This window comes from Peromyscus leucopus, chromosome 8a (assembly GCF_004664715.2).
Source record: "Peromyscus leucopus breed LL Stock chromosome 8a, UCI_PerLeu_2.1, whole genome shotgun sequence".
NCBI classification, from domain to species: domain Eukaryota; kingdom Metazoa; phylum Chordata; class Mammalia; order Rodentia; family Cricetidae; genus Peromyscus; species Peromyscus leucopus.
Window position 1 is genome coordinate 30027443 of NC_051085.1, and position 106239 is coordinate 30133681.

Here is a 106239-nt window from a genome sequence, read left to right on the forward strand (position 1 = left end):
ACCACAGAGCTGGGGACCCACATTTGTAATTACAGCACCACGGAGGTTGGAACAAGAGGATCACAAGTTTAAAATCAAAATATATTTGTATTTATTGAGCTAACGGATGTATTTTTCCTGAATTGTTTTTTTGACTTTGTTAGTTGATTGGGAATTTTTTTTTTTTTTCTTTGAGTGTGACGATTAGCTAGGCCTGGAACTAACAGAGATCCACCAAACCTGCCCAAGCACTAGGATTAAAGAAAGGCATGTACCACGATTCCTGGCCCTTAGCTGGGATGTTTTAATGTTAGAAAGTGAATTATAGGTACCCCTAAAGGGAAATATGTCCATGTTTCTTTCTGCCCATAGCACTGTCCAGTATGTATGTATCTGCAAATCGTGAAACATAACTTTATTTGTATGATTATATTAAAACGGTAGCCCCCTTTAAAAAAAAAAAAAAAAAAGCAAGGAAATAAAATTCCACCATAGCATGTCTTGAGAACATTCGTGTTACATGGTGACATGGGTCCCAGCCTAGATATTCTAAGTGCCGGGTTCTAAAGCAAGACTTGTCATAAGCGAATGGCTTGACCAGTGACACTCACCTGTAAGAGGGCCCCTGACTGCCTAACCTCTGAGCAGCTTGGTGAAAGTCGAGGCGGAGACCATGTGAAGGAACCCTGGGAAGAGATACTAAGTCCACAAGGCAGGTACTGAAGTAGGCGAGGTCCTACCAAGCCCTTCGCCACGCCCACTCCTCCTCCTCACGCCGACTGCGCAGACGCAACCAGTGCTCGGCCACGCCCCTCTCAGGTTCCGCCCGCCCTGCGCGCGCACGCCCGCAGAGCCCTCACTTCCGGGGCGTGGCCCCGCGGGTGCGGGACTGACAGAGGCGGTCCGGCGCTGGAAGGGGGAACCGACCCACCGCCCTCTTGACTTCAAATTGGCCGCGAGCAGGGACTGCGGTGCCCGCGGGCGTCTGCCCCGTGCGGCTCCCGGAGCGAGCGCGACGCCGCGGCTCGGGCCTCGTTCCCCGCCACGCGGCGGGCGGCGTGTCCCGGGAGCTTCGGCCGCCCCAGGTGAGTGTCCGGGCCGCAGTGCGCCCGCCCGGGCCGCCCCAGGAGCCTTGTGATGCCACCTCGGGGCCCTTGTCCGTACAGACGCCACCCGATCCGGGGAGCGCGTTTGAAGCTTCCTCGTCCCCACGCCGAAACCTCCGCCCTGTTAAAATCTCCAAAGCTGGGACGTTGGGATTCACCTTCTTTTCGTACCATTTGTTAGGTGGGGTGTTGTCCTGATCTTTGGTGGTTTTTTTTTATTCCTGTTCTGGTTTCTCCTTTGTGTTTGTCCTCATTTTTAGTTTTAAAATGTATTGCTAGTCTGTATGTGTGATGTCGATGTGGGCTCGCGAGTGGAGGTCCGAGGACAGGCTGAGGAGTCGGTTCCCTCCATTCACCTCTACAGGGGTCCCAGAGTTGAACTCTGGTCGCCAGGCATGCTGGGCAAACCTTTTCCAGCTGGGCCAGCTCACCGGTTTTGTTGTTGTTGTTGTTATTTTTTTTGTTTTTGTTTTTGTTTAGCTGTGATACCTAAACAAAGATCTTTCTTTTACTTATTTTTTATTTGGAGACAGAGTTTCTCTTTGTAACCCTGGCAGTCCTAGAACTCTGTAGACCAGACTGGCTTCGAACTCATACAAGCCACCTCCTTCTGCCTCCTAGTGCTGGGGTTCAAAATGTGAGCCACCACACCAGGCTTAAAGTTGGTTATTTCTCATTTTAGATCCCCTTCTCACGAGGCTGTGGCCTTCTGGGTTTGGCGCTGTGGAGAAAATTTATCCCTCGAAGCATTTGTTCCATTAAGTGTGTGGCTGCAAAGTTGCAATTACAAACATTGCCAGTCCTTCTTTATTTTGAGACAGTGTCTCTTGTAGCCAAAACTGATACTCCATGCCTCTCTGCCTTGTAGTGGGATTACAGTCAGCTTCACCATGCCCAATTCAAGCCTTTATGTAGTACTTTTTATATTAACTCCCAACAGAACCGTGATGTCCTTTCCTCTTGAAAGTACCCATTTGTGCCTTCCATTTAGTTCCTGCTGGAAACAATGATATTTCAGAATTGTGTGCACCTCAGCAGGTGTCAAGAAATATTCTTGTCATGTTACTGGAGGCCTAAATGTTTCAATGTCCTGTTGTCTTTTCTGAAGCAGATGGTTTAGGAATTAGTAAGTTTTCATACCAAGAAATAGGAGAGAAACTGCCTCCTACCAACGCTGGCAACTTGTGATCTGTCAGCGTTGATCAACTTTTAATCTTCAAAGACCACAAAAAGCTGTGTGACCCTTTGTGGCATTTATTATCCAAGAAAGCTGTTAGATGTGTGTGTGTAAATCTTCAAAGTATTCTATATCTGATTTTGAAACTGGTACCAAAATTCTGATAAATATTAAGGAAGGATTAGAGAATCTTGTTGAATTTACTGTATTGTGTTTCTGTTTAATACAGCATATTTTTTTTGTTTTGTTTTTCTGCTTGACTGAAAAAAAAGATAGCATGTCAAGTCAGTATGATCCATGTAGATGATATGATGAAGGGATTTTGTTTGTGGTGTTTCCTGATAGGGCTTGAGTGTTGCTTTTAAGTTACATTTTAGTTGTCACACTTACTAATTATTACACCTTGTTCAAGATGAACTGAAAGTACCAATACCTGTAGAGTGCATTTTTCTTTTCTGAAGAAGCTTGTCTTTTATTTTAGTAATGATAACTTTATTGTATTTGAGTAGTTATCATATGATGATTATAAAGGCTAAAAAAGAAAATAACTATGCCATGCTTTAATTGTTCTTCGGGGTCTGTCAGTGTTTGTACTTATTTATGGTTATTAGTGACTATGTAAATTATCATGTAGTTATTTTCATGTTCCAGACGTAAACTTCCCGGAATTGCTGTCTGCTTGTAGCACCTTTCAAAGTACTTTGTCAGGCAAGCCTTACAACCTGAGTTCAAATCCTGGAACCAGCTAAGGGTGGAAGGAGAGAATTGCCTCCAAGTTGTCGACTGAGTTCCACACGGGCGTCATGTTACACACACACACAATAAAAAAAGTTACACACATGGTTTATTCAAGTGCCTTCAGAGGGATGCTGGATAAGGTTTTTGATTTTTAATTTGTTTCTTTTTAAAAGATTTTATTTTTAATTATGTGTAAATGTATGTGTGTCTTGGGGAATGGGCTCATATGAGTACAGGTGCCTGAGGAGTCAGGAAGAAGGTATCAGGTCCCATGGAGCTGGAGTTACAGGCAGTTACTCAGTCACTTTTTTCTTTTAAGTTTTTTTTTATTCTTTAAAAATTCAATATATTTATACAATGTATTTTGGTCATACCCATCCAGCACTACCTCAACTTCCCCTGGTGCCTCCATCTCCCCAACTTCAGATCCCCAGTTGTTTTATTAATGACAGTTCTTTGGCAGCCATCCACTGCCAATAACTAACGCCTCATGATGCAGAGGTAAGCTTCCTGAAATTGCTTGTTTGTCTCTAGCACCTTTGAGGATGCTTTGCCAGGCAAATCTGACAACCTGGGTTCAAATCCTGGAACCCAGCCAAGGGTGAAAAGAGAATCCACTCCACAAGGTTGTCCTCTGACCTCCACACATGTGTGTGGCACTCAGTTTTTTATTCTAGTTTTTGTTTATTTTTGAAAGAGAATTTATTGCTAGTATTTGTTTATTTTTGTGTGTATATTTGAAACAGGCTGTCATATAGTCCAGGCTGGCTCTGTAGCCGTAGATGACCTCTATATTCACTACTACAGATATTCAGTCTACTTCTGTTTTTATCTTCAAAGAAATCCCTTACAACCTGGTGCTCCTTAAATGAAATGTTTCTTGAATGATTGACCTATGTTCATTACAGTAAAAATGGCAGTTCTCAAGAGCCCAGGCTAACATACCTTTAAAAATTAAATGGCTGCATGCTGGTTGACTAGATCTTAGTGCTCAGTGTTTGGACTTGTTTCCTTCCTTCCTTTTTTTTTTTTTCTAATCATACAAGTAGGGGGTGTGGGGGTTGTGGGAGTTGTGGAGGTTGTGGGGGTAGGATGGGAGATACTTTATCTCTTTGTGGAGGAACTGTTCTCGGTCAGATATTAAGTTTGCTAAAAAAAAAGCACTAATTTTTATATGTAATTAAATTTATGCTTCAATTAAAATTTCCTGTTTTAACTTGTTCAATTGGAATGAGTGAATTTAGTCATTGGCTCAGTTATATCAAGTCTTATAAACAAAACAGAGCATGTTGGGTAATCAAAGGAAGGGCTTAGGGGAGAGGAAGCAGCAGATTGTCTAACAACTAAGATTCTGAATCTTAAGACAACATTTTTTTTTTTGAACCAGTAGTTGGTGTTTACAATTAATAGTAACTATTTAATTAAAATGTTGTCTATTAGCTTTTTTCCCCTCTACATAGACTCTAGATAAACCCACTTTCTGTTCTCCTGCAGTGGAATCTCAGCAATGATAAGAGAAATTGAAGAATTTCATAAATACAAGTGTTAGTATTCTGGCCTAGGGGGCTGGAGAGATGACTCAGTGGTTAAGAGCATTGACTGTTCTTCCAGAGGACCTGGGTTCAATTCCCAGCACCCACATGGCAGCTCACAATCATTCAAGAATCATTTCATTTAAGGAGCACCAGGTTGTAAGGAATTTCTTTGAAGATAAAAACAGAAGTAGACTGAATATCTGTAGTAGTGAATATAGAGGTCATCTATGGCTACAGAGCCAGCCTGGACTATATGACAGCCTGTTTCAAATATACACACAAAAATAAACAAATAAAAAAATCCAGGGGATCTGACGTCCTCACACAGACATACATGTAGGCAAAACACCAATGCACATTACCCAAAAATTACCAAAAAATAGTCTGGCTGAGACATTGCTGCAGTAATAGAAAATGGTGATTTTTGTATGACATTTAGTGAAATAAGGGTGCTTTGGCAGTATGTGTGTAAACATTGTTTTCTTTGATAGCCAAGGACTTTGCATATTATCTCTTAATGTGGCCTTGGGTCGATTTTCTATTGTCCGTTAGAAAATATCAAGCTGGGCATGGTAACTCATGCCTGTAATCTCAGCATTTGAGAGGCTGAGCAAGAGAACTAATGTGAGTTCTACGCCAACCTGAGCCAGTGTGAAACCCAGCCACTCCCTCCCCCTTAGGAAAAGAAAGAAAAATAGTTGGCTTGAAAGGCATTTTATCTGACTGGAAAGAGAAATTCAAAACTGTATACAGGTGAAGAAGGCTAAGAGTAACTGAGCTTTAAGCCTGGAACCATGATCTCCCTCTCCCCCAAATAGAGAGACTTATCCAAGACCATAGGGATCAGCTGCACACTTCCAGAGCAGGCCAGGTTCCTCTCTTCTGATGCTGCTGCCCAGACTAGGCATCACTGTAGGGCAAAGATGGTCCCAGAGCAGAAATAATCGTTCAGGAATCAAAGTTGCCTGGAGAGATGGCTACTCTTCCAGAGGACCCAAGGTTCAATTTCCTGCACCCACATGGCTGCTTACAAGCATCTGCATCTTCATTGTCAGGGACTGTCATGCCTTCCTCTGTCCTCTGTGGGCACTGCATGCACATGGTGCACATACATTCAGGCAAAACACCCAAATACATAAAGTAAAAATTCAAGAAATGAATCAAATAGTAGTCCCAGCTTGGTTGGTTGAACTGAGGGTCAAGGAATGTGAGTCTTGGGGATCAGAAGCTAGACCAAGGGAAAAGGGTTTTGTAGTTAAGACAACACTAGCAGCAGTCATCATATTCAAAGGTATTTTGAAATCTGTGTGCCAAGCATGTCCTGGGTGCTGAGGGTACAGCAGGTAACAAAGGTGGAATCTCTGCTATGGAGTTTTCTTAAGGTGAAACGTCAGTGGTTACCACTTCCAGCAGTCATTATTTATGTTGTGGGATTTTTTTCTTTTTCTTTTGGACCTTAGATGCTGGGTCTTGAGTTACTGATTAGGTGGCCTAACCTCGATTCAAACCTATATTGTTATGTACTCATAAAGTTACTGCATAGCTTAGTGTTAAAACACACACTTACCTCACAGTTGCTCTGGGTCAGGAATGTGTGGCTTTGTGGATGCCTCTGATTCAGTCTTCCACCAAGCTGTAATGAAGATGTCATCCAGGACTGCAGTCATCTCAAGACAACCAAAGGAGGATTCAAGCTAATTCATGTGGTTGTTAACTGGATTCAGGGCCTTGTAGGTTCTTAGTGTGAGAACCTCAGTTCATCACTAATTGCTGCTCTGGGACCTCCCTCATTTCTTTGTGGTATGAGCCTCTTCACAGAGGACCTTGCTCCATAATTAATAGCTGGTTTTCCTTTGAGTAGATAAGCAAGAGACAGTGAGTAGGATGGAAGTCACAGTTTAATTCCAGGATGCATCATTTTGCTTACTGAAAAGCACAAATTCAAGGTCTCATGTAGCCTAGGCTGGCTTCAAGCTCAATACACAACTGAGAATGACTTTGACCTTCCAAAGGCTAGGATTACAGGTGTGTGCCCCATACCTGGTCCGAGATTCACATTTCCCTCCTTACCCTCTTGAGATTGGTACATTCCATATACATTCTTAGTTATACATGTATATTTTTAAGTGAATGTTCATGCAACATAGGTAATTTTTACTTTAATCAAATGATATTCAAATTAGACATTGTTCTATGTCTAAGATTTTTGTTTCCCAGCCCTTTATTTTTGATGATCTATTCATGTTGCTGTTTGTAAAGTTGTTCATTGCTCCCATGTAATATATATTTACTATGTTCTTTACCATAGTTTCCTAACAGAACAGATTGTCTCCAACTTTTTTTATAGTGTTTTATATTTGAATATATGAATTATATATAATACGGGTTGACATTTTCTTTTTTTTTTTTTTTGGTTTTTTTTTTTTTTCGAGACAAGGTTTCTCTGTGTAGCTTTGCGCCTTTCCTGGAGCTCACTTGGTAGCCCAGGCTGGCCTCGAACTCACAGAGATCCACCTGGCTCTGCCTCCCCAGTGCTGGGATTAAAGGCGTGTGCCACCATCGCCCGGCAACATTTTCATACATACACGTAATATATTTTGATTATGTTCTCCTTGCCTTCCAATTTCTTTCTTTCTTTTTTTTTTTTTTGGTTTTTCGAGACAGGGTTTCTCTGTGTAGCTTTGCGCCTTTCCTGGGACTCACTTGGTAGTCCAGGCTGGCCTCGAACTCACAGAGATCCGCCTGGCTCTGCCTCCCAAGTGGCCTTCCAATTTCTTGATAATTGAAATAGTTCTATCATTAACATCCAAAACCAAGTCCCTTTATGAATCTTTGTGAGGCTTTCTGTGGAGTCTTTTATAACATTTCTACACAGGGCTATTATACATTATATATATATATATATATATATATATATATATATATATATATATATATATAAAAGATAATCTCTAAGTATTGCCTGATTGTTCTCTAAAATGAGTATGCAACTTTATTCTCACAAATTGTGAGGGTTCATCTCTCCTCTAAGCTATACTCATGTTTAGTGTTATTGAACCTGCTTTTTTTGTTTTTGTTTTTGTTTTTTCTTTTGTTTTTTTTTTCGAGACAGGGTTTCTCTGTGTTGTTTTGGTGCCTGTCCTGGATCTCTTGAGATGTAGACCAGGCTGGCTTCAAACTCACAGAGATCTGCCTGGCTCTGCCTCCCGAGTGCTGGGATTAAAGGCTTGCACCACCAATACCCAGCTGTTTTTGTTTTTCAAGACAGGGTTTTTTTGTGACGTAGCCCTGGCTGTCCTAGAACTTACTCTGTAGACCAGGCTGGCCTCAAATTCAGAGATCTGCCCCCCTTTGTCTCCTGAGTGCTGGGATTTTAGGCGTGGGCTACCACCCCCCAGCATATGTTTTTAAAAAGATAAATTTATTTTTATTTATGTATATAGGTGTGTGCCTGTGTGAGTTTATGTATACACTGCAGGCAGGTGTCCATGGAGGCAAGAAGATGTTGGAATCCTGAACTGGAGTTCAAGGCAGTTGTGAGCCACCGTGTGCAAGAGCAGTCAGTGTGCTTACCCACTGAGCCATGCTCTAACCCTGTAGTTATCCATTACTGCCCAAGAGCTCCATTTGGATATTCTACTGATGTACATAAGAAGTACAAAGTCATTTCATTTTCCTCCTGCTTCTCCCTCCTCTCAGTTTTCCTCTTCTCCTTCACGGTCATCTTTGTGTTCCCCAAGCCTAAAGTGCCGACACTGTGGCACAGGGGACGCCCAAGCAGCCGGGGGTTCTTCCCCACAGTGGTACAGATTTGCTTCTCTGTTCTTGTAGCCACTGCCCCCATCCAAATCATTGCCCTCTCAGAACATGCAGATTCTTCCAGCGTTCATCCTCACTGTTATCTGTACTTCACAGAATAGCGGTCATTGTCACCATTAACAAAGCCGACATTTATCAAGTGCCTACTTCTGATTTAATTATGTCCATCTCCACATATCTGTATCTTACTAAATGCAGATAGTTTGGGTTCTCATGTGCAGAAACATTTATTGAAGACATACTTTTCTGCTGAATAATAAGACCAGCCATTCCAGGCTTCCAGCTCGGGATCCTCCTTGCTTGTGCCCCAAGTGCTGGAGTTAGAAGCCTGAGCTGTCATCCCTGGCACCAAGTTACTTATTTTTATTTATTTACTTTGCCCTGGGGATTGAGTGCAGGACCTCTTGCATGCTAGCCAAGTGCTCCACCATAGAGCTGTATTCCCCAGCACCCACTTCCTTTTTACAGTGTTTACTCAGAGCCATGGTCCAACTAAGCTGATCAGGCTGACTTTGAACTTGCTGTGTATCCCAGGCTGGCTTCAAACCTGTGATGCTACTGCTTCAGCTTCCAAGTAACTAGGATTACAGGCATCCACCACCGCACCTGCCTAGTTATTTATTTTTTTTTAATTAGTTTTGTAACCCTTGGAAGTAGTTCCTATCCCAGTTAAAAATTTAACAATTGAAACTTGGAAGAAATACTAAGGACTTAACCAAGATGGCAGAATTAGAATTCTAAATAAGAAGCCGGGTAGTGGTGGTGCACACCTTTAATCCCAGCACTCACTCAGGAAGCAGAGGCAGGTGGATCTCTGAGTTCGAGACCAGCCTGGTCTATAGAGTGAGATCCAGGACAGCTAGGGCTACACAGAAAAACCCTGTCTTGGGGTGGGGCAGGGGGGAGAGGGAAAGAATTCTAACCAAGGTTTTTCTAACTTCAAAACACATATATTATCTGATTATTTGTACTTTTTCCCAAAACTATGCCCAGCAGTGAGCATTCTTTCTGCAGTTTATGAAAACATGTGTCATGCGCTGAAGATACAGCTCTACATCTTTCACATGTGTATCTTGCTCTCAGAGACCTTAGTCTAGTAGAGATAAATGTAGAGTAACTAGATAACTGTCATGAGATGAAAATTCCAGTAAAATGCCAGAGGACCCACATGGTGAACATTTATTTTGAGCTGAGGTGGACAACCTAAGAAGTAATGTCTGAGCTATCCTCTATGGTGGGTCTTAGCTGTGGGAACTAAAATCACGCATGTTTGTATATACGTATGAGATTTATTTTTGATGGTAGTGTAATTTGAAGCCAAGGCCTTGTCTTGTGTGTGCTTTACATCTAAACTCTATCCCCAGCCCAAGTTGTTTTGTTTGTTTTGTTGTTTGTGTATCTGTGTGGCACTGAGCATTGAACCAAGGGCCTTATGCATGCTAAACAGGCAGTCTAGCACTGAGCTACACTATTATCTCCAAGTCCCAATGTTTCTTTAAGGATGGAAACTAGTAGTCAATGTGGAGATGATGTCACATGTGTTATCATCATAAACTTAATTTTTAGAATTATTTGTTCAGACTGGAGAGATGGCTCAGTGGTTAAGAGCACTGGCTGTTTTTCCAGAGGACCTAGATTCATTTCTTAGCACCCACACTGTGGTTCACAACTGTCTCTAACTCCAGTCTCAGAGTATCAACACCTTCTGGTCTCTGCACACACTGCACGCATATGGTTTATAGATATACATACAGACAAAATACTCATACATGTAAAATAAATGAATTATTAAAAGTTTGTTATTTTGTCAGAGTTGGGGCAGATGTGCATTGTGGTGTGTGAACATGTGCAGATGGAGGTCAGGACAGCCTTGTGGACTTGGTTTCCTTGTTTCCCTTTTATTTGGGTTCATTGGATTAAGGCCGGGTCAGTCATCTACTGAATGGTCTCACTGATCCTGTTGTAAACTTCCTTAGTAAAGGATCCTGGGAAGTATGTTTTTAAGAAACTTTGTACTTATTTTTAAGAGATGTATAACATGAAAATGTTTCTTGTTTCTTTTCTTAGCTTACATATGAGCATGAGTCTTCTCATGATTAGTGAGAACGTAAAATTGGCTCGTGAATATGCATTGCTGGGGAACTATGACTCTGCGATGGTCTATTATCAGGGAGTTCTTGACCAAATGAACAAGTATCTGTACTCAGTCAAAGATACATACCTCCAGCAGAAATGGCAACAGGTAAGAATCATGGCTGCTGTGCCTAATGCTCAGAAAATTCAGGTTGACTTTCAGTGCTGTACGTACATCCGAGAGTATAGGTTTTTTGAGACAAGGTTTCTTTGTATAGCCTTGGATATCCTAGAATTAGCTCTGTAGACCAGGCTAGAGCCAAAACTACAGCTGTTCTAAAGTATACGTTGGCGTTCTGAGTAAGTAAGCTCTAAGGCCAGTGAACCAAGGGCAAGCAGGCCGAGAGCAAAAGCTTTTCTTCCTTGTCCTGCAGCAAGGCTGCAACACAGATGTAAGGCCCAGATTTAGGGTGTGTTTTCTCACCTCAAATAATCCAGTTACCTAAAAATCCCCAACAGGTGTGCCCAATGACTTGGGTTTTTAGTTAACTCCAGATGAGTCAAGTTGACAGCCAAGAATAGCCATCACTGTGAGCAAGAGCTCTTTTACCATCAGCAATGTTATGACCTCTGCTTCATTATTCTAATTATTGTAATTTAATCATAGTTTTTAAGTAGTAGTCTTTTTCTTTTCTTTTTTCTTTTTTTGGAGACAGGGTCTTACTCTGTGGCCCTGGCTGTCCTGGAATTTGCTGTGTGGGCTATGATGGCCTCATACTCAATTCTCCTGTCCCTACCTGTCCAGACCTAGGATTAATGGCGTGCACCACTATACTCAAGCCCTGCAGTTGATTTTATAATGACATTGATGTAATTGCAAATGACCGCAAATTCTTGCAGAAACTTATTTCCTATAAAACTTTACATAAAGCTGATCTATTTGAATCCCATTTAAGGAATTTTAGACACCGAGGATGGAAGAAAATATAGTTGGAAACCATGGAACTCATAAAATCTAGTTCAAGGCAGCATTTACCAAAGTTTAACTGTCATAACAGAACATTACAGAAATTAGTGGTCCTTTGAACTGAATTTGTTGTGAAATATTACTTCCTGGCTGCTGTTTAAATACGGTACCACATTTGTCTCTAACACTTGGAGAGAAGTAGCTTTTTTTGTAAAAGAACTTTTTCTTAAATCTGACTGTCCATATTTATGTTACTAAGAGGGGAACATACTTTAAAAATACATAAATCAATCCTTTAATCCCAGCACTTGGGAGGCAGAGGCAGGCAGATCTCTGTGAGTTTGAGACCAGCCTGGTCTACAGAGTGAGTCCCAGGACAGCCAGGGCTGTTATACCGAGAAACCCTGTATCGAAAACAAAAAAAACAAACCCCCCCCCAAAAAAACTATATATATATATATCACTTTAATGTATGTATATATAGTTCAGTATAAAGTTTTTAATACATTAAAAACACATTTTTAATACATTAAAACTTTATGCTAGGGGGGAGAATAGGGGAACCCATGGCTGATATGTAGAACTGAATGGTATTGTAAAATAAAAAAAAAAAAAAAAGATAAAAAAAAAACCAAACTAAGCCTAATATGATGATGCACAACTGCAATCCCAGCATGTTGGAGGCTTAGGCAGGAGGATTGTGACTTTGAGGCCACTGTACAATACTAATGGAACCTTGTTTAAAAATCAAAATCAGTTGCTGGGCGGTGGTGGTGCAGGCCTTTAATCCCAGCACTCGGGAGGCAGAGGTCAACCTCATCTACAGATCGAGTTCTAGGATATCCAGAACTGTTACATAGAGAAACCTTGTCTTGGAAAACCAACAAAACAAAATACCAAAATCAGTTAATTAAATAGCATAAAGCCATCAAAGGGCAACTTGCAAAAGTTTTGTTTTTGTCAAACTTGAAAATTGCAGCTAACCTTTCAGTTGTTATACAGTCTGAATAAGAATTATGTGGGTATCAATTTAATTAGCTAGGATTTATTTTAAAAGATTTATTTTTATTTTATGTGTGTAAGTGTTTTGCCTGCACGTATGGCAGTGCAAAAGGTGAATTCATTGCTCATGGAGGCCGGAAGGGGACATCAGATCCCTTGGAACTGGAGTTACATATGGCTGTGAGCTGCCATGTGGATTCTGAGAATCAAACCCAGGTCCCCTGGAAGAGCAGCCTCTTACCCTCTGAGATACTTCTCCAGCCCCTTTGCTACCATTTTTAATCATTCTTTGAGTTAGTTTTGCAATTGAAACAGAAAATTAATTGTAATTTTATAAAGATGTTTGATGTAGTTTGCTTACTATCATATCAAAGTGGAAGCTGCTAAATTTAGTTTGGGCAGTGATTTCTTAAAGAAATTTTCTTTAAGACATATTTTAAATTATATTTTCTTTGGAACCAGGTTTGGCAGGAGATAAATGTGGAAGCTAAGCATGTTAAGGATATCATGAAAACACTTGAGAGCTTTAAACTGGACAGCACTCCTTTAAAAGCTGCGCAGCACGAGCTTCCGGCTTCGGAAGGAGAAGTGTGGTCCTTGCCTGTACCTGTTGAGCGAAGGTAAGGAGACTTTTTAAGAAGACTAGCCCAGAAGCTGATAGCCATAGCCTTGGTCCATATCTAGGAGATGGACTGGGTTGCTGGGAGACAGGGATGTGGGGGAAGTTTGTACTGAAATATCTTTTTAGAATTGTTAAATGTGTATCATATTTAGGTGGAAATTAGAACTAGGGGTACATGGGCTGAAAGTAGCTGACTCAGCTTACACACTGAGGACATCTGGGAATGGAAGTCTTTCCCACTCTTTGTATCTGCTGAAAAGTTGTGTATGCTGTCTGTAACTCAGATATTTCATATGTAAATTGAGGGATTCAGACCGGCAGGCTTTGGAGCCTGCGTGGCTCTCGTTGGCATGTACTCCCAGCTTTCTACTACCAATAGACAGCAAATGAATAATCAGCAATGTGCCAGGTGGTGGTGGTGGTGGTGATGGTGGTGGTGGTGGTGTCGCACGCCTTTAAATCCCAGCACTTGGGTGGCAGAGGCAGGCGGATCTTGTGAGTTTAAGGCCAGCCTGGTGTATAGAATGAGTTCCAAGACAGCCAGGGATACACAGAGAAATTCTGTCTTGAAAACAAGAAGACAAACAAACAAAAAACCGAACAAGTAAGGTGCCTTGATTTTAGGTAACATAGTTTCTTTGTGTTGAAGTATACCCTAAGACACTTAAGAATAAGGCCCTTTCCTTCTGTTCTTTTTGGTTTTTGTATGCTTTTATTCATCCACATAAATTAAAGAGCCACTAAATATGGAGGTCTAATTTCTGCCAATGAAATCAAAATGAAACAAGGGAGTTATATATGAACATGAGGCTCCTTCCATGAGTTTTTGTAATTTCTACCGGTATTTATTTTTATTTACCGATTTTATATGTGTAAATGTTTTGTCTGTATGTGTATGTGTATACCACCTGTGTGCCTGGTGCCTGAAGGGGCTAGAAGCGGGCACTGGATCCTGGAACTGGAGTCACAGGCAGTGGTGAGCTGCTGTGTGCATCCTGGGAACTGAGAATCCAGGTCCTCAACAAGAGCTGCTGCAACTGCTCTTAATTGCTAAGCCATCTCTTCAACCACCACCTTTCTCTCCTCTCTCTCTCTCTTTTTCATTTTCTTTCTTTCTTTTTTTTTTTTTTTTTTTTTTTGAACAGGGTCTCACTATGTAGCCCTGAACTTGGAATTGCTATGTATGTCTGGCCTCTAACTCACAGTGGTCCACATGCCTCTGTCTTTCAGATGCTGGGATTAAAGAGCATGTACCATCATACCCAACGTTCATCCTAGTCTTCTAGAATGGGGAAATTATTAAAACCTTCAGCTAACCAACAAGAATTATAATATATTCTAAGTAAAATCACACTGAATTGCATGTGTAGCTCTGGGTAGAAGAAATCTTAGCGTTTGCACTGCATTTTGGATCTTCTGATAAAACATTCTTCTCTGATAATTGGTCTTTTTTTACTTTCCAGCAATCAGGCTTAATTTTTTTATTCTCTGTGTGGTACAGTAATGTTCTAAGTGTAAGTGACTTTTGCTTCCTTAATTGTTTCTAAAATGCATTCCTGTCATTGGCCATAGCAGCCATGTCAGGTTTAAATGGTAGATCCTGGGTTTCAGCATCCTGAAGTTTGTTATCCCCATATGTGCTCAGTTTCTGCGTTGCCTTCCTTAGTTCTCTTCGTTAGCTGGGCGTGTGCCCTGCTCCCTTAGGAACTGACTGTGGTTTTCATGACCTTGTGTTGTTTAGACCCTCACCAGGACCTCGGAAACGCCAGTCTACTCAGTACAATGACCCTAAACCTCAAAGTAACCGCCCAGGCACAGTCGTCAGAGCTCATCGTCCATCTGCACAGAATCTTCACAATGACAAGGGGAAAGCTGTCCGTAGTCGTGACAAGAAAGAACAAAATAAAGGAAGAGAGGAAAAGGTAAATGGTATGGGCTTCAAAAGTGAAAGTTGGAGCTGGGGAGCTGGCTCTCTGGTTAAAGTACTGGTCTTCCTAAGTTTGATTCCCAGCACCTCCATCAGGGAGCGCACAACCTCCCCTACCTCCAGCTCTGGGAATCCTACACCCCCTCTGGTCTCTGCGGCTGCACACATGTGGCATATGTAAACACATACACACCAACAGAAAGTGACAAGAATCTTTTTTTAATTATTTATTTTTATTGTGTTTGCATTGGTGTTTTGCCTGCATGTATGTCTGTGTGAGGGTGTCAAGATCTTGGATTTATAGACAGTTGTGAGCTGCCATGTGGTGCTGGAAATGAAACTGGGTCCTTTGGAAAAGCAGTCAATGCTCTTAAACACTGAGCCATCTCTCCAGCCCAAGTGACAAGAATTTGAGAAGATTATTTTATGTATATGGATGTTTTGTCTGCATGTTCATTTGCATACCAGAAGAGAGCACTGGATCCCCTAGGACTATAGTTACAGTTGTAAGGGCCATGTGGGGGCTGGGAATTGAGCTCAGAACTTCTGGAAGAGAAGCCAGTGCTCCTAACTGCCAAGCGTTCTTTCCAGCCTTATAGCTAGAGTTTTTCTGCTTTGCCCACAGTCAGGACAAATCTTTGTCACCCGCCAGTCCCACAGCCGCTCAGACCCGACCAAGTAAACACAGAGACTTATATTGCTTACAAACTGTATGGCCATGGCAGGCTTCTTGATAACTGTTCTTATAGCTTAAATTAATCCATTTCCATAAATCTATACCTTGCCACGTGGCTTGTGGCTTACCGGTGTCTTCACATGCTGCTGGTCATGGCCGTGGCTGTCAGTGACTCTTTCTGCCTTCCTGTTCTTTCTTTTCTCCTCTCTGTTAGTCCCGCCTATACTTCCTGCCTAGCCACTGGCCAATCAGTGTTTTATTTATTGACCAATCAGAGTAATTTGACATAAAGACCATCCCACAGCACAGCCCCCTCAAAACAAAATGTATGTTTGTTTTTGTTTTTCAAGACAGGGTTTCTCTGTGTAACAGTTCTGGCTGTCCTGGAACTCATTTTTTAGACCAGACTGGCCTTGAACTCATAGAGATCTGCCTGCCCCTGCCTCTGGAGTGTTGGGATCAAAGGTGTGCACCTCCACTGTCTGGCAAAACAAAATGTTTTTAAGTGAGTCAGTTGTTAACCTTAGAAATCAGGATTTGAAGCAGTGGGGATGCCATGCTTCTTGGTTTGCCATGGCTGCCACAGAATCTTGGCCATACACGTTGGGTTTCCTTCGCCAGTCAGGAAACATTTGGTTGTCATTTGGGTTTGTTGTGGGGGGTGTCCTTTTAAACAAAAATTGAAGCCAGGTATGGTGGCACATGCCTTTAATCCTAGCACTCAGGAGGCAGAGGCTGGTGGATCTTTCTGAGTTCTAGGCCAGCCTGGTCTACAAAGTGAGTTTCAGGCCAGCCAAGACTACATAGCGAGACCCTGTCTGAACTCCCTCTCAAAAAAATTGTGGTGTGTGTGTGTGTGTGTGTGTGTGTGTGTGTGTGTGTGTACATGTGCTGTAGCACACGCGTAGAGGTCAGAGTTACTTCTCTCCTTCCACATGGATCCCAAGGAATCAAGCTCAAGTTGTTAGGCTTAAAGTGCATTTACCGCCCTGTTCTTCCAGGAGTTTTTGGATTTCCTCCTTGGTTTCTTCAGTGACCCCCTGATCACTCAGGGGTGCATTGCTTGATGTCCATCTGTAGTTTCTGTGGTTTCTCTTGTTACTGACCTCTTGTTTTATTCCATTAAGATTTGTTAAGACACAGAAAGTGTATTTATTCTCTTGTATTGTCATGATTTGACTTGTGGCCAGGAGTGTATCTGTGTTGTTGAGAGTTCTGTAGGCTGCTTAATAGAATGCTTATTCTGCAGCTGTTGTGCAGGTGGTAGTGGAGTGGTTTTCTTGTTAAGCCCGTTTGATCAATGTCGTTTAACTATGAAGATTTTGGTGGTGGTAGTGGTTTTGTTTCTGAGAAAGGGTCTCATGTAGCTTAGGCTGGCCTTGAACTCCTGATCTTCCTGCCTCCACCTCCCAAGTGCTGAGGCTATAGGTGTGTGCTACCACACCAGCTAAATGTAGAATATTTCTTTATTTGGGCCTGCAAAGATGACTCAGCAGATGAAGAACTGGACAGCTTGACAACCTGAGTTTGATCCCAGAACCTCTAAGAAGGTGGAGGAAAAGAACTGACTTAACAGAATTGTTCTTTGACCTCCACATGCACACCATGGCATACATGCAAATATGTCATACATATACACAATGACCATAGGGTTTGTTTGTTTTTTTAAAGGTTTCGTTATTTTCCCTTCAGCTGTATATTGCTGAGAGTGAAGCATTGAAGTCACTTGCTGTGTCTCTGATCCTGTGTGTTCAGTAATGTTTCTTTCATGAAATAGATAAGCCAGGATTTGATGTATATCTGCCTCTAATTCCATCTTTTTACACTTTATTAATAGCTTATGAGCATTCTCTCTCTGACGTCTGTTTTTCTGAGGACAAGAATTCTGCCCTTGAATGTTTTCTGCTTCCACTTTCTTGCTTCATAGTTTTCCAACCTTTGCCTTTCCATGTGTGCATGTCTTTCCGTATGTGTGTGTCTTTATCAGTGACATGCATCTTTTGAAGACAGGTCGTTGGATCTTGTGTTTTGATCCAGTCTTCTAGTCTGCATCCTTTTTTGTTGTTGTTGTTTTGAGACAGGGTTTCTCTGTGTAGCCCTGGCTGTCCTGGAACTAGCTCTGTAGCCCAGGCTGGTCTCGAACTCACAGAGATCCGCCTGCCTGTGCCTTTTTAGTGCTGGGATTAAAGGTGTGTGCCACCACCATCTGGCATAGTCTGCATCTTTTAATTAGAGCTGGAACCCTTGACTTTTAGATTCATTATTTTGAGATATTGGCCAATCACTGTCATTGTGTCGATTGCTTCCTGGTTTATTCAGTTAGTGCTGGTATTTACCTCCATTCATCCTAGGGTTCACTGGGTTACAGAGTGTTGGTCACTTTCCTTGTTGTAACAAAAGCAATTTAAGGGAAGAGGTGTTTTATTTTGGCTTGAAGTTTGGAATGTCCATCACTGAGGAAGGTGGGAAGACAGGAGTGGCTCCTGTTTAGAGTACCACTCAGAAGCAGAGAGGGATGAGTGCCAGCACTCATCTCCCTGTCTCTTTTTATCCCACGGTAGGGTGGGCCTTCCCACTTCATTAACATAGTCCAGAAAAGTCCAGACAGGCATGCCCAGAAAGTGGTCTCCATGACGATTCTAAGTGCCATCCAGGTGACTATGGAGATTGACCATCCCAGACACATTTGATTCTATTCCTTGCGAAACTCATTCTGTGCCAGGCCTTTTCTTTTTGGGCCACCAACCAGCTCCCAAATCATGACACAGAGACTACTTATTACTTATGAATATTCAGCTTAGCTTAGGCTCGTTTCTGACTAGCTCTTTTAACTTAAATTAACCTGTTTCTTGTAGTTGGTTTTTTTTACTCTTTGTTCTTTTGGGGGGCCTGCCACCCAGATCCCAAATAAATACACAGAGACTTTGTCTTACTTACAAATGCCTGGCCTTAGCTTGGCTTGTTTCTAGCCAGCTTTTCTTAATTTAAATTTATCCTATCTTTTGCCTCTGGGCTTTTACCTTTCTCTATTCTGTATACCTCTCTTTACGTCTTACTCCATGGCTTGCTGTGTAGCTGGGTGGCTGGCCCCTGGTGTTCTCCTCTCCTTTTTTCCTCACTCTTCAATCTTTCTTCCCAGATTTCTCCTATTTATTCTCTCTGCCTGCCAGCCCTGCCTTATCCTTTCTCCTGCCTAGCTATTAACTATTCAGGTCTTTATTAGACCATCAGGTGTTTTAGACAGGCAAAGTAACACAGGTTCACAGAGTTGAACAAATGCAACATAAAAGAATGCAACACATCTTTACATCAGTAAACAAATGTTCCATAGCATAAACAAATGTAACACATCTTCAACTAATATTCCACAACAGTTTCTCTATCTACTTTTTGCCTCAGGGCTTTTTACTTTTCTTCCTTCCTTCTGAATATCTTACTTTCGCTGCTGCTTGTGTGTAGATGGCTGGTGGCCGCCTGGCTTCTTGCACCGGGCCTTTCCCTCTCTTTCTCTCTTCTTCTCTTGTTCCTTTTTCTCTCAAGCCTAGATTCCTCCTCCTATTTATTCTCTCTGCCTGCCAGCCTCGCCTATCCTTTCTCTGCCTAGCCATTGGCTGTTCAGCTCTTTATTAGACCAATCAGGTGCCTTAGGCAGGCAAGGAGAAACAGATGCAACACCTCTTTACATAATTAAACAATGCAGTATAAAGAAAAGTAACACCCCTTTGCACAGTTAAAGTAATATTCTGCAGCATAAATGTAAGACATCTTTGCCTAGTTATAATATTCCACAGCACCCCTCTTTCCTGTGCTCCTGTTGGGGTTGTTTTTCTTCCTCTCTGTATAAGATTCCTCTAAGTATTTTGTGTAATGCTGACTTCGAGGTCACGAATTGTTTTAATTCATACTCATCATGGAAAGTTTTTATTTCTCTATCAAATTTTAAACCTCTCTCTGGAGGATATAATAATCTTGGTCTGGCAGTTGTTTTCTGTACTTGAAGCGTGTCCAATGTTTTCCTACATTTTAGGTTTCTGATGAGAGATCTGATGGGTTTGCCATTGTAAATATGGTGGAACACCTGTGCCCCCTCCCCCCCAGGTTTTAATATTGTTTCTTTGTCTTGTAGTTTTAAATATTTGCTTAGATACTAAATGATATGTCTTGTAAAGAGTCTTTCTGGTCATATCTGTTTGGGGTTCTGAATGCCATATCTTTCCTTAGTACTGAGAAGTTTCATTGAAGAGGTTTTTCCATGCCTTTAACTTTGGTGATGAATGAGACTTAGCCATTAGTGGACAAACCATCTCTTCAGCCAGATAACCTTACACTTTAGCTTAGCTTTTTATTCTGTCCCATGGAGTCTTACCTGACTTGTCCGTGTCAAGGTTGATAAAGTTCTGTTAGTTTTTTTCTTATCTAAGAGTTGTTTTTTTTTGTTTTTGTGTTTTAGTGAAGGTGGTTTTGGTTTGGTTTGAATTTGTGAGGTGATCTCACAGTCTCCTTGTCTCTAATTCTCAAGTGCTAGGATTCTAGGCATGTGCTCCCATGCCTGTCTCTGAGAATGCCTTGATATCGTCTTCATTTCTGGAGGATATTGTGCTGGAAGGATTCTGGGTTTTCTTTGTGCACTTAGAAAATACTATATCACTTCCTTCTGGCCTCTTTGGTTTCTGGAAGGAATCCATTTTGATTAGGATGTTTTTCCTTGGCTAGTAGTGGTAATACCCGTGATTTCGGAAGCAGGAGGCTCAGAAGTTTGACTCATGTTCGGTTTACACCAGGAGATCATTCCATAAACAAAATCACTTTGGTCTGATTGTTGTTTCTGATTCACAGAAACAAAATATAAATTTTCGGTCAATTAAAAGCTCTTCTGTTTTTTATCTCCTCATGTAGAACAAATCACCTGCTGCAGTTACAGAACCAGAGGCAAATAAGTTTGATAGCACTGGATATGACAAGGACTTAGTGGAAGCTTTGGAAAGAGATATAATTTCTCAAAATCCCAACGTTCGGTGGTAAGTCACATCACAAGATAATTGAGCTGATGATAGTTCTGGAAAGAGAAAATATGAGCATGTGCTAAAGATCTGCTTTGAGGACAGACTAGGGTATGCAGTGTAAGCAGACATCCAATGAAGAGCTGTATTCCCATTGAGGCTGTACCAGTATGTTGTCTTGAGATTTTTATTTTTGTTTGTTGTGAGGCAGGGTTCCCTCTAGAGCAGACTGGCTTCAGAATGACTCTGTAGCCATCATGGCGTTGAACTTCATCCTCTTACCCAAGGGCTGAGATAACAGACACGTTGCTGTGACCAGTTTACATGGTGATGGTGAGGACTCCAGGGCTAGTGCTGGCTAGACAAGCATTGAAACAACTGAGCTACATTACCCAGACTTTAGTTTGGAGTGTTTGTATTTTTATTTGTATTTTGCATTTCTAAGTTTATTATTTTATATGGATGGGTGTTTTGCCTGTGCCTTATGTGTGCAGTGACTTTGAAGGACAGAAGAAGGCATCATATCCCTAGGAACTGGAGTTATAGATGCTTGTGAGCTGCATTGTGGCAGCTGGGAATCAAACCTGGCACTCTGTGAGAGCAGCCAGTGCCCTTACCCACTGAACCATCTCTCCAGCCTCGTGTGTGTGTGTGTGTGTGTGTGTGTGTGTGTGTGTGTGTGTGTGTGAGAGAGGAGAGAGAGAGAGATTAGGTATTGAACACAGGGAAGAGGAAGAGGGAGAGAGAGATTAGGTATTGAACACAGGGTCTCATAATTTGAGGCGAGTTTTCTGCCAACTGAATATCTCCAGTTCCTTGAGATTTTTTTAAATAAGTCATGTACAGAGTGGGACCAAGAACACAGATTTCATCTTTTGGGCCCCCTTCTAATGTTGAAAAGGTTGAGGTTTTGTTTTTGTTATTTGGTTGTTTTAAACTTTTATTATTGCTGGGTGGTGATGGCACATGCCTCTAATCCCAGGACCCAGGAAGCAGAGGTAGGTGGAGTTCTGTGAGTTCAAGACCAGCCTGGTCCATAGAGCAGTTCCAGGACAGCCAAGGCTACAGAAAGAAACCTTGTCTCAAAAAAATCCAAAACACCAACAAAAAAGCTATCATTATTGTGTGTGTTTGATGGGGTGGAGCATGCGCTGTGACACGGATTGGAGATCGGAGGACAACTTTGTGGACTCTGTTCTCTCCCATGTTTCTGTGGGTCTGAGGATCAGGTCCTCAGTCCTGTTCAGTAACCACTTTACACACTGAGCCAGCTTGCTAGCCCTAGGTGGAGATTTTTATGAATGCATCTTGTTTATGTCTATAGCTTATGTTAGATATTGCTTTTATTTGCTATTAGTGCAAGATTCTCAGTTTTATATCTAGTAAAGGGTGTATACCTTTTTACAGGTTGTTATAAAAGCTCACTTTTCCACAAGTTATATTCTGGCACATACTTTTAATTAAAATATAGATGATTAATAGGTATTTTTAGACTATTTAAAAATTTCTAGTAATTGATATTCATCAATAAAAATATTTTCATAGTAAAATTGCTACATACACTAGTAGTACTGGTAGGTATTCTAGTGACTGGGGAGAACTTCATAATGATGTTGATTTTATATATATATATATACATACACACACACACAGTTTTTTAGTTTTTCCAATACAGGGTTTTTCTGTGTAGCCCTGGCTGTTCTGGAACTTGCTCTGTAGCCCAGGCTGGCCTTGAACTCACAGAGATCCGCCTCCTTCTACCTCATGAGTGCTGGGATTAAAGGCTCAGCCAGCACCGCCTGGCTTGTTGATGCTCTTTTAACGTTGGCATCTGCCTCTTAGTAAAGATGGAAGCATGGCAGCTGTATTTGCTGTATGCCCTGTTTATTCTTTATTAATGGCCATTCTTCTAAGCCATTCAAGTTATGGGATATATGATAAGTTGCTGTCAATGATAATGCATATTCAGCATCCCTAATATGAAAAATCAGAAATCCAAAAATGCACCAAGATCCACATTTTTTTAATAATTTACTTTTATTTTATGTGAGTTGGTGTTTTGCCTGCGTGTGTGTCTATGTGAGGGTGTCAGATTCCCTGGAACTGGAGTTACAGACAGTTGTGAGATGCCATGTGGGTGCTGGGAATTGAACTCAGGACCTCTGGAAGAGCAGCCAATGCTCTTAACTGCTGACCCATATCTCCAGCCCCCTCTAATTTTTGTTTGATTGTTTTTCTTTTTTTTTTCAAGACAGGGTTTCTTTGTGTAGCCCTGGCTGTCATGGAACTAGCTCTGTAGAGCTAGTAACCAGGAGGGCACCAAACCCAGAGATCCACCTGCCTCTGCCTCTTTGAGTGCTAGGATTAAAGGTGTACTCCACTACTGCCTGGGTAGTGGATATATGTTCAAGTGTAGAGTTGAATGACTTTCTTCTGTGGGAAGAGGCTTCCTCCTACGTGCTAACTTGCATCATTCTTTTTTCCAGACTAGGGCCTTGAGCCACATTTATTTAAGCAAGCAAATACATTATCCTTAGAAAGTTGGAGAGTTTCAGATGAAATTAATCTCAACAGATTTTGGATTAGAGAATGCTTAAGTGGTGAAGTGTATGCAAACATACATGTGTATGGTTCCAAGCTTTTTAGTTAAGGAAATGCTTAAACCTTGGCTTAGGTCATATCGCATCATGAATTTTACACTAGCTTGGCAGCATAGAGAATGAATGAATGAGACCTGTGCTCTCCTAATTTTAACTGAAAACTATTATTACCAAGAACTAAAACCAAAGGTTATCCTCTATGTATACTGATTGGTGTGTAAGACTGAGCATTTTTGTCTGTGGCATAAAATCCTGTGCAGATGATGGTTTCCAGGGTGATGATTATAGGATTGGATATATAATCTAAGGGTTGGCTGATAAAGTATCTTTTCTTTCAGGGATGATATTGCTGATTTAGTAGAAGCTAAAAAGTTGCTTAAGGAAGCAGTGGTGTTACCAATGTGGATGCCAGAATTCTTTAAGGGCATTAGGAGACCATGGAAAGTAAGTTTGTACCCTTAGGCATCGTCCGAGTAAATGGCAGTGCTGCTATGATGAGCCATTACTTACTCATATTGGGAAAAGTGGAATATGGAAAAATTTTAAACCAGGTGTAGTAGCTCAAGTCTGTAATCCCAGCACTCAGGAAATTTAGGCAGGTAAGCCTGGGCTACATACTGAGTTCCAGGACAGCCTGGATTAGAGTAAGACCCTATCTCGGGGGAAAAAAGAAAAAGAAAAAGTTTATGATGTATTATTCAGAATTTTGTTTTGACCAAACCAATGCAAGGTTCCCAGAGGAAGAAGTACATATAGCACACTTAGAATGATCTTCTGTTTGCACACGTGACCAGTTGGCTAACGCATTTCATTTGTTGCAATGCATAATTTGTCATAGCAATATTTTTATCTGATAATGGCATTTTTTGAAAATTCTGGGATGATATGAAAAGGAGCTGTTTAAAAGAATGTGGGTTAAGAGTAAACATCTGCTTCTTTAAAATGCCAATTAATAATAGTTAACCTTTTTGTAATGATTAATAAATTAATAATTATTTGTTTTCCTTTTTCTTAACTGAGTTCCAAACTTTTGGTTTTTCGAGACAGGGTTCTCTGTGTAACAGCCCTGGCTGTCCTGAAACTCTGTAGACTAGGCTAGCCTCGAATTTACAGAGATCCGCCTGCCTCTGACTCCCAAGGGCTAGGATTAAAGGCGTGAGGCACTATCACCCAGTAAGTTCCAAACTTTTAATGTGATTATCTCCCTTTTGTGCCAGGTATTTGTGCCAGGAGTGATGGCATATACCTCTTTTTTTATTTAAATTTTTTTTAAAATTCATTTTACATACCAACGACAGATCCTCTTCTCACCCCTCCTCCCCTCCTCCCACTCTGAACCACCACCTTCCCCTTTGGCCCACCCCCGGTATATATTTTTAATCCCAGCACTTGGGAGACAGAGATAGGTGGAGCTCTGTGAGTGTGAGGCCAGCCTGATCTACATAGTGAGTTCCAGGCCAGCCAGTGCTAAATGAATGAGACCCTGTATCAAAAAACAAATAAGTAAAACTTTGTTATGAAATAGCATTCCTTTTTCTCTTTGCTCTTTGTCTCAGTGTCCCATATAAATTTAGTGGAATTTGATACTTAGTATTATTTGTGAGAACAAGGGCAGCTACAGGACAGGAGGTGTCCCCTGATAGTCCCAGGCCTCCGGAGAGGAGAGCAGGAGGAGCATTGGAGCCCAGGAGGTCAGGGCCCTGTTTGTGCTTATCCCCCTCAAAAGACAAAAATGGGGAGGAAGTAGCCATGGCGGTGAAGTCTTTGCTTACACTGTTGACTGTACTCTGTTCTCTCCTACAGGGAGTACTGATGGTTGGCCCACCTGGCACTGGAAAGACCCTCCTTGCTAAAGCAGTTGCTACAGAATGCAAGACAACATTCTTCAATGTCTCTTCATCAACCCTGACTTCCAAATACAGAGGAGAGTCTGAGAAGCTTGTTCGTCTTCTGTTTGAAATGGTAATGTTTGACAGAGCTCTCACAGAGATTCCTGACCTCCGACTTTTTCCATTACGTAGATAGGAAACATGAGTTTCCATTGATCTCCTTTCCTCCAGAGGTGGAGCCACATATGTTGGTTCCTGAGCATCTGTCCACTGTGGCATTAGCATTACTAATGTGCTGTAAGAGTCTAAAGTAGTTATGATTAGTTGGTTTGTTTTATTAAATTTTATTATTATTGTATGTATATACATACATACACACACACACACACACATTTGTGTGTGGGGCACAGTGCATACCACCACACTCAAGTGGACATCAGAGGACAGTTTTGTGGAGCAGTCAGTTCTCTCCACCCTTATGTGGGTTCCAGGGTCACAGTTGTGCAACAAGTGCTATCTGCTGGAACCACCTTGCCAGCTTCATAATTACATGTGTTAAACAGCATGCTTAGTTATGACTTGATTAAGTGCTGTATTTAACAAGCCAAAGATGTAGACTCTTAAGCAGCCATGGAACTTAGATCACCTCCAACTTATCTGCTCTGCCAATGACCTTGAGTTTAAGATTAATTTTACTTTAATTGTGTGCATTTGTGTATGTCTGGGTGAGGGTTTATGTACATGAGTGCAGATGCGTGTGGAGGCCAGAAGGGGTTGCCGAATCTCCTGTAACTGAGTGACAGGTGTTTGTTTTATGAGTGCCCTCTTGTAGGTGCGGGAACCAAACTCCAGTCGTCTAACAACAACGGTTGTCCAGAAACAACTCTTAACCACTGAGCATCTCTCCAGCTGCCACCTTGATTTTGATGACCCAGTGTTTGAATTAATTTTTTTGATTCTTGGGTTTCTCTTTTCTCTCTCTTTTTAAATGATTTACTTATGTATACAGTGTTTTGCCTGTGCACCAGAACAGGGCGCCAGATCTCATTGTAGATGGCTGTGAGCCACCTTGTGGTTGCTAGGAGCCATCTCTCCAGATTCTCTCTTTCTCTTTCTTTTTTTCTGTATTTCATTCTTATGGCAGAGTATTTAAGGTTGTTTAATGTACAATTTTTTTTATTTTTTGGTTTTTTGAGACAGGTTTTCTCTGTGTAACCCTGGTTGACCTGCACCAGGCTGGCCTCAATCTCAGAGATTTGCCTGCCTCTGCCTCCCAAGTGCAGGGATTAAAGGCGTGTGTCACCACCACTTGGCCTAATATACAATTTTCATTTGTCATTTGGAAGTCATTTATTATAAAGATATTATAAAGATAATTCTTTTGTCTGATGACAAATAGCAGCCACAGTGATCACTCTGTGTCTCCACATTGGATAAATTCCATTTTTTTCTTGAGACACAGGCTGTCTTCTGTATTTGTGAGGTAATTTTTTTCAGTGTCTGTTGCCCCCCTCCCATGCATCAACAAATCAAGGCATATACTTACTTTAAAATACTGTGAAGCCAGGTGTGGTGGTGCACGCCTTTAATCCTAGCACTCAAGAGGCAGAAACAGATGGATCTCTATGAGTTTGAGGCCAACCTGGTCTATATAGTGAGTTCTACAATAACCAGAGTGACATAGTGAGATCCTCTCACCAGATAATAATAATAAGTGAATCTTAAAAAATTAAAATGCAGTGAGATTACAGAAGAGTGAGGATAGCCCTGCTGATCTCAAATCATCTGAGGCACAAAATTTATAATACTTACGCCTTTGCACACATAAACTCATGCCCGAGTGCACACACGCACACAGCAGTTTACCTCTGTGATATCAGAAAGTCAACTGATACAAGGAAATTGCTTAATACAAATCTTAACTCATTGGAGCTTGATATTACCTGTTTAAAAATTATTGGGAGACACACACACATAAACACACACACACACACACACACACACACACACACACACACACACATTTAATTAATTTTATTTTTTCCCTCTGAAACGGGATTTCTCTGTGTAGTCCTGGCTGTCCTGGAACTCGCTTTGTAGACCAGTCTGGCCTTGAATTCGGAAATCCATCAGTCTCTGCCTCCCAAGTGCTGGGATTAAAGGCATGTGCCACCACCGCCCAGCTTTTGGATATGCTTTCAAGTATAGAGCTTTATACTGATGTAAACTTTATACTGATGTTATTTATTCTGTGGGAAGAGGCTTCTTCCCAATGCTGGCTTCCATCATTCTCTTCTCCAAACCCAGGGCCTTGAGTTTGCTCTCCACTTGTAGCCCCACAGTGGTTTTCCTGCTGCGGTTTACAAAGGCATACAAAAAAGCAGTTCTTTACTGGCTTTCCTGGAGCTGCCTGGGAGAACCTTAACCATCATTAAATAAATCCCTTTGCATCTACAGGAGTATGTTACTTGAGTGACAAATGAACATTGGCTGAGTCACAAGGCAGTGCCTGTAGTTTTGAGTTCCTTCTCTTGTACTCCTGAGTCAGGGGCTGTATTTCACATGGACTCCCTTCCTCAAAGACCTAAACTTTCTGCCTCTCCTACAGCTTGAGATGATGTTTTTTCCTTCATTTTGTATTAAGAGATGAGGTCTTGGCTATATTGTTCTGCCTAGCTTAAAATTCACAGCAGTCCTCCTACTCCATCTCCCGAATGATGAGATTATAGGCATGTGCCACCATGCCAGGTAGATGGTACTTCTTTCAACATGTTCTCACTTCCCCAGGATCTCTCAGAGTGAATGCTGGACAGTGCTTAAGTTCTATGTTCTCATTAATTAGTTGACTTAGTTTTTTGAGACAGGGTCTCATCTATCATTGAGTGGCTGACATTGAACTTCTGAGGCTTCAGTCAAGGCCTGGTATTTATTCTTTGAGGCTTTCATACAGGATATTTTTATACTTTTTCCTGTCTTCCAACTTCTCCCAGGTTTCCAGGTTTCCTCCGTTCCCACCCACCCAATTTCATGTTCTTTCTTTCTCATTTCAAAAAACTTAAACTATTTTCTCCTTTATGGGTGTTTTGTCTGCATGTATGTCCTATGTACCATGAGTATGCAGTGCCTGAGGAGGCCCGAAGAGGATGTCACATTCCCTGGGACTGGGGCAACAGACTATTCTGAGCCATGTAAGTGCCAGGAATTGAACCCAGGACTTCTAGAAGAGAAGCCGGTGTCCTCAACCACTGATCCATCTCTCCAGTTCCCTCTTTCTCTCTCTCTTTTTTTTTTTTAAAAAGAAAGCCACTGAAAACATGGAGTCTGATTGGTGTTGGCCAACTACTCCTGAGCGTGGGGTGAAACTTTCCTTCTCTTTGGTTGAGAATTTGTCTAGAAGTTAAAATCTATATTTTTCTTTAGTGTGTATGGGTGCTTTGCCTGCAAGTGTGTAATATGACATTAAAAAAAAGTAATTGTCTAGTTTGTTGTTTTATTTTAAACTTGAGCAGAAAGTGTGCTCTATAGGGCTTATTTAAAGTTACTTTCCCAGTTATTAGGCCTACTGAGAGCCTTAGTTCAGACATCCTTAGAGATCTTTCTGATCTCTGCTCTACTGTGGCTAGCTTTGACTTTGGGCAGGCCCATGGGGTGACTGAGGTAAGAAGTATAAGTCAGAGAAATGCATCCCCACTTCAGTTCTTCAAGCAGAAGTCCATGGATCAGCATTTGGTCTTGAGTCACATGCCTGTGCCTGAAGCCATTATCTGTTAGAAGGAGGGATGTGACAAAGCTGTGTCTGAATGGTCCCTGGGTTGGTTTCTTGTAATGGTGGGATGTTACCAACAGTGATTACACCAGACAGAGGTTTCCCTTACCAGAAGGCACAACCAGTTGGTCTCCATCAAAAGTTTCTTCACAGTGCCTTCCCAAGCCAAGCAAAACCAGTTTGGCATGTGTCCCGTAGCTTCTGCTTGAAGCAGACCACTCTGACTCAGTGCTTGAGAAGAATCAGAAATGATGGTTTTTGCTTGGTGTGACAACATACAGAATGAAGTTGAATTCTTGTTGATGTGCTTAGAACACAACAATAAAAATGGACTCTTCTAATGGTTTACTTAGAAGCATTAAAATATACTTCATGTATGAATACCTTATTTATTTTTATTTTTATGTGCATTGGTGTTTTGCCTGCATGTATATCCGTGTGAGGGTGTCCAATACCCTGGAGGTAGGGTTACAAGCAGTTGCAAGCTGCCGTGTAGATACTGGGAATTGAACTTAGGTCTTCTCGAAGAACAGCCAGTGCTCTTAACCGCTGATCCATCTCTCCAGCCCCTTTAAAAATTGTTTTTTTATTTTTTATTTTTTTAATGTGTGTTAGTGTTTTTGCCTGCATGTATGTCTATATGAGGGTATTGGATTCCCTGGAATTAGAGTTACAGACAGTTGCGAGCTGTCATGTGGGTGCTGGGAATTGAACCCAGGTCCTCTGGGAAAGCAGTCAGTGCTCTTAACCACTGAGCCATCTCTCCAGCCCCATGGATTTTTTTATGTTTAAAAAAAAATAATAACCATCTAACTAGAATTTCTCTATTAGTCAGACACTATATTGTAAGGGAATGATTTCAACCAAGCTTTTCCTAGAACCTACCAGTTGTTCATATCATCACTAGGGTGCAGGATAACACTATTTATCACATGCACACTTTTTTTGGAGAGGGAGCCAGAATTATACTGGAGAAAATGATGTCTATGTTTTCATTAGAAGCTATATTTTAGAGCTGTGACAGTGTGCATCTGAAATCCCGGCAGGAGAATGGACTTAAGGTCATCTTCAGCTAGATAGCAAATCCGGGATACCTGGGAATCATGAGTTCCTGTATCCAAAAAGGAAAAAAAGATGGGACAGTGAGATGATTCAGTGGTGCTTGCCACCAAGCCTGTCAGCCTGAATTTGATCCCTGAGACCCATGTGCTGGAAAGAGAGATTGAACACCTGCAAGTTGTGCTTATGTAAATACACTCTGTGGCTCGCCTATACCCACGCATACATGCACGCACACAAGTAAATGTAATTAAAACTAACTTAAATAGGATGCCACGCCCTCTTTCTTCCATTAGGCAAGAGGAAAGATGTAGTATGTAGATTTGTTTCTTCCTATTTTCTGTGTATGTATGAGTGCCTGTGTGTATGCCTATGTATCATGTGTGCTGGTTCCCACAAAGGCCAGAAGAGGATGTCAAACCCCTGTAACTGGAGTTGTAGGAGTTGTTGTGAGGTGTCCATTTGCATGCTGGAAACTGAACTCAGGTTCACTACAAGAGCGGCAAGTGCTCATAAGCCGTCATTCAGCCTCAGGTTTCCCAGTTGCTAATCTATAAATTATTTCAGTGACACTGGGCCTTAGGCATACTAGGTAAGCACTCTTTTACTAGGATGTATCCCAGCCTCATTTTTAAATAAGAAAAATCAAAATGCTAAAACCTGGTATTGCTTGGTTTCTTCTTTTAGGCTCGATTTTACTCTCCAGCTACCATATTTATTGATGAGATAGATTCTATTTGTAGCCGCCGAGGGACTTCTGAAGAACACGAGGCAAGCCGCAGGGTGAAAGCTGAGCTGCTGGTTCAAATGGACGGTACGCACATCTGTGCATAGACTGACTTGGGATGGGGGCTGGCTGCGTATGCTCTTCCAGTCAGTCAAGTTGTTTGTAGTGCTAGACCAGCATATTCAGTATGTATTAGAACTCCAGAAGGATGAAGGGCAGGCGTTCAGGGCATAGAGATCAGTAGCAGTCGATGGATATTCTTGAGTGGGTGACCTGTCAGAAATAATGGCATCCACATACCTCTCTTTGACATGTATATTGATTATTTTTAGCCACAGAACAAATGGACATAAAATGCAAACAGATTGGCCTTAGAGGTTATGTATGTACTTGGAATACTTTTTAAAAATGTATTCACAGTTTATGTATATGAGTGTTTGTTTTCATGTATGTTTGTGCATCTTGTGCATACTTGGTGGCAGAGGAGGCCAGAAAAGGGTGTCAAAACCCCTGGAACTGGAGTTGTGAGCTGCCACATGGTGCTGGAAATTGAACTCAGGTCCTCTGGAAAAGCAGCCAGTGCTCTTAATCACTGAAGTATCTCTCCAGCCTGATAGGGTTTTTTGTTTTTGTTGTTTTTTTGAGACAGTGTCTACACAGTTTTGGCTGCCCTGAGTTTTGGCTGTCCTGAGACTCTGTAGATCAGGCTGGCCTCAAATTCACAGAGATCTGCTTGCCTCTGCCTCCAAGTGCTGAGATTTAAGGAATGCACCACCATGCCCAGTGATTTTTTTTTCCTTTTTCTTTTTTAAGTAATTGGTAAGTGATTGACTGAGCTGGTGTTTTCATTAAATCTCTTGTGGGTCATATTTGTACATATTTGTGTACTGCAAAACCTTTCATTTTCTTTGGGTCACATACTCACGAGTCTTAGGGAGGCTGGGAGACTGCACTGCCCTGAATCAGTATGTACAGATTTCAGTCTGTTCAGAACTGAGCTTTCCCGGGTGGTGGCGCACACCTTTAATCACAGCACTCGGGAGGCAGAACCAGGAGGATCTCTGTGAGTTCGAGGTCAGCCTGATCTACAGAGCGAGATTCAGGACAGGCACCAAAACTACACAGAGAAACTGTCTTGAAAAACAAACAAACAAACAAAAAAGAACTGAGCTTTATTTCATGAGTCCCATTCAGTAACTTTTATTCTCTCTACCCTTTTAGGTGTTGGAGGTGCTTCAGAAAACGAAGACCCTTCCAAAATGGTTATGGTTCTGGCAGCTACTAATTTTCCCTGGGATATAGATGAAGCTTTAAGACGGCGTCTTGAGAAAAGAATCTACATTCCTTTACCATCAGGTATTATGACTCTTTTCTGGGAGCTCAAGTTATTAAGTAGATTTTATAATTTAAAATTTATACTAGCCTTCCTTGAGGAGGCAGATACATGTGTTTTGATACATCTAGAACCTGGAAGCCTTGAAAACTTGATAAGCACACACTTGCTCCAAGAATTGAAAAACAATTTCTAATACTTTGTGGGCTTGAGGCGGACATGGTAGCTTATGCCTATAAATCCTAGTACTTTTAGGCTGAGGCAGGAGAATGATGAATTCAAGGCCAGCCTAAGTTCCATTATGAGATCATCCTTAAAACTATATCAGAAAGTAGGCTTGAGCAAAATACACAATATTCTGTTCCCATTGAATGTAAATTTTCAACTGTGTTTCTCCCATTAGCAAAAGGCAGGGAAGAATTGTTAAGAATAAGTCTTCGAGAGCTGGAACTGGCTGATGATGTTAACCTTGCAAGCATCGCAGAAAACATGGAAGGTTACTCGGGGGCGGACATTACCAACGTATGCAGGTGTGTAGTTCTCACTTTCGGTTTTTGTAAGCATAAACTTCAGTTGTGTTTATATTAAGGCAGATGACCTACCCTGGCTGGGAGATAGAGCTCATTTGTAGTGTTTGTCTAGCATGCAAGCCCTGAGTTTGATCCCTGGCATTACAAGAATTCCAACTCTACACTGCAATATATTGATGGTTACAAGTTGGTTTTAAGTTAGTGTTAACAGGTGTTGGCTAGATATTTGCATTTGATGATCCACAGTCCATTTGAAAGCTCTGAGTTCAAGAAGCATTGCTTCCCTGCAGTGTTAGATGGGAAATGACTCACAGGATACAGTAATACTGTAGTCTTGGAGTCATGAATCCATGTAATCACCATGTCCTAAATGTAACTGGAGTAAGCTCTTTGTCCAGTTGGCGCAACAAGGCGTGGCCCTAATCTAAGTCTCAGGGCCTTGACTATACTAGCTTCCACATTTCTAAGTGAGCACATCACTCAGAATACGGGAATCAGAGATTATGTATACAATGAGGTTACTACCTCTATACATACATGGTGACTGCAGTTAATGGTGAACTTGGTCCGAGAAAGAAATTGCATGAGCTGGGTTTGTGGCTTAGGTAGTAGAATACTTTCACTTGCACGAAGCCTTGGATTTGGTCCTCAGCACACATAAGATGTGGTGATGCAGGACTGTAATCCTAGCACTCAGGACATGGAGGCAGGAGAATCAGAAGTACAAGATCATCCTTAGCTACACTGCCAATCTAAGGTCAGTCTGGGCTACATGAAACTTTTTCTCTAAGAGTGTGGCCCTGGTTGTCCTGGAACTCACTCTGTAGACCAGGCTGGCCTTGAACTCAGAGATCTACCTGCCTCTGCTTCCCATGTGTGTGCCACCATTGCCCAGCTTATGAAAGACTGTCTTGATGTTAAGTTTCTGTAATAGGGGGGAAAGGGAAAACATGCCTGATTTCCCTTATATGGAGAAAATGTTTAATTTTCTAGCTAACATTCCTTTCTGTCTTCATGGTGAATACTTATTTTTTTTTTTAAGATTAATTTATTTTAAGAATGCAAGTGCTCTATATGAATGTACAACTTTATGCCAGAAGAGGGCATCAGATCCCACTAGAGATGGTTGTGAGCCACCATGTGGTTACTGGGAATTAAACTCAGGACCTCTGGAAGAACAGCCAGTGCTCTTAGATACCGAACCATCTTTCCAGATCCCAAATACCTATTCTTTATTGAACACATAAGGAAATGCAATTGCAAGCTGCTTTATTATATCTTTTTACTTTATCTTGAACTGTCTTCACCATTTATTACTTGAATTAATTAGTATACTTATTTCATTATGGAAGATTTCTTCATTATGGAAGATTTCACTGCTAAAAAGCAACTCAAAGCAGGCCTTGTTTTCCAATGTAAGTTGCAATGCAGTATTAATGTTACGTATATAATGTGGGTAAGATCTTAGAGAATTTGACAGTTTTTAAATTCAATTAAAGTAACACTTTGGTCTTTTTTAAAACTTAATACCTAGGGATGCATCCTTGATGGCCATGAGAAGGCGTATTGAGGGTCTAACTCCAGAAGAAATCCGAAACCTTTCAAGAGAAGAAATGCATATGCCTACCACCATGGAGGATTTTGAAATGGCTTTAAAGAAAGTTTCTAAGTCAGTATCAGCTGCAGACATTGAAAGATACGAGAAATGGATAGTTGAGTTTGGATCATGCTAACTAACTTCTCACATGTAAATTGTGAGAAATCTGCCTTAAGTCTGAAAAATAATTAAATGTAGTATTTCATTGCACTGAGTGCTATATTTTTTTAAACTTTCATAATGGTGTGATTTTTAAATTCTGAATAAAGGCAATGTTTTTCAGCTGCATATTGTTTTAATTTAGCACTGCTTGATTTCTGCTAAGTACAACATCTCTCCCTCTGCATTTTGCTGTTGTATGGTAATAACTGAAAGCTAGCCAACACACTTGCAGCTAACTAAAGCATAGCCAGACCTAGTGTATCTTTCTTCTCATCTGGTATCATGGTAGCTTCTCTTCCCTTTCCGTCAGAGTAAGAATAGGACTCTTGGGGCTGGAGAGATGGTTCAGTGGTTCAGAGTGCATACTGTTCTCACAAAAGCCTAATTTCAGTTCCTAGCACCCATGTTGAGTAGTTTCAAGGGAATACAGTGCCTCTAGGATCCTTGGAACTCACATGGATGTGCACAAACACAGAAACACACACATCCCATAATTAATTAAAACAATCCAGCTAGGGCTAGGGATATAGTTCATTGCTAGGGTTCTTGCCTAGCATGCATTAAGCCTTAAGTTTGATCTCCAGCTCTGCATACAGCCAAGCATAGTGTTACCTGCCTGTAATTCCAGCATGTAGGAGAATGCAAGATTGAGGTCTTGCTTAACTACTTAGTGAGTCTGAGACCAGCCTGCACTACATACAAAAAGTACCAAAACCAAGACAAGATTAAACTTCATTATCACACTTGTCATCCTCCCCCCTCCTCTCTCTCCTCAGCAGGCCTGGAGCTTTCCTGTTTCTTGGTTCAAATCCCTACTATTGTAGGAAGAAAAAAAAGCAAAACAGCAAGCTTGGGCCATGTTTCCAAAATGAATTATAACCAAAAACCTGAGACAATCTCACTATGTGGTCTATCAAGGTCTTCCTCCTTGTCATTAAGTAATGGGATTACAGATGTGCTCTACCATATCTGGCTTTCAAAACTTTAATGGAAAAAAAATAAAAACCGCACAGAGTAAGATGTGTGTGCTAGATAACATTGAAATAGGCCAATCTGAGTGACCAATAACAAGATGAAATATGTTTATAAACAGCACCATACTTACAACCAGAAGGCTGAGGCCACACTCTTTAATTCCATGATGATGATAGCTTCTTTGAAAGATCTGAGCTTCACTTTGTCACGTGAATGAGAGGAGCTATACCACACCACTATATAGCGAGTGATTCTCACTTCGGTAAACTTAACCCAAACAGCTCTACTTTTATCTTATTAAGGGAAGGGAAGGAGGGCTGGAGAGAGAACTGTGTGGTTCAAATGCTGTCTGCTCTTGCAGACCACCCAAGTTTGGTTCCTAGTGCCCACGTCAGGCAGCTCACAACCACTCTAAATCCAGCTGTAGCGATCCAATGCCCTTTTTGGCCTCAACTGGCATTTGTACGCATGTGCACATAGCTGCCCCTCCCCCCCCCCGGGGGGGGCCCCCGTCCCATTAATTAAAAATAAAGCAATTGTTTTTTTAAAAAGTTTATTTTAGAGTGAGAACATGTCACTACTACTTTTAAGTCCTGGTGCATTCAGGGTAAGCAGTTTTGGCACAGACACAGACCATGATACACTTTGGTGATTTCATACTGAGTCTTGTGTGTGAGATAAAGGCACATTGTACTGAGAAAAAAAAAAGTGTTAAGTTCTTCAGCTTTTAAAGTAGAATTTTTCATAAAGTGCTTCTTATCAAACCTTCCAATAGTAATCACATGGATAGTTTCCACAGCAAAGGCACCTGGAGCTGCTGGCAGCGTGGCGTTCTGTCTCGCCGTTTTGTTCTGGTTATTTCAGTCACATCTTCTTTTCCACTTAAATTTTCCCTTAATAATTCATCTTCTGAACAGCCAGCCCGTGTGTGGAGCGAGGTGAACTCTAACTTGGCACTGTAAAGATCAGTTTTCAGGCAGTCTTAGGAACCTGGCAATTTCTATGTATAAACTGATTAATGATTTAAATAAAATGGTATTCGAATGGCAAGTCTGGAGACAATAGAGCAATCCAGAGTCCGTGGCTGGAGACGGCGTTTTAAATACATGTTTTATCTTGGAGTTTTTCTGCTGTTTTCTCAGAGCCCTCTGGATATAAGATGATAGGTGCCACAGGCATTACGTTCATTTTATCCACCTGAAGAATTCCTCTGCAACACAAGATAAGTCGTTATTGCCAGGGTCACACATCTCCAGAAGGCTGGTGTACAACAGCACCCCTTCAAGAGTACAGTCCACCTTCCCTCTCATGGTTTATACAGGCTGTACCAAGTCTTGGCTCCAAGTTCTCTGTAACCAAACACACTGAGGGACTAGAAGGGAAGAGATCACGGCCTGGTCCTACAGGAAGGAGAGCACAGTCTTCAGGGCAAGAACTGTCATCACCCCAGACTGGTACAGGCTGGGGAAGAGGAAAGCCCAGGCAGCTTTCTAGTCGCTGTCCACTGAAGCACAACCTCAGTCTTTAGATGGTTCTTTTTGTCACTGAAATCCGTGACCACACAGTAGGCTTTCATAGTGAACCCAAGATCTTCCACTACCATTTCCAAGTTTCTCCCATTACAACAGCAACCGAGCTCGGCTTAAAATCAAGCTGACTGCAAGTGGTGCTCAGACTGCTGCTCTCAGTTACTCTGTATGGCACACAACATCTGCCGTTTTACTGTACAATGCCGCAGCTCTCAGTTACTCTGTACGGCACACAACATCTGCCGTTTTACTGTACAATGCCGCAGCTCTCAGTTACTCTGTACGGCATACAACATCTGCCGTTTTACTGTACAGTGCCGCAGCTCTCAGTTACTCTGTACGGCACACAACATCTGCCGTTTTACTGTACAATGCCGCAGCTCTCAGTTACTCTGTACGGCACACAACATCTGCCGTTTTACTGTACAGTGCCGCAGCTTGCTTCATTTTGGGTGCGAGCGCTGATACACACTGACTCCATCTTGCTCTTGCAGCTCACTTCCCAGCAGCTGTTGGGCACAGGCTTGCGGCAAAGGCCGGTGACTGAGTTGAGTGGGTTGACTAGCTCCTGACTTAGCAGATGAGAAGTGGGTTGACTAGCTCCTGACTTAGCAAATGAGGAGCATATGGGCGTAGAGACACTAGAGAAACCAGGCCAGTGAAGTTACCAAGCACTCCAGATCCACAGATGATGCAGTCCCCTCATCTGTGTCCTGTATGAGCCAGGTGTGGTGGCACACACCTAGAATCCCAGGAGGCGCAGGCTGGAGGGTCATTCATGAGTTCAAAGCCAGCCTGGTCTACATAGGGAGACCCATCCAAAATACCCAAGCTGAACAATAAAAAGAGCGGGTACTTAAGACTGAAGTATGGCAGCACCCATAAACTAAGCAGTCATCAGGCCATCAGGATTAACAGGTAACCAATGTTCCTAAACCTGTTCCTGCCCGACAAGACCTACTGGAACTGCTATTCCCAGGACACTGCCTAGAGCCAGCACTCTACGTGGACAGCCTAGCCAGTGTCTGAATAGCTAATGGAATGTGCTGATACCTAACGGTGGGCAGTGAGCGCAACTCCACAGGCTCTCTGCCCCTTGCCCTCAGAATTCTGTGGCCACTTTAACCCTTCCCTGGCCATTCAGCAAAATAACTCTGTGACCTGTCATGTGAGAGCTGAGTCAGGAGTTATTAGGAGTAGAGTGAACTGAAAGAACCTGTTTGCCAGTAGCCACAGAGAGCCCATGAAATCAAGGACACCCAGGCTTGCTGGCACACATCTGCAATCCTAGCACTTGGGACGTGCAGGTAGAGGATCAGGAGTCCAAAGCCATCCTCAGCTTCATGGTCAAGTTTGGGGCCAGCCTGAGCTACATTAGTCCCTGCCCCATACAAGCAGCAGAGGGAGGGCATTTGGTGCTTTTGTCTCTGTTCCGAGTGGGGCTGCGGTGAAGACCCTGCTGGGCTCCTGACACGGACTGAACTGATGCTTTGGAGGTGAGACAGTGGGTAATGGTTTTACTGACTCCATGCACGCAGCATTCCCAGTGTTCCTGGTCATTTCTGCTCCACGGAGACTTAGCAATACCTCGTCATCGTTGGATCTCTGAAAGTACTGTGATCTCAAGTAGTACATTGATGTATTTTAATTCCCTTAAAATTGGAAAATGGGCTATAAAAAGTTATTTTTTCCTCCCATTGTCTTACTCTAATTTTATACTTTCTACTATAAAATACAGTGAATATAACTTTTTTTTTTTTTACCCCAATTCTCTGTGTAACAGCCCCTGCCTCCTGAGTGCTGGGATTAAAGCAGTGTGCCACCAATACCCAGCACTATAACTTACTTTTTTTTTTTTTTTTGGTTTTTCGAGACAGGGTTTCTCTGTGTAGCTTGCGCCTTTCCTGGAACTCGCTTTGTAGACCAGGCTGGCCTCGAACTCACAGAGATCCGCCTGGCTCTGCCTCCCGAGTGCTGGGACTAAAGGCATGCGCCACCACCGCCCGGCTAACTTACTTTTTAATAGTTAAGATTAATAATGTCTCAAAAGCAAGAAGTACTTACTTGTTCTCACAAACTGGGAAAAGCACCTTTAACACGGTTATGACTCCTGTTGCTCCCAGAACTCCAACGACCATGACGTTGAGAAACATGAAGAACACTGGGAACACACTGCCCCAGAAACGACAGAGCACTTTCCGGAGCTTTTCCATCCACTGGCACATTACCTGGAAGGAGGGTTTGGGTCAGAAAGGACAGTTCCATAAACCACAATTTAAAATTTCTCTTTGCTTTTGAAATGGAATCTCTATGGAGCCCTGGCTGCCTGGAACTCATTGTGTAGACCAGGCTGGCCTCAAACTCTTAGAGATCTGCCTGCCTCTGCCTCCCAAGTGCTGAGATTAAAGGTGTATGCCACCATACCTGGCAAAATTTCTTAATGTTTAGGCTTTGGGTGGACACAAACAACCTGTGTCTTGATTATAACAGTGTTATGTGTGTCAAAGCTAACTCAAGAAAAAAAGTAAATAAACAAAGAAGCCTGGTTTGAGGTAAAAATTTCAAAAATGAGTGCTTTTCCCTAGTTCCACATGATGGGGTGGGGGAACCACAGGACACATATAACATGACAGCAAAATTTTATTTTAAAATGTACCGAAATAAATTTTTTTACAATCTTAAAAAAATATATTCCCAAGACACACGCTGTGTAACAAGTCAAAGGAGTATTAATGCTCACACACTAGTGAGAACTGTCCACTGTTGCAGGTCTACAGTCAAGGAGTATTAATGCTCACACACTAGTGAGCAGGTCTACAGTCAAGGAGTATTAATGCTGACACACACTAGTGAGAACTGTCCACTGTTGCAGGTCTACAGTCAAGGAGTATCAATGCTCACACACTAGTGAGAACTGTCCACTGTTGCAGGTCTACAGTCAAGGAGTATCAATGCTCACACACACTAGTGAGAACTGTCCACTGTTGCAGGTCTACAGTCAAGGAGTATTAATACTGACACACTAGTGAGAACTGTCCACTGTTGCAGGTCTACAGTCAAGGAGTATTAATGCTGACACACACTAGTGAGAACTGTCCACTGTTGCAGGTCTACAGTCAAGGAGAATCAATGCTGACACACACTAGTGAGAACTGTCCACTGTTGCAGGTCTACAGTCAAGGAGAATCAATGCTGACAGACTAGTGAGAACTGTCCACTGTTGCAGGTCTACAGTCAAGGAGTATCAATGCTCACACACTAGTGAGAACTGTCCACTGTTGCAGGTCTACAGTCAAGGAGAATCAATGCTGACAGACACTAGTGAGAACTGTCCACTGTTGCAGGCTTTACTCAGCAGGTCCACATGGTTGGACCACAGTACTGAGCGCAGGTGTTTGAGATGGTCTGCACTTGGCTGTCCTGGGAGGAGGTCTTTTGCTCTACCCCTTTGCGTTTCTATAAAAACCCTGGGGCAGAGACAGTCCGGGCCTGCTGGAATAGGTTCCAGGCTCTCTAGAGGCTATCCTGTATTTTCTGTTTATCTCCACATTCTAAATCCTTCTATCTAATATTTCCTGCTGCTCTCACTCAAATCTCTGGGGAACTGTGGGGTTGGTGGGTATACGCCCTGCACCACAGTGCAAAGTGCCCAGCTAATCTAGACTCCAGCAACCCCATATCAGCAATTTGCCCTTCAGTGAGAATTACCTGCACAGACCTTACCCATTTGGGAGCAGACATATTAGGATACTCTCAGAACTCTTTCTATGGATGTAACATAAATGTTCTTAGTAGACATCACTGTAGCTTCACATGGAATACCCATCTGATTCCTTACAACACCTTGATGAAATATTTTATAGTACCTGATAGCCTAAGCGTAGGTTAACCTAAGAAACAGGTTAGAGGTTAAGAACTGCCCCCAGGTCACATAACTTGTAAGTGGCAGATCAGATTTAACCCACAGCCAATCACTGTGAGGATCCTGAGGGCACACTGTGCCTGTGTGTTACAAGGTGGGAGCTGAATGGAGATTTGAGAATGAACTATGAAACTGAAGACTCCCAACCAAATGAAATCCTGGGCCTTGATAATCATGGTCTGACTCTATCATTAAATTAGGTTTATAGAAGAAAATAGGAACACCTTGAATACCACATTAAGATTAAGATACTGGCCAGCAAGGCAGCTCAGTGAGTAACTTGTGGCCAAGCCTCATGACCTGAGTATGGTTCCTGGGGCCAGCTCCTGAAGGTTGTCCTCTGGTGAGCGTGCATGCACACCCACACCGACATAGAGAGAGAAAAAAACAAAAAACCCAAGTGAGCCAGGTGTGGTGACTCACACCTATAGTACCAGTACCCCAGAGATGGAGACAGGAAGATTATTATGAGTTTGAGCTCAGCCGAGGCTACAAACTGAAAAATAAACAAACAAAAACCAAAATGTAATGCATCCATCATTACAAGTGATCCACTATTTTAATCTTTATGGTTTCCTCCTCATTTTAAGGAGACACTTACCTTCTTCACCGTAACTGTAACTGCCTATGGTAACACCACATAAAGATAGCACTAAGCATTAGATTTACCTTGTATGAAGATGGAGGCTCTGCTCTGAGGGGAGTCTCGGGCAATTTGCCAGGTAAAGCATTGCCCTCCACAGTGGTTTCCACATTCCCAATGAGGTAATGGCTAGTGGTCTGCAAGGAACTAACGCTTCCTATTGAAGAGGGAACAAAGTTATCAAATGCTAGCAGCATGCCGGCATCTTCTGCAAGCCCTAATAGAGCATACCATAATATCTGCGATTGCTATCCTAACATATATTCCACCATGAGAGAACAAGAATCTTATTCACTTATTTAACACCAGAAGAAGAAACTCACTCAGACCACTATGCGGGGCTACAGAAGTTACGGTTCTGTCACACAGAAAATCTAAATTTTCAGTTCTGTCAGGCATGGTGCTCACTCCTGTAATCCCAGCACTTGTGAAGCAGGAGGAACACAAATTCAAGGTGACCCTGGTCTACCTATCACATTACAGACCAGGCTGGGCTACAGGGTAAGACCCTGTCGAAATAAAGAAAGGGAGACAGACAGACAGGAAGGAAGGAAATACAATAAAATGTAGAAGTTCTAGCAGTGGTAGTAGTCTACAGAATGAGTTCCAGAACAGCCAGAGCTACAGAGAAACCCTGCCTCAAAAACAGCACAACAAAATAAAAATGTAGAAGTTCAGCTTTGGTCCCACTCTCAAAGTACTTTTTAAAAAGAATCTATTTCTGAATACATTAAATAGGTAATGATATACAGCAGCATTTGTAAGTAATGACAAAAATGCCTAAGAGCACACCATAGAGGACTGGAGGGCTGGCCCTGGTTAAGAGTGCCAGCCGCTCTTTCAAAGGACCTGAGTTCAGTTCCCAGCACCCATCTTGTGACTCTAGCTCCAGGGCTCTGACTCTTTTATGGCCTCCGGAGGTATGTATACACACACAAACACACACAGAAATATTTTTTAAGTATATAAGGTAAGCTTGGTGGTGGTGGCGGCGGCGCACGCCTTTAATACCAGCACTCAGGAGGCAGAGACAGATGGTTCTCTGAGTTTCAGGCCAGCCTGGTCTGCAGAGTGAGTTCCAAGACAGCCAGGCCTACACAGAAAAACCCTGTCTTGAAAAAAGAAAAAGCATATAAGACAAAATAATTTCACTAACATTTTAAATAATGGTCTTTTAAATTACCTTTTTTGGAAAAGTTGGGAAGGGTAAACAAAATGTCACTGTCTTGGGAAATAGAATAAAGCATGCTTTCTTCCAAAGGAAGGGAAAAGTTTGAATGTCTGAGTATTCTCTGGTTCTTAACTAAAATGTCAATTTCGGTAACATCCTTTTGTTGAGCCTATGAGAAAAAAAATAAGTACCTTTTACTTTAAATAATGCCCTAGTTTAAAAATGAACTTCCTCCTTGACTTCTATAACTGAAAGGCATGTCCATTCACCCAGTTGCTCCTTACTCCCTCCCACCCTGTGAGGCATTTATACCTTCAATGCAGCTTCATTCACACATCCCTGAACCATGAACACAATCGAGTCCCTTCACTCTCTCTGTGTGCTGATGCTCATCACATTTTAAATGACATATGAACGTGAGATTTTTAAGAAAGTAAAATGCAAAAACAACAAAAATGCCACATGATTAAATCCAGACAATTCTAGGGCACTGTGGTATCTTGAATGGCCCCCCACAGGCTCATTCGTTTGAACGATTGGTCCCCAGCTGGTGGAACTGTTTGGGAAGGATTAGGAGGTGTGGCCTTGCTGAAGGAGGTATGCCACAGGGGGTGAGCTCTGAGGCCCAGTCAGTCAGTCAGTCAGTCTGTCTGTCTGTCTGTCTCTCTCCCTCTCTCTCCCTCTCTCTGTCTCTCTCCCTCCCTCCCTCCCTCCTTGCTCTCTCTGCCTGCAGATCAGGGTATAGTTCTCAACTACTTTTCCAGCACCATGCCTGTCTGGCTACGGCCACACTCCCCACCATGATGATAATGGACTGACTAAGCAAGCCCCAATTAAATGTTTTCCTCTATAAGTTGCCTTGGCCATGGTGTCTCTTCACAGCAAATGAAAAGTAACTAAGACAGGAACGTTCTTCCTCATCAAGTCAGAAAGAAAACCACTCAGCACCTGCATACACAGCACAAATTCATCCCCTTTAACAAGCATATTGTCTCACTTGTCTTCCATCAATCTCTACCACCTCTTCTTGAATAACAATTAATTGTGAACTGGAACCAGACGTCATAGGCCACTCGTGAACTAAGATCCTTACAGTGACAATTCCAAAATATTCTTTCTCTTCCAAATTTTCCAGATTTTCACTCTTCACTATTAAAAAAATAAAAAAAAAAAAAAAGCAGTGAGACTGTGGACCAAAGTTACCACCAAAGCTGTGACTGTAATTGACAATTTCTATGAGATTTACTTGGAACAAGACAGCAGCAAACACATTTTATTGGCTTCCTTCATCCTTGACCTTAACAGTCTCAGGTTTATAAAAGCAGGGATGAGCTGCCAAGTCCGTCCAGTGGCTTCCACTCATTAGAGAAGGAAATGCCTCCTGGTCTGTGATCTGAATGTGCCACGCATGCTATCGTGGCAGCGCCTTCGCTGGGGTTTCATGTTGGCTGCCAGCGAGGAGCGACACAGCACGGATGGAAAGCAAGCCACAGGACAGTCAGCTTATTCACCAAGTCACTTATTCACCCCTAAGACCCAGCCAGGGAGAGAAGACCCCACACAAGCTGTGTGGCTTTACTTTCGGGTTTTCTTTTCTTTGTTTTTGGAGTGTTCTTGATTCTTTGCACCCAGCGGGTGACTTTTTACAGCTGGAGAGGACAGGAGTAGGAAGAGGGTAAGAGGGGTCTGCAATCCCTCCGTCGTGGTGGTGGGCCAGATATGACCATATTTCATTGTATACATGGATGAAAGTCTCAAAGTTGAAGACAAAATTTAAAAGAATAAACCAGCCAGGATAGTGGTGCATGCCTATAATCCTGGCACTTGGGCAGCTGAGGCAGCAGGGGCCGGCCTGGGCACATAACAAAGCTGTCCCACAAACACATATGAAGGGGCTAGGGAGATGGTGCAGCCATTAAGAGCTGACTACTCCATCCGAGGATCTGAGCTCAGAACCCAGCACCCACAGCAGGTGGCGTAACATGGGCTCAAATGGGGACAAATGTTCCCTTCTAGCCTCTGCGGGCACCTGCAGACACATAAAACAAACCTTTAAACCTTGTTTAAAGCAACACACACCAATTTGCCACAAGATGAGCATGCAGTCGCTGCCTCTCAAATATAAGGACTAATTTGTCAAGGAAGCATACAGATATTACATTCTAAATGCACACCCAGTGGCTTAAACTCATTGTGAGCCTTGAAAGGGCTGTTCCTTCCACCCAGAACAGCTGATACCCAATTCATTAGCCATTTACCTATCCTCAGTTACAGTCTCCTCCTGAGGCTCCAGCCATACCATGCCCACAGTAGTGCAGAGAGAATATGCCACCGTGGTGTAACTCTGATTACCACCCTCCCTGCTCCAGCACTGCCAGCCAGCTCTCCCTTGGGGAGGCGCCTCACCATGGCCTCCACTCCTTTTCTGTGAGCAACTCCCTCGTGTTCTTTCCCATTCATAACTTTAAAATACCGTTTTAGTGTCTAGCTGGTTTCATTATGCTTACTGTGGTGCTGTGGATGGAACCCAGGGCTGTCTACTTGCTCACAAATGTCCTACCACAGAGCTATAGCTCCGGCACCTTAAAAAATGTTTTGAGCTGGGGCGGGCGGTCTGCACCTTCCCTATGGACACTATGTTGTCCAGACTGCTTCAAACCCAAGGACGCAGTGACTCCACCACCTCAGCCGCCCCAGCAGCTGGGACTAGGGACACACAAGTTTGGTTACCATAGTGTCCGGTTTAATAAATCAGGGTTTCAATTGCCTGTTTCCTCACTAGTGCCCCAGCCTGGTCAGCATGTCTACGCCTACAGCATAGGACATACGAGGGTCAACAGTGGAAGAGTGTAGTTTTCAATACACCAGAGTGGTAACTCTTTAGTGCCCGAATCTCATACCCCTAACGCTGCAAACATTACAAACAAAAGCCCCCACGCTGACTTCCGCCCGCAGCAGTCAGCCTTCTAAGAACACCCTCAATGATGCTTGCTGCCAGGCATGACTCCCTTGCCTAACTCCCCACCTCAGTGCCAGCTGGGCCCAGTCACTGCTTCTCACAAGCCACAGAACATTGACACCTCCCATATTCTTTAGTTTATTCAAATAAAACGGTATATCCCAACATAATATTATCTGATCCTTTAAATAACAAAAAAAAAAACCTTAAAGTTTAAAAAGAAAAAAGGGCTGAAGAGCTCGCTTCGCAGTTAAGAGCACTTGCTGCTCTTGCTGAGGACCTGGGAGCAGTTCTTAGGGCCCACGTGGCAGCTCACAATTGCCTACCACTCCAGTTCCAGGGGATCCAACATCCTTTTCTGGACTCCTTGGGCACCAGGCACACAAGTGGTACAAAGATATACATGCAGACAAAACACCACACTCATAAAAATAAATGAATCTTAAAAAAGAAACATTCTGTTGACAGATGAGTGAAAGAAATAAAGTAGGACCCATACAAACAATTAATATCTGTTAATTTTCTGCAATTGTGAATTTGCAGGATTTGGGCTCTTGCTAGTCCACATCTATGCCCACTCTTATACTATTAACCTACCAGAAACTAAATGCCAGTCTCATGAAGGAACGAGCAGTGTATCAATAATCAACATAGTTTAAATGTTATTATAGAAATAAATTCTACTATTATAGAAATAATCTATTACTTTAAAGAGGAACTTTATCACATCCAGTACTAACTTAGTATTATCAAAGACAGAGCAATGTTGGAAACAATTAGTAATACTCACCTATCAAAGTCTGACAGCTTATTCGGGTTACACCACTATTTACAGGTAAGTCATTTATATATACCTGTCCATTCTCATAGGTTATGTTAAGAACCACCTTAAAATAAAGCAGCATATACATTAATTCCAATGGTTTATAAATGACAACAAACTCTTCATGTCAAAAATATATTACCTAACTCTGTGTGTGGCAGGAGTCATAGTTTAGATATTTTTTTTGTCCCTCAAGGATTCGTGTGTTGGAAGCTTGGTCTGTCAGTGTGGTGATGTTCAGGTGGGGATCTCTAAGATACAAACCTTAGTGGTAGATGTGTAATCCCTGGGACAGTGTCTTCACAGGACCCGTGGGACCCCAGTCTCTCTCCCGTTTGGTATCTGGAATGCACACTTTTGTTCTCGCGTGAGCTCCTATCACTGTGGTATCATTGGCCATGAGACCAGAGACAAACCAGTGTCGGCAATATGCCCTTGACCCTCTGCAACTAAGTGAAAAGCAAACAACAAAAGCTTTCTTGGGTTTGCCTGAGGCTTTGGTTTTGCTTGGTTTCCTTTTTAAAATTTTATTTCTTTTTATTTTATCTGTACGGATGTTTTGCCTGCATGTATGTCTGTGCACAGTGTGTGTGTGTGTGTGTGTGTGTGTGTGTGTGTGTGTGTGTGTGTGTGTGTGTGTGTGTAGTGTCTAAGAGACAAAGAGGGTACTAGGTCCCCTGGAACTGCAGTTCCATGTTAAAGGCTAGGCTGATGTATGGAGGAGGAACAGTGTTCCACCAAGCTGCAAGCATGCTTGGCAGACCTAGCAATGGCCCAAGGGGCTACAGTTATCAGTCCCAGGCCCACCCTCCGACACCCTTGAAATAGCCTGTGTTCCCCGTGTGAAGCATTGCTTGATTGGCTTCCAGATGATTCTTCCCAGAGATTTCTGCTGACATTGCCCCATTTCTTTCATAAAAACCACATACAAGATACCATACTTCTTAATAAGCCTGCCTGGCATAAGACATAGCTTATGCAAGACCTCCTGACCCTAATTCTTCTATCTTCTTCATCTTCTCATCCCCCTTAGGGCCCCATCACTGAAGAATTACAAACAGTTGTGAGCTGCCAAATGGTTGCTGGAAATCAAACCCAATCCTCTGCAAGAGCAGCCAGTGCTCTTAATCACTGAGTCATCTTTCCAGTCCTTGGATTTTGGTTTCTTAAGACAGTCTCACTACTTAAGAAGCCCGGGCTGATTTTTAACTTGAGGTAAGCCCATGCCTCAGCCTCCAAAGTGCTGGGATTACAGGCATGAGCTGCCATTCCCAGCTTCATTAGCAGAGTGGGTAACCAGGTCAGTTATAGCCTGACACAGCTATTTCCTCAGGCATTTCACGGTAATAATGGAAAATGGACCGATATGATTAGTAAACATCCCTGACTAAATGTTATACTAAAAATAGAGTCAAAAGGAGACAAACCTGTTCTTTAGACACCTGCCCATTGTCTCTCAAGGTAGTTACATTAATTCTGATGCCATCCTGCAAAACAAAATGTAAAGGTTGGGTAGATACACATTTATAAATTGAAAATAAACCTGTTGTAGAATATTATTTTAAGGTGTGATACTTTTGTTTTATGTTGCATTTGTTTAACTCTGTGAAGCTGTGTTACTGTGCCTGTCTAAAACACCTGATGGTCTAATAAAGAGCTGAACAGCCAATAGCAAGGCAGGAAAAAGGATAGGTGGGGCTGGCAGGCAGAGAGAATAAATAGAGGGAGAAATCTGGGAGAAAGAAAAAGTAGCTAGAGAAGGGAGAGTACTCCAGTGGCCAGCCACCGAGTAAGAGTAAGATTTACAGAAGAGAATGGGAAAAGCCCAGAGGCAAAAAGTAGATGGAGCCAGGCAGTGGTGGCACACACCTTTAATCCCAGCACTCGGGAGGCAGAAGCAGGTGGATCTCTGTGAGTTAGAGGCCAACCTGGTCTACAGAGCGAGATCCAGGACAGAGAAACCGTGTCTCGAAATCCACCCCCCCCATACCCCTAAAAAAGTAGATGGGATAATTTAAGTTAAGGAAAGCTGACTAGAAACAAGCCAAGCTAAGGCCAGGCATTCATAAGTAAGAATAAGCCTCTGTGTGTGATTTATTTGGGAACTGGGTGGCAGACCCACCAAAAGAGCAAAGACAACCAAAAACAATAACCCAGTTTTGTTTTGTTTTTTTTTTTTTGGTTTTTTTTTGTTTTTTTTTTTTTTTTTGTGTGTGTGTGTGTGTGTTTTTCGAGACAGGGTTTCTCTGTGTAGCTTTGCGCCTTTCCTGGGACTCACTTGGTAGTCCAGGCTGGCCTCGAACTCATAGAGATCTGCCTGCCTCTGCCTCCCGAGTGCTGGGATTTAAAGGCGTGCGCCACCACCACCCGGCAATAACCCAGTTCTTTAAAAATTTAATTGCTATTATTGTATGTGTGCACATGAGTGCAGGCACACATATGCCACAGTCTATGTGTGGAGGTCAGAGGACAATTTTTGGAAGTCGGTTCTCTTCTTCCACCTTTGGGTTCTGGGGATCAAACTCAAGTGGCCAGCCTTTGTAGCAGGTGCTTTTACTTGCTGAGCCCTTCACCCGGAGAATAACCAGTCCTTTTTCCATTTCTTCTGTTATTATTTTAAGATTTATTTTTATTATTTTAAACTAGGTTTGGTGGCGCATATGAGTCCAGGTGCTCTCAGATATTTAAGGCATTGGATCCCAGAGAGTGGGAGTTTAGGCAGAGAATGTTACTCTTGCCCACTACCCCTACCCCACAGAAGATTTCTACTACTCATTTCCCACTTTTCTTTACAGTTTTATTAGCTGTGTTCTTTAAACAATGCACTGCTTAGCTTTATCTCTTTCTGGGCATTATAGAAGCAGAGCAGTTTACCTGGGACTTCGTCTTGCAGTACAGTCACTCACGTGTGCAGCAACAGTCACTGATTTACAAGGCTGTGTAAGGATTCCACTGCCCATGGATACCCGTGCTTTCTTACTGAACCCACTCTGACCCCGCCGGGGCACACCTCTTGGGTAAGTGTCTGCAGCTGGCACTTTTGGTCTTGCTCAAGGTCTGATCAACAACCATTTACCCAAATACCCAAATACTTAAATCTACTGATGGCATTTTTGTAGGAAAGCACTACTGGCCACAGGGACCTGTCACTGTTAACTGAAAGCTTTTCTATTAGGAGGAGGGGTGTAGCCAATCAGTCTAGTTCGTCTGGAAGTGGGGCTGCATGATGGCAAGGTTTGAGCCATCTCACCACAGTACATTGGCCCCTTCCTCCCCCAACCCTTTTTCTATTTATGTGAGACAGACTATGTGATAGTCAATCTTCACTGTCAAGCTGACTGGACTTAGAACCACCTGGGGGACATACCTCTGGGTGTGTCTGTAAGGACATCTCCAGAGGTTTAAGATCCACCCTGAATGTGTGGGCAGGACCAGATCATGGACTACGTTGGATTGAATATAAAGAGAAAAGGGAGAAAGCACCAGCCATCCTTTCTGTTTCCTGACTGCAGGTGCGCTCTACCAGGTGCTTCCCGATCGTCTGGCTGTGCCTTCACCCATCATGGAAGGATCTACTAATCAGAAGCCATTATTCTTCTACAAGCCCACAAAAAGCCGTGTTTAGAGAATCTTCTACAGCTTCTGCTTTCCAAGAGTAAATATACACCATACTTAGTAACTTACTGTATTAAATATCTTATCGTTTGCTTAGCAACATCATGGTTTATAAAAGACGAAAGACACAGGTGTGTTTTGCTTTGGTTTTTTTCCTCAAAAAAACCAAGTTCAATTCTTTTCCTACAGATATGGAGGCATACCTCAATGGTGGAGCCTAAGAAGGTTCAAGACCCTGGGCTCAATCTCTAGCACACACACAAGCATACACTTGTGAGTGTGGTGCGTCCATGCACAAGTGAATGTATGTATGCATACACCAATCTATTTTGATACTCTTGAATGATTTCATATGCATATATTCATATACACACAACTTGTTTTGATGTTCTTGAATGCTTTCATTGAAAAAAGAGAATTCCATTTCTTACTTTCATCTGACATTAAATTCAGATCCAGCTCACAGCTCTTCCTCTGAGAACTTTTAAAAAAAGTTTATTAACCCTTATTTTTATTTTATGTGTATGGGTGTCTTGCCTGCTTTCCAAAAGGCCTAGAAAGGGAGAGAGAAAATGGTGAAGTGGGCTTGACCTTGCAGGCAAGATGTTTTTTCTGAGTGTGTGGGTAAGTTCAAATGCTTCTTAGGTTCATAAGTGATGATGAAGAATCTTCAAAATTGCAAAAGAGAGGAAATTAGTCCATACCTCCATAACTTTAAAATCACGCCATATTTATTCCTGGTGCTTGTTCATACCATTGCTTTTTACCCAGAAACAACTGTGGCTCATGTACAACTTCATATATAAGTGTGTTTAAGTCGAAATATCCAGAATGTGTCCAAACTGACCCTGAGGCTTGTTTGAAATTTCTGTACCCAGAGGAGTTATAGCATAACTCTAAAACATTAAAAGTAAAATGAAGGACTAGAGAGATGACTCAAGGGTTATTATAAAAGCACTTGTTGCAAAACCAGATGACCATGGGGAACACCGACTCCACAAGGTTGTCCTCTGACCTCCACTTCTGTGGCATATGTCCCGATCCAACATCATACACACATAACAAGCAAATTTTTAAAAATAAAAAGTGGCATTTATCATGTAAGTCACTTCTATATTTAGTGTATTCCCATCAAAATAGTAAGGTGTTCAAGCTCGTAAGTTTCAAGTCATTTGGGAAAAACTGGAACTTTATACTCTCCAAACTTCTTCTGACTATACAAACGAAGAAAGGCAAATGTCGCGGCAACAAAAGTAAACATGCGCTGCCCCTGAATATTGCAATGCCACGGTCCTCCGAGTCAGCCAGGTACAGTCACCTGCAAGGCTTGTGACACCGAGCGATTGAATCTGGTTCCCGGGGGATGCTGAAGCTCATCTCCGACCCGTGACGCAGGGAGGACCCCTCAACTAACATCCAATAAAAAGCCACGCCGGGAAACGCGAGGTCTTCTGCCTCTCCCCCTCGCCAGCCGGAGTGGCCCGGCGGCGGCCGGGGAAAGGCGCTCCCTCCCGGTCTCTGCGGAGCAGACACAGGTGGCCAGGAAAGCTGCTAACTGGCAGCACAAACGCCGTCAGGCCCAAGGGCCGGGCTCTATCCCAGGAAGCAGCCATAACAAACACCCGAGGTCACTGGCGATCGCGCAACTTTCGACAGCCAAGCCAGGCAGGAGGACCGCGACAGTTCGGGAAGCGCTACGAATCTCAAGTTGGGGTGGCTGTAGGCTTGGCCACACACTCCAGGGCGCCTGCGCGCCTTCCTCGCGTTCTCCTTCGGGCGGCCCACCCCGCCCGGCATCCCGGAGAGCCTCCCCTTCAATCCTCCGGGCGCCCAGACCCTGTCCAGCCCGGCCCCGGCCTGTCCGCCCCCGGGAGGGGACAGCGCCACCGCGACCGGCCTCCCGGAGGTCCGCAGAGGAGCGCTGCCCGCTGCGCCCGCCCGGTCCTACCTGCGGGGCTGTGGACGGCGGCCTGGGCGCGCTGGTGGTCAGCCACCCCACGGCTGGCAGCGCCACGAGCAGCAGCAGCCGGACGGGCAGCCGCGGCGCCGATAGGGCACCCTCCATCTTGGACAACACCGGCGCCGGGCGGCGGGAGGTGAGGGCGTGGAAGAACGGGAGGGGCGGGCCGGGGCCGGGGCGGGGCGATGTATGGGCGGGGTCAGGGGCGTGGCCGCAGGGAGGGAGGGGCGGGGAGGCGGGGAGGCGGGGCTGACTCCTTCCAAGTGGGGAAGGCTCCCTGAGCTTCTGAGGTTGCGCGCGCCTTTGCACGTCAAAAGCCCAGTCAAGTTTGGGGACAGTCCTGGGGCGCTTGGCGTTGGAAAGTGATTCTACAAAACAAGTGCGATTCTTTCCGGTGCCATTACTTGTGAAGAGGTGTTCTTATTTTCTCTTTCGAAGCAGGATCTCATGTAGCCTAGGCAGCCTTGTACCACTACTGATCGTGCGACTACCACCTCCTAAATGCTGGAATTACAGGAGTGCGCCACCCTCTCATCTCCTCAATCCCGCCATTACTTTTTCACTAGTATCATCAGTATGTTCATACATTTACAAAATGAAAACACAAGTAGTATGTTATAAACTGTTATGAATGAAAAATAAAACATTTAACATGTGGGAGGGGTATTCTGGTTGGCCTAGAACTCGCTATGTACACCAGGCTGGCATCCAGCTTGCGATAATCCTCTTGCCTCTGCCTCCTGCGTGTTGAGATTACAGCCAGATGCTAATTTAGCAGTTGCCATCTTTGGCTACAAATGAGAATTTCTGAGGTAGTTTTGAAGTACGGGGGCCTCATGTTCCCAAGTATCTCATTTAATTAGTAGTTTGAACTAGGGCTAGGAAACAGATTTCAGTCCTCCAGATGGCTTGTTGTGGGTCGGAATTGAGGACCTGGCCCTCCCCTTAAATCGTCCACTGTACCGTTGGTGATGAGAGAAAATGCTCCCGACTGAAGCCCAGTGCACATATTTCCACACCCCGCTCTATTATTTTCCTAACCTATGAAATGAAGGTGTAAACTTTTCTTGGACCTGTTAATTTTTAAAATTTTATGTAAATGGGTTGTGAACAACCATGTAGGTGCTGAAAAACCAAACCCGAGTCATCTGTAAGAGCAGCAAGTCTTAACTGCCGAGCCATCTCTCCAAACCCATATTTAAGATTATCACCTTTATCACTGTGGAGGTGAGAGGACAGCATGCCGGGGCGGGGTCTCAGCTTCTCCCATGTGGGCTATGGGGATCCACGCGCTCTCACCAGGCTTGGTGGAAAACAGTTCTGTCCTAACTGCACGGAACTAGAGGGAGGAGCTGGAGTATTCAGGCTGGGAATCATAGAAGTGGGCTCCAGCTGTGAGGCTATCTAGAAGCCATCAGCCATGGGAGGTGACTTTCCACTGCTGCTCTGGGGTCACCACATGCTCCTGTCAGTATCCTCTGGCTTGTGTAAGCCCAATAACATCAGTGACTCCCCAGGGAATTATGATTTGGTTTGTCATGAACCTTATGCTGTGGATATCACTCTGTATAAATAAACACTGATTGGCCAGTAGCCAGACAGAAAGTATAGGTGGGACTAACAGAGAGGAGAATTGAGGGAACAGGAAGGAGAGGGAGAGACTGCTAGAGCCGCAGTCAGGACAAGGAAGATGTAAGGTACCAATAAGCCACGAGCCACGTGGCAAAATACAGATTAATAGAAATGGGCTAAATATAAGAGTAAGAGCTAGACAATGATAGGCCTGAGCTAATGGCCAAGCAGTTTAAATAATATAAGTGTCTGTGTGTTTATTTTTATAAGTGTGCTCCGGCACTACCAGGGATTGGCGGGACTGGAGAGAAAACTCCAGCTACACATTAGAAGTAGTTCACAGCTCCCTCAGGGAAGGAATTTTCATAATACAGGACTAGTTGAGAAGTATTTGTAGATACGACCTGTTAGGTAGAATAAGAAACTTAGTCTTTCTTTGAAATAAAATCTTTGTTGTAAAAGAGGACATCTTTCTGTTTTTGAAGCCATTTTTCTCTTATCACCTCTCCCAAAAGCCATATTTTTAAGCTATGGTAAACCTAACTGCTAAGTAGCTAGTCAGATATTAGCAGGCTGGAAGGTTACTGTGGTGATATTGTGTTCCCCAAAATATTGTGCACCCTAATAAATTTATCTGGGGTCAGAGAACAGAACAGCCACTAGATATAGAGACCAGAAAATGGTGGCACACATGCCTTTAATCCTAGCATTCCAGAGGCAGAGATCCACCTGGATCTTTGTGAGTTCAAGGCCACACTGGAAACAGCCAGGCATGGTGACCCATGCCTTTAATCCGAGGAAGTGATGGCAGGAGGAAGAGAGGTATTTAAGGCGTGAGGACGAGGAACTACAACTGGTTAAGCTTTTAGGCTTTTAGCAGCAGTTCAGCTGAGATTCATTCTGGATGAGGACTCAGAGGCTTCCAGTCTGAGGAAACAGGATCAGCTGAGGAACTGGAGAGGTGAAGTGGCTGTGACTTGTTCTGCTTCTCTGATCTTCCAGTATTCACCCCAATACCTGGCTCCAGGTTTGTTTTTATTAACAAGACCTTCTAACAATCCGTGCTACAGGTTACTGAGGATGGACTCCCTCCTGTGTAATCAGCAGCCTGTAAAACCAGGAAATGAAATTGCAGGACTCTGACTACTGGTCAAATGAATGGGGTCTGAGTGGAGACACAGAAGTCTATACTGCTACGATATAGCTGAAGGCCTTCTGGTAAAGCATAGCCATACCACTGTCCCCTTCCTGAAGAGTTAATCTACAGGGACACATTTGGCAGAGTGTTTGAAAATCCTGAGTTCATTCCCAGCACTGACTGTGGGGCCATCAAGATGGTACAGCTGATAAAGGCTCTTATTGCCAGGTGAAAATCTGACTTCAACCCTTGGGAGCCACATGATGGAAGGAGAGAACCAACTCTTCACAAGTTATCCTCTGATGTCCACATACCCACTGTAGTGCGCGCGCACACACACACACACACAGTAAAAAACTGGGTGTGGTGGACCATGACTGTAAACTAGCAGCTGGAAGGTGAAGGCAGGAGAATCAGTTCAAGGCCATTCTTGGCTACATTGCTGGACTACATGAAACCTTGCCTCAAAAAAGAAAAAAAAAAATGAGTTAACCCAAATGGGCCTGTCAATCACCTGGACAGGAAACCCTCCCTCAGGAAAGCTGTCTCTCTGGTAATTGTCTACTCTCACCCTTGAGTGTTCCCTTTGCAGTGCTTCCTTTCCCACTGTCCACCTGGAGAGTGTCCCTTTACCTTGGAATAAACTACTTCTACCTCTTCATTACTTTGTGTGTCTGTGATTTTTTTTTTGTCAGAGGAGACCAGAATGAGATTCCCCATAACAAAACTAAAAAGGACTTAACTAACTTCTCAACTGCTATGAGATACAGTACATCAGTACTAAGTTACAGATGGATTCTACAATGAAGCCCCACCTACTTCTGTGGTCTATCCAGAACTATTGGTCATTTCACTCTGTGTTCAACTCCTGGAATTAAAAATGAGTTTAGGGAACAGAAGAGATGGCTCAGCAGTAAAGAGTGTTTGCTGCTCTTCCAGAGGATCAGAACTCCGTTCCCAGGGACCACCAGGGGTGGCTCACATCCACCTGTAACTCTAGCTCCAAGGGACCCAAGGCCTTCTGACTTAACACATGCAGACACACACAGACACAGACACACACCAAACAAACAAACAAACAAATAAATAAACCTTTTAAAAACTGAATCCAGAGTTCACAAAAAAGACATGGGATGTAGACTATATGTGAAAGGTCCCAAAGTGCACGTGACAAGGCAGTAGAGGAGATAAGGCTGCCTGTTTTGCAGCAGAGCTCTTCCTATTATGAGACAGTCCATTCTTTCTTTCACTGTCCCCACTGGTGGCATGAGCTCCAGGAAGGAGCAGCCAAGCTTTAAAGCATGGAGCCAGCTCAGGGATTCTCAGTTGGCATCTATTCTTTGGACAAACAACGACCTAATAATTAAAGGTGTTATTTGATAATGAACAACTTGACTATTTTTTTTGTCATGGTTTCCTTTAGGTCCCATTTTATTATATGCATGTATAAATCACATAATTTGAAAAAATAAAACTACCACAACTACAAGTTAACAATCCCTCCCAGAAAACAAACAACCCCATCAACTTTGAACATACTTTGTTGAAAGTTCTACTCACTCTCTATCCACCTGACCTTCACATTAATATGCAAAATCAAGAATTAATGTGGCAGTGCTTAGATGACAACTAATGAACTCATCAGTGTTAATGCAGTATGTACTTTGTTCTTCTGAGTCAGCTCCTGTCAGCTGGATTCATTTGGGGTTTAATTTACCTACTATCCAGCCAGTCTGACTTTGTGCACATTTGATGCATTCTGATCTTTGAAGCAGAAAATATTTGAAACATCTAGTAGCTTAGAGTGAAGTATGTAAGACACAGAATACATCTTTAATTGATCATTAATAATACCCTTTGACCAAAATTAATAATACCCTTTCAACCCAAATGTGGATACATCTGCTTCTTAAGCAACTGATTTCAGTGTTGTTCCCACCATTTCCATAATCAAAATTTGAATCTATCATTTTCTGTGAGGCAAAGCAAGAGTGACAATTAAGGGAAATCTGGGACTTACTCAGTGTCTGACTGCAATTTCTGAGTCATGGGGCTTTTGGTACAACACACTTTACTTGGTGTTTTCCAGAGTTAGCCAACTACATAGTTTTGAACTTCCCAAAGACTCCCAGGAGAGACCAAGAGGGAGAACAAGAAAGAAAGCAAAAATTTTTTTAGGGGGTGGGAGGTAGCATTATGTCAACTTGACACAAGCTAAAGTCAACTGAAAGTAGGGAATCTCAATTAAGAAAATAATTCCCTAAGATGGGGCTGTAGTCAAGTCTGTAGGGAGTTTTCTCAGTGAGTGATGGGGGAAGACCCAGCCCATGAGGAGCAAGGCAGTAAGCAGCACCCCTCCATGGCCTCTGCATCAGCTCTTGCTTCCAGGGTCCTGCCCTGTGTGAATCCCTGCCCTAACTCCCTTCAGTAATGGACTGTAGCTTCAGAAGCATAAGCCAAGTAAAAGTTTTCCTCTCCACCTTGCTTTGGTCATGGTGTTTCATCATAGCAACAGTAGTAACCCAATCTAAGACAATTTTCAAAGTCATCTACAAATTTACTTCACTTTTATGAGAAATTTAAAAACTGCTTTTACTGTAACCTTATTGTCCATGTGTTTAGAAATGAAAGTTTTTGTTTTTTGAGAGAGTCTCACTATGTAGCTCTAGATGGCCTGGAACTCTCTATGTAGACAAGGCTGGCTTGCCTCTGCCTCTCAAGTGCTAAGATTAAAGGTGAATTTTATTAGATCCTGTGATAACCTGCTATATTCATATAAATAAATGACTAATAGAAATAATATTGTAGGGCCAGCAAGAGTGCTGAGCTGGCAAAGCACTTGCTGTCCAAGCCTGGTGATTTGAGTTTGGTACCCAGAATCCATGTAAAGGTGGAGGCAACAAACTGTCTTTGCAAAACTGTCCCCTGACCTACACAAGTGTGTCATGGCACACAATGACCCACAGACATACACAAAAGAACTGTCTTCGTTTCTTTCTTTCCAGTGAGTTTTATTAGGTTTTTGTTTTGTTTTTTTACATGAACATGGGTTTGTTTACAAGGGCATGGAGACACTGCCAGTGGTTACACCACTGAAGAAAATGTCTATCCCATCAATCATTAAGTATCGAGGAGGAGCCCTGTGAACTCTTCCCTTTTGACGGTGTTTATGGGCAGTTCAGGAATGCTACGGTCATGCCATGCCTGAAGCCAGCATGCCACACTGCTCCCTCACCCCTTCCTCCGGCTCTCACATCCCTTCTTCCCCCTTCCTCCCCAGTGTCCTGAGCCTTGCAGGAGGGACAGATGTTCTCTTAAGGCTGTTTTTGTTGTATGCCATAGGTTTTCGTATGTTCTGTCCTCATTTTCATTCAACATCAGAATTTTTAAAAATTTTTCTTTTCAGCAACTCACTCATTCATATTCGATAGTTTTCATTTCTACTTTGTAAATTTTCTGTAGTTTCTGTTGCTTTTTAGCTTGTACTCCATTATAATCAAATAGAATACAAAGTTATTTCAATATTTCTGTATTTGTTCAGACTTGCTTTGTACCATAATATATGACCTATTTAAGAGAAAGTTCTACAGGCTGCTGAGAAAGTGCATCCTGTATCATGTGGATGGAATGTTCTAATCTGTTAACCCCATTTGATCTATGATGTCATAACCACAATGTTTCTAAGTTTTTCATACTTTCTGAGTTTATATCTAGCAGTGTTCCCTTTATGAATTTGGGCTCACTTGTGTTCAGTGCATTTGTTTAGAACTGTAATATCTAGAACAATTGTTCCTGTAATCAATATAAAGTGACTTCCTTTGTCTGTTTTGATTAAAGTTTATTTTGTCAGATATTACAATAGAAATGTCTACTTGTTTCCTAACTCCATTTGCTTTGAATTCCTTTTCCTCATCCTTTCATTCTAAGATAAGTTCTATTCTTGATGGAGGTGTGATGCCTGGAGGCAGCATATAGGGGACCCTTTTTCTTTTCTTTTTAAATACACATCTGCTAGTCTTTTTGATTGGACAACTGAACCCATGAATATTCAGGAGCGTATTAATCTGTCACTTAGTTGACTTTATAAAGTGTGCTCCCCTAACCCTCATTTGTTTATCTACTGCTGTAGCATCTTTTACTTCCCCTCCTGTTTTCTCTTTAATATGCATCATTCCACACAGACTGAAGTTTCTCTCTCAGTATCCTCTGAAGAGCTGGCTTAGTGGTCATAAATTCCATTAGTCTTCTTTTATCAAGCAATGATTTTGTTTCTCTATTATATATTTCTCCATAAGATAGTTTTCCTGGGTATAGTAGTCTGGGTTGGCAGCTATGTCTCTCAGAACCTGAAATACATTCCATACCTTTTTGACTTTTAATGTTTCTGTTGAAAACTAAGCTATTATTCTAATGAGCTTGCTTTTATATGTGCCCTGGTGGTTTTTTTCTCATAGGCTCTTGATACCCCTTCTTTGTTTTGTATACTCAGTGTTTTAACCATAATATATGGTAATTTCTTTTCTGATCCTATTTGGTGTTCCATAAGCCTTGAGCTTGGTTATGTCTCTTTCCTTAGATTTGGGAAATTTTCTGCTATAATTATATTGAATTATTATACATATATTACATTAAATATATATATAATTATATTATCTTTGTGATGGATTTCTCCTGTCTGTAACTCACAGCTTCAATTTTTTCCTCTTATGTGCCATTCATACATTTAAAAATATTTATTGCTGTCCTTGAATAAGTATACCAATTCCTCTACCTTGTCTATAAGCTCTGATTCTGTCTTCACCATGATTCATTTATTGGTAAGACTCTCCACTTAGCTATTTGACTTGTTGAATTTCTCATTTTCAGTATTTCTTTTAATCAAATTCCATTTTTATGTCCTGCAGTGACTTCCTTTTCTCATTTAGCTATATATTCTCTTGGAATTCATTCAGATTATGCATGCCCTCATTCATTTCTGTGAACACATGTATCATCACCATCGAGTTCTTTAGAATTCCCACTAAATCATTCCCATTGCATATGAACACTCTTGATTGGCAGATCTGAGAGAAGCCATACTGTCTTTTTATTTTACTTGTGTTTTTGCACTGAGACTTGTGGAGGTCTCTGCAAGCACCATGGCCAGCAGAGAAACTGAGTGAGACAAGGAAATCCGGTTCAACATGACTTAGTCAGCTGGCATTGGTTCATACTTCTAGGGTCTGACAACAGGCAGTTTATTTTAAATATATTTAAGTACAGTGCAACTTGGGAAAAATGTTTCCTGGTAACAATTATCTCAAGTCCATATGTACACTAAACTTAAGGTGTGACTACATTCAAACTCTTTTGCAAAGTACATGCGACCTCTACCATAAAGATGGGTTCTATAGCTTAAGTGCCTAGGATCTGATTTGGTCTCAGTCACACAGATGTGTAGAGGTCACCAGGCTATAAAGCACATGTGCCAACTCCCTTAAGGAGGGTTCTCCTGACTGAGAAACAAAGCTAAAGGTCTAACAAGGGAGATAAACTAAGTCTGAGGGACTCTGTGTGGCCAGGCCCTACAGATAGCACAGACCACCAGGCTATTGACAGCCTTCTGGGTGAAAAACAGGTATATACATCCCTTCCATTGAAGAGAGGAGCATGCATGCTTAACATTCCTGGTTTCCCTAGTGCTTATCTGTGAGCACAAAAACCTCATGTCCTCTACAGAGACTTGAATATCAGGAGTTAGGTAGGTTAGGTGCAGACAATGTTGTAGGAGAGTTCAGAAGTTGTTTTCTACTGTTAGACTGTTACAATCATGGCACCAGGCTCTGTCCCCAGTACTCTTCTGTACAAAGAATACTGTCTGCAAAAGCAACCCCTATCCATGGGTAGATCCACTATGAAAACAGAGGGGTAAATAGTCAAGTATAAACCAATCATCCTTTAAGCACTAATCATTTAAAGGAGTAAAGAGACAATGATAGTACTGTGTGTACTGACAGATTAGTTATTGTAGGTAACTAATGAGCAAAAAGTACAAAGAAAAATACAGTAAGATTAGTGATTAGTATTGGGATGATAGAGACAATGAAGAGGAAGAGAACATAAATAGTAGGGGGAACTACAGGGGAAAAACAAGATCAAGAGGGCTGGAGAGATGGCTCAGCGGTTAAGAGCACTGGCTGCTCTTCCAGAGGTCCTGAGTTCAATTCCAGCAACCACATGGTGGCTCACAACTCTCTGTAATGAGATCTGGTGCCCTCTTCTGGCCTGCAGGCAAACGTGCAGATAGAACACTGTATACCTAATAAATAAATCTTTTTTTTTAAAGGGTTTATTTAAAAAAAATTTTATGTGCACTGTAATTTTTGCCTGCATGTAAGTCTGTGCAAGGGTGCCAGATCACAGACAGTTGTGAGCTTCCATGTGGATGCTTGGGAATCGAATCTGGGTCCTATGAAAGAGCAACTGGTGGTTTTAACCAGTGAGCCATCTCTCCAGTCCCCAAATAAATAAATCTTTAAGAACAAAAAAAGAGCAGGGGAAGACAAGGATTTTTGGCTAAAAGTAGACCTAAGAAAGAGGTAAAGACAGGCTATCAGATAACATAAACAACACTGTCTCTCTGGAGACTGAGGAACAGACACCCTGCAAACCAGACCAGAATATGTCTATTGGGAGATGATAAAAGCAAAAAAAAAAAAATTCTTTTTTTTTTTGGAACAAATGTGAGCAGGAGTGAGGGCAAGAAAGAATGGTGCAGAGCATTCTGAAATGACATGAATATCAAACAGTGTAGGTGTGGAGGGAGAAAGCTGGATTGAAATCTAGGATATAAAAAGACTGGCCTGATTATTGACTCTCATCTGGATTCTCTTTCAATCCATTCCCAAGTCTTAGGATCCTGTTACGGCTTGGACATTCCTCTGCAATGGGAGTCTTCCTTAGGACAATTGATTACCCATGCTGTCCCAGTTAGCGGGCAGTGCTTCACAGATAGATTCCCAGGTCTTGTCACTCCTCTGCCAATTCCTTCAGGACACTGGTTGCAAATGTTGGTGTAGCTAGTTTTCCTGCCTTGCCCACAGTTAGGACAAATCTGTCACCCGCCAGTCCCACAACCGCTCAGACCCAACCAAGTAAACACAGAGACTTATTTTGCTTCAAACTGTATGGCCGTGGCAGGCTTCTTGCTAACTGTTCTTACAGCTTAAATTAATCCATTTCCATAAATCTATACCTTGCCACATGGCTTGTGGCTTACCGGTGTCTTCACATTCGACTTGTCATGGTGGCGGCTGGTAGTTTCTCTGACTCAGCCTTCCACTTCGCAGAATTATTCTCCTCCTTGTCCCACCTATACTTCCTCCTGCCTGGCCACTGGCCAATCAGTGTTTTATTTATTGACCAATCAGAGCAACAGATTTGATATACAGACCATCCCACAGCATGTTGGTCCTGCCTCTGTGCAGCCGTCTTGGATGCTGCTGTATGAGTCTGTATGTAAGTTCCTATGTATACTTTAGTTCCTTCCAGGTTTCACTCACAGAATGCTGTGCAGATCTGATTCAAATGTTTTTGAGGCGGGGCCTCATGCATCCAAGGTTTGCTTCTACTTACTACATAGTGACTGTGATCTTGAATTGATTCTCCTGCTTCCACATCTTGAGTGCCAGGATTACAGATGTGTATTATCATTCCTGGTTTATATGGTGCTAGAAACCTTACCCTGGCCTGTATCCACTCAAGGAAAGCATCTATCAATTGAGTTACATCTCCAGCCTCTCCCCCACAAAGTCCTTAATGTGTCATCCTGAGAAACTTTTTAAAAATTATTTTCATTTTATATGTATGGGTGTTTCACCTACATGTATGCCTGTCAACCATGAGCATGCAAAAGATATGCTTCAAGGTCAGAAGTGGGTGTGTGACCCCTTGGACTGGAGTTACAGATGATTGTAAGCAGCCATGTTCTTGCTAGGTGTTGGACTGGGTCATTTGGAAGAGCAGCCAGTGCTACTAAGCATTAAGTCATCTCTCCAGACTCCAAGACACTTTTAAAAAAATGCATGTGTGAGTGGATATGGTGTGCATATGGAGGTCAGAGGGTAGCATTTGGGGAGTTAGTTCTCTCCTTCTGTCTTATGGGTTTCAGAGGTCCAAATTTAGGTTGTCAGCCTTGGTGGCACGGTTTTTAGCCACTGAGCCATCTTCTAAATGTGGGAAATTAGATCTTATTCTTAAAATTGTATCCTGTCTTACTGTGTTGGCTTGGCTATTAGAATTGCCCTCCATTGAGGAGTATCTCTCCTGAGAAGGTCTGCTGTTCTAAGAATCCATTGTGACATTAGGAAAAGTTAAGGACATTAACATCTCAGAATTTTCATTTTGCTTTTAGACATCTTATGGAGTCAATGGTATGTGCGCGTGCAAAAACAGATCTAAATAGCTGTTTTGGTAACAGAGTTTGAAACAAAGGACTCACACATGCAAGGCGAATGCTGTACTGCTATTAGAAAATAAGCCTGTTTTCTTCCAGCTCAGACAACAAAGGCTCAGTCATCCATCTAAATCATGCCAATGAAAGAGATAAATAATAGTGAAAGCAGAGAAAAGAGATCTATTCAATATGGCTTCACTAATAAGCGGAACATATAAATACATCCAGTGTCTGATTAACTCCTGCATAGTTAAATCTACATGTGTTCTAGCACTTCTCCCATGAATCTCTAAATTATAAAATGGACACAGGTGCAGGGTTTGAGATTAGACCCTTCCAAATGGGACCAGGCTGTAAATAAACTCATTTTTCTTTACCAACTTCTATTTCCTAATTTCCTTGTAATCCAAGGAAATACACACGATTGGTGAACTTCTAGTCCTGGAATTGTTTCAAAAGCATTTTTGTAAGTTTACTTTTAAAAAGCCTTTTCTCCTTACCTTCTTGGCACATGCCTATGATCTGTCATATCATGTCTCTGATTTTCACAAGTACACATTAAAACGACATAAAAGTGAAAAATGTTTGGCTAGAAAAGAGTGTAATAAACTTATGGAAGTATGTTATCAGCGTTCCAAAACATTAGTTCTGATAAGTCTCCTAAGTTAGAATATTAATAAGGAGAAATTTAAAGGTTAGGCAGATGGTCCTGATGACCTGAGAGCCACTTCTAGGAAACACATGGTGGAATGTGGTGGTCAGAGGCAGACCACCACATTCATGTTCTCGAACAAGCACCCTTCCCATAAGTAAATATTAAAAAGTTTAGAATTGATGCCTGGGCTGGAGAGATGCCTCAGCGGTTAAGAGCACTGACTGCTCTTCCAGAGGTCCTGAGTTCAGTTCCCAGCACCCACATGGTGGCTCACAACCATCTGTAGTGAGATCTGGTGCCCTCTTCTGGCTTGCAGGCATACATGCAGGCAGAACACTGTATACATAATAAATACATCTTTTAAAAAAAAATGTTAAAAAAAAATAGATGCCTATTGTATTCTAATATGTCGCCCAAAATAACTCCCCGTGCTGCCAAACCATGTACAGTCCTGAGCTACACAATTAGGTTAAAAAAAAAAAAATCTAAAGCAGGTTAGTCACCTTTTCCTGCAGCAACAGGTCGCCTGCGGCCTGGTGTTTTTGAAGGAGAGCCTAGAGACTGGAATCCCCGGGGCCCCCCTCTTACGAGGGCGAGGGAAGACCGCGCCGCGGCGCGGGTTTGGAGGCCTCCCTGCTCTCGGATGGATACGATATCCCTATAGAATGGCCCTCTTGAGGGACAGGCCTTTATACGGGTCACCAAGGGCGACGCCGACCCTTCAAAACGCCTCCGCAGGCCGGACGGCGGACAGCCCGTAGCAGCCGTCAGCAGCCGGGGCCACCGAGGCGGTCAGGAGGTGGCCGGAAGTTGCGCTTCCAAGGCGGGCGGCGGCGGCGGCGGCGGCGGCGGCGCTCGCGGATGACGCCACACGCGTCGCGCAGCCAGTGACGTCAGGCGCAGCCGCGCGCTGGCTACGCCTGTCATCGCCGGGGAGGTTTGTTCCCGAGGAGAAGCCGGCGCCATGGCGGTTCTTCTGGAGACCACTCTGGGCGACGTGGTCATCGACTTGTACACCGAAGAGCGGCCGCGCGGTGAGGCCTGCGTCCTCCGCGCCCGGGCGGCGGGGGCCGCGAACCCGCTGCCCAGGTTCCCTTCCCTTCGCTGTTTCTGGCTCGAGCTCGGTTTCATAGCGGGCCTTGGCTTTAAAAAAAAAATTTGGTGTGTGTGTGTGGGGGGAGGGCTTGGTTTAAGTGAGTGTCATTTGTCACCATGATAGCAGGCAGGGTGCGTCTGGTTCTCGGGAGGGTGGCCGTCGCCTCCCTCCTGGTTACATGACACCTGGTGTCTGCCGCCGGTGTGGTGTGGGTAGCCAGCCAGGCGCCAGGGGTCAGCTAGAGTTTAGGCGTCTCATCTTGTGGAGTCTGGTTTTCCACGGAGGGAGAACGGAGCGGGCTCCACTTTTAACTTAAGAGTCCTCGGAGGAGGATGTGTACGTTGCTATGGAAATAGAGAGGTGAGAGAGTCTTCTTCCCTAGTCGGGTTGGGAACAAGCCAAGGAAGAAAACTAGCTTTTTCGGAGACGAGTGGCAATGGAGGTTTTCTTAGCAGTTTGCAGATTTTTCTGGAAGTAGCAAGAAGTTTGGCATGGCTGGAACGAACTGGTATGTGGGACAGAACAGCTGCCACCGACTTCCAGTCAGGTTCGGTACTGGTAGGTCAGGTCCTGAATAGTCTTATGTGTCTTGCAGATGGTCACAGCATTTAAAGGATTACAGTATGGCACGCTTGCCTTGGAATGATAATAGGCAGCTGTGTGGTCCCTGTATCCAATGGGGGAATCGGGAAACCAGGCGAGATTAGCTCCAATCGCTGTCCTTCCCCTGCGGAATGCAGAGATTAGCAGAGAGTGAAAGGAACTGCCGTACTGCACAGAGTGCCTCCTGCCACAGACACCTTCTCCCACGCTCAACTCTTTCTCCCCTCCACCCACAAACACTCCACTTTCTCCTGCACTCTTCCATTTTCTTACTGTTGCCTCTGTCCACGTTCCTCCCCACTCTTACCCTTCCGGGAACTTCCTGACTCTTCAGATCTCAGATAAAACACGAGCTCTTCTGTGCAACGCTCAGAAGATCAAAGTTAATCTGTTCCTTCTGTTCTGCCTGTGATGGTGGTTTTATAAATCACAATGGCATTCATGTTATTAGAACCTATACTTAACTGTCCTGGAACTATGTGCATGACTGTCTTTTTTCAGTAACATGCCCCAAGGAGAGTAGGAACTGTACCTTACTATCTCTGTTACCTGCCACTCTCAGAACATGTACTAGTGGTTTGGTGCGGCAAGTAATGCATAGGAATGTGTTGTTTTTGCTTAATACTCAGTCAAGGGATAGAAATGCAACTCAAGAGCGCTTAAAAAAAGTTCTCAGTTGCCTTCTGTTACTGGGATAAGCTTGGATGCGTAAGGGTGGTTGGATCTGAGGGCTCCAAGGATGCTCTATGGAATTGTATTTTGTCTCTTGATTTTGTGTTTTCTTTTCCTGGAGCTCCGTTGACACTCCGCATGTAGAGCGGCACTTTACGTAATGAATGGACCCCTTTCCCCAGAGTTGTGCACTCCTGAAGAGGGGACAGGGTTATCACACATTGTTAACACGCAGGAGTTCTGCAAAGAAAGCTTGGGACATCAAAAGCATGTCTACGTGTGTGCATATATTTGAAGGAGAGTGACTGGGCATCTAGTTACGTGTATACTTACTTACCAATCAATAGTAAGCATATCCACATGTCCAGATTGATTTTTTTTAAAAAAATTTTTAATTGCCGAAAAATTTTATGTAAGCCAGGCATGGTGGTGCACACCTTTGATCCCAGTGAGTGAGTTCTTGGACAGCCAGGGCTATATGGAGAAACCCTGCTGAGGGTAGGGGGGGACTTAAAAAAAGAAAAGAAAAGAATTTAAACAAACAAAAGGGAAGATAATCAGTAAATGAAATCCTAAGTACCCATGACCAACTTCATTACTAGTTGTCAACACATAGCTAATTTTGTTTCATTTACAGGATCTCCTACCCCTACTGGACTTATTTAATCTGAAATTACTTTAGTGTGTATCTATAAGAGAAAATAACTGAAAAATAGTATTACCGGGGCCAGGCATGGTAGCACATGTCTGAGAATCTAATCCAGGCCCTCCTGCATGCTAAACACTGACATTGAGCGTGTCCCCTACCCCCATCTTTCTCATTTTTTTACTTTCTGACAGTCCAATTCTCTTTTTTTCTTCTTCCCTTCCTTCCTTCCTTCCTTCCTTCCTTCCTTCCTTCCTTCCTTTCTCTCTTTTTTTTTTTTTTTTTTTCCTTCTTTTTGGTTTTTCAAGACAGGGTTTCCCTGTGTAGCCCTGGCTATCCTGGATCTCGCTCTGTAGACCAGGTTAGCCTCAAACTCAGATAACTGCCTGCTTTTGCCTCCTGAGTGCTGGGATTAAAGGCCTGTGCCACCATGCCCAGTTCTCTTTCATCTTTTAAAAAATATATATTTTACGTACATGTGTGTGCATGTGTGTGCTTACAGCTTGCCAAGGCTGTATTAGTTACTCTTTATGTATTTTTGAGACTGTCATCCATGTATGCCTTACAGTGAGATATGAGCATGTAAATCCCCATTTCCTCTCCAACTCCTTTCATATCCCTCTAATATGTCCCCCTCCCAGCTTCATATCTAGCTGGTACTACCACATGTGCATGGGTGTGGAACCATCCACTGCAGCATGGGAAACATACCAGTAGCTACACCCTCAAAGAAGCTGACTTTTATAAAGTCGTAGTGCCCCTTCTTATGGCTTTGGACTTGGTTTTTTCTCTTAACATTTATTTATTGTTTATATATAAATGAGTGTGTGCCACAGCATGCTTACAGAGGTCAGAGGACAACCTTCGGGAGTTGTTCTCTTTGACATGTAGGTTCTGGGAATTGAACTTAGGTTTTCAGGTTTGACAGCAAGCACCTTTACCTATGAGCCTCCTCACCAGAACCTTTGTTTTTCTTTTAATAAAAATGTGAATGTAGAGATTAAGTTGTACTAATTGTGCATTTACAAATTTGTTTAAAACTGAATTTTGCTTTCTGGTAATAAATTTAGTTTTTACTTTTTTTCAGCTTGCCTGAATTTCCTGAAGTTGTGCAAAATAAAATATTACAATTATTGCCTTATTCACAATGTACAGGTGAGTTGGTAGATGTTTGTCATGCTCTTTGTTATTGGAAACGTATAGCAAACTGTGAATTAACAAATAATTCTGTATGTTATAGAGGGATTTTATCATACAGACAGGAGACCCTACGGGGACCGGCCGTGGAGGAGAGTCTGTCTTTGGGTAAGTTCTTATCAACGTGGGTTTTTTTGTTTTCCGAGACAGGGTTTCTCTGTGTAGCTTTGCGCCTTTCCTGGAACTCACTCTGTAGACCAGGCTGGCCTCGAACTCACAGAGATCCGCCTGGCTCTGCCTCCCGAGTGCTGGGATTAAAGGCGTGCGCCACCACCGCCCGGCTGTACATGTTTTAGTTAGGGTTTCCATTGCTGTGATAAAGCACCATGATCAAAAAGCAAACGTGGGGAGGAAAGGGTTTATTTATCTCAGGTAATTCTCCGTTAATAACGGAAGTCAGGACTGGAACTTAGGGTGGGAACTGAAGCAGAAGCCTTGAAGGAACGCTTCTTACTGGCTTGCTCCTCAGGACTTTCTCAGTGTGCTTTCCTATGCAAACTGGAACTACTTGCTGGGGGTGGCACTGACTCCCTCTGGGCTGGGCCCTCCGACATCATCATTAATCAAGAAACTGTTCTATACATTTGCCTACAGACATTCTGATGGAGCCGTTTTCTCAATTTAGGTTCCTCTTCATGATAACTCTTAACTCTAGCTTCTGTCAACTTGATAAATCAAAACAAAACCCCAACCAGGACAGTGTATATGTATGTATTTAGAGAGAGGATTTCATGTAGCCCAGGCTGACCTTGAACTCAATCTCTGTCAAGCTGAGAATGGGCTTGAACTGGTCTTCCTGCCTCCATTTTCCAAGCTCTGGGATTAGAGGCATGTACCATGACGCCTGGCTTTACATGCTAGCCATCGAACCCAGTTTGTGCATTCTGAACACTCTCCTGATTGAGCTATATCCCCACCCTTTTCATTTATCTGTTCTTTGATTGCCTTTGAGATGGGGTCTTATTCTGTAGCCTGGAACTCACCATGTAGCTTAGTCTTGGCTCAGATTCAAGATTCTTTTTTTTTTTTTTTTTTTTTTTTTCTTTTTCTTTTTTCAGAGACAGGGTTTCTCTGTGTAGCTTTGGCACCTATCCTAGAACTCAATTCTGTAGCCCAGGCTGGCCTCGAACTCACTATGTAGACCAGGCTGGCCTGGAACTCACAGAGATCTGCCTGCCTCTGCCTCCTGAGTGCTGGGATTAAAGGCGTGCGCCACCACCGCCCGGTCTTAACCTTTTATTTTTAAATAAGACCAAAGTATAATTGCTGTAGTTCAATCTTCATATTAAAATATTGATCATATTCTAGGGTAGTCCCTAGGTTCCCAGAATGCCTGTAAGAAGAAAGGAGTATTTGAATCACAGTGGGATATCTGTAAAGACAGTTACACTGTTACAGTATCTGCATTTCATTTTGAGAGTATGTAAGTTTTATAACTTTATTGTATACTTTCAGACAACTGTATGGTGATCAAGCAAGCTTTTTTGAGGCAGAAAAAGTGCCAAGGATCAAGCACAAAAAGAAAGGCACTGTGTCCATGGTGAACAATGGCAGTGACCAGCACGGATCTCAGGTGAGGACCTGGATGGAGATGAGCTTTGCTTGGGTGTGAAGAACTGGAAGGAGTCCATGAAGTTATCTTTTCAAGTTACTCAGTAATGAGAGGATGTACTAAAGGACATTTTTTAGGGAAAATACCAAATTATTTCTTTTCTACATTAAAAGGGGGGCCAGAGAGATGGCTTAATGGTTAAGAGCACTAACTACTCTTCCAGAGGACCCAGTTCAATTTCTAGCATCCACAATGCTCTGAAACTCTAGTTCCAAGGCATCTGATGCCCTCTTCTGGCTTCTATAGGCACTGCGTGCACATGGGGCCACACCACACCTCTTCTGTTTATCAGGGGACATCTGTGCACCTGTCGATATAAACAGTCTTTTTTATTTAGTTCTAGAAATAAGTGTGCAAGAATTGATACAGTAAATGTAGAGTCTTGGTGTGTTCTTTAGAGTTATACATAATTTCATATATATATATATATCACACACACACACACATATATATAATATATTATATATATTAATATTTATTATGTGCCTTTCGGTCTAGTTTCTTATTACTACAGGAGACAATCTAGATTACCTTGATGGTGTTCATACAGTGTTTGGTGAAGTGACGGAAGGCATGGACATAGTGAAGAAAATCAATGAGACCTTTGTAGACAAGGATTTTGTACCATATCAAGATATCAGGTGTGTTTACTTTTACTATCTTAACGCTGTGATATTGAACATAGAATGGCTTGAATGAGACTTCTCCACGTAGGACTAAAACCTTAGTTTCTTTTCTTTTTCTGTGATAAAATACTCTGACTAAAGTAACATAAGGCCAGGTGGCAGTGTCACACGCCTTTAATCCCAGCACTTGGGAGGCAGAGCCAGGTGGATCTCTGTGAGTTCGAGGCCAACCTGGTCTACAGAGTGAGTTCTAGGACAGCCAGGGCTACACAAAGAAACCCTGTCTCGGAAGAAAAAGGAAAAAAAAAAGAGGGAAAGAAAATCCCTCACAGGCATTCCCACAGTCCACTTTAATCTAGACTCCCTTTCCAGGTGTCAGATCCTGTCAAGTTGATGATTGAAATTAACTGTCACAACTAGTTCCAGAATAATTCTGAAGTGTGAATTAATATGAGATCATTAGAATCCTCGTGAAAAGGAACTTTTATTTTCTTTCTCTTGTACTGATTGTTATATTGGTAAGAATTACTCTTTCAGTTTTTTTTTTTTTTTAGAGGTGGATTATTAAAAAACAGGGCACAAGTAACAAGGTTTAGAAATTTACTTTTTTCTTCTTTCTTTCTCTCTTTAGTTTTTCATGTGTGTATTTTGAGTCAGGGTCTCACTCTGTAACCCAGCTTACCCGAAACTTCCTTTCTAGTTCAGGCTAGTCTCAGACTTGTGATTCTCTACTCTTGACCTCTGAATGCTGGGGATTACAGGTGCCATCATGTCCAGCTTAATTTACGTCATAAAGTAATACAGAGCAATAATATAGAAGGAAATACAGTGCAGCTCATTTTAAAAGTATACTGTAGGTCAGTAATACCACCGTGGAGTCTTTGGACATTAGAAATACTTATATGTTAAAATCTGTGAAAAAATAAGTATGGACTCTAAAATAAATGTAACATTTGACTTAAATTTGTTTTGTAAGGATAAATCATACAGTGATTTTAGATGATCCATTTGATGACCCTCCTGATTTATTAATTCCTGATCGATCACCAGAGCCTACAAGGGAACAATTAGATGTAAGTAGCACCTTGGTGTTGTTTGTTTTCTTTCTTTTGAGACAGTCTCACAATGTAGCCTGGGCTGGCCTGGCATTTTGCTATGTAGTCCAGGCTGGCCTGAAGTTCATAGAGATTCGACAGCCTTTGCCTCCCACATACTGGGATTAAAGGAGTGCTCACTATACCCAGCTAGTAGCACATTTTTGTATAGTTATATTAAAATACCTCTTTCTATTCCTTATCTTGTTTATCTATTATACTAGAGCAAGTTTAGAATTCTTTTCTCGCCCATAGAGATGCTTATTTTGTAGTTGTTTCATTATTTCTTCAATTTCTGTCTTTTAGTTTCTATTCTGCCAGAAGTCTTAGTTCTGAAACCTCATATAAGCAGTGCTTTGGGAAGGTTTTCTGTCACCCAACTCTAGGAGAATAGCCTCAAGGTCAAACCGAAGATCATCTTATAAGATACTTTTTAAGTGGGGATATTCTGGAGCCAATCTAGACCCAGGCATTTATGTGGACTGTAAAGAATGTTCTCCCAGGCATTTTAAAGTGTAAATTTAAGGTGTTCACAAGGCTTTCTCAAAGCTGAATTTATGGTTGAGTTTGGTATTTAATTGTACAATTATGTATCCTTTCTACTGAACACTTAGTTGGATAATAGTACCTATGTAAACATTTCTTTTGATTTTGCAGTCAGAAGCCAAGTCTGGCAAATACTCTAGAATTAATTGAAATGAGTTCCCAGAGCTCATAAATTTCTATTCTGTTATGTCTGATAGGCCAAGAATAAAACATGGTATCTTCCATGATGCTCAGATCTTTAACTTCTGTTTTACAGAGTGGCCGAATAGGAGCAGATGAAGAAATTGATGACTTCAAAGGAAGATCAGCTGAAGAAGTCGAAGAAATAAAGGCCGAGAAAGAGGCTAAAACTCAAGCTATTCTTCTAGAGATGGTAAGATAATAATTTTGGTCAAATAGTTGTTATGCAACTCACGTTACGTCATTTATGTTATGTTACTTCTATAAAACATTCTTATCTGCTTTTGTGATAATAAACTAGTAAAAATTTAGTGAGATTTCCTTCCTGGATTACACTTTATAGGACCTAATAACATGAAAATAACAGTTTGGTTCTGTTTTTCCATCAATTACTGAGTGTCTTTTTAAAGCTGGGAGGGGTTAGGTGAGGTGGTGAGTTGAAGGTGATTGCTGACAAGCCTGATGACCTGGTGGGATCACCAGAACACACATGGTGAAAGGAGGGAGCCACCTTCTGTAGGCTGCTCTCTGACCTCTATATGTACAGCATGGCATGCACACACCCACATTCACACACACACATATCACACACACATACACAAGTAAATGTAAAAATAGAAATTTAAAAAATAGGAGATGGCTATCTAAGTTATAAATTTTTATTGAATTTTAGTTTTCATATAATTTTTGAACATTATTTATGACTCCATTTTATGTATATTAGAGAATAACTGTTCTCTCTTTTGAGCTGATGAATCATTTACTTCCCTATAATGAATCACATTTCTTTGGCTAGCTATATCAGCCCAGTTAATTATGTGTATGTGTGTTTGCGTGTGAGTGTGTACGAGCACAAGTGCCCATGGAGGCCAGATGTGTCAGGTCTTCATGGAGCTGGAGTTACAGGTGGTTGCATTCTGGGAACCAAAATTAGGTTCTCTGAAAGAGCAGTGCATGTTCCTAAGCACAGAGCCATCTCCCCAGTCTCCTGCAAGCTTTTTTTTCCCAATTAACTTCTTTCTTATTTGTTTTTCTGTCATTTATGGATTTTTATTGATTTGTTTTTTCACTTTTGTGTTAAGATTTTTTTTTTTTTTTTGGACAGGGTCTTACTGTGCTTCCCAGGCTAGTCTCAATCTCCTAGGCTCATCAGCCTACCAGGTAGCGTGGACTCCAGCCCGGAGTGTGCTGCCATTCCTGGCTGTGATACTTCTCATTGGACGTAGTTAGTAGGCTGTTGTTGCCTTTGACAGGCTTCAGAAATGTGGACCAGATTTACGGCTTTGTAACTTCTTCAGTTTCTGCATTTCAAGATTTTCTTTTGGTGTGTTTATTCAGTAGGTGATCCTTACATGATCATCTCAGGGTTTTCAAATGTACATAGGGGAAGATTGTCGCCCTCAAAGCGCTTGTGGGAAACACATTCCTCTCCTCATGGTTCTACCTACTGCTGCCCTCTGTGCTCTTTAATAGGAAGTGCAGCAAGTACACTACAGTGTGCTCGGTGTGGTACTCCAGCTGACTTTGATCTTGACTTTAGTTTGCAGAAAGGAAAAGGCAAAGGTTGAGGCTTTAAGGGAAAAAACTATGTAGAAATTGTGGTTCCATATTGAAAAACAGTATGGAAAAAATTAGGTATTACAAATCACCGAAGACTAGATTCCACATAATCATATTTTTCAAAAATTCAGTAACAAATGAAACTAAATAATATATTGCTCAATAATGTATGTGGTAAACATCTTAGACTATGAAAAGGAATAACCAAAAAGGAAAAACAAAAAACAAAAAAAAAACCAAGGTGATCTTGTCAGGTGCTGGTGGCACACACCTTTAATTTCAGCACTTGGAAGGCAGAGGCAGGTAGAGCTCTGTGAGTTCCAGGACAGCCTGGGCTGTTACATAGAGAAACCCTGTCTCAAAAAACAAAAAAGGGGGAGTGTGGTTGGGGAGATGGCTCAGAGGTTAAGAGCAGTGGCTGCTCTTCCAGAGGTCCTGAGTTCAGTTCCCAGCAACCTCATGGTGGCTCACAATCATCCATAGTGAGATCTGGTGCCCTCTTCTGGTGTCCAGGCAGACATGCAGGCAGAACACTGTAAACAAAAAATAAGTAAATCTTAAAAAAAGAAAAAGTGATCTTTGTGAGAGAAGCAAGGACAATGGGATCAGGGAGTACATTCATTCCTGGCCAGGTAGTTTTTATTTCATTTCACTCATTCATTTCAAAGTGCATTGTTTTTATTTTGTGGATGGGCGTGTGTGAGGGTCAGAGGACAGTGTGCCAGAGTGGTTTTCTGCTTCCACTGAGGATCCAGCTTAGTTCATCAGGTGGCAGGGGCTTTGACCCCCCCCCCCAGCCCCAGCGGTTTGTATTGTCTGTATTGTCACAACCTATGCTTTACATCTTTTGTTTGTTTGTTTGTTTGTTTGTTTGTTTTTCGAGACAGGGTTTCTCTGTGTAGCTTTGCGCCTTTCCTGCTTTACATCTTTTTAAAAAATGATATTCAAATACTTAAAAAAGAGAAATTAGGGATAATTTGGGAATTTTGAAGCCAGGATGGATCTGGATTCATATCCTAGCTGTAACTCTTGATTTCACTGTCCTTGCCTTTAAAAGTGGAAATTGTGCTTGGAATGGTGGCACAGGCCTGTAATCTCAGTTCTCAGAAGGTGGGGTAGGAGGACCACAAGTTTGAGTCCATCTGAGTTCCAGTAAGATCCTGTCTAAAATATAAATAAATTTGAAAAGGAAATAAATGAATGGAAACTGGTATCGCTTGAAGAATTAGCAGTAATGATTTGTAAGTATCAAGTTAGGTAAAAACATTAGCTATTAGTATTGTTAATACCAGGAAAAATATCATATCAGATTTATTTAATTGAAAAAAAATTATTACATTTTGTTTTGTGTTTCGTGTATGTGTACATGCATGTCATGATGTGCATGTGGAGGTCAAGAGACAAATTTTGGGAGTTGGTTTTTTCCACCATGCATGTTTACCTCTCTAACAGTGATAGAACCTGGAGAATGGAGCCAACAAATGTGGTGGAATAAACTCAACTTTATTGAGAGCATCAGACAATTTATAATCTGAGTGTTAAGAGGAGTCATAAGAGTAAGGTATATAATTACAAGGGCAAGCTGCATGTGCAGCAAAAATATGTTTTTCTTTTTCCTTTCCTTTTTTGAGACAGGGTTTCTGTGTGTAGCCATGATTGTCCTGGAACTCTCTCTGTAGACCAGGCTGGCCTCAAACTCACAGAGATCCGCCTGCCTCTGCCTTCTGAGTATCAGGATTAAAGGTGTACACCACTACTGACTCATGTTTTTCCATGTAGGCATATAAACAAACAACAATAACCAGTTGTAATGAATAATCTGAAGTAAACTCACTACTATCTACTATACCTGGGAGGAGCATGAGAGTACAATCCAAGAACAAATTCCACATTTTTGAAGACTGAGGTCAAAAGACTCTTGTCTTAGTTACTTGGAGTTTTCTTACAAACATTCAGAAATCTCATCCATTCTATTCTTGGACCATATTCTAACATATCTGAGTCCTAGGAATTGAACACAGGTCATTGAGCTTAATGGCAGGCACTTTTACCTTATGAATTGTCTTTCTAGCCCTTGGAAAGTTTTTTAGATTTTTTTGTTAAACCCTGAACCTATAGTTCATGTTGTAAATTTAGATGGTTCTAGGAAATCAGTGTCGTGGACTTGGACAAAATATTTGGAATAGAAACTAAAGGAATTGATTTGTATGCTTGATTATTTGTAACTTTAGGTGGGAGACCTACCTGATGCAGATATTAAACCTCCAGAAAATGTGTTGTTTGTGTGTAAATTGAATCCAGTGACCACAGATGAGGACCTGGAGATAATATTCTCAAGATTTGGACCAATAAGAAGGTAATCCCGGGATTAATGAAAGAGAGATTTGGGAATATCTAGGTATTAATTGATTGGTGTGGGTGTTTGTTTTATTTTTTGTCTTTTTGAAACAGGATTTCATTTATAGACCTGGCTGGCCAGCAATTTCTATATAGACCATGCAGAACTTGAACTCACAGAGATCCTCCTGCCTCTGCCTCCTCAGTGCTAGGGCTTAAAGCCCCATGCCACAATACTCAGCAGAAGTGTTCTAATTACACATTTTTGGTGAGTTTGTCGATTTTGAGTGAATTTAAAAATTTTTGTTTTTATTTTTTTGTGGGGCTGAGGATCAAACCTAGGGCATCATGCCTGTTAAGCCAACCCTCTGCCAGCTTCTTTGGTGAATCTCATGCTGGTAATTTTTATAGATGTGTGTTTCAACGGTAGGAAAGAAAAGTGTGTTTTCAGACATAAGCACAAATTAAATGTTTGAGTGATTCTTCAATTCTTAACACATTTTTACAATAAAATATGAGTTGAGCAATTTGTCTACTTGTATAATACTCTCAACAACCTTATTTAGTATTTAAAATACTTATTTAAATTAATTCCTAAAATTATTGGCAATCTATGTCAGTATTAAAATTTCCAAGTTTTATGTGTTTATTTTCTAAACTTATCATGTAGCCAAGGATGACCTGGAACTCCTGGTCCTCCGGCCTCCACCTCCTGAGTGCCAGGGTTATAGGTGGCTGCCACAGGCCGTTTCCGTGGTTCTGTGGAATGAGCCTCGGGCTTCTTGTGTACTTGGCAAACTCTTTATCAAGTACACTTTGTGTCCAGCTGTGTGTGTGTGTGTGTGTGTGTGTGTGTGTGTTTTGCATGTGTGAGTGCACAAGTTTTTTAAGACAGGGTCTCACTATTGTAGCCTACTCTGGCCTTAAGCCTATCTTCCACACTCATGAGTATTGGGATTATAAGTTTGCATTACGACACCTCAAAAGCAAAAAATTGTGATTTGTTGTTATGGGTTTTATTTTTATTTTGCATGTACAGGTGTGTAGAGGCCAGAGGACAACCTTGGGTGTTTTCCTCAAGCATTGTCCACATTCTTATCTATCTATCTATCTATCTATCTATCTATCTATCTATCTATCTATCTATTATCTTTTATTTATTTATTTATTTATTTATTTATTTATTTATTTATTTATTTATTCATTTATATTTTGGAGGCTGTGTTTCTTCCTGACTGGCGCTCACCAAGTAGGCTGTGCTGGCTGGCCACACTGAGTCCTAGGGATCCACCTGTCTCCTGTCTCCACCTCTCTAGTACTGGGATTGCAAGCTCATACCATTGTACACTCAGGTTCCCATGCATTCAAGACAAGCACTTTATGAACTACCAGACTACCCCAGTTAAAATCTTTTTCTTTGGTTAATTTCCCCTATGTTGTTATTATCATTTTTTAACATTGAGTATTTACTTTAAAATATTATGATTTTAAAAAGTATGTGTGTGTCTGTGTGCATATCTGCCACATGTATGAAGGAGTCCTTGGAGGGTAGAAGAGGGCACCAGGTCCGGAGCTATAGTTATAGATAGCTGTGAGTCACCTAGTGTGTTGCTGGGAGTGGAGCTCGGGGCCTCTGGCAGAGCAGCAAGTGCTCTGAACCATTAGCCATCTCTCTAGCCATTATTACTATTATTATTTAAAAAATAAACTGGTACTAGCTTTTTAGAAAATATATACAGCTGGCAGGGGATGGTTCTCTCTCTCTCTCTCTCTCTCTCTCTCTCTCTCTCTCTCTCTCTCCCCTCTCTCCTCTCTCCTCTCTCCTCTCTCCTCTCTCCTCTCTCCTCTCTCCTCTCTCGTTTGGTTTTTTTGAAACAGGATTTCTCTACGTAGCTTTGGCTGTCCTGGAGCTTGATCTGTAGCCCAGGCTGTTCTCAAACTTAGAGATCTGCCTGCTTCTGCCTCTCGAGTGCTGAGATGAAAGGTGTGGGCCACCACCGCCCAGCTAATGGTTCTCTTCCCCCATGTGGGCGCCAGGAGTGAACTCAGGTCACCAGTCCCAGGAGCAAGTGCCTTTACTGTCTGAACCATCTCACGGTCCCTCCCTGTATTATTAATGCAAAAATATACCAAGCTAGTCAAAGGAGACTATTTTCTAACTGATTAACATGTCCTACATTTAGGATGCCCTTTAATGTTTCTAAAAATGATACATGGGGAGAGACAAGCCAGCCACTTTCAACTCTACCTTCTTGATTTCTTTCCCTTGATATTGTTTGGCGAATTAGTTCTGTATGATAACTGTACTTACAGTGTTTGAGCCTCGTTTACTTTAAAACCCAAAGCCTAAATTGTGGTGACTCATGCCTTTAATCTAAGCACTTGGGAGACAGCAGCAGGAAGATCTCTATGATCAAGGCCAGCCTGGTCTACATAATGAGTTCCAGGCTAGCCAGGGCCTCATAGTGGGTCCTTGTATCTAATTCAAAAGGATAAATGTACTAATAAGCACTTATATATGTAACATTCTTGAAGTCTTTTATGTTTAGACTAAAAAAGACTTTAGGATTTAAAGATTTTTCTGGACATGATAGTGTACACCTTTAATCTCAGTATATAGAGGGTTGAGGCAGCAAGATGGCTGTGAGTTTGAGATTACCTGGGTTTTATAGTGAGTACCGGGCCAACCAGGGATACACAAAAAGATCTTGTCTCAGAAATGTAAAAATAAATAATTTTAAAATGAAAAGAGCTTAGCAGTTTATTCTTGTTAAAAGGAAGCCGGACCCCACCTCCACCACTATAGCCTAGTTTGTATATTTGGAATAGAGTTTAGATAATTCAGTTACTGGATGTATGAGCTCTGTGTGTGTGTGTGTGTGTGTGTGTGTGTGTGTGTGTGTGTGTGTGTGTGTGTGTAAATAGAGTTGTTACTGAAAACTTTGAAGCCATCCCTAAGTTTAATAACTGGCTTATTTTGTTCTGGCCTAAAGAATTAGAGCAAATAGTTTCTTTTTTTTTTTAAGTGACTTTTCAAAAAAAAATTTTTTTTTTCAGTTGTGAAGTTATCCGAGATTGGAAAACAGGAGAATCCCTCTGTTATGCATTTATTGAATTCGAAAAGGTATGTTATAGTTTAAATATACCAGATTCTGGTTTTCACTATTTATTTTCTGAGGATGGGTTCTTTTGTGATGCCTTTGGCTGATGTCCTACTGGTTATCTTCCTGCTCAGCCTCCTGTGTAGAGTCTGGTTAGAGGTGTGCACCACTGCACCTGGCTGTTTTGTTTTTGGGTAGTCTTTGTTTGTTTGTTTGTTTGTTTTCTGAGGCAAGGTCTTTTCTATGTAACAGCTCTAGCTGTCCTGGAACTCACTTTGTAGACCAGGCTGGCCTCAAACTTGAGTAATCTTAAAAATGAAAAATTATAGTACTTTTTTTAGTTTCTAGTATTGTGTTTTTCTTTAGGCATCTAAGAACGTTAACTTTATTGTAACTTTACATTGGGAATAAATTTGACATTTACTGTTGTTAATATATGTTTACTGTGGGTTCAGGTACAATCTGTCTGAACATAATTGTTTTAGAAAAAGTCCTTCACAGACTGTTTATTGTAACCTGAGTACCAGGAAGAAAAATGGGGGAGTGTTAAGATCTAGACATTAATGCAGGCTCAGTCCCTGGCCAGCTACTGGGCAGTGCTCACTTACTTACTCTTCTTCCTGAGGCTTTCCTTCCTTAGAGGAAGGGTCAGGAAGCTGCTGCTAGATCTGCAGTGGTGATGAGAGCTTGGCTGGCTGAGTGCTTACTCCAGGTCAGACATTACCTTACTTTTCCTGTATGTAATATGTACAACTTAGGACATAGATGCTGTCTTTTTTTTTTTTTCCAAAACAGAGACAGGGTGGTCCTGTGGTTTACTCAACATCATGTACCTGAGGATGTCATGGCTAGGATTTGAGTGTGGATATGTCTGGCACTGTTCCTGATGAGTTTACCTATCTATGCTGCATTTTATTGTTGTTTTTTTGTTTTGTTTTCAAATGTGGCTTTGGGCCAGTTAGTGTCTAGTAATGCCTCATTGCAAGTTACATTGATTCCAAAGTATTTATTGAATATTTTCTGTATTTTTGGCACTGTGTTAAATCCTAGGGGTTTAAGATGAATAATGGAGGATTAGAAAAAGCATACAGTAGCAGATCATACCTAGATACTGTGTCATATGTACTAAAATTTATATATTTCAAAGTTTATTGGTGCCAGCAGAAAAGAGAGCTTTGCTTTTGGCTTACAATGGAAACTTTTCATCAATCTGACTGTTCTGTCATCGACATCTATTATTATTGCTTACAAGTAATGTTTCATTTGTAGCATGGAGACTGATGACTGCTCTGTCTTTCAGTTTCCTGCAGGCAGGTCATTTTCTATGGATACACAGTTCAGGTCAGCTTTAGGGCAAAGACTGAACACCCAGCATGGGTGCTGGCAACCAAACTCCGTTCTCTGCAAAAGCAGGAAGCTGCCTGGTGACCTGCTCTCCAGCTACTGTAGTAATGCTTTATCGTGGTTTGTTTCACACTTCCCTGCTTGAGTACTTGTTCTCTCCTCACGTTCGTTACCATTTGGATGTCTGTGTGTGTGTGTGTGTGTGTGTGTGTGTGTGTGTGTGCGCGCGCGCGCGCGCTTGTGAATATGGAGCTGAAAGCTGATGCTGGCTATCTTGCTTTAATTGCTCACTACTTCATTTACTGGGGCAGGATCTTGCTAAGCCTGCGGCTGGACTAGCTTGCTCCAGAGAGCCCATCTCCACCTCCTGATAGGTCGTCCACCACACCTACCTGGCATTTCCATGGCTGAGGAGGCAAACTCTGGCCTCATACTTGTTCAGCAAGTGTGTTTATCCACTGATACATCTCCCCAGCTCATGTATACTTCAAACAAACAAACAAAACAAATTTTAGAAGCTGGAAGGATGGCTCAGTGCTTAAGAACATTGGTTTTCTTCCAAAGAATCTAGGTTCAATTCCCAGCACCTACATCCTAGTTCACAATTGTCTGTAACTCTAACCCAAGGAGCTCCAACACCCTCTTGTGGCCTCAATGGGCACTCTACACAAGTGGTGCACAGACATACAGTCAGGCAAATGTACATATAAAAATAATATCTGAAACCCAGATTTCATTGTTGTTGCTGTCAATATTAGTATGGGGGGGATACACACATACCACAGCCTACATGTGGAGGTCAGAGGACAACGTTTGGGAATTGATTCTATTCTTTCTCCTTGTTCTAAAGCAAGGTGTCTCATTTCTGTCTGCCATGCTACATACTTGAGGCTAGCTGACCCTAAGCTACCTCTCATCTTGCCTCTACCTCTTATCTTGCTGTATTAGTGCTGGGATTACAGATGAGTGCCACCACATCGGGCTTTTTTGTGGGTTCCAGGGATAAAACTCAGGTTGTTAGGCTTCTGTGGCAAGTACTTTTAACTTGCTAAACCATCTCACTGGCCCAAATGTGCTCCTAAAGCAAAGAGCATATGCAAGGTTTGCCTGCCCTTCACTCCACGTTTGTGCCATTAAGATTGTTTATTACAAGGTTGCTTGCCTGCTTTCCTATTGCGTATCCTGCCGTTTATTGTCTTTCAGGAACTCTTTATGTTATGAATGCAAGCTCTTTTTAATATGATATATATATATCATATATAAAATATATCATACATACATATCTTTTGTTCTGTGGATTTCTCATTTCCTTTCTTTTCTGAGACATGGTTTCTCTGCCTAGCCCTGGCTATCTTGGAACTTGCTGGCCTTGAACTCAGAGATCCCCCTGTCTCTGCCTCCTGAGTACTGGGATTAAAGGCATGTGCCACCACTGCCTGATCTTGTGTGTGTGTGTGTGTGTGTGTGTGTGTGTGTGTTTCATTTCCCTTCTTAATGGTGTCATTTGATAAACTCAAAAGTAATAGTTTTAACTTAGCCCCATTTGTCAACATTTTCTCAACACGGCCTCTAAAAATTCTGCTTACTCTAAAGACCTGAAGATATTCTCTATACTATTTTTTAAGCTTTGTTTAATTTTATGTCTGTGAATGTTTTGTCTGTATGTATGCATGTGCACCATGTGTGTGCCCGGTGTTCTTATAGCCAAAAGAGGGCACTGGACTCACTGGAACTGGAGTTGTGGGTGGTTCTGAGCTGATTGGTGCTAGGAACCAAACACAGGTCCTCTACAAAAGCAGCAAGTGCAAGAACCTACTCAGCCAGCTCTGTCTTCAGTCCCTCTCTACTGTTTTCATAAACCATGCTGTGTGGTAGGGGTTTGCTGGAGGGGTCTGTGATTTGTCTCTGCCCTCTGTGTTCCACTGCATTTCATTTGTCTTACTCATGTGACTCAGCCCAACTAAACATAAAGGTCTTCCTATTCCCAGAGCTCTGTGGGACCATTTTTTGTGCAGGCATTCATTCATACGTGTTTAAAGTCTGGTTCTAGGTGCTGGTGCCATGCTTATGTTAGACATCTTGTAGTGTGAGTCCTTTAACTTTTTGTTTGCTTGTTTGTTTTGTTGTTTTGAGATAGATAGAGCCTCACTATGTAGACCTGGCTGGCGTGGAATTCTCTATATAGACCAGGCTGGCTTGAACTCACATTCCATTTGTTGATTATGGAGTATTTCACTAGGCCAGCATTCTGTAATTAATTACAAAAATATTTCTGCATTGAAACAAATGACCAGTCATACTAAGTTGATTTTGAAAATGGTCATAGTCCCCCATTAGGTCCAGATACTGCTGCCAGATTTCCAGGGTTTGGTTGTGGTTTGGTTTGGTTTCTGTTTTTTCGAGACAGGGTTTCTCTGTATAGCCCTGGCTGTCCTGGAACTAGCTCTATAGACCAGGCTGGCCTCAGACTCAGAGATCCACTTGCTTCTGCCTCCTGAGTCCAGGGATTAAAGGTGTGTGCCACCACTGCCTGGTTTGCCAGAGGTTTTTGTTTGGTTCTAGAGATCCCTCCCACCCCCACCCATTCTTTGTGCACAGTAAGCAAGTGTCCTACTTCTGAGCTATCCCCAACCCCTGCTAAATTACTTTTAACACCAAATTTATGAAGACAGCGTTCACTTTGAGGATATAGTATTTTTGAGTTTTGAGTAACTAGCATTGTAGACTTGCATCATCCAGGTGGTAAGTGTATGTGTGTCCACTACAGTCAGACCACCTCAGTTCAAATAATGGTTCCAACCATTGGCTGCTTCTGTACTGTACCTCATTAAACTTCTGTTTTCTCATGGAGATAATACATAGATGGAACCTCAAAAGGTTATTACCAAGGTTAATTGAGATAGTAGATGCAATGCATTTAATATCTGGTAAATAAGAAATATTTGAATATTAATTTTAGTAACAACAGCCTTTTTGGGTTTACAGTATTTGTAATAGTTGCAGAAATCTTTCCTATGAACATTCATACTTGAATTTTTGTAATCACTAATAGGAAGAAGATTGTGAGAAAGCGTTCTTCAAAATGGATAATGTACTTATAGACGACAGGAGAATACATGTGGATTTTAGCCAGTCTGTTGCAAAGGTTAAGTGGAAGGGGAAAGGTATGTTGGTTTATCTCCTTTTATTGATGTTCTGCTTCAATAAAGGTGTGTGTGTGTGTGTGTGTGTGTGTGTGTGTGTACATGCATATAAGTGCTTTAATTTTGTGTTGTTAATTAAGGGGAATGTTAATAGAATTCAGGTCACTTAGGATTTGGTAAAGCTACTATCTAGAATGTGTGTATATATGTGTTGATGGATGAAAATACCATTGTTTTTAGCCTTTGCTTATATTGTAAGCTATTTAGAACTACCCATTGAAGACATGATCTATTTCTGAAATAATTATGACTTTTTTGATAATTTGATTCTTTTAGATACAAACTTCTTAAAAGTTTCGTTTCTTGTTTTTGTTGTTATATAAAATTCTCTTCCACTCCTCATCTGCCCAGTTTCTCTTCCCAGAATAACCAGTTGCCTGTTCTTTCTACAGCCATTCTTTGTACACACATGCATATGTTTTTTCCTCCTCATTTTAAAAAGGAGAGTTCAAAGGATGCAGATTACATTACTCAGTATCTTAGCGTCCCCATTGGTAATGTGTCTTCAGAGCTCATTTCATATGAGTATTATGTGCTAGTTTGCTCTTTCCATTGGCTGCTCTCTCCTCCATTAAATGTGTGTCATCATTTACTGCCTGAGCTCCTCCATGGGCCATGTATGTGTGGCATTTCTCACACCTGCTGTATATCTACATGTAAGTCCCTGATACAGGCATGCCAAACTTAAGTTGGGATCTGTTATATGCTGGATCATGAGTTTATTTTTTATTTTATTATTCTGTCTTTTTAGTTTCAAATTTTTAAATTAAATTTAATTAAAAATTTTTGAGACATAGTTTTGCTACGGAGTCTAGGTTGACCTTAAACTTAGTGTCCTCCTGCTTCAATCTTCTGAGTGTTAAGATTCTAAGTGTTGACTCCCCACCCTAGCTGTAATTTTTTATCTCGTGAACTTTGTGCATGTGTGTGCATGTGCATATGTACCAAGGACTGGGCATAGGAGTCCCACAGATGCTAAGTATGTGTCTGTTGTCGTCGGACTATATTCCCAGCTGAGTTTTAAAAATCATCTCTTAACCCTGGTTTTAAAAGGTCTCACTTAGGGTTGAGTGTTGGGGAGGCAGAGGCAGGTGGATCTTTGTGAGTTTGAGGCCAGATGAGTTCACATCGCCACTTCCGGGCCAACCAGGGCTACAGAGTTACGGCCCTGTTTCAGAAAAACAAAACAGCAACAACACAACAGGTTCCCCTTGGTAGTTATTCACATGTCGTGCTAAATCTTACCAGGAAAATGAAGATTACCTTTTCTTTTTTGTTAAAAGATTTATCTATTTCTATTTTATATGTCTGAATATTTTGCCTGTACATATGTATGTGAACCATGTGTATGCCTGGTGCTGGCAGAGACCAGAGTATTAGATTTTCTGGAACTGGAATTACAGAGAGTTATGAGCCATCGGGGGGTTCTAGGAGTTGAACCCAGGTCCTCTGCAAGAACAGTGCCCTAAACCATGGAGCCATCACTCCAGCCTCAAGATTACTTTTTCTATACCACTTGTAACTCGTTTCCCATGATTTCACTGCATTTAAAAATAAGAAATACGTAGGACTGTTTGGTGGCAGGTGGTAGGCTTTAGAAGAGGGAGAGATCCATTACTAGAGCTGGCGGCTGGAAGGCGCCTGGCAGCTGGGATCTCTGCTAGGAGAAGTGACTTGGATCATGGTCCTGTGCTCTCCATTTCTCCTGTGATTCTTCCCTACTGTTGAAATACATGATCAGTGCTCTTTTGATTAGTGCTTTGTGAAAATGAATGGATCTTTTTTATTAAGGCCTATAAAAACCCAGATAAATATCTGGTCTCTCTGAAGAACTTTCTCTCTCCCCCTTGTTCCTTCACAATGGCCTTCACCAGAAGCCATGCTGTGTGTTTCCTCAGTACACACTGCAGGTTCCCAACCAGTGCCTCCCTCTTTGTCTTCCTGTTTATAGATCAAATTCATTCTCAGTCCACTGCTTAGAGGGCACAGATTTCCCTCTGTTTCACAAAGAGAACTTTTTAGTTCACAGTTGGGTCATAATGCTGAAGAGTCAGCTTCTCTTGCTGTTGAAGGAGAAACCTGTTCCAGCTTGGCTCACCAGTCTCACCAGAATGACTTTTGACTTGCTCTTGATAAAGTAATGGTAGAAATTAGCATGGTGTCCATCCCTGTATTCTTTGCCAGACTGGCTGCTTGTGATTTTTACATATTGTAATTACAGTTGTATGGGGGAAATTACATGTCTGTTTAGGTGTGGTGTTAGCTGCTGGCTTGATGCACTGTTGGCTTGAACAGTGTAGTGTGGGTGTTGGACGTTGTAATATTCACGTATGTCGGTAGATGGCAGCATATGACCACCGAGAAAACCGACCATGCACTTAGAACTAAAGTAACAGCAGAGGCAGCTCTGCTGGGGCCTTCTGTCCTTCTTCACTTTTCCTGCTTCTCAGCGTGTGCCTTGTGTAGCCCTTTGTGACTTATAAGCTTGTTAGTGTTTCCTTATGTGATACTAATTCTTTTTCCCTCTTAATAAACAGGTGGGAAATATACCAAGAGTGATTTCAAGGAGTATGAAAAGGAACAGGATAAACCATCCAATTTGGTTCTGAAAGAAAAAGTAAAGCCCAAACAGGAGTATCCTTTACAAGAATCGTGTGCACATTCGTCCACTGGGTGGATCATTTGTGAAGGTCACAGCTTTCCAGTGTCTCCCGTAGACTTGGCTTTTTCATTATACTTGGTATTATGGAGAAAGTTAGGTTTGAAAGAAACTTAAGCCTAAGTATTTTACCCCCTACTCTTACATTAAATACCTTCCTACTTACCCAGTGTTCTCAAATGATCTTCAGGTAAGTTTGTTATTTTTATATATACTAATGTTTTGTGTTATTCCTTCTCCTGTATTTAATTTCCTTAGCTAGATAACAAAATCTTGTAGTTCTTTGTCACATAATTAATTAGATTGCTTTTTTCCTGCATAATACCTTGTCATTTTAGCAACAAAGATTTTCTAAAACTTTGTTTAGGGCTCCTTCCTGTTCAGTGCAAGAGTTGACATTTACAGGACTAAAAACCAATCTATTGACTTGACCATGTAATTCAGGTTCTTCCAAGTTTTACGTTGAGACAAGTAAAAAGCAGTGAAACGTACTGTTCGCATTATGTCATTCGTATTTGTTTGACTGATTTTCCCATTATAAATCTATCACTCTACACATTGCAAAGGTCATTTCTTTGGCAATCCTGTCTGGTAAATGGCATCTTTGTTTCCTAGTTTCTGTTGATGGAAAGGAGTTCTCTTTTCCTGTGTTACGTAGGCATGTCTTCTCCAAGTATTCATCAAGGAGAGATGAGTATCAGGTTGGCCTTTAGATATTCATGCTTTAAAATGTGTTGCCTGTCTGCACAAAACATTGTGATGTGTTAGAGTCTGAAGAGAGCTGACAGCATCAACCTAAGAGGCTTTGCAGGCAGCCAGACCAACAAGCTGAGGTCGGTCCTTAAAAAAGGACATTGGGAGGCATGTGATTAAAGCTTAGAATCATCAAAGGCATAGATGAATATGTGCAAATGTTACCTTGGCATATGTGAGGTTAAGTCTAGGCTAACCACTAAGAAGGGGAGTGTAGAGGACAAATAAAGGAAATGTAGCTGCAGAGCATAACGCAGAGATGTTTACCATGGAGGTTGTTCTGACTATAAGGAAGTCAGTGTATTATTTTAAAGTTTGTAGCACCAAAATATTTTAATGAATGCTAGGCAACCACTCTACTGATTGCGCTTGCTCCCACCCTTGCTACTCTTTTCTTTACCCAAAGTTTAGGAGGGTGGGGTGCATGCATGTAGTTCCAGACAGGATTGTTTGAGCCTACTTCAGGATTAGGCTTGGTGACTTACTAAGAACCTCATCTTTAAAAAAAATCAAGTGTGCATCTTACCTAGTGCAATCATATATCCTCCTTTTCATACACATGCCCCTCACACACAACTGAAACAAAATCACACAAGTTTTGTCTTTTTTTTTCTGACAGTGCTGAGGATTGAACCAGGACTTTGCACATACGAGACAATTGCTCTACCACTGAGCTACACCCCAACTAACAGTATTTTTTTTTTTTTTTTTTTTTTTTTCGAGACAGGGTTTCTCGTGTAGCTTTGCGCCTTTCCTGGAACTCACTCGGTAGCCCAGGCTGGCCTCGAACTCACAAAGATCCGCCTGGCTCTGCCTCCCAAGTGCTGGGATTAAAGGCGTGCGCCACCACGCCCGGCAACAGTATTTTTTTTAAGGTGCTATTCTCTATTTCTTATTCTATGTGACTTCCAAAATTGTGAGTTATGAACCATAAATTCCACATCTCATCGCTGAATTAGGACCTTTAGTTTGAAGAACATGGAGATAACCAGACATAGTATAAAAGAGTAAAGAAATTGTAGATCATGAGGTAATAACGGAACTGGTGGTCCGTCTCCGGCTGTCTTGTGGAAAGCTAGAAAGGATATTGTTAACTTTTGATGGCATGTGTATGTGGGATATGTTCAGGGAAAGCCTAAACTGTGCCACTATGAAAACAAACATTAAAAAAAGAAAACAGGCCGGGTGGTGGTGGCGCACGCCTTTAATCCCAGCACTCAGGAGGCAGAGCCAGGCGGATCTCTGTGAGTTCGAGGCCAGCTTGGACTACCAAGTGAGTCCCAGGAGAGGCGCAAAGCTACACAGAGAAACCCTGTCTCGAAAAACCAAAAAAAAAAAAAAAAAGAAAAGAAAAGAAAACAGACATTAGATTCTGGTCCTTAAAGGACATGCCCATGTTGACTCTAGTCCCAGATGCAACTAAAGTAGCACTTTGTGCTAGGCTTCCTCATATTCCTCACATTCCAGAAGTCAACCTTCAGAGAGTAATTTAGAGATTATTTGTATACTAGGTTTATGCCTTCTCTCAGTTTATTTTTGAGACAGGGTCTCACTATATAGCTGTCCTAGAGCTCACTATATAGACCGGAGATTATTACATAGACCAAGCTGGTTTAGTGCTGAGATTAAAGGCATGTGCCACCATGCCCAGTTTATGCTTTCTTTTATTCTAAAGCTTTCTATTCCCTTAGAGAAATTGATTATTTCTGATTTAAAACATTATTATTATTATTATTATTATTATTATTATTATTATTATTATTACTATTAGTATTGTGCTAGGATCAAACCCAGGGCTTTCTGCATGATGGCAAGCTTGCTACCACAGAGCTACACCCTTGGCTCCAATTAAAATTAAAAATTAAATACCATTTTATATGAAATTAGAAAAGAGTTGCTCACTTCTGTTACACACAAATGGTGCTTTTTATATTTTTTCCTTTCAAGCCTTTATCTCTCACAGAGTTTGAAGTTAAAATTACTATATTATGTATGTAGGGTCCCACTCTTTCCCTAGGCAGGGCCTACTTTGTAGCTCGGGTTAGTCTCAGACTAATCTTTTTTGCCTTAGCTTTCTGAGTAGCTGAGATTACAAGTATTAATGTTTATGAAGTTTTTTTTAAAAAGTTGTTTTTAAAATTATGTGTTATGTGTGTGTGTGTGTGTGTGGATAGGTATGTGCATGTGTGAGTGTGGGTACCTGAAGAGACCAGAGAGGGTGTCGGATCTCTGGAGCTGGAGTTATAGGCAGTTTTAATCCAGTTGACGGGGTGCTGGGACAGAGCACAGGTCCTCTAGAAGAGCAGCTAGTACTCTGAACTTCTGAGCCGTTCCTCCTGTCTATGTGGGTTGGTTTGTTGTTTGTTTTGAGACAGAGTCTCACTATGTAGCTCTGGCTGCTCTGGAATTTGCTGGAATATACGCAAACTCACAGAAATCTGCCAGCTTTGTCTCCTAAGGCCTGCGATCAACCATACAGTATTTTGACTTAAGCTTTTTTTCACTTTTAATTTTCATATAGGCCTTCCTAGCCTTTAAAAATAATTATTAGCAATGATTCTAAAATGTATTTTATTATATATTATTAAATATTGTTCTTATTTTCGGATAATTAAAAATGGTTCTAATATGTATATCTGTTTTCATGTAACTTAGTTTTATTTTAGTTGCTATAAATTCTTCCAAGACTTTCCGCATCATGACTGTTTACTGCTGGATTCTCTACTAACTGACCTGAGAAGAGTCATGTGGTGTACCCTCTAGCTAAAGAGTGTCTCTGGCATTGGGGCTCATAATACCTTTAGTTTTTCTAGTTGATGACATCCCTCAATTTCTAAATTAGGGTTGTTTTGTTTTTTTTTTATACTATTGACAAATATATTTTGATTTCTATCCTTCTATCCTACTTATAATTTTTGCCTGGTGGTTATTAGCTGGCTGATGCCAGGATCTCTTCCATTTCTCTTGACTGTAATGAAGACTGTGTTACTTATTTTAGAAATGTATTTTTTAAAAAGGTATTCTGGCTGGGCAGTTGTGGCGCACGCCTTTAATCCCAGCACTTGGGAGGCAGAGCCAGGCGGATCTCTGTGAGTTTGAGGCCAGCCTGGGCTACAGAGTGAGTTCCAGGAAAGGCACAAAGCTACACAGAGAAACCCTGTCTCAAAAAAACAAAACAAAACAAAACAAAAAAAGTATTCTGTGCTTTGAGATGTTATTTGCTTTAAGTTACAGTTGGCTTTATGGCCTCCTCTGTTTACCATATTTCTTAAGTTGCTTCCATTATTTATTCTATTTGTCCTTAATTTAATGCTTCAGTGCAAAATATGATCTTATACTAGATGAGCAGGCAGAAGACTCTAAATCAAGCCACTCACACACAAGTAAAAAACACAAAAAGAAAACACGTCACTGCTCTGAAGAAAAGGAAGATGAAGAATACATGCCAATCAAAAATCCTAATCAGGTATTTCTAACCTCAGGCTTACACATGGAGAAATCAATATCCTATCCTTTTGTACAGTGCATATTGGTGGTATAATTTAGGAGTAAGGGGTAGTTTTGAACAGTAATTCCCTGCTCTGAGCTATAGAATGGGCACACAGGATAATGGGCTTTAACTTTAAAGAATGTATCCCACAGGGTATCAATATTGTTTTCAGAATAATTTCAGTTATTATGTATTTTCACACTTTAACCAAGAGTGATCTCCTTACCTATGGATACTTATTTTCATAAAAATAAAACAAAAAACAAATTTGGCTATGTTGAACAATTGCTTCTTAGTTATTAGCTTAATTTGTCAATACTTTTTAAAAGGTTTATTATTATTATTATTTAATTTATGCATGTCTGTTAAATACATAGTGCTTGCCATTGTTGGTCAGAAGAGAGTATTGGATCTCCTGGAGCTGGAGTTGCTGGCAGTTATGAGCCAACGTTATGTAGGTGATGGGAACCGAACATGGGTCCTCTGAAAGAGCAGTAAATGCTCTTAAATGCTGAGCCATCTGTCAGCCCCTCAGCATTGAAAACTTTAAGTTAAAAACTATGTGTATGTATATTTATGTAGTGTATGTACATGGGCTATGTATGCAGGGAAGCCAGAGGAGGACACTTGGTGTCCTGTTGTATCCCTCTCCATCTTACTCCCTTGGGACAGGGTCTCACTCAACCTGGAGCTAGGCTGGCAGCCAGCAATGCCCAGCAGTCCTCCTGTCTCTGTTCCTCATAGCTCTATGGTTACATCTTGTGCCCTTTATGTGGTTCCGGGGCCTTGAACACAGTTCCTTTTGCGGGTACACTCGGCACTCCTGTGTGAGGCACAGTCTCTCCAGCTGCTTAATTTTATTTTAAATCTTCTTCTGTGTACATATTTCCTGTTGTGAACATTCCTTCCACTCCTTTCCCATTAGTCCCCGTGTCCCCGGGGGCCTGGACAGTTTCACTCCTATATTTAATCGATATGTACATGACTATATAAAATGTAGAGTCACAAATGAGAGAAAGCTTACACAGTTTGTCTTTCTGAGACTGACTCAGTTTGCTAAATATGACTTTTGGGTTGCATCCATTTACTACATAGGACATCACACTTTATGGCCGAGGTTATGTCCTGTCTATACTGTAGATATAAAATAGAAATAGCACTCATAAAACATCACCTCAAAACTGTCCTGAACATCAGCATATTTCCTAAAACAATGGTAATGAAAAGAAATTATTTCTAGCCTGTTTTGGCTCTTTGTTAAATTAAAAGGAAAAAAAAAGCCACTCCATCATAGCCCCTCTGCTTTTATTTACCTCATGTCCGTCATTTGAGATGATCCTGGCGAATGAGAACCATTTCAGTAGACTAAGGTGAGAAGGCAGGGAACACGGGGTGTGAACTTGCAAAGCAAGAGACGCAGATGGAGAGATGGGTCAGGGTGAGCAGAGCCAAGGCTCTGCCGTTCGCAGAGTTAGAGTGACATTTCTGTACTGCTTGCCGTGGACGTGACCTGGGCACGTTAACTTTGAGTCACAGTTTCCTTCTTTGACAAAGGAGATGATACTTCCCAGACGGACAGGCTGTTACAGTAAATGTGGGCAAGTGTGCAAACATTTTCTGTTCTGGCTGATCGCATTGCTTCCACTGGCGCTGTCAAGGTGCTGCTGCTTTACAGTCACTGATGGTAGCTCTCCTGTGCTAGGACACGAGCCTGTTCCTGCTGCAGGCAGGTTGTCTCGGTTTCCATATCAGGTTAATGGATTGCGCAAACACTTTTCTGGTTTATAGTTTTATTTTGTGGCTTGCTTTGTTTTGAGACAGGATCTCACTGTGTAGCCCTAACTGGCCTAGAACTCATTATGTAAACCAGACTGGCTTCCAACTCACCTGCATTTGCTTCTGCCTCCCAAGTGCTGAGATTAAATGGTTTGTAGTTCTTAAAACAATAAGGTTCAAAAATAAAATCTAACTGAACACTGTGGTGGCACACATCTACAGTTGTAATGCTTGGGAGTCTGAGCAGGAAGGCCAAGAGTTTGAAACCAGGCTGAGCAATATAGTGAGGCTCTGAGGTTTTTGGCTTTTTTTGAAGGAAAAACCTACAGAATAGTACACATACAAAGTGTAACTTGAACCCCATCCCACCCCCTTTTTTCTTTCTCTTGTAGGTGATGGCTTTTTTTTTTTTTTTTTTTTTTTTTTTTTTGTTGTTGTTGTTGTTGTTTTGGTTTGGTTTTCAAGGCAGCGTTTCCCTGGGTAGTTTTGGAGCCTATCCTGGAACTCGCTTTGTAGAACAGGCTGGCCTCGAACTCACAGAGATCCACCTGGCTCTGCCTCCCCAGTGCTGGGATTAAAGGTGTGTGCCACCACTGCCCAGCAGTGATGATGTATTTTATATTGGTCTTCATTTAATAGTGTTCTCTCTGTCTCTCTGTCTGTCTGTCTCTGTGTAGGAGGATGTTAGCGTGAATGTCTAAGCACACTTGCCTGTGTAAGCTTTCTACGTTATTTTTGAGATAGTCTCTCCCTGAAGTTGGTATTGCCATTTGGCTAGACTGGCTGGCTAGAGGGACTCCCAAAATTCTTGTTTCCTCATCTCCAGCACTGGAGTTACAGAGTTGTACTTCATGGCTGGCTTTTGTGGGAATGCTGGAGATTTCAGTACAGGTCCTCAGTGCCTTCCTAGAGTTAAAAGATATTTTAGTAAATGTGTGTTTGATACGCACTCCTGAAGAGCATCATTCCTACCCCTCCGTGTCATCTGACAGAGGCATAATCTCACTCCTTTTATAGCCTGTTAGCTCTTTTAAATACTGTCATCATTCATGTCCTGCTACAGATTTTATTTTATTTTTGGTTTTTCAAGACAGGTTTCTCTGTATAGATGATCTCCAGGCAACTTTATTTATTAACATACAAATAAAATATCACATTTGAGCACAAATAAAGTATCACCATATTTCCCCTTTTTATTCTAATAAAAAGAAAAAGGTTATAACAAATATAAAAAAAACTATATACAATAAATACAATAACTATATACAATATATACAAGCAATAAATACCTCAACAATGTCTAATCCATTTGCATTTGACAAACTCAGAGAAAACATTCCATTATCTATCCTATTTTGGTAAGTCCAAAATGTACCTGATTCACTTTTTATCCCAACTTGTATTACTAACAGAGAACTATCTTTTAACGTCTTTCAAATTTATACACTTACACCTCTTTAGTGAGTTTCTTCTCTGAAATTCTTAACAAGGAAAACTATAACTAACTAATCTTCAACTCCCTCAGAGACTCAAGAAGGAAATAACAGTGCCTAGTAAAATAGGAAGTGCAAGCAAGCGGCTTCCAAAAAAATGTGAGTTGACAGAAACAGCCAGCTGCCTGGACAGTCACCCGAGGTTTCTCCACAATGTTGGGGCATCATCTTCAGCCTAAAGTTTAAAGAAGTGCAAAAAGTGGATATGTTCAAGTTTATCTCCTCCCCAGTATTAGGAACCTTTTATCCTATTTTTGGGGGGGGGATATTTTAAATTTTGTATTTATGTTTTTTGTGCGTATATTTGTATGCAAGTATGTATCTGTGTAGTGTGCGTGCGTGCGTGCGTGCGTGCGTGTGTGTGTGTGTGTGTGTGTGTGTGTGTGTGTAGGCCAGAGATTCTAGTTAAGTGTCTTTGTTTGTTGTCCTCCATACTATTTTCTTTGAGACAGCATCTCTACCTGAGCTCAGAGCCCACTGATTGGCTAAACTCACTGACCAGGACGCTCTAGGGATCTGTTGGTCACTACTCCCACAGTGCTGGAGTTACAGGCACAGGCCACCTTGTCTAAGTTTTCATATGGGAGCTGTGGATCTGAACTCAGGCCCTTGTATGGTATGTAGGCACCTTATGACTGAGCCATCTTCCTATCCCCTACTTTCTGATGACTTAAAACTTTACAGTGGCAGTCTTTTTCTTTTGACATGCAGAAAAAGGAAGAAACGCTCTTAGCAGTTTTAAAAGAATGTTAAGGGGTGAGGAGATGGGCTCAGCAGGTAAAAACACTTGCCATGCAAATCCAATGACATGAGTTCAGTCCCTGGAACCTCCCTTTAAAAAGAAAAAAAAGGAAAACAAAAAAACTTGCTGTGGGGCCACATATCTGTAGTGTCCTCACCTCTGTGTTGACATGGAAAGTAGGAACAGGAAGGTCTCCCAGAAGCTTAAGGACCAGTGTGGGAACACGCTACTCCAGCCTAGCAGAAATGACGAGAGAGCAGACTCCGTCTCAGCAATGTGAAGGAAAGAACAACTATTGGCAGTTGTCCTCCGACACCCACACACCCCCTTTAAGTCTTAAAATAATAGTGTTTGTATCGATAAAAGTGTTAGATTCTGATTTATCATTTTCTAACCTTTTCCCCATAAGGTCACTAAAGTAAGTTTTGGGGATTTTATATTTTGATTTGACAGTATAGCTGTATTAATTTCTTCTTCTTTATAAGAAAGCTCAGCATGGATGTTTTCTGTTTTAGTCTGAAGACATAATTACTAACAGGAACTTCAGCACAGGTTAGGTGGTGGATGTAGCTCAGATGTTCCTGTGTGCTACTGTTTGCTGGCAGAGTCCAGTTTCCTAAGGTGATCTAACTGGCTTCTTCACATTGTTGCTATTCAGTTCAGAGAATCATCTGTTTAATTTTTTCCTCTTATACCTTAATTCCATAGGTGGTTTTGTATTGTTGAAGTCTGGGTTTTACTAGGTAACAGGAAGCTGAGTAGTATTTAACTGCAGCTTGCCTGCTGGGTAGGCAAAGTGGGTCTCAATTTTTAGCACCATATGGCTGCTCACAACTGTGACTGTAACACCAATTCCAGGAGATCCAACACTCTCACACACATACAGTCGAAACACCTGGGCACAGAAAATAAAAATCAAATTAATCTGAGCTGTTTCATTAGCTTGCTAATGGCAGATTTTTCTAGGCTTCAACAATTGACAGTGCTCATAGATGATTATTTACTGACTGACTTTAAAACTGCATTCCTTTGACAGGATATCTACAGGGAAATGGGTTTTGGCCACTATGAAGATGAAGAAAGCTGTTGGGAGAAACAGAAGAGCGAAAAAAGAGACCGACGTCAGAACCGCAGTCGTAGCCGATCTCGAGAAAGGGACGGTCACTATAGTAACAGCCACAAACCCAAGTACCAGACAGATCCTTATGAAAGGGAAAGGAGTAGAAGGAGAGACCGAAGCAGAAGTCCAAAGAAGTCCAAAGACAAAGAAAAATCTAAGTACAGATGAGCAGGGCAGAGGAGGAAGCAGACGGCTAGCAGGTCTGCTCCTGCCTGACTTGGAGCACTCACAGACGCTCTCAGAGTTCCTGCTGGCACAGCTAACTCTGCATCTCCATGCTAGCGTTTTAGCCTTCAGGTTAACACTGATGGTGTGGGGCACTGGGAGAGTGGGGCGTTTTCTGTGTGTACTTTTCATACAAATTTTATTGTTATGCATACATGGTAGTGTTCATATTTAACATCTTTCATATTTTCAGTCTTTTTAAATGAAGCATTTCATACCACAGAAGTCCATAAACTTGTATATAAGACATAAAACATAGTAAATTGTGCACCTGCCAGAGTATAAGAGATAAAGTGTCACTTGCTATGGAAGTTCCATGTGTCCTTTCTCCCTCCAGGAATCATCATTCTGAGTTGTGTTTGCCCTGCTGTTAATCTTATATGGTTTTGAATTTTATATAAATGACACAATGTATGTTTATTTCTGTGACTTTTTAAAGAGTTGATTCATTTGTATTATTATGTAGTTTTAATGAATATGATGCAGTTGATCTGTTGCTCTGTTGATGGACCTTTGAGTTGTTTGTTAGTTTTTGCTATCTAAGCAATACCACTGTGAACAGCTTCATCTGGGCCTGGCACTATCTGGCTATATGGTTTGAGTTTTCAATGCATTTACAATTGTAGTTGCTTAACTTACCTGGTATGTGGATTTGTATGGGAGCAGGGGGAGCCACCAGAGTATCAGTCCACATGCAGCTTGGAGCGGGTGTTGCTTCAGTGTCGTGCATATTCTTGACCACCAACAGAAGAGGTTTAGTTACGTAAGAGGCTAGCATCCTGATAGGGAGATGGCTCCGTTGGTAGTGTTTGCTTCACAGGCATAAGACCGAGTTCAGATCCTCAGGACCACATAACCAGGCTGACAGTGCATGCTTAGAGCCCAGCACTGGGAGGCAGGAACAGGTGAAGCTCTAGGGTTAATGAGAAGCCTTGTCTCAAGAACTATGCTTGAGGAAGACACCTGACTTTGACCTCTCACAAAATTGTGCATGCATGTAAACACAGAGATGAATAAACAGAGCTATCCTGTATAGACAACTGTAAGTATTGCTTGCACAGATGGTTCTTTGTTGTTTTGGTTTGGTTTTGGGTTTTTTGTTTGTTTGTTTGTTTGTTTGTTTTTTGAGACAGGGTTTCTCTGTGTAGTTTTGGAGCCTGTCCTGGAACTCACTCTGTAGACCAGGCTGGCCTCGAACTCACAGAGATCTGCCTGCCTCTGCCTCCCGAGTGCTGGGATTAAAGGCATGCGCCACCACTGCCCAGCTCACAGATGATTCTAAAATGTGGTCTGGAAAAATGAGAAAAAGACAAGCTGGGAACAGTGTGAAGTCACCTACTGACAACTGCGATGATTTAATAGCTCTGGAATATTGAAATGGTAACAATGTATGCACCAAACATTTCAAGAAAAAAATATCCTTTATTGCAAATTATGAGAAGCTATTTTATTTTCCTACACATTTGACAGTAATTTTATATACTTATGGGTGTGTAATATGTTTTTATATATGTTCATATTCTGGGACAAGTAAATCCATTTACAAACATTTATCAGCTCACTTTTTTTTTCTTTCCTCTGGCCTCTGGATTTTGAAATCTCCATTATTATTAACTGTAGCTTGCACTCTCTATAGTACTTCTCAGACATTTCTCCCTTTCATCTAGAAAAAAAAACACACACTCTTTGACCCAAATCTCCTTTATTCCTTGTCTTAGTCAATGTTCTGTTGCTGTGAAGAAATACCGTGACCATGGCAACTCTGATTAAGGAAAGCCTTTAATTAGGACTGGCTTACAATTCAGTCCATTATTGCTGTGGTGGGAAGCATGGTGGCATGCAGGTAGACATGGTGCTGGAGAAGGAACCAAGAGTTCTACATCTGAACCAGCAGGCAGCAGGAAGAGAGAGTGCCACACTGGCCTGGCTTGAGCATCTGAGACCTCAAAGCCCACCCCCGGTGACAATACTTCCTCCAACAAGGCCACACTTCCTGATAGTGCCACTCCTTATGGGCCTGTGGGGGCCATTTTCATTCAAACCACATTTGCCTGCCAATCATTTCATTCTTGAATTCGACTTTTATGGACTCCCCTCCCATAAAAATGAGGTCACATAGAATTTATCTTGCTGTGCCTGGCTTATATCACTCAGTGTTAATGTCTTCCCAATTCATCCATGTTGTTGCAAGTGACAGTTTCCCTCCTAAAGGATAAACAGTATTGGCCTGCTATGTATATATGACGTATTTTCTCTGTATGTTATAGTGTTAGCTAAATAGATCTATTCTATGAACTGTTGTAACTAATGTGGCAGCAAGCTAGGAGCACGGACAGCCCTTCAGCATACCAATTTAAACGTGTTAGATTGCTGGATCACAGTAGTACTATCTTCAAGGATTTTCCTCCCAAATATCTCTGCTGTGTTCCATAGTGGCTATAATAATTCACATTCCCAAAGATAATATACAAGGATTTCCTTTGAGAAGCTGTGGTTTTCTCCAGGTGATTACTTTTATTGTTGTTATTTTTAAATAATTTATTTTTATTTTATGTGCTTTGGTGTTTTGCTTGTGTGTACGTCTGTATAAGGGTGTCAGATCCCCTGGAACAGGAGGTACAGGCAGTTGTGAGCCGCCATGTGGGTGCTGGGAATTGAACCCAGGTCCTCTGGAAGAGCAGTCAGCTCTTAGCTGCTGAGCCATCTCTCCAGCTTTTTAAAAAATTTTTGGAGACAAGAATAATTTGTAACCCAACCTAGCTTTGAACTCTGCATGGCTGAGTATAACTGAACTTGTGATCCTCCTGTGTCAACCTCCAGAGAGCTAGGATTATAAATGTGGACCACCATGCCCATTTTGTGTGGCAAGTCCTCTACCAACTGAGCCCAGTTCCCAGCTACTTCACCGGGTGGTGTTTGTTTGTTTGTTTGTTTGAGACAGTCTCACTTTGTATCCTTGGCTGGCCTGAACTCACTGTAGACCAGGCCTTTGGCCTTGAATTGATAGAGATCTGCCTGTCCCTGCCTTCTGAGTGCTAGCATTAAGGGTGTGCCCCGCTGCACACAGCCTCACCAGGTGGTTTTAATTAATTGTGACTTCTGATCAGCATTTGTGAAGTACCTTGGCAGGCTTGGGTTTATGTTAATTTTGCTTATATAGCTGAAGTGGCCATATTTCCTGTCTCAGACTTAGCTTCTGTAGATTTTAGGTGAACTTTTAACTGTTTTCCTTTCATGCTGGCATTGAACTGAGGGCCTTGTGCCTGCTGAGAACCTTTTGCCTCTCACCACAGTAGGTGAACCAGTCTTGGGTGATATTTCCATTGACGTTTGCAAGAAAAAAAAAAAAAAGATTGACCAGCAGGTAGATTTTGTATTACAATAGTTACTTTAAACCCCAAATTGCTCATTAATATAACTTCACTTTCAGCTTTTAATCGTTTACCAGTTGAATTTTCAAAGATTTTGGCCAGAATTTTAATAGTTCTTTAGTAGACTGAGTGAGAACCTTTTTGTTGTTTCAATGATTGGACAATTTCTTTTAATAAATTGCATTTCGGTTAGTGGAAATTTAATTTCAAGTTTGACATTTCATACCCTTGAAGATTGAGTCACAAAGAATACATAACAGATAGTAAAATCGAAATCTTGAAAGCTTTACCTTTCAGTGGCTGTTGCTAGGAGACCATGCTTTGATGGGAAATTTGAGAGAAGCTTGTGTTTCCTGTTAGATGAGCATGTGGAGATCCCCTTCATTTTCAAAACTCTCTTCTTTTCAAAGCAAATAACACCAGTTATTCTTGCTGATGGGTCGATCTTTATTGCTACCTGTTTTACCCACCCAGGACTGAGCACTGCCAAGAGTTAGCAATTTTGTTTTGCCTCCTTGTCTATTCCTTGTTCACTGAGTAGGTAGCTGGGTGAGCTGTTCAGTGTTTTCCTTGTGCAATTTAAAAATTATATCACTAGGTCTGTCAAGTGGCTCATTGGGTAAAGGCACTTGCCACCAAGCCTGAATTTGAGCCCTGGGCCTCACTTGTCCTCTGATTCTCTAATTTCCATAAGCACACTGACACATGAGCAACCACACACACACACACACACACACACACACACACACACACACACACACAAATGCAATGATTTTTTTTTCACCCTGTATTGCTGGTATTTACTTTGGATTGCTGGGAAGCTGACACAAAGGTTTTCACATGAGGTAACATACTAGCAAGCATTTGTACAAAAAGAGAAGTTGGAGCATGCTGCTTGGCTGCTGGGACTCCAGAACACAACCACAGTGACCCCCAGTTCCTGAAAACAGTGTTGGACTGTTTCCTTGGTGCGTGGTGTGGTGGACAGGCTTGGGTTTCCAGTCGGGAAGGCTGAGTCAGAAGCAAAGGCCTGTGCCGATCGGAGGAGCAGAAGGCTAAGGAAGCACAAGGTGATGGTCTGACCGAACAGAGGATGGTAAAGAGAAGAGCCAAGAGCCAGGAAACCTGAGTTTGATTTGCAGGCAGTAGAAAACACGAGACTGCTCTAAGGAAGAAAGCGGCACAGTAGAGCTGAGGAAAACGGGAGCTGGATATAGGTTCTGCAACGGGTCGGTACCACAGTCCTCCTGGCTTTGTAATTCACCCCATATCTGTGCCACATGCAACCCCAAAGCAGATTTAATCCAAGTAGCCTTCCCGGAGGAGGTGCTGCATAAGTGGAGGCCTGCATTTGAGACCCACGTTGAAGGAGTGCTCCGACATGGAAGGGGCATCCTACCAATAAAAAAAACGATAACAAATCTACAGTCCCTGTAGATAACCACTGTTAACTGCAGAGAACAGTTCACGGCTCTGGAATGGCTACAGATGTGGTTTGGGTAAAACTTCTTTGACATGGTGGGAGCAGGGTCAATGGAGCCCCCTAGTTAATGTGGTCTCCATTCCCTTAGTGGACCACCTGTCTCATACTGTCTTAGGGGCAGTCACCCTGTCCAACTCATCTCTACACACGGCATGCGGTAGAGAGCCTGGCTGTTACTGTAATCTCATCGGATGGCAGTAGATATTTTTAACTTCATAAAGGATGTTTCACTATTACATTGATAATTATCTACCACTCACAAATCAAAAGCACAGATTCATAGCCTTTTCCCCTCACATGCTTATGGGAAATAATGTGATGGTTTTTACCACGAAACTTGCTTTGTTGCAGAGCCTGTATTAAATCTCATGCCCACTGCACAGCCTCTATGTGGGTGGGCACAAGTGGTATTGTAACACACACAGTAGCCGCTAAAGCTTCAGGCACTGGAGTCACGCCACAGGCCTGCTCAGGGCTTCCCATCTGTAGTGGGAGCTGCTCTGAGGTGAGTAAATGCCATGGGATGCTCTCTGGGGAACTGAAAAGTGCGTGCACTTTCTAGACCTGCCATAGCACATGGCTACAAACCAAATGACTGAAAAGAACAGAAACTTCTCTCTCAATCCTGTAGGCTACAAGTCCCAATTTCAAGGTATAGTCGGGGCCGTGCTCCCTTTGAAGGTGCTAATGATCCTTGCTGCTTATTAGCTTCTGGTGTGTTCTTGGCTTAATGGATGCATCACTCTAAGGTCAACCTCTGTCTCCATGTGGCCTTTGCCCTGCATCTCTGAATCTCCCTCTCTCCTTTTCTTTATGTTTTCTTTCTTTCTTTGTTTTTCGAGACAGGGTTTCTCTGTGTAGTCCTGGCTGGCCTGGAACTCACTCTGTAGCCCAGGCTGGCTTCAAACTCTCAGAGATCCAGCTGCCTCTGCCCCCCGAGTGCTGGGATTAAAGGCGTGCGCCACTACCACCGGGCCTCTCTCTCCCTTTTCTTACAAAGATGCTGGCCATTGCATTCAGGGCCCACTCAAGACCACATGACTGCATCTTACCTGGATGACTTACAGAGACTGTTTCCAAATAGTGTTCACAGATATAGGAAGTTAGAATTTGAACGTGTCTGAGGATGGGGTCGGGGAGGGGAGCATGGTAACTTGGGACCTTCTTGTGGGGTGCGGTGGTGTGGAGCTCAGGAAAAGCTTCTGTAGCAATTTGGCCCGCAGACCAGCAAAGGATGCTGGGATGAGCCTTGGAGCCTATGTTTCTAAACAACGTGGCCAGTGTTCAGATATGGTCACTTACTAGGCGATGTCATCGGTCCAGGTTGTCAAGGCCTCTTGTTGCATGTGCAACATCCCTCATTATTCTCTGTGCTCATCTCTGTTCCTCTATTAGTGGCCCACAGTCCTTGTATCTTTTTGTTCATAGCATCTTTTCCTAGGAATATATGGAGTACTAGCATGGGTCACCTCACATTTCCCCTACGGGCTCTTTGAGAACTATGGCTTCTGGGAAAGGCAGGACTTCCAGAGTCAACAGTGGTATGTTAGAGCTATGCATTACTCCCACTGAAGGTATCTTTCCGGAATGCTAGCTTATTTGGGTTACATAGTCACAATCTCTTGAGGAGAATGCCTGTAAGACCAAACAAGGCCCTGGGTGAGCTCTGGGTACATCAGGCACTGTACAATAGGACCGTGGATTCAGTAGCTGACATCTTACAAAGAGGAAAGTCGAGAGGGCCCTGGAGGATCATTCCTTCTGCCCTATGTTGCTCAGGAGGCCTGTAATCCTGAGAAAGGCTGGCTGATCTTTGGATGGCCAGACCTTCCCACATTAGGGTCGGTCCAACAGTCCCTCGCTGGAAGAGGCCATCAGTTTTCTCAAGTGTGGCTTCATGATGGCCTAGAAATGATTTTCTCCCCTCGGGAGGCAGAGGCAGGAGGATCTCTGAGTTCGAGGCCAACCTGGTCTACAGAGTGAGTTCCAGCACAGTCAGGGCTGCACAGAGAAACTCTGACTTCAAGGGTGGGGAACAGAAAAAAAATTTTTTTTCTAAACCTTAACTAAACAGCCTGTGTGTGACAGTACATAGTAATTAATAATTGAATTTTTTATTGTATATGTCTGAATGTTTTTTGTGTGCATGTATGTATGTATGTAGGTAGGTGTGTGTGTGTGTGTGTGTGTGTGTGTGTGTTCACTATATGCATGTCTGGTACTCCTGGGGCTCAGAGAAGAGCACCAGATTGTGAGCTGCCATACAGGTAGTAGGAATTGAACCCAGGTCATCTGCAAAAGCAACAGCTACTCTAAACAGCTTGGCCATCTCTCCTAGGCCTCAACCTGTGTGTGATGAGCGCATACATTCCTTCTGTTGACTGGGAGAGTACTTTTGCTAGTCTCTGCAAAGTTGTTTTGTTTTAGAAACCTGGTCTTACTATGTAGCACTAGCTGGCCTGGAACTCGACATGTAGACCTACCAGCCTCTGCTTCCCAGTCTCCTTCCTGCCTCTGCCTCCTGAGTGCTGGGATTAAAGGTGTGTTCCATAACACCCTGTTCTTACGTCTCTGCAACTTGTCAGGGTTTTCTAGGTGTTGGGCTTTGCCACAGTTGGATGGAGTAATCCAACATCCATTAAAAATTTTTATTTGAGCCAGGTGTGGTGTCAGACACTCACGGTCTATGGGTCTAGGATGCCGAGGTAGGAGGGGACCAGACTGGGATACACAGATCTCAAAAAAGAAAAGAGGGCTGCTGGAAAAAGTGCCTGCCATGCAAGTCTGACAACCTGAGTTTGACCCCTGGAGCCCTCATAAAAATCCAGATGTGGTGGCTCACATCTGTAATCCCAGCACTCCTACAATAGAGATGGGAGGCAGAGACAGGAGAATAGCCTGGAATTGCTGACCATCTAGCCTGGTGTATGTAGTAAACAGTAGAAACAACAATAAAGATCCTGAGCAAGGTTTGGAAGGAGAGAACTGATGGCCAAAAGTTTTCCTCTGACCTCCACTCACATGGCATGGCATGCATGTACACATACACACACACACACACACACACACACACACACACACACACACACACACAGACACCAAAAAATGTAATGGTAAAAATTATTACAGGGGGCTGGAGAGATGGCTCAGAGGTTAAGTGTACTGACTACTCTTTCAGAGGTCCTGAGTTCAATTCCCAGCAACCCCATGGTGGCTCCCAACCATTTATAATGAGATCTAGTGCCCTCTTCTGGCGTGGAGACATACATGCAAGCAGAACACTGTATACCTAATAAGTAAATAAATCTTAAAAAAAAAATACAGTTTGAGAGAAAATATCTTTTCAATCCCAGGATAAAGAGAGTTTCTTTCTTTCTTTTTTTTTTTTTATAAAAAAAACACATTCAAACAGCATAGATTATGAAGGGAAAACTAATACATTCTGAAAGTGTCTGTAGACCTCAAAACATTATAAACAAAGTTAAAAAGTTACATATAAAGTTGAACATAAATACTTAGGACAGACACAAAACACACAAAGCCTCAATACATGAAAGATAATACAAACCAAAAAGAAAAGGGAACACCATAGGAAAATGGGCCATGGTGCGGGCAATCCCAGCAGCCAGGGGAAGAAAGCTGAAATGGCCTTGGCAAACCCTTCCTCATATACGGGTTTGGCACAAAGTAGAATGACTCAGAAACCCCTGTGCTGGCAGGATTTGGAGACTGGGGGCTCCCACCTGCCTCTGGTGAACACATGAATGGAAGGCTGAGAGGAACTCTTTCTGGCCATGCCTGTGCATGACTTTGTCCTCACTGCGCTATACAGCTTTACCTCACTCAGGAAACATCGTCAAAGACTGGTGTCCACTGGTGCTGTAGATGGAGGGAGGCAGCCTTTCTGGCCCTCGAACGTCCTGCGCTTCGAGGGCTCCGTGTGCGTGATACCTATCTGCACGTTGTCCTCCCTCTGTGGCGAGGATCTATTCCCACACGCCTACGTCCTCTGGGCCACTTCCTGATGGCACAGACCCCAGTGTCACCAAAAAGGCTTTGAAAAGGCAGAAGTAGCCTTGGGGTAGACCAGGCAGAAGAGGAAAAGGAAGGAGGCCTTGCCACCCTGCTCTGCTCGGGACTCAACAGCATTTGTCGGGAGTTGGCTTCCAGACTGCGGTCCGCTCTCTTTTTTCTTGTTTGATTGGTTCTTATGGGGCTGCAGAAGGAGTCTGGGGTCTCTTCCCATGCAAGCTGCTGCTCTGCCCCCTCCTCTTCTAGGCAGAACTCAGTTTGGAGTGGGTGACACTGTAACTGTGTCTCCTTCCAGTGGGTGACAAGTCGCCTAAGCGAGACCCAGTTCTTTCTCAGCCCTACCTACCGTCACGGCAGCTGAAATGTGCCACTGTGGGCAAACGCAGCCGAGCTTTCTCTAGATCCGATGCTGGACAGGGACTGTAGGATGGTGGCTCCTTAACAAAGACAACTGAGAATGGAGTTTTCTATGATGACTCCAGGAATTAAGACACCGAAGTCCACCAATCGCATTCTAGTCTGACCACTTAACAGACGCCATCATTTGTGTGTGTGTGTGTGTGTGTGTGTGTGTGTCTGTGTGAGAGCGTGCACATACATGTGTGGAGGTCAGATAACCTTAGATGTCACCTCAGGTGTCCTTCCCAGGCACTGTCCACTCAAAAAAAAAGTGTAAAGTGTAGTGTGTGTACGTGCGTGCATATGTTTGTGTGTGTGTGTGCATATGTATGTGTGTATGTGGGTACACACGTGACAGGACAGCTTGAAGGAGCCGGTTCCCTCCTTCCGTTTGGTTGGTCCTGCGGACAGAACTCAAGCCATCAGCCTGGCAGTGAGCAGCTTTACCTGTTGAGCGACCTTGTCACCCACAACCACCTGTTTTTGGAGAAATAATTTGATGCTTCTCACTTGGCCCCATCCTCTGCAGAAATGCTATGGACTCAGGGATGGACGCAAATCAGGATTCTTTTCAAAACGTCTATTACATTTGTTTATTTATTTGTGCGTATGTGCATACGTGTGTGTGTGTGTGTGTGTGTGTGTGTGTGTGTGTGTGTGTGTGTATGCATGTGTATGTGTATATGGGTGTATGTGGGTACACATGTGTCAGGACACAAGTGTGGGGGTCAGAGGACGGCTTGTAGGAGTGGGTTCTCTCCTTCCACATGTGGGTCCAAGGAGTCAGACTCAGGTTATCAGCCCCGGCCTCAGGTGCCTTTACCTGCTAAGCCATCTCAATGGCTCACAAACCAAGATTTTTTTTTTTTTTTCCGAGACAGGGTTTCTCTGTGTAGCTTTGCACCTTTCCTGGAACTCACTTGGTAGCCCAGGCTGGCCTCGAACTCACAGAGATCTGCCTGGCTCTGCCTCCCGAGTGCTGGGATTAAAGGCGTGCACCACCACCGCCCGGCCCACAAACCAAGATTTTATATCCCACATCCTGGGCCCATCTTGATAACCTCCCCAGTGCATCAATGACCTGTTGTCTTGTATCGAAGAGAATAAATAGCTTTCGAGACTGGGCAAGGTAGTTCACACCTTTAATCTCAGCACTGGGGAGGCCAAGGGAGAAGGGCTGAGTTCAAGGCCAGCCTGGCCATAGCGTGTTCAAGGCCAACCTCGGATACATACAAAGGCTGCATTTCAAAAAACATAAA

The 106239-nt window shown here is 42.2% G+C and overlaps 3 protein-coding genes across 4 annotated transcripts; 2 read left to right on the plus strand and 1 right to left on the minus strand.

Annotated features, from left to right (window-relative positions):
* Window positions 1-850: 850 nt before the first annotated feature.
* Katna1 (katanin catalytic subunit A1) lies at window positions 851-34272 on the plus strand. The gene is made up of 11 exons (XM_028861010.2): window positions 851-1064; window positions 10422-10596; window positions 12859-13016; window positions 14760-14940; window positions 20518-20639; window positions 23560-23665; window positions 25025-25183; window positions 30563-30689; window positions 31824-31958; window positions 32339-32465; window positions 34000-34272. Exons 2-11 carry the CDS (start codon window positions 10429-10431, stop codon window positions 34196-34198), a joined length of 1482 nt encoding a protein of 493 aa, XP_028716843.1. The 5' UTR covers window positions 851-1064; window positions 10422-10428; the 3' UTR covers window positions 34199-34272.
* Window positions 34273-35735: 1463 nt separating this feature from the next.
* Window positions 35736-51963, minus strand: Ginm1 (glycoprotein integral membrane 1). Of its 2 annotated transcripts, none has more exons than XM_028861034.2 (8): window positions 51810-51963; window positions 47674-47733; window positions 46214-46310; window positions 43462-43613; window positions 42477-42633; window positions 41320-41453; window positions 38793-38956; window positions 35736-36409 (listed from the first exon to the last, which is right to left on the minus strand). In XM_028861034.2, the coding sequence occupies exons 1-8, from the start codon at window positions 51924-51926 to the stop codon at window positions 36298-36300; spliced, it is 993 nt and encodes a 330-aa protein (XP_028716867.1). In that variant the 5' UTR covers window positions 51927-51963; the 3' UTR covers window positions 35736-36297. The 2 variants fall into 2 exon arrangements, with proteins under 2 accessions (XP_028716867.1, XP_028716878.1); XM_028861045.2 differs by having other exon boundaries at window positions 41320-41450; window positions 51810-51961.
* A 12559-nt stretch (window positions 51964-64522) lies between these two features.
* Window positions 64523-96741, plus strand: Ppil4 (peptidylprolyl isomerase like 4). The gene is made up of 13 exons (XM_028861021.2): window positions 64523-64654; window positions 67725-67792; window positions 67878-67942; window positions 69290-69407; window positions 69945-70087; window positions 71049-71145; window positions 71969-72085; window positions 75684-75808; window positions 78847-78913; window positions 83287-83398; window positions 85975-86071; window positions 90168-90315; window positions 95387-96741. Exons 1-13 carry the CDS (start codon window positions 64585-64587, stop codon window positions 95636-95638), a joined length of 1479 nt encoding a protein of 492 aa, XP_028716854.1. The 5' UTR covers window positions 64523-64584; the 3' UTR covers window positions 95639-96741.
* The last annotated feature ends 9498 nt before the right edge of the window (window positions 96742-106239 follow it).

Bases quoted from the DNA above. Each gene is read 5' to 3' on its own strand.
- Ginm1 (XM_028861034.2), bottom strand. From the start codon at position 51,926: ATGGAGGGTGCCCTATCGGCGCCGCGGCTGCCCGTCCGGCTGCTGCTG. The intron at 46,311-47,673 runs GTTTGTCTCCTT...CTTTATTTTAAG, and splicing joins GGCAGGTGTCTAAAGAACAG to GTGGTTCTTAACATAACCTA. The intron at 38,957-41,319 runs GTAAATCTAATG...CCCTCCTTCCAG, and splicing joins AGCCTCCATCTTCATACAAG to GTAATGTGCCAGTGGATGGA.
- Katna1 (XM_028861010.2), top strand. From the start codon at position 10,429: ATGAGCATGAGTCTTCTCATGATTAGTGAGAACGTAAAATTGGCTCGT. The intron at 30,690-31,823 runs GTACGCACATCT...CTACCCTTTTAG, and splicing joins GCTGCTGGTTCAAATGGACG to GTGTTGGAGGTGCTTCAGAA. The intron at 31,959-32,338 runs GTATTATGACTC...TTCTCCCATTAG, and splicing joins CTACATTCCTTTACCATCAG to CAAAAGGCAGGGAAGAATTG.
- Ppil4 (XM_028861021.2), top strand. From the start codon at position 64,585: ATGGCGGTTCTTCTGGAGACCACTCTGGGCGACGTGGTCATCGACTTG. The intron at 67,793-67,877 runs GTGAGTTGGTAG...TGTATGTTATAG, and splicing joins GCCTTATTCACAATGTACAG to AGGGATTTTATCATACAGAC. The intron at 78,914-83,286 runs GTATGTTATAGT...AATCACTAATAG, and splicing joins CATTTATTGAATTCGAAAAG to GAAGAAGATTGTGAGAAAGC.